This window comes from Schistocerca serialis, chromosome 7 (genome assembly GCF_023864345.2).
Source record: "Schistocerca serialis cubense isolate TAMUIC-IGC-003099 chromosome 7, iqSchSeri2.2, whole genome shotgun sequence".
In the NCBI taxonomy this organism is placed as follows: domain Eukaryota; kingdom Metazoa; phylum Arthropoda; class Insecta; order Orthoptera; family Acrididae; genus Schistocerca; species Schistocerca serialis.
Window position 1 is genome coordinate 89,179,621 of NC_064644.1, and position 144,179 is coordinate 89,323,799.

The 144,179-nt window shown below is 39.3% G+C and overlaps 2 protein-coding genes and 2 long non-coding RNA genes across 4 annotated transcripts; 2 read left to right on the plus strand and 2 right to left on the minus strand.

The window, feature by feature from the left end:
• The first annotated feature begins 52,145 nt into the window (after nt 1-52,145).
• On the plus strand, nt 52,146-56,298 carry LOC126412475 (uncharacterized). Its single transcript, XM_050082089.1, has 5 exons — nt 52,146-52,259; nt 52,348-52,449; nt 52,556-52,613; nt 53,414-53,450; nt 53,542-56,298. The coding sequence occupies exons 1-5, from the start codon at nt 52,211-52,213 to the stop codon at nt 53,842-53,844; spliced, it is 549 nt and encodes a 182-aa protein (XP_049938046.1). The 5' UTR covers nt 52,146-52,210; the 3' UTR covers nt 53,845-56,298.
• A 14,081-nt stretch (nt 56,299-70,379) lies between these two features.
• On the minus strand, nt 70,380-71,809 carry LOC126412486 (uncharacterized). The gene is made up of 3 exons (XR_007575292.1): nt 71,707-71,809; nt 70,666-71,606; nt 70,380-70,530 (listed from the first exon to the last, which is right to left on the minus strand). It is a non-coding gene; the product is annotated as an uncharacterized LOC126412486 (long non-coding RNA).
• Nucleotides 71,810-76,265: 4,456 nt separating this feature from the next.
• LOC126412094 (uncharacterized) lies at nt 76,266-76,970 on the minus strand. Its single transcript, XR_007575227.1, has 3 exons — nt 76,854-76,970; nt 76,589-76,695; nt 76,266-76,438 (listed from the first exon to the last, which is right to left on the minus strand). It is a non-coding gene; the product is annotated as an uncharacterized LOC126412094 (long non-coding RNA).
• Nucleotides 76,971-77,707: 737 nt separating this feature from the next.
• On the plus strand, nt 77,708-111,977 carry LOC126412123 (succinate dehydrogenase assembly factor 4, mitochondrial-like). The gene is made up of 3 exons (XM_050081563.1): nt 77,708-77,856; nt 79,451-79,549; nt 111,624-111,977. Exons 1-3 carry the CDS (start codon nt 77,745-77,747, stop codon nt 111,791-111,793), a joined length of 381 nt encoding a protein of 126 aa, XP_049937520.1. The 5' UTR covers nt 77,708-77,744; the 3' UTR covers nt 111,794-111,977.
• The last annotated feature ends 32,202 nt before the right edge of the window (nt 111,978-144,179 follow it).

A 144,179-nucleotide genomic window follows, 5' to 3' on the forward strand; every position in this document is an offset into this window, starting at 1 on the left:
ATGAAGAACATATTTACATGCAAGTCACGGATCAATGTTTTTAACAAGACTGGGTACTTTTGGTATGTCTAATTATCTGTAACAGACCACTGAAACGGTTCTGTTGTTAAGATATAACTCACTCGCTACATCCATTATACTCCAGTCTGAAAATATTGTTTAGTTCATACAAATGCATAGAGGTCTGTGTTCTTTTTATTACTTCTGCAATAGAGAAAAATTCAATTATGATCATGTCACATGCAAAAATAGAGTATACTAAGTGTAAACAGTAACAAGTAGAAAAACAAGATTGTTCACTCAGACAGTTTCATTTTACAACATTGCAAAACTAGAAAATTCATTTCACACATAACTCATGTAATTCAGCAGCAGAGAAAAGATCTATGTAAAACTATCCCTGTTAATTACTCCACATATGCGTTCTTATCGCCAAATAACTGAAAAGAAAATGCGTCATCTGCAAGTGCTGGTGTTTCATACAGGTAAAGTTCGTGTTTTGTAGAGTTGTCAATGTGTAAAGCAGGTATGATTGATATCTCAAACTGTAATTCACGTTCTTTCTATAATTGATAGCCTGGAACGTCATAATTCATTTCATCAGTAGCAACAATACTTCAATATTACTGTCCTCTCAGAAATCATTTCATGACAAAATAAATCTCTTTTCAATCTCTCACTGTTCTCTACCTTCGAATAAAGTTGTGCACAAACAGAAGCTCCATGTATCTAGTCCAGCTGTGGGTTGCTTCGTTTAAAGAGTATACATTCCTTACCATGTCTTGTTCCACAAATAGCTGTAACAAATGCTTCCTCACTATGTCGTATATAACGCCTCGTCTGTCCTTCTCAGAATATTTCATTAACCTTCAGAGAATATCTTACAAATCATAATCCATTGCATGTAACATACCATAGCTGCACCATAATAAACCATAATAAAATCATAAGCATCACATGGCAATCCTAAAGCAAAATTTCTCAACATATTCCATATCTATATCGCACAGTATTCCCTAGATTCATCATGTTTATACATACAACTCTGAAATTATCACTCTTCAAAATACTACCTACATTATGCAACAAGCATGAGTCAGAAATATTCCTGGTTAAAATTCTGCCCATCAGAAATACTTTTCTCAAATTCAGAACCAATCATACACAGTATCTTATCCAAAATAAAGCCAGCAGTTATACCTCTAGAATTATTGATCTACCTCACAAAATATGTACCTACAGAAAAGTTATCTCGTGCACTTTCCTCAAAAAATAACGCAGTACTCTGTCTGGTAAATGTGAAGCAAAGTGTACATCACCACAAGTTACCACAAGACTCAAGACGCTTCATTATATGTGCAAACTATTTTCCTGAAGGAAAAATGATTATCTTAGAACCTCAAAATCAAGTTTATTCTGCTATACCAAGATTTTAAAAGAAAAGTCTCAAACTCATGAAATAAGATAACAGTATTATATTTCAATCAGACACTTCGCCAGTATACTCAGAATAATACCAGCTCAATACAGATTGTTCACAGCTGGCTTACCATTCCATATTGCCATAGTGCAAATATAAATGCCAAAAATTGTTTATTTCCACTGTATTATCACATTGTCAGATTATGCTTAGCAAATTCAAAGCACTTTTTGCCACACAACAGAAATCATAGTTCTCACTATTCATTAAAATTCCCAATAAAGCAGTTGACAATAAGAGATATATTACCAGATATAGAAATTGAAGAGTATGAAGCAGTGTTGAAAGTTAATAAAATTCACTGCAACAGCTGTCACATCTATGCTCACCACTGCATATGTTTACCAAAATACATTAAACCCCCTAGGGTACTATTCTTTGTACAGTTTAATGTTTGATGTTCGATACATGTTGAAGACCTCGCGATTTATGTGTGTGTACGGTTTCAAGTCTCACAGTATTTGCATGTGCGATTAGCCATATGTCAAAAGAATCTTCAAACACCAAGAAAAACTTACTACATATAGATTTTCCTATATATGAGATAAACGATGCGATTAGAGCAACACTGTCTGACCTACCTGCAAACTCTTGATGTTCACTAGTGGGCTCTGTAACTACTTACTCTTCTCTGTGGCTATCCTCATGTTTTACAATGCTAAATTAATTGTTTAATGGTACTTGAACGTCGTTGTGTATGGAAGGCTACTATCTGTTTTATACGATCTGGTGGTGGTTTATTCTTTAATACAAGGAGTGGAGGCAAAGTTGTGGAATCATTCAGGAGTTCGTTAATGATATGTTGAAAATCAGATAGGTATAAATCCCAGTTTCTGTGCTGATGATAGCAATACAATCTGTGAAGTTTACTTAAGTCTTTCATAATGCGTTGTGGAGGGTTAAAAGATGGCATAAGACATGATATAAACATTGATTTCATTCTTCTACGTCTCAAAGTTTTTAGCCATGAATTAGAACGAAATTGTGGACCCTTATCAGAAATTACTTTGTCAACATGCCCTACTTCATTCAGAAAATTCTTTTCGAATGCTATAGAAGCAGGTTTTGCAGTAGCTTCCTGCAAGGGTGTGAATGACACAAACTTAGAGGTAAGCTCAACGGCTACAAAAACGAATTAATGACTATGTTTAAATCTCATAACAGGACCGAAAATATCATCAGCAGTTAATTCTCTCAGTTTCACAGGAATGATCGGAAATTGTGGTATTCTGTGCGTACAGATAGGTGATTTTGCCTGTTGGCACTGTTTGCATTTTGCCAAGACAGTACAAATTCGCTTTTCCATATTATTGAAGTAACATGCATCCCGTAATTCTGGAAACATTTCTTAGCGCCAAAGTGTGCATAACTGAGATGTGTGAACCAAATGAGTTTATTGACGAGTGCGTCTGAGATGCGCATACGCAAATAGGACTGTCAGGACATATATGTCTGAATAAAATGTTGTTATATGCAAGGTAGAGCTGCATTATCACAGTATTTGATTTGTTTTGCCATTTCTCCTTTCTGTCAAAAAGAATGGTTCAAATGGCTCTATAGCTGCAGTATAATCCTAGATGTGCCAAGCTGACTTGTTCCTGAGCGCTGTTCTTGAATCCAGCCTCCTTAATGCTTGACTACCATAAGCCATTATATCTTCATAGAGTACACAGCCCCACAACATCTGCTCTGGAGTGGGCATACTGCTGGAGGGGTATCTATCGTTAATAGCCCTTTTGATTTTGTACATATATGTAACATACATTGGCAACAAACCGTTATTTCCCCATCCTGCGTCTAATTCACGATATAATCGTCAAACTGTCAACAGACTCCTTTCAATCGAGTCCTGCACAAAAGGTGTCAATCCACTCAACGGTAAACCACGCCAGTGATGAAGTAGGGCACCTATAAAAGGGGGGAGTGTTTGCTGGGTAGTCCCACGTCCACAAATGCTGTGTGCACAGTTACAGACCGTGTAACACGGCACAGAGAAGATCCCTACCAGTCTCTCTGCTGTGGAGGGTCATAGGAAGACTGACACGATGGGTGAATGTGAATCGTTCTGTTGTTTCACGAATGTGGCGACAGTTTATAGAGTCTGAAACTGTACCAGTGCAGGGTCGATAGAGTGTGACATCAGACAGAGAGGACCATTATTTGGCTGTGAGGGCACGACGGTGCCGCCTTAGTACTGCACTGCAAAAGGCATATGACCTCGCAGCATCCACTCGACATGTTGTTCAAATGGTTCAAATGGCTCTGAGCACTATGGGACTTAACATCTATGGTCATCAGTCCCCTAGAACTGAGAACTACTTAAACCTAACTAACCTAAGGACATCACACAACACCCAGTCGACGTGTTGTATCGCGTCAAAGGGTGCACACAAGGCTTTGACAGAGTGACCTTTACTGTCGAAGACTTTCTATGTGTTTACCTCTCACATGTCTCCACAGAAGAGAACGTCTAGAGTGGAGTCATCAACATTCCACCTGGACAGTCGAACAGTGGGCCAATGTTCTTTCAACAGAAGAGTCCTGGTTTGGTCTGGTGAGTGATTCTCGACGGATTCGCATCTAGAGGGAACGTGGAACACAATTTCGGGACCAAAACAATGTGGAAAGAGACCAATATCGAGACGGATTCCTAATGGTGTGGGCAACGATTATTTCGATCATTCGAACACCTGTTCATGAAATTGTATGGGTGAATCGGCAAGGTTTAACTGCTGTCAGGTATTGTGACGAGATCTTGGGACCTTGTGCGTGGTTGATGCGAGGTTCTGTGGGCCCAGACTTAGTACAGATGAACGATAATGCTCGAACTCATAGAGCGTGGGTAATTGATGTTTTCTTGGAAACTGAAGATACTGCATTCATGGAGTGGCCTGCTCGCTCTCCCGATTTGAATCCTAAAGAGCATGTCTAGGATTCACTAAGGAGATAGATTGCATCACATAAGCATCCACCGACCACTCTCCAAGACTTGTGAGCAACTCTGCAGAAAGAATGGACGTTATTTCCGCAACATGAGATTGATGACATCGTTCACAGCATGCCCCGTCGTCGTATTACTGCCAGAGGTGGTCACACCACATACTGAACACATTAACCAGTTGTTGGAATGTGTATGAAAATCTGTGTGAAGTTGTAAAACACGAAGAACATTTTTGTCTACCATTATGCATGTTGCAGCTGTTTATGTTCTGTTTCCTTCCATTGTTTCTGCTTTACTATCACCTGTTTATTTTTTTCTGTGGCAAAATAAATGCAACTTTGCAAAATTTTCGCTTGTTGCTTTAATTTGTGTACTATGACCATTCATGTAATGTATCAGACCATTCGATGGTTGAAGAAATCTCATTTTCATTATCTTCCTGATGTTAGAGAGCAGTCTATATGTCCTCCTTCTGGTGCCTACAGAGTCACACTCATTTTGCCAAAGTTGCATTAACCTTTTTGGACTGGCCTCAGTTCCAAGGTACCTTCGTACTCCTGTTTGACAGCCTTTCTTTAACCAATAAAGTGTTCCCCATTTCCCAATTTCCAAATGCAGTGGGCATATTCCCAGAGTTACTAAAAATACATCGTTCGGACCTTATGCCATGTCCAATGACTGAGATAATAGAGGATGGTGGTATGCTGTGATTGTCTTCAAGGGATTGCCTGTTGGCGATGATTATAGTTTTGTTCATCATGTTAGTACCTTTTCTGGCTGCCTCCTCTATATGATGTGCAAAGTTACGACATCTCTTCGTCAGTACTCCTAGATACTTCGTTACTGAACTTCTTCTAATAGTTACATCATTTAATTTTAACCTTAAGAATCCTTGCTGGATTCCCTTTCAGCAAGAGACACATGGTTTTATGAGGCACTAGTTACTATTTTACACTTCCACACTCTCTTTCAGGCCCGTGGACTGCTGCATTACATTTATCTTGTATGATTCTTCTGGAGTCACTGCATAGATCGAACAGCACATATCCTAAAATGGCAGACCATACATTGATCCCCGCAGAAAGCCTTTTGTTACAATCTTCGTTATTTCCTTTCCTGCGCATATTAAAGTTTCATGTATCCCATGGCAACTGACTCTCAGGCAGCTGTACAACACTTCCAGACACTTCAACTCCCAAAGTGACCAAAGAAAGACGGGTACGATGGGTTATCGAAAGCTCCAGTAATATTGATCGCCATCGCTACAGTGTGCATAAAGTCAGTATCTGTCGGTAGCAAGAGAACCTTGTTAATTGCGTCTTCAATTGACTTGCCTCTTCTAAACCTATACAGGTGGAGCTCATCCCTTGTACTAATTTGTGATCTTATAATCTTTTACATAATATTTTTTTTTTCGATTACCTTATCAAGAACATTCGCAAGACAAGTTAGTCGATAGGATTTTGGTATAATCGGATCCTTGTCTTTCCCTTTAATGATAATTACAACCACAGCATTCTTCCATGGTGCAGGGACCCTTCTTTGCAAGAGATACTCATTGTACAATTTACACAAGTAAATATCTATTTGGGCACATAAGGGTTCTTTTACTTCAGTGGGAATCCCATCTGATAATCAAGATTTTTTCATTTTCGACCTGAGAATTGTTTGTATAATTTCTTTCTGTGTGAAGGAGTACACAAGCTTATTGCTTCTATAGTATTCACCTAACATAATTCGTAGTCTACACTGATCTTCTGTCTCATCTTCTTCTCCATTGTCAATAAGTGGTATTTCCATTAGTGGGGTAGCTCTGACTGTTCCCAACTTTCTGTTACTGTCCCATCATTTTTCTTGAGGGTGGACAAGACTGTTGGTGATCGTATTTTCTCGCAGACATTTTGGTATGGTATTCTCCATGGATTCGTTTCAAAGTTAGTCTCTACAAATCATATCCATCGTTCCATTTTTCCCCATAACTCTTACTTCAAACGTTGTTTAACGTGCCTATATCTATGCAACCTTCAGATTCTTTCTCATTGGGTCGTGGTGCTCTGGTATATGTTCCTGGCTGTTCTTGTTTCACATCTTAATTTTTGCAGTGTCGCAGTCAAAATGCAAGATACTCTTCTAGGAGGAGATCTATCCTGAGAGGTATCAATGCATCCATTGCAGCATGGGTGGCCACCGCCAGTTCTTGCACTTTAAAGTCTACATCATAATCCAGCTGTGGAGTTCTTGGACATTAAAACACTTTTCTGAGTTCTTCCCAGTTAGCCTCCTTGATGTTGTATTTGGGACTTATGAGCACATCTCCTGTAGTAACTTGGATTTCCCTTGTTGTGATGGCATAGTGTATGATATTGTGATGAGTCGTTATCATTTTACTCTCAACCTCCAAGCCTATTCACTAGGCGCTCCGTTTCCATATTTGCTAGAGTGACATATCTGCTTGACATTTCTCCAACCTTCCCTTGTGAGGCGTATTCAGTACTTGTAGGTTAAGTTCCATGATGGTTTCTTGTACTTGTCTTCCATGATCATCAGTCAGGTAGCTATGCCACAATCCTGATTTCGCATTTGCACCAGCTGTGCACAGAAGAGGCTTAATTCGTCTTAAAGGACAAATATACTTTAACTTCAGCTGCTATTCATCGATCTCATCACTAAATTGAAAATACATAGAAACCAGGATCCAACTCTCTTTTCTGGTTAACACTTTCCAACAGATTACGTGTTCTGAACATTACTATTGTTGCTGCCATAGAACGCTGCCCTTGGGTGACAATACGTCTAATTGCAACGCTTCTGCTACTTTTCTAGTCTTATGCTGGCACTTCTCATGGCATTCAGATGTCTATTTTTATCGTTAAGAGATGATGGGTGTATATTCTCATCTTCCACACTATACGACCATGCATCACTTCAAACTGTTTATATAACATATCTAATGAGAACGATTCAAACCTTCCACCAGAACCATGTTTCAGTAACTTCTATAGTTTTTCCTCTTCTGCTGGCAAATTTTCCACTTTGAAGTGGATTCTGTCTACGAAATCAGGCACAGGAAAAGTAATATACTCTCGTTCTGGATGCATATTCCTTACGTCATGTCTCAACGCTGTAGTAAGCGTCAGTGGCTTTTCCAGCTTAATTAATTACGTCACGTTCTCTATGATTTCATAATCTGCCACAGTTCTATTCCAGTCTGTGTTGTACTGTTTACATCTCTGTAGTAGGTGTTTTTTCTCCATACGAAATTCAAAATTGATCCGAGCACTATAGGACTTTACTTCTGAGGTCATCAGTCCCCTAGAACTTAGAACTACTTAAACCTAACTAACCTAAGGACATCACACACTTCCATGCCTGAGGCAGGATTCGAACCTGCGACCGTAGCGGTCGCGCAGCATACGAAGTGGCTGTGAGCTTTGAAGTGTCTTCGTTGCAGATTCATATGCTGTACTGCCAAATCTTCTATTACTTTTGTATGCAGAACTATATTTTCCTCAGGTTAGTTATTGTCACATTCTACATAAACTGCCTAGTTTCTCGTACCAAAATTTGCTCGCGTGCACCATATGTCAGTTCTACTTCTGCTGTTAATCTTGGCTCTCTGTTACACCACATAGTTCTGAAATTTCGCCAAAAATTTCTTTCCTGATTTTTTGTAGGCAGATAAAGCTCCACTTCAGTCTGCGCCACATGCTTTTGTCTATGGTATTATCTGGTCACTTTTTCCGGAAATTTCTCACTCTTTCAGCATCCCTCTTCCTCCTCGATCATGATCTATTTTTTATGCAGATGCCACATAATGGTGTCATTAGAATCCTCATTGTTTTCTAGTTTTATGAGATGCCTATCCACAATTCATTCTTAAAATCTGACTTGTTAGGAGGGATTGATATGTGTGACATTCATCTCTGCTCCCTTGCCCTTTTACTCCTATATTTGTATGGTACAAAAACTGAGCCTTATTTGATTTTATGGCAGTCTTTCCTAATATGGCCTTTTCCCACAAGTATCCATAAATTACTACTGGTTTACCACAAAATTTTTCGCTTCACTGCTAGGTAGTCTTTCATTTCATTGAAACTAAATCTAATGTATGCTTTTTGTCGTTTCATGGGAGCTGTTCTAACTTCTGGGCTCAATTCAGTAACTTTTCTTCCGACTGGCCCTTTTCTGTAGGTGTACATCAAGTAATGTATTAGAGTTTTTTGTTTAAGTGTATGTTTCTGGCAGTCTTATTTATTGTTTAGTAGCTCTCTGGACTGTACATGGAATAGTTTTGCAAGCATACAGTTTTACTAGCTAACCCCAATACAAACAAGGCACTTGAGTTGTTAGAAGCCAAATACAAGATGTAAAGAAAATCTATGAATCTTGAACGGAGAAGTATTCAGAGAATGTGACTACAGCACAAATATTTGTACTGGACTGGCAACTAAACCTGAACTTAACCAATCCAGTTGCTCACAGGATATGATGGCAGCTCATGACACTGCGTTCCTCTTAGTAATTCTGAGTGCAATTTGATGCAGCAAATTAAAAATACTGATGGTTCGACTTTGTGAAATATAAAGCGCAGATCCCTCCTCCTTAAACTCCCTGTGCAGCGTGTGAACTTCTTCTTTTGTACTATGTAATGATATTTTTTTGAGCCACAGTATTTTTAGCACTTCTCTAGTATACAAGCTATCGCTGCAAGCTGCAAATCATTTGAGTCCAGTAAATATAATTTCATACAAATGACTCCAGCATCCATATATATACAAAAGAATGAATTTTTGTGATTGAAAGTGGGTAATATCTTTTGAATGGGAAAAATTACCAAATGTGGCTAGTAAAAGAAACTGAGCTATATGGTGATGTAGAAGTTTCGATGGGAAAATGGAATAGATATCCTAATATTGACATGACTAACCTGTAAGGTGACAAGAGTGCAAATGAAAGAAAGTGAAATGAAGAATTTTGTTAAATAGTTTCATGATTTGGGATATACTCTCTTTCTGTATTAGGCAAAAGGTGTGTGAAGAATCTGAGAGGCACTGTAGCCTACCTTACTATATGTGGGACTGTATACAATGCTTTACAAAGAATCTGGTAAAAATAACGGTAACTATATTATTTTGCAAATTTTGTAACAAAATAATTGGTGCTAGATTTAAGTTTTTTGAAAACTTTGATAAACCAGCACAAAGCAAGTATTCTGAATCATTTAAGTAAAATTAGAAGGTGCTTCCACTAGCAATCAATTTTGCTAGTGTTATTCAACTGATAAGGAGTTGTGACATATTTCAAATAGTTTCAAATTGTGTGACTTCAGTGTGCTAGCTAAAGAAAATTCCCTGTCAATTTACTTCCATTGAGAAGAACAATTAAAATACAATTAATGTTATAATTCATTATGTAGAGAAAAAAATAATTTCAGAGAAAACATATCTACAGACGTTTATTTCTGAGGAAAATGATGTGTAAAATAGTAGTAGACAAGATTAGATTATATTAATACTTGTTCCTCAGATCATGAATACGTCGCATCGTAATGATGTGGAACCTGCCAGTTAGACAAATGATTCTTTACGTGTCATAAGCCAAAAATTTTTCCTCGTTTTCTTTTTTTAAGTTAATATGTGATTACTGATTTACTTCTAAAAATTCTAAAATCTATTGAGTAGAAGTAGTTGTCTAGGAACTAGAAGAAGAGGACGTCAGAGGATGAGATGGATCGATGGCATCCCAGAAGCAATGTGTTCCAACCTGGAAGGTCTACGGGAGAAAGTGCAAGACAGGAAAAAGTGGAGTGATTTGGTTCATGGAGGTCACGAAGTGTTGGAACCGACTAAACGAATAGAGAGAGAGAGAGAGAGTTGTCTTTCAGAAATTTCTTTACTTTATTTTTAAATGCTAGTTGGCTACCTGTCAGGTTTTCTTATACTGTTTGGTAAGTGACCAAAGACTTCTTGTGGCAGCTTAATTCAGCCAAAATTAGACTAAACGCACAATAGTGCAGATTAGCCTTTCTCCTTGTGTTTTAGCTGTGTACATTGCTATTGCTTTTCAATTGGTGTGCATTATTAATAAAAAAATTCATAAGTGAATATATATATTGTGAAGCTGCTGTGAATATCTCTAGTTTCTTAAATAATTGTGTGCAAGATGATCTTGGGTAGGCTCCAACTATTACAATGGTTACACACTTTTGTGTGATGAATACTTTTTGCTTGATGATCATTTATGGCAAAATATGATGTTGTGCGAAAGCTGTGAATGAAAATAGTCATAGTAAGCCAACTTATTTATATCTTTATCATCAAACTTTGCAATAAACCTAGTAGCATAAGTTGCTGAACACAAATGTTTCTGTAGATCATCAGTGTCTTTCTTCCAATTCAATCGCTTATAATGCACACGCCCTAAAATTTGGAATATTCTGCCTTAGCTACAGACTTCTGTTCAAATTCTAAGTTTATTAATTGTGTTATGCCATTTACTGTGAAGAACGGTATCTACTGTGTTTTATTAACAAACTATGAAGGTCCATTTGCAGAGAACCACTAAATAATTTTCTGAAAGAGATTATTTACTATTTTCTCAGCTTATCTGTTGGGTGTGATCACTATATTTATATTGTCACAAAAGGAACTGGCTTTTCACCTTCATGAATATGTATATCAAGAACAATAAGGGACCTAAGACTGAGCCCTATGGAACCCCATTCTTAATGCTTCCCAAATTAGACGTATCTCTTGCTTTTTCCATATTATGTAAACTGTTTACTTCAACCTTCTGCATTCTTCCAGTTGAATATGAAATAAGCCATTTGTGCACTGCCCCACTCAAACCACGATACTTAAGCTTATCTAGAAACATTCTGTGGGTTACACAGTCATAAGCCTTTGAGAGATCACACAAAATCCCAATTGGTGATTTTTGATTATTCAAAGCATTTCATATTCGATCAGTGAAATCACATAGACTACGGCATTTTCTTTTGAAAAACCTTTCTGGATATCAAGTTGACATTTTTTTAGTACTTTATTTTTATAAATATGTGAAACTACTCTTGAATACATTACCTTTTCAAGAATTTGAAACAAAGCTATCAGGAGTGAGAGTGAGTGGCAGTTGTTGGTATCAGATCTATCCTCCTTTTTATGAAATGGTTTAACACTGGCATATATCAGTCTATCAGGAAACTACCTTAGATGATACTAAGTTTTCAAGAAAATTGTTGTGTAACTGCAGGCCTGAATGTATTAAAGTGAAGGCAGAGTGTTATGGATGTGATACAAAAATAAGGTGTCATGAAGATGTTACAAATGTAAAAGGACAGTATTGAAGTGCCAGCTATATGTTGGGAATAGACTTATACTTACATGCTCATGCATTACTGAGCGATATGTGTAGAACGACATGGATGTGAAGATATTAAAATAAATAAGTAAAATGTTCAGTGTTTAAATAAAATGTTTTAAATAATTTGACATGTTCTGAAAACTGAAGTAAATTTGTCGTTGGAAAAGGGGTTTGTATATAACTTGATTGCATAAGAATTTTGAGCAAAAATGAGATTTTGTAGAAACATTGGATATGTTTATTCTAGAACTATGTAGTTATAAAAAAAAGTAAAGTTTGAAGTAAGCATTGTGTATTTTAGTTTATTAAGTTATCTTTTTGGAAAACTATTAGCATTTGGGAAACAGGCACAAAGTTATAATATTGTTAAAAATTTACTGGAAAATTTTTTTTATAAACGTAGGGATGCGAGCCATAGCCCATTTTTTGTGTCTGTAGAAGCAAGACAATAGCAGGTAGATTCAGACAGGCAACAAGTCACAATTCTAGTGTGGCAGATATCCACTCCAATCCAGCAGCCGTTCCTAATAGTGACTGCTGTGGCCAAACTATGTTAGCATCTTATAGACTATGAAATCATAAGCAGTCAAAAAGTTATGTTTTGGAAACAAAACTGTATCTTCTGCGAATATTATATTTTATGTTTAGTATTCGTGATGTAATATGTTTACTTATTGATACAAATGAATATTGAATGTGAAGTAATACAGTAAATGAATACTGTTGTGTGTATCAAAGGAACATATGAAAGTGTTAGAAATATGTCTGTACACTGAGAGTGAGTCATATGCTCAGGGGAAGTTTTGTAAAGTGCAGTTCACCAGTTTATGGCACTGGAAAACAACAAATACTTTATGACAATTCAGCTATGTAAACTGGGAGTCTTTTTTTAGATTTGTGGGTTTTCTGAATTTGTTCATTTAATAAATTCCCTACAAAAGATATTATGTCCTGATTGATTCATAGTAAAAAATATGGAATAGTGCAGTTTAATAATGTGGCATATTGGCTATGATGTTTCTCAGCTAAAAGACGAGAGTCCATTGGTGAATACTTTGTAAGATAAAGCAGTGCTGTATGGAGTCCAGGTTAAACTCGGAGCTTAGCCTTCATCATGCTTGATCATATGTATTAGGAGCTTTGAACAGATGTGATAATTTTTGTGATTTACGTGTTACACTTAATAGTTGAGTGCTAAAAAGTGAGCACAAACCATTGCTGAAGAGGAATACGCGAAATTCCGGATATTATGTATAAACTGTGACTTTTTAAATAACTAAAATCTACGCGAGTTCTATAAAAGGTGTGATGGAGAACTGAAAGTTCAACGAGATCCGTTTAGGGGTAATACTAGAGAACGCATTATGTCACAGACAATCCGTTTTCTGATCTTTTTGGCAACAGATTCTGTTGGATATCATAAGCTGACTATTATGAGTGACTGTGGTTGTGTATGACTATGGAAACTGCAACTTAAGACTAGCACAGGCTTGGCAGTGTTTTTGCATCAAACAAGAAACAGAGGTTGAAGTTTTCACTCATTCATTATCTGTCCTTTAATAGCTGAGATAAGCTGATACAAGAAAAATCTGATGCCCATGTTAGATACAGTTATAACGACTGGTACTACAACAGCTCACCAGTCGAGATATATTACAAATTTTCTAACAGTAGATACATCTGATCGATCTGCAGAAGATGGGAAGATCACTGCAAGTCAGTCAGTTGATTAGTTAGCTTCATGTTCCATGGATCATTTTGTATGATAAATCACAGTGATGCAGAACAAATCATTTTACATTCACATTCGAAATTAAATTTTCAAATATGGTTATACACTGAATATTTCTAAGTTTCTTTATTATTATTATTTTAAATATACAGGTATGAGTTAATATTTCCTACCCACCATCTTTTACACGTTACTATAATAGAAATTCTTCCATAGAACAGAAGGAGTTGTCAAGGACAAACTTTTTCAGTTTGTTTTCAAATTTTACTTAACTGTCAGACATTATATAGCATAGACTAAGGATTGAAATTTATGTTGCAGCATTTTACACTCCTTTTTGTACTAAAGACAACCTTAATGTGGAGTAATGAACGCTATTTTCCTTCTGATATTGCAGTAATGTAAATAATTGTTCGGTTTGAACTATAGAGGATTATTAACAACATATTTCATGAGGGGTATATGCATACTGCGAAATAATGGCAAGAATGCGTAACTCCTTATATAGATGTGTGCAAGATGAATGTGGCTGAAGCACATATTATTCTTACAGCACGTTTTCGAGCAATGAAGACTTTCTTTCTTAAAGATGAGTTACGCCAGAAAAATATTCCTTTGGACACTATTGAGTGGAAATATGTAAGATCGGTCATCTTACTTATTTGTCTCTCCCCAACCTTTGCAACGATTCTAAGTGCAAATTTGGTCGAACAAGATTGTTTTAGGAGTCCCAAAATGTGATTTTTACAGTTTAAATTCTCAATATGGATGCATAAGAATTTTGTAGTTTTCACCATGTTTATTATTTCCTCACCATACATTACACTTATCAGAACTGAAATTGTTGTGTCACAATTGAACTGTTCTCTATAGGTGGAACATTTTTAAGCGCACCATCGCAACATATTCTAAACTACTCCCATGTCGTTTCATATTATCTAGCTTTCCTCATGGAATCCACAACATGAGTAACGGGAAACAGCAACCTGCTGTCGACAACATTTTATAGAGGCATTGAGACTGCGAAGCTATAGCATAATTCCCTTAGTTAATGGCTTCTATGATCAGTAACAGAGTGAGAAACACAAAAATTAATTATAAAATTACATGGTTTAGAAATGAAAAAGAAGTTCACGAATTCAAGAAGTATTTGCAAAATGCAGACTGAAAATACGTGCACATCGCCCCTGGTGTAAAAGCCTTTATGTCTTTCACGTTTCATCATGTGTATAAACTGTGTCGTAAGTGTTTAGCAAGCACTAAGAAATAATTAATGATTAACTTCAATCTAACATTACATAAATTCGCAGATAAGAATCAAACTACACTCCTGAAAATGGAAAAAAGAACACATTGACACCAGTGTGTCAGACCCACCATACTTGCTCCGGACACTGCGAGAGGGCTGTACAAGCAATGATCACACGCTCGGCACAGCGGACACACCAGGAACCGCGGTGTTGGCCGTCGAATGGCGCTAGCTGCGCAGCATTTGTGCACCGCCGCCGTCAGTGTCAGCCAGTTTGCCGTGGCATACGGAGCTCCATCGCAGTCTTTAACACTGGTAGCATGCCGCGACAGCGTGGACGTGAACCGTATGTGCAGTTGACGGACTTTGAGCGAGGGCATATAGTGGGCATGCGGGAGGCCGGGTGGACGTACCGCCGAATTGCTCAACACGTGGGGCGTGAGATCTCCACAGTACATCGATGTTGTCGCCAGTGGTCGGCGGAAGGTGCACGTGCCCGTCGACCTGGGACCGGACCGCAGCGACGCACGGATGCACGCCAAGACCGTAGGATCCTACGCAGTGCCGTAGGGGACTGCACCGCCACATCCCAGCAAATTAGGGACACTGTTGCTCCTGGGGTATCGGCGAGGACCATTCGCAACCGTCTCCATGAAGCTGGGCTACGGTCCCGCACACCGTTAGACCGTCTTCCGCTCACGCCCCAACATCGTGCAGCCCGCCTCCAGTGGTGTCGCGACAGGCGTGAATGGAGGGACGAATGGAGACGTGTCGTCTTCAGCGATGAGAGTCGCTTCTGCCTTGGTGCCAATGATGGTCGTATGCGTGTTTGGCGCCGTGCAGGTGAGCGCCACAATCAGGACTGCATACGACCGAGGCACACAGGGCCAACACCCGGCATCATGGTGTGGGGAGCGATCTCCTACACTGGCCGTACGCCACTGGTGATCGTCGAGGGGACACTGAATAGTGCACGGTACATCCAAACCGTCATCGAACCCATCGTTCTACCATTCCTAGACCGGCAAGGGAACTTGCTGTTCCAACAGGACAATGCACGTCCGCATGTATCCCGTGCCACCCAACGTGCTCTAGAAGGTGTAAGTCAACTACCCTGGCCAGCAAGATCTCCGGATCTGTCCCCCATTGAGCATGTTTGGGACTGGATGAAGCGTCGTCTCACGCGGTCTGCACGTCCGGCACGAACGCTGGTCCAACTGAGGCGCCAGGTGGAAATGGCATGGCAAGCCGTTCCACAGGACTACATCCAGCATCTCTACGATCGTCTCCATGGGAGAATAACAGCCTGCATTGCTGCGAAAGGTGGATATACACTGTACTAGTGCCGACATTGTGCATGCTCTGTTGCCTGTGTCTATGTGCCTGTGGTTCTGTCAGTGTGATCATGTGATGTATCTGACCCCAGGAATGTGTCAATAAAGTTTCCCCTTCCTGGGACAATGAATTCACGGTCTTCTTATTTCAATTTCCAGGAGTGTACTTATAAATCTCTAATTTCTTATGCCCTACCTTCGTTAGACGAAGATGATGTGTGTGTGTGTGTGTGTGTGTGTGTGTGTGTGTGTGTGTGTGAGAGAGAGAGAGAGAGAGAGAGAGAGAGAGAGAGAGAGTGGGCGGGTGGGTGGCTGGGTGTATGTGTGTATGAGAGAGAGAGAGAGAGAGAGAGAGAGAGAGAGAGAGAGAGTACGATTCCAACATTAGAGTGAATCATATTGCATTGAACTGCACAGTTGATGTAAAAGCCCCCCCCCCCTCCCCGAGGGGAGCATCACATTATCAAAAGCAACTTCAGCGTCAGGCGGGAGGGATTGTGTGCTCCGACAGAGTCAACGGCTGTGCTTACCAACTTACCAACAGCAGGGTCACCTAAGCTGATGTAGTCTTGGCAGAGGAGCCACATGAAGTGTGTCCCACAACACATGACAGGGAGGGCTTGAGAGGCATGGTGTACCCCGTTCTCTAAAGAATAATTCTGATTCAAATCCTAGTACTCCAGGCCAGGGGTTGGGTGGAGGCTGATAATCCCATACTGTAGAAAAAGGCAACTGCAAACTCAACAGAAGCCTTAGATACTGGGTAGAAAGTTCAAGTCATGACACTGGCAAAGGAAATGGATAAAGGATGATAGAATGGTAAGGACGATACTTCAGCCTGAAAAAAATTCTAAAATTTATGAATGATGTTGTAGAGTTACAGGAAATAACATGCCAGGGAAATGGGTGATTGAAAAACCCAAGTACTCATTAATATATAGTGTGTCAGAGGAAAGAACTGGCCACTTTGAAATAGGGTTTATAATAAATAGGAAAGCTTTAAAAAGCTTATTAGAATTCGAACTCATAAATGAAAGTATGTGCAGACCTGGTATAAGAGAGAAATGCAGGAATATCTCAATAGCAAATGCGGAAGCATCAACGGAGGAAACGAAGGGTATAATAAATGAACAATTCTACGAAAATGTAGAAAAAGGTTGTTGTGGAGTACCTAAGTATGATTTGATCTTAGTGGTAGGAGGTTTTAACGCAGAAGTTGGGAGAAATGAGCAGCAACATGGAGTCTCTGGAAAACATTCATTGCACAGAGAAAAGAATGATACTGCAGTTCTACAACACCAGTTCACAGCAAGGAATGATAGTCAACCAGACTGACCATATTTTAGCTAATGCCCTCCACTGCGCCTAAATAATAGATGTGACTCAGATGACCATGTTGTGAAAATCAGTCTTGAGAGAGAAACTGTCATTAGTCATAAATAATAGAACAGAAAGAGGATGAACTGGAATTTACACTAATTTAAAATTCCTGATGAAATAAGATAAATATGGACTAACACTAAGTAGGATTAAGAAGTAATAGTAATGAGAAGAAACAGAAGAATCCAGGAACGGTTTGATGAAGCTAGTTGGTCTACTACATAGGAAAAGAATAGGGCAAGAATTAGATTGTTACAAAGAGAAGGCAGAAACAATAAGGGGCAATAAAGAGAATTAAGAAGAAGAGCTAGTAGCCTGTGCAAGAGAAAGAAAAGAGAGAGGAATAAGAAGAAGAGCATCCACGAACCAGAAGAGCTACACTTGAAAAGGTGAAATAACGAAATTCTGTCATGCTGTAGGCAAAATAAGGAATAGATTCCAGTCAAAAATAAAGTCACAGTCGAGTGGAAATGGACAAATAATAAAGGAAGAAGAACAGACAGTAGGAAAATGGGCAGAATACTTTAGAGAAACAGTAAATAATAGCGCAGAAGAAGAACATACAGCCTCACAAGCAGATAAGATGGAAATAGGCAATGATACAAGGAAGCCAACACTACCAGAGTTTCTCTGGTAGTTCACTAGATGAAAAAGAATCAAGCTCCTGGTGAAGATGACATAAGCGCTTAATCAATAAAAAGTATTGAACGTGCTGTAATGAAGAAACTGCAGACGCTACCATCAGACATATGGGAAACTGAAACCACACCGGATTACTGAAAAACTTGAATAATAATCACCATTTATGAGAAATGATGAACAATGATAAAAATAGCTTTCCTCCACTAGAAACGAACAACAGAATGAAAACACAACAAATGAACAATGTATCTACCATTACTACAAATATCTCTATGAAAAATGACCGAAACAGATATACAAAAGGTCTAAATAAAAATGAACTACGCGTTAGGAAAAAAAAGAAACCAAAATCGATATATATGAAGACAACCACATGAGAGGACTTTCCCAAGAACTTAGAAGCATCAGTAAAACGTTGACACTGACAGGTATGATCAAGCCAGGTGCAGATTTCGAAGGAGTGACTAGAAATATCGTGGAAAATGACTACATTAAAAAAGACAGCATAATGATTTGTGCAAATGACATTTACTAAAACAAAGCTGCAAACATGTTTAAACAACCGTAGAGACTTCTATCACTTCGAACTAATGCAAATATTATGCTTGTAAACTTCATCCTCTCCTGTAAACAACGAAATCCACAGAATAAATAAAAACTTAAAAATACATGTCAAATGTTCAGTTGTGTTAATTAATATATAGCAGCTCACTTGATAGAGCATATTTCACCAAGAAACTTTAATAGTAAAGGAAAGTGCATGCTAGGAAAGTTGATAAGCAAAGCAATTAAAAGTAAATCCAAAAGATGTTCAGTGAAATGGAATGGTATGAACCATATGTAGAAGCTGCTACTGAACCTACTGCAGTAACCACTTTAACAGATTGCAACAGAACTGCAAATACAGCCACATCAGCAGCCAAGAGGAAGGAAAGTGCTGCCACTAGTTCATCTACCTGAATCAGGGATGTGAGGAACTGCAGCCAATTCCACCAAAATTGTAAACACAGATGCATTAAGTTCTTTAGCTCTTTCAACAATTGTGCAAACAACCAACCCCTCTACGCTCAATCTGAGTTAACGAAGTATCTCCCTGTACTCACACAGGCTAAATGGCCATGAAAATGGTGTTCAGAGATGTAGTTCAGACTTAGACACAAATAGCTTCCAAAGGGATACAGATGGAGGCAAACTACTCACTTTTCTGCTAATTAACATATGCCCCATTAGAAATAAGCTTTTAGAATTAGGACATTTGCGTAACAGTCAGCATGCTGATATTGTATGTGTGTCTGAGCAATGGTTAATAAAAGAGCAAGTAAATATATTTGTTTATCTACATATTGCTCAAAACTATATGGGGAGTTAAGTAGTATAAAACTAGAGAAGGAAATATAGTTGTAGTTAGTCTGTATAGGTCTCCAGATGGAGATTGTGAGGTAACAGGCGAGTTGTGGCGCCCTGAAAATATTCTAAGTTCGGAGTTGGCGTGGCCGCAAGGGCCGGTCGGCAAGCCGGGGCTCGTCAGCAACCGCTTCGTGCCGAACATTGGCCAGAGTGAGAGGGGTAGCTCCAGCCTGTGGTCCAGGTCGACCACATGGCTGGGAATTCCATGTTGATGCTGTGTTGAAGACTGTACTTTGTGTCGATGAATGAGATTTGTATGCCAGGAGAGCCAAAGATAGCGGACTTTGTGAAACCAAAATGGCAGACATTTCGCAGTTCATGTAGAAATTAATAATAGCCAGAGGAATCATGATACCTTAAAAAGAAACATTTACATTGCCATTATTTGCATGACGATTCTGATGGTGAAATCAAATGGCTCTGAGCACTATGTGACTTAACTTCTGAGGTCATCAGTCGCCTAGAACTTAGAACTAATTAAACCTAACTATCCTAAGGACATCACACACATCCATGCCAGAGGCAGGATTCGAACCTGCGACCGCAGCGGTCTCTCGGTTCCAGACCGTAGAGCCTAGAACCGAACGGCCACTCTGGCCGGCATGGTGTAATCAGCTTTTCAATATCTTTATTTGTTTGAAGTTTAGTATCTGACTGTATATTACACAAGTAACACCCAGCAACGAATTTCCAAAATCTAAACGGTTCATCCGACCTTGTCCATCGATGTGTCTTTGGAAAGCTACTAGTGTAAACCTAAATTGGTATAAATTACAGGCATGTGACTTGAATAGTACACGAGTTATTGGAGGCCAAAGTGGCTGATTACTATCGATTGCATGAGGCCATTAGTACTCCACAGTTATACGAAAAAACGGTAGCAGCATGCTTATAAATATATTTATTCATCTATGTCTTTATTTATATCTGATATATACTATTCATGAAGAAATTGGTCAATTATTTACTGTGTTTTAGAAAGCACAGAGATATTAGGCTACTGGCTTACCTCTTTTCTATTCCTTTGATATATGTTTATTTAATTTTTTTTACATAATTAATAATGTGTGTTAGAGCGTGTTTATGGTCCAGCCGTAGGAATATTTATTTAATTTCAGGTTATTTAATTGTAAATCCAGTATTTCGTATGTGTTTCAATATGTTTGTGAGTGTGCGCTGGCTTGGAGATATGGTGGGAGCGCTCTAGCCAATCACAGTGCTCGTTACTATGGTAGGAGACTACTGAAGTCAATGGAGAAACTGTATGAAAGTGGGGGAGGAGCATCGGGTCGACAGGACACGGAGAGTGCTGGATGGGAAAGCGCGTTGGACAGTCACAGGAAATACATGGAGAGTGTTGAACAGTTTGTGCGTGGTCACGGGAGATAGAATTGTTTCGTAGTGACGACTTGTGCACTTGTGAGATTTCCATGGCTTCTGCAGTGAAGATGTAGTATGCGTTTAGAAATGAATATCTTGCGAGCTATGTTGTTGCTCATAACTAATTATGCAGGAATTATGGAGGAATCTATTGTTTCCCTGTTATTCAACTAATATTTTATTTAATTGCTGGACCATCGACACCAATAAGTGTTTTACAGTAATAAATGGCATTCTTTAAGGTACTTATGCTATCCTACTCATCATTGAAAGTCGTTAAAATAGTACCTGCAGATTTTATTTAATTGCAGTATTTTATTTTATATTTTTATGTTACATTCAAAATTCTCAATTACCGATTGATAGGAACCATTGATCATTTGATTCATGTGTTTATTTATATTGTATACTGTAGACTCAGCAGTATTTGGCATGTAATGTGGCAACTACGTATCCCAGCCGCTAGACAGTGAAACAAGCCAAAACTTTTAATATTTCAACTCTGAGTCTGAGATATGTAGTTGAAGGCCACCATCAATTTCTTATTTGAAACCCCATAAGATGTAAACTTGTATATTGAAAAATCTGAGTTAATAGTTAAAAACATCTTTAGGAATAAGTTGTGAAGTGCTCTATGTGACGATTTTAACGTATAAATGGTAAACACAGAGGGACAAGTGACAAATACACTTATGAATATGCTATGATCTTTAGGCCTATATTGTACAAATAACTGTGCTACACATAGATTGCCTACATAGACAATGTTACAGCGAATTTCCATTGTAAAGGCTTCACAGTCAGACTTGCAGGAGAAGGGCTGCCAAATCATGAGCCTTTACTCCTTACACTGTATAACAGGCAACTAATTAAATTTGAAGAACGTTAAGTGGAACTATTAAGAGGACAAAAGGAAGGGTACATAAGAATGTTTATTGAAGGACTACCTAGTGCAGACTGTTACTTTGTATATAATTGCCAACTGGGAAAAAGGGAAGCTGAAATGGTCTTTGATAACTTTTTTAAAAGAAATGGTATTCTTGTTCTCTAGGAAAAAATTAGATCTCCAATTGCACATAAAAATAGGAGGCTGGACCAGCTTTCTGAAAAATTTGTGGAAATCAGATAAAACATGCTCATGCTATGCCAGATGCATAAGCATTCTTGTACACAAAGGACAGACCAGAGAGAGAACATTTATGGGTTCTATCTTAAATGTAAAAAATTCTAAAAAACTAAGCTCCTCATGGCAAAAATCTGGTGGTGAAAAACCCAGTAAACTTTATTAAAAGAAATATACAGGTTTATGGTATGATAGGAGCCCCACTGCCAGGTGATCAGATGTTTCAACGGAGTAACATCACATCTGCTGATATTATAAAAGCTGTTTCCAAATTTTCAAATTCTAAAAGTGTGTACTGCTGCTGGTTGTCGAATTTCATCATTAAAAATACAATACACTCAGTCTCTAGAAAATTAGCTTTTATTTTTAATAAATGTGTATAATTTGGAGTATTTCTGTGATTGCTCAAGGTATTAGAAGTTATAAAGAGGACAAACAATTTCCCAAAGCTAGAGAGCAGTCTAAATTGTGCCAATGTTTTCAAAGATAGTTGAAGCAACGCTACACACACAAATGAGCAGCTACTTTGAAAGACACAATCTTCTGTATAACAAACAGTTTGATTTTCGCAGGGAGAGAAACAGAACAGAAGCTGTTTCTGAAATTGTGGATCAAGCTCTCAAAGGCTCTTGAAGAGAAAAACGTGGTATCGCTGCTATTATGTGGCCTAAGCAAAGTATCCAATTTTATTCCTGTTGGCATACTAATAAGGAAGCTAGACTTTTGTGGGATGGGTGGGAGCACATTAACTGTGATGCTTTCTTATTTAAGCAACAGAAAACAGTTTATCTCAGTCAGAAACGTAAATTCATCCTTAATAGAAATCAGCACAAGTGTTGCATGAGTATCTATTCTGGGACCCTTCTTCATCATTGCAGCAATCAATGATTTGCCTAATAACAAAACTCATTCCATCATATGTTATGCAGATAATACGACACTACTTACCACATGTCTGGGAATCTCAGGTATGAATAGGATAAAAAAAACTCTTGATAGAGACTTGGACAAGTCTGCAGCTAGTAAACTCATGTGTAACCCAAATAAAATCCAGCAACTCGTAATGGGAATGTCTAATGAAATAGAAAATAATTCAAAAAAATTTTGGGTAATTACTCTCACTCCAGACTCCATTGGGAGGAACATATCAATCTTGTATGTGAAAAAATATCTTGTGTGTCATATCTCATTTTGTAGCCATGGGATTTAGTGAGCTTGGATTACCTGAGGATGACATACTTGGGACTATTTCAGTCATTTATGTTGTAGAGCCTGTTTGTATGTAGACACTTCCTTCACATCAAAAATATCCTCTTTTTTTCCAAGGTAGAACTCGGAATTATAAGTTTATACTAATATGTGTCTTTGCTCTATGTTAAAAATAATATTTTGGAATTTGCTGATAGGGGGAAACACAACATCAGAGCTAAGACTAATTTAGATATACCAAGACAAAAGTTAGCAAGAACTAGAAATTCATAGAAAGTGAACCCACTCAAAATTTTCAACAAATTAGCAATCTATGTTCAGCCTACTGATCTAAGAGTATTTAAAATTAAATGATACCCATTTTTCCATGTTAAAGAATTCTTTGAGATGCCTGAGGAGCATATTAGCATTGAACAAAGTTTCCTATAATCTGCTGTATCATTATGTGGTATGTTTATGCTTTTGTATAATTTTGCTTCTATGCTTTGTATAATTATATCCTGTATACTTTATCCAATTATTACTGCACATGTTTGTATCATATGTATACTAAAGTTTACTGACATTAGTTTATTTTACTACTACTTACCCATATGTATTACTAAATCCCATAATATACAACAATGATGAAGCCTATTTCATTGTCAAATGTAAATGCCAAATAAAAATTCTTGATTCTTGACTACTAAGCATAACTTTATATTATGTATATTCACAAGTATACTAAATGAAAAGTTGCAAAAGTATGCAGAAGGCATACTTGGGAAATTTCAGTATGGTTTCTGACCAGGGAGAGGAACAACTGATCAAAAACCTGTGATCAGAAAAATTATGGAAAAGTTCTATGAATGCAATATAGATCTGCACTTCCTGTTCCTCAATTTCCAATAAGCCTTTGACAGCACACATTGACAAGGACTATGTAGAGTGCTGAAAGCAGTTCATATGAATTCCAAACTGATAAATCTAATCAGAATGATAGTGATAGAGACAAGAGAAGAAGTAAAGATAGTTAATAGGAGAAGTGAAAGCTTCATCTTGATTAAAGAATCTCTGCAGACTGGTATAGAAGATAAATGAAAAAGGCACAAACTTTGTGAAAACCAGACTGATATGTGCATATACTGACAGTATTGCAGTGGTAGGAAGAAATGCTGACGCAATGGAAATAGTAGCATGAAAAATCGTCCTCATAGTGAATGAATGGCTGGCATTCGGCTGGAATCGGTCAGATGACGTCTTTCACTCACTACTTTTGATATGCCATATTGGATTCATCGTATCTGGGTCGTTTCTATATCATAAGTTATATGCTGTGACAGTATGCCATTTCAAGGCCACAGCATATTGAAGATTCACTCTGGGTACAATTTGTTGTAATTAAATATTAATTAATGACACATCAGCTGTAGAATTCCTTAGGAGACTGGTAAGATGAACAGTAAAATTTCTTGAAGTTACTGAGATGAAGTAAGTATGTATGCGACTTGGTACATGCTTATATAATTTCTTTCATCTTCATGTGTGTAAAACATTATGGGACTTCCTTATTCATCTAATACAGGTATGTTCCGTAATATACTGTGTCATTTACATAAAATAGTGTCCTGTCTCAGTAACGAGTTTCTTCAAATTAATGACTTTAGTCTGATTAAAAAACAAAAGTGAAATAACTGTGAGTGAAACAACGAGCAATGTCATTCATATTCTTTTGTGTCACAATTATTTGATCGTTTTATCTGAAAACACGACGATTTCTTAGGGCTTGGTTAGGCAGGAATCTAAGAGTACAGCTTAAATTATAGTATGTGAAACGAGTAACAGTGACATTAATGTTCATACCTATCACATATATTTAGCAATTTTTACGAATATGTCGTCATTTCCAGGGGGGGGGTTAGGCAGGTGCGAATGAAATTAGCAGCAGTCATATTTATTGCCCTGCTTATCACAAAATAATATTTAGCTATGATAAAACCCTTGAAGTGCTTTTGTAAATTTGGCGGTCAAGATAAAGAGCAAACTGTGAGCAAAGGACGTCAGGTGACCGATTTCCGATTTCAGCCTGAAACAGATTCGTAATTATTTACTAAACTCATGTATATCTGTCATTATTGTTTGTTCTGATCAAAGACATATGTGACATTGCATCTCTGACAATAACAAAATTCTGACAGAGAACAAAAAGAAACAGAAATTAATTACTCTTCTAATGTATCATTAATAAATCACCTCTAAAGTATCCTAAAAACTGTTCTGCAATGCTCTTGTAAAGAAAAAGAACAACAGACAAATTACCTCGTCTTGTCACTGCAACTGTGTGATCATCAATATGCTAAAAATATCTCAAAAGCAATACTGCAATCCATACAGAGTGCAATATATGGTTATAATAATTGTAACAACTACTGCCACATTTTTTTATATAGACAAATTAAATGATCTAGAGTTAAACAGTGTAAAAAATGAAAGAAACCAATAGAGACTTTGATTTACTATAAGCGCAAAATAGATCATTTAAACACTTACAAACTTTATACATACTATAACGATTCCACAATGTATGTATTCAGTAAAAACGTTTCTAGCCACAGCAGAAAACGAATATTACTCTCAATTTATGCATACACAAATCAAACAAAACCATTCAGTGTGCAAGCAAGCAACAACTACATGCAGCAAAAAGGCCTATTACCAAAAATCCTCAATTAATAGAGATGTCTCCTCTGGCTCTACTAGCAGGATCAAGGCAGGCTGTGACCTCTCATGTCACATGACTTCTCTCCACTGTAGGCTGCGTCCAACAACTCCTCTCAACAATTGTTTGCTTGTTACTACTCACGATGATACTATCTCAGACTGAGAGTTTGTGTATGCACACCACAGCAGAATCATTGATGAACTTAGCAAAGAAGTATTAATGTCCAACTTTCATAATCCCCAACCTTACTTTTAAGAATTTTGTGGAGTGATACTTGCCTACGATTTTGGCAAGGAGCAAACACAAAATTCTTGCATAACAAGAGGTGATAGAATATATAAACATAGGCATAAGATAACATTTGTACACAATAGGAAATTGATGAGCTGTAAGAGGGAGTCAAGAAAAAAATAATATACAAGTTTCATTTTGTGCATGTAAGCGCTCATCTCCATCTGAACTGATAGTACTTCATTTGAAAGGATAACAAAACGTTATTTGCAATTCTTCAAAGGAGTAAAAATTACCTGACAATAGAAAACCAGGTAAAGAAGCACATGTTTTAGGTGCAGCAGGCTCAGGGACATCTCATACTATGTCCACCGGCAGCCATATCCTAATGTTAATATATGTATGCATCTGATGACACGTAAGTTTGAGGTTTAAGCAGACTCACTGACAACCACATCAAAATGTTTCAATGCGTCACTCCTTTTCATATTCAGATAAAGATACTGCATCAGATCGGTAGTAATAGTATAAGGCACAAGTATACCTTGTTGAGTCTCAAAGAATTCATTAAGACCATAAAAGTGTTGACATTGTATCCTTTAGAGAAAACAGGTTCTCATAATTAACACAGAAGATCAAAAGTCTCTTATTATAGTGAATAAATGAATAATAGTAAGTAATATACACTTGACTATAATAGTCAACGTTATATGAATAGGCAGATAAGCTCAGTGCTTAGTAAATGACTCGAAGTACATATGACAACAGATAATTCCGTAAGTGTGGCAAGTTTCTCGAAGTGCACTTCTAAATATGAAGTTAAGGCCAACCACATAGTGGCTAATTTGTTCTATATAAATTCATTTTCTGATGGTAGAGTACACAGCATGCCGTAAAGTATATGTTTTGAACGAGAACATGAAAAATGTGAGACATATGACAGCACTGAATGACATACAGATGTGTCCAAAGAAATTAATTGTGACATGTTTAAAAAATGTTACAAATAATTGTAGATCCCAAAGTTTGTTATATACATAGTAATTACAGGTGATTTAAATTACCATAAAATAGAAAATTAGCATTGCTCGAAGATACATTCACGTACACAGTAAAATTACAGGTAAACAATCGAAATATGAAGTTTATATAATTCAATTTCTGTGGTAGATATTTAAGAAAAAATTATATGTGAGTATACATACAATTCCTTCTTATGCAGTACAACTGACTTGAGCTCCAGCCATCGTAAGTTAGTAAAGAATGTCATTTCTTACAACTGGATACTCAGTTTAATTCTCATAACTTATCACACATTCAGTCATTGAGTAAAAGGTCTGTGATCATCACAATTACTTTCTTATTTTTGCAACATAATTATTTCATTCTTAAAAGCATAGTAATGTTTACATGATGATCACCCAATAGAAAAAGTAAGCAGCATCACAAGGTCAATATGGTCAGATGTTAAATGTTGACTTGTCTATGTGTTGAGTCGGAACTGTGTGGAGTCAGAATTGAATGGAGTCATAATCTTATGGAGTCAGAATCGCATGGACTCATAATCTTATGGAGTCAGAATAGTATGGCCATACATAGCTAGTCACAACAAGAATATAAATACAACATTCAAAAAACAGATCTTATAAAGCAACTAATAATGACATAACTTACTCTAAGACGCAACACAAAAAATATTTAGCCTCAAACTGTTCAGTAGTAGCTGAAAGAAATAGATTACTAACTGAAAACGAAGCAAATAATTTCTCTTCAGCTTCAGTATATCGGCAGTGCATCACTACTGTAGCAGAACCATAAGAGAAAGTCTGAAATAAAATTCTTTAAATAGAAAGACGCTAAAGAATTGAACTAGCTTACTTTACGCAATTATTTACAACATGTATAAAAATGTAGCTGATCAAATTACATCAAAGTGTGAAAATACAGCAAGTTCAAAAGAAAAGGTTGTACAAATGAAGAACATATTTACATGCAAGTCACGGATCAATGTTTTTAACAAGACTGGGTACTTCTGGTATGTCTAATTATCTGTAGCAGACCACTGAAACGGTTCTGTTGTTAAGATATAACTCACTCGCTACTTCCATTATACTCCAGTCTGAAAATATTGTTTAGTTCATACAAATGCATAGAGGTCTGTGTTCTTTTTATTACTTCTGCAATAGAGAAAAATTCATTATGATCATGTCACATGCAAAAATAGAGTATTCTAAGTGTAAACAGTAACAAGTAGAAAAACAAGATTGTTCACTCAGACAGTTTCATTTTACAACATTGCAAAACTAGAAAATTCATTTCACACATAACTCATGTAATTCAGCAGCAGAGAAAAGATCTATGTAAAACTATCCCTGTTAATTACTCCACATATGCGTTCTTATCGCCAAATAACTGAAAAGAAAATGCATCATCTGCAAGTGCTGGTGTTTCATACAGGTAAAGTTCGTGTTTTGTAGAGTTGTCAATGTGTAAAGCAGGTATGATTGATATCTCAAACTGTAATTCACGTTCTTTCTATAATTGATAGCCTGTAACGTCATAATTCATTTCATCAGTAGCAACAAAACTTCAATATTACTGTCCTCTCAGAAATCATTTCATGACAAAATAAATCTCTTTTCAATCTCTCACTGTTCTCTACCTTCGAATAAAGTTGTGCACAAACAGAAGCTCCATGTATCTAGTCCAGCTATGGGTTGCTTCGTTTAAAGAGTATACATTCCTTACCATGTCTTGTTCCACAAATAGCTGTAACAAATGCTTCCTCACTATGTCGTATATAACGCCTCGTCTGTCCTTCTCAGAATATTTCATTAACCTTCAGAGAATATCTTACAAATCATAATCCATTGCATGTAACATACCATAGCTGCACCATAATAAACCATAATAAAATCATAAGCATCACATGGCAATCCTAAAGCAAAATTTCTCAACATATTCCATATCTATATCGCACAGTATTCCCTAGATTCATCATGTTTATACATACAACTCTGAAATTATCACTCTTCAAAATACTACCTACATTATGCAACAAGCATGAGTCAGAAATATTCCTGGTTAAAATTCTGCCCATCAGAAATACTTTTCTCAAATTCAGAACCAATCATACACAGTATCTTATCCAAAATAAAGCCAGCAGTTATACCTCTAGAATTATTGATCTACCTCACAAAATATGTACCTACAGAAAAGTTATCTCGTGCACTTTCCTCAAAAAATAACGCAGTACTCTGTCTGGTAAATGTGAAGCAAAGTGTACATCACAAGTTACCACAAGACTCAAGACGCTTCATTATATGTGCAAACTATTTTCCTGAAGGAAAAATGATTATCTTAGAACCTCAAAATCAAGTTTATTCTGCTATACCAAGATTTTAAAAGAAAAGTCTCAAACTCATGAAATAAGATAACAGTATTATATTTCAATCAGACACTTCGCCAGTATACTCAGAATAATACCAGCTCAATACTGATTGTTCACAGCTGGCTTACCATTCCATATTGCCATAGTGCAAATATAAATGCCAAAAATTGTTTATTTCCACTGTATTATCACATTGTCAGATTATGCTTAGCAAATTCAAAGCACTTTTTGCCACACAACAGAAATCATAGTTCTCACTATTCATTAAAATTCCCAATAAAGCAGTTGACAATAAGAGATATATTACCAGATATAGAGATTGAAGAGTATGGAGCAGTGTTGAAAGTTAATAAAATTCACTGCAACAGCTGTCACATCTATGCTCACCACTGCATATGTTTACCAAAATACATTAAACCCCCTAGGGTACTATTCTTTGTACAGTTTGATGTTTGATGTTCGATACATGATGAAGACCTCGCGATTTATGTGTGTGTACGGTTTCAAGTCTCACAGTATTTGCATGTGCGATTAGCCATAAGTCAAAAGAATCTTCAAACACCAAGAAAAACTTACTACATATAGATTTTCCTATATATGAGATAAACGATGCGATCAGAGCAACACTGTCTGACCTACCTGCAAACTCTTGATGTTCACTAGTGGGCTCTGTAACTACTTACTCTTCTCTGTGGCTATCCTCATGTTTTACAATGCTAAATTAATTGTTTAATGGTACTTGAACGTCGTTGTGTATGGAAGGCTACTATCTGTTTTATACGATCTGGTGGTGGTTTAATCTTTAATACAAGGAGTGGAGGCAAAGTTGTGGAATCATTCAGTAGTTCGTTAATGATATGTTGAAAATCAGTTTCTGTGCTGATGATAGCAATACAATCTGTGAAGTTTACTTAACTCTTAACTCTTTCATAATGTGTTATGGAGGGTTACAAGATGGCATAAGACATGATATAAACATTGATTTCATTCTTCTACGTCTCAAAGTTTTTAGCCATGAATTAGAACGAAATTGTGGACCCTTATCAGAAATTACTTTGTCAACATGCCCTACTTCATTCAGAAAATTCTTTTCGAATGCTATAGAAGCAGGTTTTGCAGTAGCTTCCTGCAAAGGTGTGAATGACACAAACTTAGAGGTAAGCTCAACGGCTACAAAAACGAATTAATGACTATGTTTAAATCTCATAACAGGACCGAAAATATCATCAGCAGTTAATTCTCTCAGTTTCACAGGAATGATGGGAAATTGTGGTATTCTGTGCGTACAGATAGGTGATTTTACCTGTTGGCACAGTTTGCATTTTGCGAAGACAGTACAAATTCGCTTTTCCATATTATTGAAGTAACATGCATCCCGTAATTCTGGAAACATTTCTTAGCGCCAAAGTGTGCATAACTGAGATGTGTGAACCAAATGAGTTTATTGACGAGTGCGTCTGAGATGCGCATACGCAAATAGGACTGTCAGGACATATATGTCTGAATAAAATGTTGTTATATGCAAGGTAGAGCTGCATTATCACAGTATTTGATTTGTTTTGCCATTTCTCCTTTCTGTCAAAAAAAAATGGTTCAAATGGCTCTGAGCACTATGGGACTTAACATCTGTGGTCATCAGTCCCCTAGAACTTAGAACTACTTAAACCTAACTAACCTAAGGACATCACATACATCCATGCCCGAGGCAGGATTCGAACCTGCGACCGTAGCAGTCGCGCGGTTCCGGACTGAGCGCCTAGAACCGCTAGACCACCGCGGCCGGCTCCTTTCTGTCTTTCCAGTTTGGATCCTTCTCCTGTTCATGATCAATATCACATAACGAAGGTGAAATAAAGTTTTCAAAGGCAACTTTTTGCCTATATAACAAACTGACATTACTTTCTTCGCAATCATTCTCATTACTCTGTCCTAAACCAACAGGTGCACGTGATAGAGCATCAGCAATATTGCTTTCTGAACCCGAAATGTAAATCACAGTGAAACTGAATTCCTGAAGGAACAAAACCCAATGTCTTAAACGATCTTGATTTAGTTTAGCTGTCATAAGAAATGAAGCCCCCAATGATCGATATATATCTTAGGATGTTTGCCTTGTAGAAAGTAACTTATGCTTTGAGCTCAGTGACAGAATAGTTATTACGTTCAGGTTTGGTTAAGGCTCGACTGGTAAAGGCCATACTTTTGTCTCTAAGAATTGCATTTTCTACAATTTCTTGAAACAAATGTACACTAAGACCAGATTTTAAACTGTCCGTCGAAAGGCAAAACTGAAGAGATAAACCAGGATGTGATGACAATGGTGCATTAAGCTATGCAGTTTTCAGATAATCATGTTCTTTCTGGGCTACATAACTGCAGTCCCGAACTTTATTCTTACCTGTGAGTCGATATGTTATAGATGTAGATAAGCTCTCTAAGCTGATGAAACATCGATAAAAAATCACAAGTCCTAAGAAACCTCTATGCTGTCATTTGGTTACAGGTACAGGCGTTTTTCAGTAACTTTTTTCTGGACTGGGCAATATACATTTCGTAGAGACAATTTGACCAATAAATTTAATCTGGGTTTTACCATCTTCTGATTTTCCTAAATTGACCTTAAATTTCTGTACTGTGAGAAATGTTTGTAATCAAAACCGTAGTTTTTTTGAACTGATGAGTTTTCTCTCATACCATAAGTCGCATTCCATCATTGTGTCCTGCAAATATATCATATTCACGAGTGAAGTGATGTTCAAAGACGGTTGGATGGGAATGTGGTGGGCGTGAAAGATTCATTAAAAGAGTTCAAGTAATAGGTCTTTTACTGAGCACTTTTGCCTACTAAACGGTCACACAGTGGGAGGTGAGGGTGACCCAGAGTGTAGAGTTTGGCGAAACGAAGTTCGTGAAGCTAACGAAAGTTGGTGTCTGCCAATCGGGCAATTTGGAGTGGCGTGCCGGCTGCAAAACTAAGTCCACAGTGATGCAGCACCAGGAGAAGCGGGAGATGTTGACTGCTTCATGGCTCGCTTTCAAGAGCGAGAGCCCTGGTGGTGGGTGGCCAGGTACATCCAACATGGCCACACGGCTTCCTCCACCCTGATTGGTCAGAAGCCAAGGAACCCACAGGGGTGGCATGGAAATTTCCAGGGCATGGCCTTGTCAGCGTCGCATAGGCGGCGTTATATCGTCAACACACTAGGGAATTGCGTGATCGAGGTAGCCTTCCTCGGTGCTGACTTGCTATTGCCAGACCATGGGAGACACTGCAAGCCGAGGCTTGGCCGTCATCATCATCATCATCATCATCATTTAAGACTGATTATGCCTTTCAGCGTTCAGTCTGGAGCATAGTCCCCTTTATAAAATTCATCCATGATCCCGTATTCAGTGCTAACATTGGTGCCTCTTCTGATGTTAAGCCTATTACTTCAAAATCATTCTTAACCGAATCCAGGTACCTTCTCCTTGGTCTACCCCGACACCTCCTACCCTCTACTGCTGAACCCATGAGTCTCTTGGGTAACCTTGCTTCTCCCATGCGTGTAACATGATCCCACCATCTAAGCCTGTTCACCCTGACTGCTACATCTATAGAGTTCATTCCCAGTTTTTCTTTGATTTCCTCATTGTGGACACCCTCCTGCCATTGTTCCCATCTACTAGTACCTGCAATCATCCTAGCTACTTTCATATCCGTAACCTCAATCTTATTGATAAGGTAACCTGAATCCACCCAGCTTTCGCGCCCATACAACAAAGTTGGTCGAAAGATGGAACGGTGCACAGATAACTTAGTCTTGGTACTGACTTCCTTCTTGCAGAAGAGAGTAGACTGTAGTTGAGCGCTCACTGCATTAGCTTTGCTACACCTCGCTTCCAGTTCTTTCACTATGTTGCCATCCTGTGAGAGTATGCATCCTAAGTACTTGAAACTGTCCACCTGTTCTAACTTTGTTCCTCCTATTTGGCATTCAATCCGTTTATATCTCTTTCCCACTGGCATAACTTTCGTTTTGGAGATGCTAATCTTCATACCACAGTCCTTACATTTCCGATCTAGCTCTGAAATATTACTATGCAAACTTTCAATCGAATCTGCCATCACAACTAAGTCATCCGCATATGCAAGACTGCTTACTTTGTGTTCACAAATCTTAAACTCACTCAGCCAGTCTATTGTTTTTAACATATGATCCATAAATAATATGAACAACAGTGGAGACAGGTTGCAGCCTTGTCTTACTCCTGAAACTACTCTGAACCATGAACTCAATTTACCGTCAACTCTAACTGCTGCCTGACTATCTATGTAAAGACCTTTAACTGCTCGCAAAAGTTTGCCTCCTATTCCATAATCTCGTAGAACAGACAATAACTTCCTCCTAGGAACCCGGTCATATGCCTTTTCTAGATCTATAAAGCATAGATACAGTTCCCTGTTCCACTCGTAACACTTCTCCATTATTTGCCGTAAGCTAAAGATCTGTTCCTGACAACTTCTAAGAGGTCTAAACCCACACTGATTTTCATCCAGTTTGTCCTCAACTAATACTCGCACTTTCCTTTCAACAATACTGAGAAGATTTTACCCACAACGCTGATTAAAGAGATACCTCTGTAGTTGTTACAATATTTTCTGTTTCCAAATTTAAAGATTGGTGTGATTACTGCTTTCAATTATCCTGTGTATCCATTTAAGACCTGACATTCCACTGTATTTGATGAGTTCCGACTTAATTTCATCCATCCCAGCCACTTTATTGTACTGCAATCCATTAACCATTTTCTCCACTTCCTCAAATGTGATCCTATTTCCATCATAATTCCTATCCCATTGTACATCTAAATCTGAAACATTACTGATCGTATTTTCACCTACATTGAGCGACTCTTTAAAATATTCCCTCCATCTGGCCAAGGCATCAACAGGATTCACCAGCAGTTTTCCTGACCTGTCCAAAATACTTGTCATTTCCTTCTTACCTCCCTTTCGAAGATTGCTAATTACACTCCAGAATGGTTTTCCAGCAGCTTGACCCAAAGTCTCCAACGTGTTTCCAAAGTCATCCCAAGATTTCTTCTTGGATGCTGCAATTATCTGTTTGGCTTTGTTTCTTTCTTCAACATAACTTTCTCTGTCTACCTGAGTTCTAGCTTGTAGCCATTTTGATACACCTTCTTTTTCCTTTTACAGGCTGCCTTGACTGTGTCATTCCACCAAGCTGTTTGCTTCATCCTACCTTTACACACTACTGTTCCAAGACATTCTTTAGCCACTTCTAGTACTGTGTCCCTGTACCTTGTCCATTCCTTTTCCAGTGACTGTAATTGACTACATTCAACTAACTGGTACCTTTCTGAGATCACTGTTATGTACTTGTGCCTGATTTCCTTATCCTGAAGTTTCTCCACTCTTATCCTCCTATATATGGACCTGACCTCCTGAACTTTTCGCCTCACAATACCAATTTCACTGCAGATTAAATAGTGACCAGTGTCATCAAAGAATCCCCTCAATACATATGTGTCCCTCACAGCCTTCCTGAATTCCTGATCTGTTATTATATAGGCAATGACAGATCTGGTTCCCCTGCCTTCCCAAGTATACCGGTGAATGTTCGTATGTTTAAAAAAGCAGTGTGTGATTGCTAAGCCCATACTGGCACAGAAATCCAAGAGTTGTTTCCCGTTTCTGTTGGCCTCCATATCCTCTCCAAATTTACCCATAACCTTTTCATACCCTTCTGTTCGATTTCCAATCCAGGCATTAAAATCACCCGTGAGCAGAACACTGTCCTTGTCCTTTACTCTAACAACTACATCACTGAGTGCGTCATAAGAACTATCCATCTTATCTTCATCTGTCCCTTCACAATGCAAATATACTGACACAATCCTAATTTTCTTGCTAGACACTGTCAAATCCCATTGGAGGCTGGCGTATTTCATTCTGTCGTTCTTCACCTCATATACTTCAGACTCTGCGGACCGTGAATTCAGCGTGAAGTTGCTATAGTCACGAACACGCGTATTTCGGCCTCTGTTGACTGCTTCACCAAAGCTTTGCGCGGCTTTGTCGCATGTTTCACTAAAAACGGAACGACTGACATTTATCAACAGGTGTACAAGTGCTCCGTCTACTTCCTGGTACACCAGCATGGGGTCAAGTACCCCTTCACTGTCACTCATCTTAAGGCAGCTGGAGGCCGCGCCCCGTTACCACTTTCTCAGAGTTTGAGCCGCCCTAAGCTGCCTATTGTCGCTTCCCTTCGCCGCTCCCCAGCTGTGCGCAACCACCCAGTCGTGGTCAACTCTGAATACTTCCCTGGCATAAACTAGCCTCCAGTAAATCGACGCGTTTCCACTAAGTTGTCATGTCTCGTGAATTACTTTAAAACCATCACCCAACATTAATTATTCCAATATGTCCATACTATACCCTCTACAAGATGCATTGTCCCTTGTCAGTCATTTTTGTTCAGCCCTACTGTTCGCTCAACGTGAGTTTGGTGATCTTTAATGACTTCATGTAAGGGGCATAGTTCCTGCCATCTTACAAAGCTATGCACGTATACCATACCAAGACAGTCATGGTTTGGGAAGTCCAAACATTCAAGGAAAATTATAACACTGTAGGTCAGATATCAAACCCACATATATTAGAGACATTTATTTTTTTGGATTACAGTCGGAAGTACAGCTCTAAACAAAAAACAAAGAATAAACATCAAACCACCAAAACAAGGAATAAACAATGCACTTCTCTGGTCAGTCTCTTGTTCCCACACAGCCTCCCCCATTAAAGTGCAGTGTACCTGGGATATAGGGGTACTTGAATTTGACTTGTCGTCCAACTCTTGTACGGAAGACCAGTCGATGTGTCGTGAGCACATGTGTGACTGGTTGTTCTATAGTCCTCTCGCGTCTTGGCACTGTCTCTTCAGTTCGACTGGGTGTAGGCTTGTCTGACCCTCGATCATCCTGAAATGGAGCAGTGCTTTCGTGCTTTGGCGATGGTAAGGTCCACGCTGGTTTCACTGACAGTTTTTCCATTTTGCAGGATGTCTATAGTATGGGCATTACGTCGCAGTACTTGGTAGGGCCCTGTATAAGGAGGTTGTAGGGTAGCCCATTCAGTGCCTGTGTGCAACATGACATCGAGCAATCCACCAATGTTTTGTACAAGACGACCGGGTGTTCACCATGATGGGACGCCGGTTGCCCTCCCATCCTTGCCACATGGTCACGAATGCGCTGTATCAACAGTGGTAGCTCCGTTTGTGGTTATAGTGGTGCCATTGTGAGATAGTCTGCTGGAATTCTCAGTGGTTCTCTGTAAACCATCTCTGCCACTGATGCACCTATATCCACCTTATTCACAGTCTGTAAACCTGTCTAACTCTCTCGGTGACACATGGGGGCCGCCTTCAGTGTTCTGTGCCACCTTTCCACCATCCCGTTGCTTACTGGGTGATAATTGGTTGTGTGGTGACACTGGAGTCCACACAGTCGACGGTGGAATCCACACAGTCGACCCTGATCTGTTGTAATATGTAGGGGGCATCCGAAACATGTTAACCAATGTTCAACAAATGCCTTTGCTATTGTCTCAGCTGCTACATCTGTCACTGGTACAGCCTCTGCCCATCTTGTGCATCTGTCTAATGGCGTGAGCAAGTATTCATAGCCCTCTGAGGGTGGAAGTGGTCCAATATGTCAAGGTGAACGTGACCAACCCTTGTCAGCGACCCTGCAAAATTTCTTACCTCTGCATGAACATGTCGTCCTACTTTAAAATGCTGGCACTGAAGACGCAAGCGACTCCAATTCCTGGCATCCTTTTGAATCGATGGACACACAAACCACTCAGTTAGCAGCTTGATAATGGCGTTTGCACCTGGGCTGCTAAGTTGTGGACACTGTCAAAAGCCACTTTGCGGAAGTGCTGCATAATGTAGGGCCGTGGCCTCTGTTGTGATACGTCATACCACATTTTTATTTTGTTTCAGCGGCGCCGTTTGTGAATGCCGCAGCCCATGGCGCCTAATTCGGACTGCCCTTGCCATTTGGGTACTCATATGGTTTCGTGCACTTTGTAGCACTGGCGCCGAAACGTCTGTGGTATCAGCAGATATCATCAGCAGTAGTTTGACCTCAGGTTCTGTCTAACGTCTGTAGGTTGGAAGAACGACATGGCCGCGACCTCTTATTGGAGTCCGTCCGTAACTCCAAGTTCTGTAACTGCGTAATAATTCTTCCCATAGTTATCTGTAGCTCTCAGTCTTCCCCAGCGATGTTCGGCGATCATCGACAAGATGCGGTGGCACAGTATCGGCTCCTCCAAAAACTGCAGCCATCAAAACTTTCTTCCCGAGTAACCTTGACGGCGCTGTGACAGGATGGCCATTATGGATGCCGTCATTTGAAATGCACTGAATGTTTTGATGGGATGGGGCGTGACGTGACGTGATGGCCATTGTATATGGGCCTTTACGTAGAATCAGCATGTTGTAGACACCCTACTGTCAGCGTGAAGAAGAAACAATTGGTGATATAAACCATATGTTATTTGAGTGTAGACGCTGAGAGAAAGGCAAAGTCAACTTTTTAAAGGTGCTCTTAAGACCTGGTCACTGCCAACCACTTTGCATGATGCCAATTCTCAGAGACACAACCAGGAGGTCCTACGATGCTGTATCCAGATTTATAGCTAAAAAAGACATAAAAATTTAAATAGAATTGTGACAGTTGAACTTAACTAAAGAAATGTATTAACAACTAAGTGGGTAGCTGTCAACTGTGTCTTTGTAATATGAGTACAACAATCTCGATCTGAAGACATACGTGCATGAAGAAGAACAAATGTTACCTTGCTATGACTGAGCGAGGTGGCACAGTAGTTAGCACACTAGACTCACATTCGGAAGGACGACGGTTCGAACCCGCATCTGTCTATCGTGATTTAGGTTTTCTGTAATTTCCCTAAATCGCTTCAGGCAAATTTCAGGATGGTCCCTTTGAAAGGCCATAGCCGACTTCCATCCCCATCCTTTCCCAATCCGATGACACTGATGACCTCGCTGTTTGGTCCCCTCCCCCAAATCAACCAACCAACCAACCAACCTTGCTGTTTGGATGTATATCAATACACTTAAATTGTTGGGGCTACAAAGTTTTTAGTCTAGAAGCCAATAAAATAAAATCACAGTAGTAAAAAATTATTATCTTTGGATTTGTCGTGAAGCCCGGTCCACACGAAACCATCTGTCTGCGCAGACATGGGCGCAGATGTCTGTACATGCAAAAGATCGCTGCAAATGTGGTGTGTTCACACGACACAAACCCCAATCTACTACTCGCCCGCCATCTGTCGGTGTAGAAAAGAAATATCAGTGGCAAGCGACTACGCTCCCCGTAAACGTCAAAAATTTAATTCAGTTATTTTGAAATATAGAAATGGAGGAAGTTCTGTTGTGGTCTGTGTTCGCAACTTGTGTTGCAAAAAACATTCAGACCAACCGCAGGAAACAGAGAAAGCGGTCAAAATGGTGTCGACAGTGGCTGCTAAAGCGAAAGCAGTTTTCTCACGTAAATTTACTGCGAGAGTTGCAGGGCGAACCTAACGACTGGCGAAATTATTTGCTGATGGATGTCGAAACTTATAATTATCTCTTAAAGCTTGTAACCCCTCATATTATGAGAAAAATACTTGTATAGAGAATGGAAATTTCTCCTCATGAACGGCTGGCGGTAACATTAAGATTCCTAGCAACAGGAAGGAGCTACAAGGATTTGGAATTTTCAACTGCAATATCGAAACAAGAGTTGAGTGAAATAATACCCGCAATTTTTCAATTAGAGCATTGTATGCTGCTGTCTTTTTGTCTCGGTCACTATATTCTTTACTTTAATCTTCCACAAACATGGGTGGTTTCTATATATTTCAATGAATTCACTTACAAACTCTCGAGAAAACCATTTTAATGCCCTGTGCGCACAAATACAAACAATAGACTGAGCAAACAGCTGTTTCGTGCCACATTTGCGGCGATCTCCTGTCCACACGCTCCAACTTGTCTGCGCAGATGTGGTTTGAACCCACAGATTTGAGAGGTTTCGCTCAAACCTCCAACTCCAACTTCCAGGTTTGCACACACCTTAGGTTGGTGCAAATCTTCTGTCCACACCTGTCCTCCATGGTCCACACGCAACGATCTGTCTGCGCAGATGTGTTGTGCGCAGACAGATCGTTACGTGTGGACGGGCCTTAAGATTTTTCTTTTTTTTTTTTCTTTATTGTTATTTTCAAACCCGTACAAACAGGCAGGCTGTCAGCAGCACGGTACGCCGCTCTTCAGCCGTAGAGGAGATAAAGATAGAACAGAAAGAATACACAAATGTGACATAACGGTGGGTAATAAAACAGTAGACACATAAAGACAAACACGGAGCCGTTCACACTTGACGAAAATTCACTACAAACTGTTGTCACGACGCACTAACACTGAAGATGGCGATGGCACAGGTGAACGATGGAGTATGACGGGAACACGGAACACGAAACACGACGGCACTCACGAGACACTGATGGCGACGATCTCCGGCGCGCGAATGTCCACTCAGCGTGTACGAGTCCGGGGACCTGCCAAGAGAGGAGGTGGAGGAGGAGGAAGGGGAAATGGGAGAGGGGAGAGCAGAGATGCCATGGGCAAAGGAGAGAGGGGGAGGGAGGAAGGAGGAGTGAAGCCCGGAGGAGAGGGTAGGAGGGAGGGGGGAAAGGAAAGAGAAGGGAAGGGAAAAGGGGGGGGGAGGGAGGGTGCCTGAAGGAAAGGACACAGGAGGGGGGGAGGATCAAAGTTGATAGGAGGGGTAGATGCAGGGGAGGAGGACAGCATCAGGGAGGGGGAGCTGGCGGAAGCCACCTTGGGAGAGGGTAAGGAGGGTGGAGAGATGGAGACCGGGTGGGACATGGGAGTACAGGCGCGGCAGCGGGCGGGGGTGGGAGAGGACCGGGGAGACGAGCGGGTGAGGTGGATCGAGTTTACGGGAGGTGTATAGGATTCGTATCCTTTCGAGGAAGAGGAGGAGGTGGGGGAAGGGGATAAGGGCATACAGGATCCGCGTGGGGGAAGGGAGACGGATGCGATAGGCAAGGCAGAGAGCATGGCGTTCAAGGATTTGGAGGGATTTATAAAAGGAAGGGGGGGCGGAGATCCAGGCTGGATGGGCGTAACAGAGGATAGGGCGGATAAGGGACTTATAGGTGTGGAGGATGGTGGAGGGGTCCAGACCCCACGTTCGGCCGGAAAGGAGTTTGAGGAGACGGAGTCGGGAACGTGCCTTGGCTTGGATTGTCTGGAGATGGGGAGTCCAGGAGAGGCGACGGTCGAGGGTGACGCCAAGGTACTTAAGGGTGGGGGTGAGAGTGATGGGACGGCCATAAACGGTGAGATAGAAATCAAGGAGGCGGAAGGAGGGAGTGGTTTTGCCTACAATGATCGCCTGGGTTTTGGAAGGATTGACCTTGAGCAACCACTGGTTGCACCAAGCGGTGAACCGGTCAAGATGGGATTGGAGAAGGCGTTGAGAGCGTTGCAGGGTGGGGGCAAGGGCAAGGAAGGCGGTGTCATCGGCAAACTGGAGAAGGTGGACGGGGGGCGACGGCGGCGGCATATCCGCCGTGTACAAAAGGTACAGAAGGGGGGAGAGGACGGAGCCTTGGGGCACACCGGCGGAGGGGAAAAAGGTGTAGGAATCGGTATTATGGATGGTGACATGGGAAGGACGGCGGGAGAGAAAGGAACCGATCAGACGAACGTAGTTAATGGGAAGGGCGAAGGTTTGGAGCTTGAAGAGGAGACCGGAATGCCATACGCGGTCATATGCGCGTTCGAGGTCAAGAGAGAGGAAGATTGCGGAGCGACGGGAATTGAGCTGTTCGGAAAGGAGATGAGTGAGGTGAAGGAGAAGATCGTCGGAAGAGAAGGACGGCCGAAAGCCACACTGGGTAACGGGGAGGAGGCGGTGCTGGCGGAGATGCTGGTGGATGCGGCGGGTGAGGATAGATTCCAGGACCTTGCTGAAGACCGAGGTAAGGCTGATGGGACGGTAGGAGGAGACGGCGGACGGCGGTTTGCCAGGTTTGAGGAACATGAGGATACGGGAGGTTTTCCACAGGTCGGGGTAGTAACCAGTGGACAGGACTACATTGTAGAGCCTGGCCAGGGTGGAGAGAAAAGAGACAGGAGCTTCACGAAGGTGACGGTAGGTAACACGATCGTGACCAGGAGCGGTGTTGCGTTTGTTGCGGAGTGTATTGATGAGATCCTGTGTGGTGATGGGGGCATTAAGGTCCGTGTGTGGAATGTTGTCCAAGTACTGGAAACCAGGAGCGAGGGGAGGGACAGAGGTGTCAGTTCGATCGCGGATATCTGGGAAGAGGGAGTAATCGAACTGGGGATCATCAGGGATGGAAAACACATCGGACAGGTAGGAGGCAAAGTGATTGGCCTTACTAAGGGCGTCAGGGAAGGGGTGATCATCGTGGAGAAGAGGATAGTAGGGGGAGGGTTTAGTTCCGGTAAGGCGACGGAAGGCGGTCCAGAACTTGGACGAGTTTATAGGGAGGGTAGCATTTAAACGGGTGCATGTCTGTCGCCAGTCCCGGCGTTTCTTGGCCGCGAGCAAATTTCGAATGTGTCGCTGTAGTTGCCGGTGGCGTCGTAGGGTGTCCGGGTCACGCGTGCGGAGGAAGGCACGGTAGAGACGACGGGATTCACGGAGGAGGAGGACGGCCTGTGGTGGTAAGGTAGGACGGTGGGGGTGGATGGCAACAGTAGGGACGTGGGCCTCCACGGCCTCAGACAAGGTCTGCTGGAGAAAGGAGGCGGCATGGGTGACATCATCGGGACGGCGGTAGGCGAGAGGGTGGCTATCGACCTGAGTGGAGAGGGTATCCCGGTAGGCATTCCAGTTGGCACGGGAATAGTCATGGATGTACTTAGGGGGAGGGTCATGACGAGGGTCGGGGCGGGGGCGACGGCCGTCTGAAACGGTGAGGAGGACAGGGAGATGGTCGCTACCAATAGGCTCCAGGACATCCACCGTAATGCGACCAAGGAGGTTGGGGGAGGAGAGGATAACATCGGGAGTGGAGTTGGATTCGGGACGGGTGTGCTGGGGGATGGGGATGAGGTCGCCCTGAAGGGAGGAGAGGAACCGATGCCACCGCCGTAACTGGGCAGCGGAGCGACTATGGATGTTGAGGTCGGCAGCGATCACATAGGAGGAGAAGGTACGGTCGATGTGGGAGAGGAAGTCGAAAGGAAGAGGGGCGTTGGGGCGGACATAGATGGTGGCACAGGTAATGGTAAGGCCGGGGAAGAAGAGACTAAGGATCAGGTGTTCGGTGGGGTCGGGAAGGAGAGGCTGGAGCCGAACGGGGATCTGGCGGTGGTGGCCAATGGCAACTCCGCCACGCGCAACTGGGAGGGGATTTTCGGAGCGGTGGAGGAGATAGGGGGAGGTGTGGATGGAGTGGTGGGGTTGGAGGAAGGTTTCATTGAGGAGGAAGGCATCCACACGGTGGGTAGCAAGGGTGTGCAGGAAGAGGTTCTTGTTGGCGGGAAGGGAGCGGATATTGTTGAAAAGGATACGATGCTGTCGCGCCATGATAAGGACTTATACGAGGGTGTCAAGGCGGGAGAAGGTGAAATGGGCCTGGTTATTGGAAAAGGTGGCGTACATTTTAAGGTGGAATATGGAACGGGCGGCGAGGGAGATCTGTTGTAAGGTGTGGGGGCGCTGAAAGGGATGGACGTTTTGGAGGACAATGGTGAGGAACCTGATGATGTCCTCAGCGGTGGGAGGGGGACGAAGGGAATTGCCAGGAGGGGTGGGGGCGTCCAGGGGACGGACAGGTACGGTGAGTTCAGGAGTGGTGGGAGGGGGTCGGGCTTTACACTTTTGGGAGTAGGTGGGGTGGGGGAGGCTGCAGGTATTACAGGAGGGAGGGGATTGGAGGTTGGGGCACTGCCGGAGGAAGTGCGCTTGCCGACAATGCGGGCAGGTGGGGGCCTCGCGGCACTCTGCTGTTGGATGTGCATTGTAGCGCAGACATCTCTGGCAGCGCAGGGATTGAGGGGGGGAACGGGAGGGGTCGACCTTGAACCGCTGATTGAAGAGGAGGGCACCCTCCTTCAGGAGACGGTCAATGGAGGGGGCGTCCTCAGAGAAAACCCGCATAAGGCGGGTGGGGCCGGTCGCGTTGAAAATGCGGCGGACTGCCCGCACCTCCAGGGTGGGATGGGCCTTCAGCTCCGCCAGCACCTCCTCCTCCGTGATCGACGGGCTAAGCCGAGTGATCACGGCGGTGAGGGTCGGCGGGCGACGCGGGGGTTGGGGTTGGCGGGTAGGAGATGGGGAGGGAGCAGGGGTGAGGGTGGCGTGAGGACCAAAACGGGTGATGGGGAGGCGGGAGAGGATGTCAGTATGGAGGGTTGGGCTGGGGGAGGAGATAAGAACAGAATCCCGTCTGGGAGTAAGGAGAGAGATGGGGGCGCCAGGGAAATGTTGGCGGAGGAGGAGGGAGAGATTCCGGGCCTCGAGGAAGGAAGGATCGGGACGGGACAGGAGATATTTGTAGAGACCGGGTGGGGAGGAGGAGGAGGAGGAGGAGGGAGCGGGGCCTGGTGGGGAGACGTCCATGGCATTTTGGGGTGGGGATGGGGGGCGGGGTGGAGCCTTTTTAGGAGCAGAGGAAGTGGAGGCGCCACTAGGGCGTTTGACAGCGGCAGATGGGCGGGTGGTGACATGAGGGACGGGAACGATGGGGAGGTGGCGGGAAGGGACAGGTCCCGGCACGGACGCAGCAGTCGGCGCCGGAGATAGTGACTGTGACGGTGCAGGCGAATGTGGCAGTGATGGTGATGGTGACGATGATGACGGTGGTGGCGGTGATGGCGATGGCGATGGCGATGGCGACGGGGAGAGCTGGGCGTGGGCAGTGGCCCGACGGGCCACCACCCTAGCCGGAGCTGCAGTGACAGGCTGGGGGAGTGGGGGGAAAGGATCAGAACGAGAGGAAGAGGCGGGAGAGGGGGCGACAAAGAGGGAGGGCGAAGGGATAGAGAGGAGGGGAGGGATGGAAGGAGGGGGGTGGGACTGGGCACACCAAGTGATAGTGGTGGAGGCGGCGGAAGGGGACGTATACACGATGGCGGTGGTGGTAGTAGTGACGGTGGTGGTGGGGGCGGACATGACGACAAGAAGAAGAAAGAAAAACACAGCACTAAAAGGACAGGACACACACTGGGAGACGACGGACGGCGACGGCGACGGCGACGGCGACGGCGACGGCGACGGCGAGAGGCAGGGACGCTGCTGCCGCGGACGGGGCCGGGGCGGCGGCGGCGGCTGCTGCTGCTGCTGCTGGCTGGACTGCTGCTGGCTGGACTGCTGCTGCCACCGGAGGGCTGGCTGGCTGGCTGGCTGGCTGGCTGCGGGACCACTGCTGCAGGCCGGGACCGGGAACTGCTGCTGCTGCTGCTGCTGCTGCTGGCTGGCTGGCTGGCTGGCTGGCACCTGTAACCCCTAGCACTTCGATTAGCGCGAAAATGGCACTATCGAAGGGCGGTAACCTTGCGGTGCACCGCCGGAGATGATGGCCTTAAGATCACTGTGCAGACATTTATTTAAGGAACTCGGGATATTCACAGTACCTTCGCAATACATATATTCACTTATGAAATTTGTCATTAATAACCCGTCCGAATTCAAAAATAACAGCGAAGTACATAGCTACAATACTAGAAGAAAGGATGATCTTCACTATCTCACTTTGGCACAGAAAGGGGTGAATTATGCTGCCACAAAAATCTTTGGTGATTTGCCAAACAGGCGTCTAAAGCTAGCAAAATGAGGGATGCTCAACTACCGGACCTACCGATAGATGGCTCTACCAGCTGATTACTGTCGTCTGTATTGCCCGCCATATTCGAATTTGGCAAGAAGTTTCTCTCGGTCTGTACGGTGTATAAGGAATTACGGACTATCGAAATGGTGATTTCTTGTTCCGCTTTCAATTGTACGAAGCGATGGAGTAAGGAGAGTGACTTACCATTTCACAGGTAATACGACTACCGACACAATACGATAAAAATACAGACTTAGTGCGTTTGCTAATTCGATGTTTTTGAACAGGTTTCCTCTAAAGCACCCAGAGCTACTAAAGACATGGATTACTTCCGTGAAGCGGAAAGATTTTAATCCTACGTCTTGCAGTTTTCTTTGCGGAAGCCGTTTCCGACAAGATGATTACGTAGTGAGCCCTGGAACGTGGGAGAAACGTTTCAAACCCGAAGCAGTGCCATAGTTTTTGACTTTCCGACACATTTGATGCACCAAATAAACAGCAACGACGACATGTTGTTAGGATTTTGAGTGACAACGATGATTCTCCATTTGAGGTAGCTAATTACTTTCCTTGCTGTGTGTGCGCTTTTTACTTTTGTGAATTTATTTCGTACGCAACAAAGGTGTAAGCAATGTTGTAATACAGTTTCATATTTTTGTTTTTAGCGTTCTGTCATGGAATCTGTGCTCGATTTGCCCATTGCAGACGCTACTGATTGCGTGGAGAATGTTGTCAATGAGAATTCTTCCGTGGAAAGCATGCCCCACTTATCCAATGCAGAAGCTGCGAATTGTGTCGAAAATGTTAGTATAAGGATGTTTTCACACCCCCAACGTTTTCTTATAATATTTTTTCATCAAACCTTGAGTTATTTCAATCGTATATAACGAAATTATTTCCTTATTTAGAGTGCAGTTGGTTCTTCAGTATTTGATTGTGGTATACAGTCGAAAGTATAAATGGAAGACAAGGCGACCGAAACTTGCATTTTTTTTTCTCAGACATTGTGCACGAATTAAAACGTAAACTGAAGTGTGTCCGTGAAAAAATTCGAAGAAGAAAGTGTTTTCTGTGGATGACATCATAAGTTCATTGAAGGAGAAGGGGCATCTTCCTGAGAAGTTACATAACTTCCTCAATCATCAGAATGGAACACAAGTGGAATTAGTGTGCAATTTAGTGTACAACTCTCTCTCATCAAAGGGTGATAGATACACAACAAATGTGAAAATGTTTGCGATGACTGTGTGCTTTTATTCACCAGCAGCATATGAATACCTGAAAAAATTAATGCCTCTGCCCCATTGATTTCAAAATGGGTGGCAAGTGTAGACTGTGAACCTGGCTTCTTAAAAGATGTTTTCAAGTACATTGTAAGGGACCAGTTCAGCGATTCATGTCTAATTGTAGACAGTGTGGCAATTAGGAAGAAAGTAGTTTGGGACCAAGGAACTAAGCAGTACACAGGTTTTTTAGACTTTGGTGGTGAAGTGCCTCAGTAAAAGAAGTAATAGAGCCATCTGAGGCTCTGGTTTTCATGCTTGTCTCTATTAAAGGCAAATTTAAATGCCTGATTGCATATTTCTTTATCAACGGTGTACAGGCAAATAATCAGGCCACTCTGATAAAATCTGCTTTAGAGAGGCTGCATAGTTCTGGCATTAGGGTTTGGTGTGTTACATGTGATGGCTGTAAGGTAAATATAAGCACTTTACGTTCACTTGGCTGTACTTTAAATTTTTACAAGGGTGATTTTAAAAGCTACTTTCCTCATGCTGTGGAAAAATACAATGTTTAGTGTATCTTGGACATGTGCCATATGACTAAGTTTGCCAGAAATGCTCTAGCAGAAGTATCTGCTATTGAGTCTCCAACGGGCATTATTAGATGGCATTTCATTGAGCAATTGAACAAGGTACAACAAGAAGAAGGTATGACATTTGCGAACAAACTATCAGGACAACATATAAGTAGTGTAAATAGAAAAATGAATGTTTCATTAGCTGCACAGACTTTGAGTTCTAGTGTGGCAGATAGTATAGAGTTTTTGAGGAGGGTTTGTGATCCAAATTTTAAAGGAAGTGAAGCAACAGTAGAATTTTTGTATTATATTGATAGGATTTTTGATATTCTGAACTCAAGAAATCCATTAGGTAAAGGGTATAAGAGCCCCTTGAGACTTGACAACAGATCTTATTGGCTTGGTATTTTCAGACACTGAAAATTATATCAAAAGCTTAAAAATCATTGGTGTTCCATTGCTGCTCCATGCAAGAAATGTTAAATCTGCCTTAGAATGTATTTATCTCTATGCTTTTCCCAATATGGCCAATAAAAATGCATTTGTGAATTTTGTTAACTGGGGAAAACTGTTTAAAACAAGTGACTGCGTGTACTCTGTTGTAGAATACTCAGAAACTGTTTCAGATGTTTGTGATTGCTGGGGATATGCGACAGAAATATATACAGGCCAAGATTTTGCATTGTGTTAAAATTAAATTCGTAGATTACCCATTTCCTGCCCCTGCTCTTGGTCATGATTACCATTATGAAATTGGGATTGAGGATTTACATCAGACTCAACTTGTTTGTAAGATTGCATCCCTGTACTCCTGCACATGCTTAAAAACATATGGAAAAAAAAGCCCGCCGAGAAAATTTTAAACAACAAATCACGTATAAGGCAGAAGTTAAATAAACTCATATTGTTTAATCATGTATAGTGCTCAAATTGGAAAAGATTATGTATTGGGACATTTCATGCAGATGGGTGTGACATTTTGACAGATTTTTTAAAACTATTTTGTCCATAGATTTGTTGTTGTATAATGAACTTCAATTTTAACTCTTTACATCCTGTGTAGATATTGTAACAAAATTATAATTATTTATTATATAAGCTTATTTTAAGATGTTAGGTGTTACAAAATATGCACTTGCATTAAAAACAGGTGATTTGTGTGAAATTAATGAAAAAAAAAGTTCTGAGACTTATTTGACAGATAGCTTTCAGTGTGAGAAAATATTTCCCTCAATAACTATGTTAACTTGAATTTTTCACTTTAAGAAAGCAGTTTAATCACAGAATGGGTGTGATCTAATGGAGTATGCAGTGGCCCTATGTTTCAAACAGTAATGTTTGTGGATACTCTGCAACATAAGAGCAATAAAATTGTTACTCTCTTAATTCTTGTTTTAATACTTCTTAGAATGAACACAATGTTCCAATTGATCGTAAGCATTCTTATTACTTTAGAACCATTCTAGAATAAGGGGGCCTGATTCAGGCAAAACCTAATTTTCTTAATTTTGTCTTTATTTTGCTAGGAGGTCTTTCTATTATATTTTCCTGTGTTGAGGGAGGGGGGAGGGGAAGATAATGCAAATAATCATATAGAATTATCTTTCTAGCACTACAAAGTACTGAATACAGTGATTACAGTTACACTTGGAAATCTAGGAAATTTCAAAAAATGGTTCAAATGGCTCTGAGCACTATGGGACTTAACATCTATGGTCTTTAGTCCCCTAGAACTTAGAACTACTTAAACCTAACCAGCCTAAGGACATCACACAACACCCAGTCATCACGAGGCAGAGAAAATCCCTGACCCCGCCGGGAACCGAACCCGGGCGCGGGAAGCGAGAACGCTGCCACACGACCACAAGTTGCGGATTAGGAAATTTCAGTATTCATGTTACATGCCTAATTTTCATCAACATTTACCTTAATTATACAGTTACACTTTTTGCTGATTTGAACTGTGTACTACATGTTAAAAAGATTTTGTTTGGTCATAGTAATAAAAGCATTTCATTTTTTTTTTTAGGTCATATGTCCCATATGGAACTGAAATTATCAAGTTACAATGACAAAGGAAGGAATTAACATTAAGGAATCTTACTTCACAGAAATTATGTAACAATGGTTACACTTTTTGCAAGTTAACTTTAACATAAACCATTTGGTTTTCCATTAAGAGTGAAAGCAGTTGCACGTGTCACGTAAAGAACAAAGTTTCCCATAGGGAACTAAAGTATTTTACATTTGACTTATTGCAGACCCAAAGTATTGTGAGCTTCATATGTCTATTTAAAAAAGTTTGTAGCTCAAATTCACAGACATTTTGGAATCTGTACATACATGTGTGTAACAAGGTACTTTTCATGTATCATGTGGAACCTTTAATTTTCTGGTTTAAATATAATTTATTTCATGAATTACCTTTAATACCGACAATGTCTGAATGCAATATTTACCATTTAGAAGAAGAAATATTAGTGTACAGAATAACAAACCTCATGAAAAATGCGAGAGATTGTAATGTACCAAACTTGGAATGGCTCTTTATCAATAGCAGGTAAAATAAAGGCTTCTATTAAATGTTCAACGAAACCAGTCAGTAGCTCTTAATTCACCATAGAGGTGATGCAGTAATAAAAGAATTTACTTTCTTCAGAATTTCTGCTAAGTATTAAAAGTGTGAAGACCTATTCAATAAGTATTTGCTTTACCAATAACCTGTAGTACAAGCACATGTATAAGCAGGTAATTAAGGGAGTCAGGACTTATGTTAAAATTAAAGATACTGACTGGTATTACTTGCTCACAAAACATTGTAGTTGCTGTACATTTATGCTGTAAGTGGTGTACCCAATGTGATTCCTGGAGGACATAATATTCTGTTATCCTATGGGAATGCACTGCTACCACACCTGTTGAAAGTAAGTTTTGCTGTGGAATAGTTGTATCAGACGTCTGTATCAGAAAACAAATCTCCACTGTGACACCCTCATGTTCTTGGGTATGCTATTAGCTATAATTACAGGAATACTCTTCACATGGAGGATGGGGGGGGGGGGGGGGGGGAGAGAGGGAGAGAGAGAGAGAGAGAGAGAGAGAGAGAGAGAGAGAGAGAGAGAGAGAGATATATTGGAGAAAATCATGTTCTTAGGAGGAGCAAGCTTTACAGCAGCATATGCTGTTAAAAGCATAGTGTGATTTTCTTTTTCATCATTTCCAACATTGTACACAACTTTCTTGCACTTTTATTTTATCACATTTTTCCCTTGAGAATGGAGAAGAGAGAGGAAGAAGAAAAAAAAGAAAAAGTAAGCGAGCTTTCATAAGAACTGAAAACTCTACTTGTGTCATTTGTTATTTTCAAAATGTTACTCTCTTTCCAAATGCTGTTCTATTTCTTCAAACCAATTCTGAATGTCTCAGGTTATTACATGTTATTTACTGTACATTGTCCAGCAATACTTCCGTTGTTACTGGATAGTTTGTAATTTGGCACCGCCTTTGTACCACTGGTATTGTCTAGTGTACTTTTGCAGATAAGAAAATCGACTGGACTAGAATGTCCTGTCAGTATAGGACAAATTCAGACAATATGGAACTTTTTACACTAAATTTGCAATATAATGTCACCCTTGTCTAACACAGATTGTAGCAGCCATTGGGGTGCCTGTCTGGCCAGCTTCTACAGCTTTCGCTTTCAGGTTTGTTTTTTGCTTGGGCCATATCATGACAACCAGTCATTCCAGCGATCGACACCATGTCAAAGACTGGAACCAAGATTCACAGAAATAACATTCCATGGTTGTAATTCATAGTCTAATTAATTTTGCTCACTGACATGTTTTGAATTCAATTTTAAAATAAAACCATGGTACCAGCCATTATTTGGGTGTCAGACTGGAAAATTACAGTTTTAAGGCACCCCAACCTTAAAATTAACAGCTGTGACCGATGTTATTTTCAACAAGTTCCTTCACTTCCTACATCATCATGGATCAGTCCAATATAATATTATTACTACACTTAACTATCAAATGATACGAGTTATGCATTTAAGAGGAGCCTTAACGTTGGCCTTTGTGTCTGTCTCATTTAAATGTATTTCTTGTCTCGTATCGAAGACTGAAGCAATGTCAAAAACTGGTGCTTCTACCTTATCACTCAGTTAAAATACACTGTGTCATGTACAGGCGTTAATAAAATTATGGCATTTAAATTTCTGATCAAAGAGAGCCAAATTCGTAAGTGAATGTTGCAATTACAGTGTCAGCATATATGCAGATCGGTAATGCATCACTTCAGATAAAGAAAAATAAGTTTTTCCGTTTATAACTACGTAATACTTTAATAGTTCAGTTGTAATTTCTGTTGTCAGTAAAGATACCCCTAAGCAAACGATGTCAACTTTTTTTCAAGACACGTCTTCACTGTTTTCCACACTTGATTTTCCGAATGATACCTGTAGTTAAAAGCTTTGGCAACCAAGGTAATTTGTTGAGCTCCATTGAATCTTAAATAGTATTTTAAAACGGGCAAATAAGTAAAGCACTCATAAAATTAATAGTAAACAATTTATAGGTCAGCATGTCAAACTTCCAAAACACACTCGAATTTAGGAATTTCATAGCAGAACTGTCACTGTTTTTTCTCACTAGATTAGAAACACTTCATTATGTTGAAGTGTAGATATCTAGAACATCCAATATAAAAGACTTATCAGGGCGCAGAACGAAAAACATTTTCATCCGTGTTTTGACGCTTCGTTTTTCGCCAAATTCAGATATGGCGGACACTCAATGATATAATCTTTGGCCGGCACGCGCTAGAGCCATCTATCGGTAGGTCCGGTAGTTGAGCATCCCTCATTTCTGGTTGGACTCACGTGAGACGTAGCTCGTAGCTGATTTCAGTTGTTACCGTTGACCATGTGCAGCAGCAACAGTAATGTTTTTTCTGGGGGCGAGGTGATGCAAAGTAAGATTATTTGTTAATTAGTTGTAAAAAGTGTATGTTAATTATGGGTGAGAATATAGAAACTCTATTATATATTTGTTATTTTCAGACTACGATCTAGGTCGGAAAGATTTCGTGTATATGAAGGAAATGGACGAAATCTTCGAAAAAAAGACCAACATTTACCCGGAGATTTTGCTTGATGGTGCAAGTAAGTTACATTCGATACTTCGTGCAGTCATCACGTGAATTTCTTCAAGAGACTTGGTTTATAACGATTTTTGATGTACATTAACGCAGTGCTTTATTTTCTTTAGACGTTGTGGCGGAGGCAGCGACCAGGCTGTTCCAGGTCCATCGGGATACTCGACGAAGGTTAGTTTTTTCCTAATTCTCACTCTGACTCTGGAAAGTTTAATTCTTTGAGCGAAATATGCCTACTGCTTGCTGAGACTGCATTTTATGACTTTCATAACAAAGCTACTAAAGTATCTTGAAGTGCTTTGCATGGAGTATTTTCCAAGCACATGATATCTGATAGTTTCATTCGTACTGTACTAGCTGTTAATTACTAAATGCTAAGAGTCCACGTGGGTGTGAGCATTGCAGTTTCATAGATTTTTGTTGTATATGACCTTCCTATTTTTTGTATCCTTCAATTTATGGTTTATGTGCGTAAGTAATTTTTCAGTTCATCCTCCAAGGTAACTGGAGGTATCAATTTTGTTTTACAAATATCTGTAAATATAAAATGGTTTGATTCATATTTGCAACATCGCGGTCCGAAGTTATGCAGTTTGTCAGGTCTCTCAGTGAATATTGTGGGAGTATACTGGATGTTTGTGTGAACGTTTTTCGTTTTCAATGCATTTGTTGTTAATTTCATTCAAATTTCAAGCAAATATGACCACAGTTTGATTTGTACACTATTAATGGCAATAATTTAATTGGTTAGAGGCACTGTAGTTTTCATTCCTTAATATGTGTGTTACCCTTTTTAAGTATTGCAGACATCTCTAATCTACCCCTATTCCTTCTGGAGGTATTTACATTAAACTGGTTTATTAGTTATACGAAAATTTTTTTCAGTAACAAAATTTGTGCCTAAAAGCATTGCTATTTGACTGTTCATTCTCTCTATCCAAGCAAATCTGATTTTACTCTGTATTTTTTAGTGTCTTCTTTCCTGTACTAAATTATTTTCATCGCTGGGTAAGTGCTAACATTACTATGATGTAATACTTCTCTATGCCATACTTATGCATGAGCATGTAAGCAATTTTTGTGCATGTTAATATTTAAGGACTCTGCAAGTACATCCACCCCTCCTCACAAGAAGCTTAAACTGAAGAGTCGCACAGTAAGAGATTTCCAAGAAGAGAGGAGCAATTATTTACAGGAGAGGCTTGAGATGGAGCGGGAAAGACAGAAAAAGAGAGACGAGAGGGAGAAAGAGAGGCTCCAGTTGAAACGGGAAAGCTTGGAACTGAAACGTGAATGGATGGAAGTTAATCGTTCTTTGCTGAATGCAACGTTGGAGCATAATATGCTCCTCAGGAAGTATTTTGAGGCTCGGATGAGTTCTCTTACAAAATTTCATTTTTAAATCTTTTCTTTATATTGTGCCCTTTCAATTTTTATAATTTATGTATCACAAATATTGCTAATTATATCTTGAACTCTCTGCTAGATACCTAAACTTTAAGTAGTGGTTTGTTAGTGATAAGTGTTGGAATTTGATAGGTATTTACCACTTGCTCTATTGCTGATAAAATGCATGGCAGAGGGTGTGTGCCATTTATTAGATTTTCCCATTATGTTCATGTAGAAGTGCCTCTGTGTGAGCTGTATTTGGTCTAATCTAGTCTCGATCCCTACAGGAGTTATGTGTAGAAGACTAGTACAGTCATTTAAAGCTGTTTCTTAAATCTTTGTGAGTAGGCTTTCTTGGGACACTGTGACTGTTAGTCTACCAGTTCATTTAAAGCATCTGTGACACTTTCATGAATCCACCATGTGACTATTTGTTCAGTCTGTATATTCAATATACCTCTTTGTTTGGTTATGAGTCTCTCACTCTCAAGCAATAGTCTAGGGATGGTGGCAAAAGTGATTTATAAGCAATCTTCTTTGTAGACTGATTGCATTTCCCTTGTATTCTACAAATAAACCAAAATCTGATTTTTTTTTAAAATGTCTGTCCCCAAATAGATACTTCGGTCAGTTCGGGACTGTGTGGCAAGTCATTCTTTCATTGCTCTATTTTTCCTCCAGTATTTTCTCATCGTGTCTTCCCTTCAGAACAGCTCACACTGATCAATGCTTCTGCGTTTGGAATCCTAAATCTGAAACCTTACAGGGGGTGGGGGGAGAGCTACTTTCATTTATAATTAACTGCTAAGATATTGCTTGTTCATTTGTTCCCACATATCTGGAGATAAATTTCTTAGGCTGTTTTCATTTGTCCTGTTTAACTCAAAAAAAAAAAAAAAAAAAAAATTCATTTACTCATTTTTTTTTGTCATTTGTTTTAATGCTTTGCATGTTATTGGCCCTAAGAAATTTTAGTCACGCAGTTTCTTCATAGTTTTGTTATATTACAATTAACTGCTAGGCATTAATTTATAGGTCATTCATAGTGAAGCACAGTTGTTTTAACCCTTGTAAAATTAACTTTGCATTCATTCTGTTCTATTTTGTGTATAAATTTGATATTTTTCTAATTAATTTATTGAAATATCTTCAGAGTTACTTGAACTTTCACCTATTTGACCATCATTAAGTTTTCGATGTAAATTAGCTTTTATTTTCAGAGGTTGTTCTGTGGGATTCAGTGGTTACTGATCAGAGATTTCTAAATATAGTACAGCAGAATTAGGTGCAAATGCGAGGTAATTTAAAGTTCATTATCTTCCCATCCAGATAATCCATGAGACTGATTTACAGCTCCATGACTAATATGCAAATCCCAAACAAGTGCCTGGCAGCTAGTTCCACTCGAAGCAAGTGGGGAAAAATTAACTTCAGTCAATTTGTGTGTGTTCAGATTTATTGTTTTCATTTCTGTGTTGTTGCACATATTTTCACATTTACAGGAGAAAGCTGTCATTTCATGACATCCTCATACCACAAAGTACCTTTAATTGTTGCCACGCAAACTTGCATATGACACACCTCTCTATTTTGTAATACAAAATGAGCTGCCTTTAAACCTTTTTGGGGTCTTCAGTCATAAGAATCCCATACTGTGAAGCAGTTCTGTGGCAGAGGATGGACAAGTGTACTGTAAGCAACCTCTTTTGTGGTGCTGTTAAATCTTCAGTGTCCTGCCAATCGGATACAGTCTCTCGTTTGCCTCCCCAACATTTTCTCTGTGATCATTAGCTACAATGTTAGGAAGAGTGCCTGGGACTCACAGTTTGGTCATCTTTCCATATGTTTATTATTAAGTACCTAGGACATGTCACCCATAAACTAACTTATATGACTAATTACACTGTTATGGATTTAAATTTACTCACACCAAAATTAGTTGATGCAGTAGTTGTTTGAGTTTATTATAAATGATTTTACGAACCACATATTCCGTATTGTGTTAATCATTTCTTCAAATTGCATGCTTTGTCCTGTTTCCTTACTAAAGTCCTTATGAGCTCAACATCTTGTCATGCAAATGATAGGGTGTTGGCTCATTGTTTTTACAGGTTGAAGCTGAGGGCATCAGATGTCGCGTCTGTGAAGAGCAACGGAGGAGTAGTGATTATAAACTGTAATTTTGAACTGTGCATTTGGTGATTATAGTTTCAGTGTAATTGTGGCTTGTCTTTGTGTTTGTAGTTAAATTGTAATTGGGAACTGTGCATTTGAGTATATTATAAATTTTAATTGTATATTGTAACATCCCACCCTCCTCTGCCATCCTGATCTGGGTCTTCCATGGTTTCCCCAAATAGTGTCAGGCGAATGCCAGGATGGGTCCCTAAGTCCATGGCAGTTGTTCCAATACCCTTTGTATGCTTATTTATAATATTGGAACAATTAAAGTGTTAAAAAAATGAAACTCAGCTTTTTTAATTCCTGTCATTTACCACCACTCAGTGACCTCATTTTATGCTTATAATCAGTATATTTTACAAATCAGTGTTAAATGCCTATTTGCATTTGTTTTCCTGGTTTGACAATCAGTTAAACATTTTCTCAAAAGTAGTGTGCAACTTGTTTGGACCATATAAGGAGTGTAACTGATCAGACTGCAACTTGTACCAAACCAAACTCTAGATACCACACCTGCCAAATGACAAACTTTCGGCACTTGACGACTGAAGTGAAGCTTTATATTTACTGTAAATTTGTTTTTTGGTTGACAGTTGACTCTTGAGGATTGATACTGTGAAGTAGAAAAGTATTTTGGCCAGATTAAAATTCCAAAGGTCTCAGGTTCAGTCCCCAGTCCATTGTAAACTGTAAGGCCTCTTGTCTGTTCAGATGTTGGAGGAAGGCAATGGCATGTCACAAACATTACCATGCCAAGTATAGTATAGTTGTATCCAAAACAATATTCAGATTGACAATTGCTGTTCAGCTAAATGAAGATGTTTAGCAACTGTTCCTGCACATTTTTTGTCTTGTTTCCTAGATGGGTACTGTGTGCACACAATGCCTGGGCATCACTTTTGAATCTAGGGCAGTTCCACGAGTCTGGCTTTATTTTATCACTTTGATGATAAAGATCTCGAACCATTATACAACAATTTTACTCTATTTCATACATAAACATAATTTTTGTAATAGTGTATTACATTGGTCTCATAACACAATAATTCAGCACACCTATTTCCAGAAAAATTGTTATGGAGAGGAATTAATGGGAAACAAAATGATATAGAAGATACATGCCTTAAATATTTTACTAACTAGATTTTAAAAATGTAATTTTGGGGGATTCTTTTGCAGTAAACTACAAAGGAAGTTGTTAATATGAAGGCTATATTTTAATGGCGTAGGCAATCTATCTCAAATTGCAGCACAGCCAACATATACTGAATTATGTGCAATCTCATAAGAGTCAAGGAATGTAAGTCACTCTGTTATAATTTTGTCATTCTGGTACTCCATTTCCATCATTCTATTAGAAAATATTGTTAAAACATACTTCTTGTAACTGCCATGAGACTTCTATTTATCTCCTGAATCTGTATTCGCATGTCTATTTTCCATAGGAAAGCAACATTTAGGGTTTTCGAGTAATAGGAGACAGCAATAAAAACGTCAGCCTGGGGACCTTAACAATTAAATAGTTGAATAACAGCTATTGAAATGTATTGGCTCAAGAAACATAGTTCTTCATAGTTGTTACTATATGCCTTTCCAACGCTTTAAATAAAATAGTTTTCAAGGGTAACTAGAAGATGAAAATTTAGGTGAGGTAACATTTGTTCAGTTCCAGCACTTCTCAAAACAAGAATGAAGCTTTGAAGTAAATGTATTTTTTAACAGAACTGGTAATCGCATGGTTTGTCATGGAACAGTCCTCTTAACATTTATAAGGCAGGGTAGGTAGTACTGTACCTTGTTGCTGACAAGTGGTTAAAAAAATAGTTTTGCATCAGTCACATATGTTATGTAGCACCATTGAAAGTGAATTGCCTTTGAGAATCCCACACTCACATGAGTGAGCCCAGTTAATGTTTAAGTTGTAGGACAGTTCTTTCTACCAATTTAATATTTGCATGTCGTGTGAAGTGTTGAGCATCAAATGTTGACCTGCAATGGATGTAGTGGCAGTAGACTGGCTATGATGAATGTCACACAAATCTTGGATGGAATGGGTACTATAAATTGAGAGAAAAGTTAATCATTCTCCAACTAACCTCAAGGGAATTACATGGATTGAAAATGTAGTTAAAATGATATATGTGAAAGATTAAGATGTAGGGCTGCTGCACCTTTACAAAACCACCAGGAGGTATTTGTCTTCTATGTATTGTCATCCACATGGAAAGAGTTGCTATTCTGCAGTACCAGGTATGGATTCACAATCTCAACATCTCAAACATCATGTACTCATGAGTGCACCACTGTAGTATATATTTCAGAGTAGATGTGTGAAATTTCGGTACTCAAGCTAATTTTATTGCATCCTGTCTAAGACAAAAATGTAAAATAAGGGAAAAGCTATTGGCTTAAAATACTTCATATAGTTAAATACAGTGCCATCCCTACAGACAACTGACATGACACACTGAATGTAGATTTACTTGCAGGAACCAAATGTTTGTATTTAAAGCCGTGTTTGGGCATTTCAGCAGCCTTGGGATTGTACTGGTATGTTAATGCTGAAAATTTACCTACTTCTGTTGTGAGATGTGTAAATTTTACAGTAACTTTTCCCTCATGTGTTACTGATTTGTTATTGCACTAAACGTATCAAAAAGGTGTAAACCTATTATGATCCAACACACACACATACACACACTAATAGATGTCTAACACATTTCTATACTTTTCAAACAAAAGCGCTGGCTCCCACGTGGAATATTTCCCTCTATTATATTCATTTCTATACTTTTGATATTCTTTACCTGTTTTACAGCTAAGTTCAGAAACGGATACCAGGACTGATTTGGATTAGTACCAATTTGGAGAGTGAATACATTACAATGTTGTAAAATCGAAAATGTGGACCACAGACCAAGAGTCGACTTATCACAAATGTGCTGCTAGTGTCCCTGTGTGCTATGAACAGCTTTGTTGTTATTGTCATTATGCAGAGTAAACACTGTGAAGCCAAGAAACTGCAACTGGCTATTCATATTCTACTTTAGCAATGAATGTAGCCATGTGGCGAGTTAACAATGACACTTAAGAAAAAATGCAAATCTTACTCTATAATATTAATGTAGATAGTGTCATCTCTAGCCATAAACAAATATGTGAAGCATTCAATAACCATCACTGCAACAGCCCCCTACTCCATTGATCAGACACAAAGTTATCACCAGGGACACTTGCTCGATCCAGTCTCACTAGCTGATATCTTCAGTATTATAAAACTAAAAACAAATTCTCATATGGTTTTGATGACAAATGATAATCTGTCCAGAGAAGTGGATCAAAGCACCAAAATGCTTTGCACATTCACACTCATATTTCATTCAATTTTGAGGCATCTCAGATCAAGAAATGATCTGTATATAAAGAACAGAGCAGTGTAAGGCACATGGTAGTTTTACATAACCAAGTGACGAAAAACAAGGGGACAGACAAAAATTCAGAGAAGTAAAAAGCTTCAAGAAATTCTATATAGCTAAATAATTAGTGAATGAGTAAAATGAGTGTCCTGGAAGTGCTTCTTACAGTAGTGTGTTATTTATTAACATAAAATTAAGAACGACATTCAGATTCCAACAACTGTGGTACAACAGCTGTTCACTACATTCTTTGTAAAGAAAATCAATGAAAGTGCTTGGGCTTCCGTGGCCAGCCAGTCAACATAAAAGCTTTCTGGGTATGGTATGGCGTCATAATGTATAAAACTACTGCTGCTGGAGAATAACCAACGTGTTGGCCATGGTTGCAGCAGCCTTCTTATGATGCTGTACCATATCCAGAAAACTTTGGTCTAATATCAATGAAAGTTTACTGAAGCATTTCTTTTCAGGCATTGATAATTTATGAATCACTAAGTTTCATCTGAATGCAAACCCACCAAAATTACACGAGTCTTCAGTTATGTAAGCAACGAGTCTTTCTCTAGAGATTGCATCACAATGATAAAGGATTTTACATCGTAATACAATGAATGCTCAACATATACATTCAGATTATATAAGGTTTATTTGCACAAAGACATTACAATTATACAGTGAAATACAGATTAATCTGTCAATGAACAGTGAAGGACAGCGTAAAATATACAGACATTACAATCACACTGAAATATGAATCTGTCAGACAGTGAATTCCATAAAATACACTTCCTTTATATCATCTGAATTATTTGTACTCTTTACATGATCATCACAACAGCAGTGCATTAAATGATATGAAATTATCTGAATAACGAGTAATTATCCAAGTTTATGAAAAAGATGACATTTGTGAAACTGGCAGCAATGCCAATAAATATCGCAGAAAAGTCTGGTACTTATGCACAGTCAGTGCATTTTTTAGTTCTAGTATGACTGTCAAACATCGTTCATGTTTTACAACTGTAGAATGTTTGTGTTCCAAATCAACATTATATAATGGACAGCATAGTATATCAGTTGCATAGTTTCCTTTCCTTTTGGGAATATGAGCGTAATAGCAGTAACGAGTTCTTTGCCGAGCGAACGAGAAGACTTCATGGTCAATCACCAAGCACTGTAGATCAGATGTAGAAGGGTAGTTGGTTGCTGTTGTCTTGAATTCGCCTGCCAAAGGTTGATATCAGCAAAATGATCTTCAGGAATGACCAGCAACATCTTGGAACAGCCCATCTAGTACATGAAACATTTTTAAATATATGAACACCACACAAAATCTGAATATACCTGAAAAATTGATGTCGTTAGTAGAGACAGGGGTACTTTTTTTATGAAGTCAATGTTCTAACCAAATTAAACTCCTGCTGGACCAGGAGGGAGGGGAGGGGCTGATAGGAGATTTGCAGATCACTGTGTGCATATCAACAACTCAACACTTCTGCTTTACAGTATTACTGGTCTTCTTTCATCCTTAAGCGTTTACATTCTACAACAACTTTCCTATGACATTTATATATTCCAGAATTCAAAACCAGAACAGCTGTTGGCATGAGTGACAAAAGTAGATAATTTAAGGTGTTGCGTAACAACTCAAATCACTTAAAGGCAAGTCTTCTGGTCCAGGTGGTATACCAGTCATGTTCCTTTTCGAGTATGCAGATACAATAGCACCTTTCTTAGAAATCATATACAACCTCTCACTTGACGGAAGGTCTGTTCCTAAAGACTGGAAAGCAGCACAGGTCACACCAATATTCAAGAAAGAAAATAGGAGTAACTCATTGAATTACAGACCCATATCACTGAACTAAATTTGCAGTTGGATTTTGGAGCATATACTGTACTATAACATGAATCACCTTGCAGAAAATGACAGATACATAACCAACACGGATTCAGAAAACATTCTTCTGCAACACAGGTAGCTCTTTATTCCCATGAAATGATGAGTGTTCTCAACAAGGGATATCAGATAGGTAGGACAGAATGAAGTCAAGTTCTGAGAGAAATAAAGATTGAAACAAACCTTCAGTTTCAGAAAGAAATCTAACAGCATAATCCTGCCACATTGGATCAGTAAACATATCTGTTGGTTAAAAATTTACAGGAATCAGCATAATTTTTTTTCCACCCAATTTCATCGCAGTAAATGTGAAATGCCAGCTATCTTTAGTGCATCAAAATATTCGAGGGCTTAGAAGTAAAATTAATGAACTACTTATGTGCATTGATGGATTAGAGTCATTGAACCTAGTTGATATAAACTACCTCTCTGAACATCATGTGACCACTGGTATAGTAGACATGTTAAACCTTACAGAATTGAAGTTAGCCTCTTACTTCTGTAGACAAAATATGGAGAAAGGAGGAGTTGCCACAGTTTTAAATTTAAGAATCTTGACATTAATAAATTTTTCTTAGAGTAGCACTTAGAAGCATGTGCAACAGAGATACAATTTCGTAATAGGTCCATTATAAAGTAACCCTATACAGAGCAGCTTCAGGAAATTTCTACCTGTTTTTAAATGGTCTTCAAGCTTTATTATCTCATCTAAAAAAAAAAAAAAAAATAATAATAATAATAAAATGAATTTTACAAGCCATATTCAGCCAGAAAATCGTAGGCAAAATTGTCCAAAAATTCAGAGTTTTACTTTTAATAACTCAGCGACTGAAGGTATGATGAATGTGAAACTTGGTATCTCGTAGCCTAACAATGTAAAGTTCTCAAATATACAGTTTCATTTACGTATCATTTTTCCAATGCTGAATAAATTAAGTGAAAAGTTGAAGATTTTGTAAGGAGGTCAGAATGTAATGTTTTGGACCTGAATTTGCAAAAAACTGTGTTCTATAAAACTTATTTCATTATCCAATGTGGGCTATCAATGCTAGATAAATTAAATCAAAGTTGGATGCAGGAAATGCAATGTGAAAAAAATGTAAACTTCGGATTCTTATATCTCCGAGTACACACATGTTGAACATGAAGATTAATACACAATAGATCACTAGCACAAATATGTGGAATGCAACATTTCATTCATCTACTACTTTCCAATGGTCTGAAAATAGGACTCATTTGACACTTCTTTTACCAACACAGTTTTTATTAAAGCTACAAAACTAGTCTCATTCTAGACATGTTTGAAGGAGCCCCCTCCCCTGATTCATGGGTTTAATTTCAAATATGTGATAACAATGCTACACAAATTTGGGGCAAAGTAACTGGAAAAATCGCACTATGAATAAAGTCTTAACTTCGGTTTTTGATATTTTGTTGATTAACGGCTGGATAAACATGAAGCTGTGGACAACAACTTGTGAACATAAAGTTTTCCAATATAAAATGTCATTCATGTACTACTACCCACATTTCTACAAAACCAATTCAAACTTAAATTTTGTAAAAATTACAAAAATACATCACATTCAATTAGCTTCCAGAAAATTTGTTTTCCACACCGGTTTTCGAACTAATCACAGTCAGAAAGAGCATGCTTTCAAGCAGCCAGAAAATCATGCTCGATTCTTCAATGTATGCTAACAATACCTGAAAATGAGCAACAAATTTGAGAGTTGTACGTCGTTTTTATTTTTAAGTTGATAAGTAACAGCTCACAATATAGCGCTGGTCCATGGTGAGGCTTTCACTACCATTTCAGGAATATGAATCAGCAAACACATCACCATAGGGGTCATGCCCAATAGCTGTGCAGTACCAGCCATGGGTGTGTTTCTTCATCCACATTCCCAAGCCTGTAATCTGCTTTCTTAATTTAGGTTCCAAAGCCGTATGGTACCTGCCTATTTACAAAACCATTTGCTGAGTACCTGAAATCCTCTGTTCATTGTCTGAAGACTACTGATTATTTACTTCAGCCATTTCCATGGTAGACAGCATGTGAGATATGATCACGGCATTATCTCTAAACAATGTCATCATGGACCAATGCAATACAGTGAGATATCACTCGTCAATGAGACACAGCAGAACATGGTCAACAGGTTGTTGAAATCTAGCCTGTTATTTGGGTTCATTCCCTCAAATTTGTCCATAATTTTCTAAAAGCAAGTTGAATGTGACTTATTTTAATTTTTAGAAAAATTAAGTTTGAACTATAGTCATGGGTGATTGGAATTCGAGAGTAGGAAAAGGGAGAGAAGGAAACATAGTACGTGAATATGGATTGGGGCTAAGAATTGAAAGACGAAGCCGCCTGGTAGAATTTTGCGCAGAGCATAACTTAATCACAGCTAACACTTGGTTCAAAATTCATGAAAGAAGGTTGTATACATGGAAGAAGCCTGGAGATACTAGAAGATATCAGATAGATTATATAATGGTAAGACAGAGATTTAGGAACCAGGTTTTAAATTGTAAGACATTTCCAGGGGCAGATGTGGACTCTGACCACAATCTAATGGTTATAAACTGTAGATTAAAACTCAAGAAACTACAAAAAGGTGGGATTTGAGGAGATGGGACCTGGATAAACCGACTAAACCAGAGGTTGTAGAGAGTTTCAGGAAGAGCATAAAGGAACAATTGACAAGAATGGGGGAAAGATTAACGGTAGAAGAAGAATGGATAGCTTTGAGGGATGAAGTGGTGAAGGCAGCAGATTATCAAATAGGTAAAAAGACGAGGGCTAGTAGAAATCCTCGGGTGACAGAAGAAATATTGAATTTCATTGATGAAAGGAGAAAATATAAAAATGCAGTAAATGAAGCAGGCAAAAAGGAATACAAACGTCTCAAAAATGAGATCGACAGGTAAGATAGCTACTGCCTACAGGAAAATTAAGGAGACCTTTGGAGAAAAGAGAACCACTTGTATGAATATCAAGAGCTCAGATGGAAACCCAGTTCTAAGCAAAGAAGGGAAAGCAGAAAGGTGGAAGGACTATATAGAGGGACTATACAAGGGCGATGTTCTTGAGGACAATATTATGGAAATGGAAGAGAATGTAGATGAAGATGAAATGGGAGATAAGATACTGCGTGAAGACATTGATAGAGCACTGAAAGACCTAAGTCGAAACAAGGTCACAGGAGTAGACAACATTCCATTAGAACTACTGACAGCCTTGGGAGAGCCAGTCCTGACAAAACTCTACCATCTGGTGAACAAAATGTATGAGACAGGCGAAATACCCTCAGACGTCTAGAAGAATATAATAAATCCAATCCCAAGGAAATCAGGTGTTGACAGATGTGAAAATTACCAAACTGTCAGTTTAATAAGTCACGGCTGCAAAATACTGACGCGAATTCTGTACAGACAACAAATGGAAAAACTGGTAAGGAAGATCAGTTTGGATTCTGTAGAAATATGGGAACACGTGAGGCAATACTGACCCTACGACTTATCTTAGAAGCTAGATTAAGAAAAGCCAAACCTACGTTCCTAGCATTTGTAGACATAGAGAAAGGTTTTGACAATGTTGACTGGAATAATCTCTTTCAAATTGTGAAGGTGGCAGGGGTAAAATACAGGGAGCGAAAGGCTTTTTACAATTTGTAAAGAAACCAGGTGGAAGTTATAAGAGTCGAGGGACATGAAAGGGAAGCAGTGGTTGGAAAGGGAGTGAGACAGGGGTGTAGCCTCTCCCCGTGTTATTCAATCTGTATATTGAGGAAGCAGTAAAGGAAACAAAAGAAAAATTCGGAGTAGGTATTAAAATCCATGGAGAAGAAATAAAAACTTTAAGGTTCGCCAATGACATTGTAGTTCTGTCAGAGACAGCAAAGGACTTGGAAGAGCAGCTGAACGGAATGGACAGTGTCTTGAAAGGAGGGTATAAGATGAACATCAACAAAAGCAAAACGAGGATAATGGAATGTAGTCGAATTAAGTCAGGCGATGCTGAGGGAATTAGATTAGGAAATGAGACACTTGAAGTAGTAAATGAGTTTTGCTATTTAGGGAGCAAAGTAACTGATAATGGTCGAAGTAGAGAGGATATAAAATGTAGACTGGCAATGGCAAGGAAAGCGTTTATGAAGAAGAGAAATTTGTTAACATCGAGTATAGATTTAAATGTCAGGAAGTCGTTTGTGAAAGTATTTGTATGGAGTGTGGCCATGTATGGAAGTGAAACATGGACGATAAATAGTTTTGACAAGAAGAGAAGACTTTGAAATGTGGTGCTACAGAAGAATGCTGAAGATTAGATGGGTAGATCACGTAACTAATGAGGAAGTATTGAATAGGATTGGGGAGAAGAGGAGCTTGTGGCACAACTTGACAAGAAGAAGGGATCAGTTGGTAGGACATGTTCTGAGGCATCAAGCGATCACCAATTTAGTATTGGAGGGCAGCATGGAGGGTAAAAATTGTAGAGGGAGACCAAGAGATGAATACACCAAACAGATTCAGAAGGATGTAGGCTGCAGTACGTATTGGGAGATGAAGAAGCTTGCACAGGGTAGAGTAGCATGGAGAGCTGCATCAAACCCTTCTCTGGACTGAAGACCACAACATCAAGTTTGAACTGATGTTTTAGAAATTTCGAAAGAAGTATGTGAATGATATTTTATACTGGGTAACCCTACATTGCAAAGTTGTTGAGTCTAAAGTTTCATGTTTTATGATTACTTTAATCAGTAAGCTATAAGAAGCCAAAGATAAAACTTGATTCGCAGCATGGTTTTTCTGGCTACTTTGCCTCAATTTACGGAGCAGTATTAGGCCTGGATGAAAATTAATCCCACTGTCTGGGGGCAGGGGGGGCTTAAAAGACATTGGTTAGAAGGACATTAGTTTTGACACTTTAATAGAAAATTGTATTTATAAATGAAGTGTGGAATGTATCCCATTTTAATCATTTCATAAAGATCATCATCTTGTGGATGAATTTGTACATCATTAGACAAAAGTAACTGAAATTTTGTATCCCAAATCATCCTGATTCTGATCTATTGGATGTTAAAAGTTTCATGATCAGCACGTGTTTACTCTATGAGATGTAAAAATTCAAAGTTTATATTTCTTCCTTGCCACAATTTGCATGTTCATGATTCAAATTATTTAGCATTGATAGCTCACATTGGGTAAGCAAAAACTTTTTTGGTCTTTTTTTTTTTAAAAACAATGGTGTTTTAACGAGTCCAGTTTGGAAAGAGTAATAGAACAGTTCTTTTGCAAAATCAGGTCAAAAAGACCACATTTTTCCACCTACTTACCAAATCTACTTTCCATTTAATTTATTCCATACTGGAAAGTGGTACAAAAACAAAACTTTATACCTGACAACCTTGTGTTATTGGATTACATACCAAGTTTCATGTTCATCATACCTTTAGTCCCTGAGATATATATATATAAAAAAAGCCAAACTCTGAAATTTTCTGGGCAATTTTGCCTACAATTTTCTGGCTGAATATGATTTGTAAAATTCTTTTCATTATTGTTCTTATGAGAATGCATAAAGTGATACAAGATGGCCTAATTTCATTTCATCAACAAAATTTTGCCCAGGGTTACATCTCAAATTCACCAGAAATTTACATTCACTCTGCACATGGAGTAAAGCGAGCGGCTGTATCTGTCATTATTGCTGCGACAAATGTTAAACTTTATCAGTGTTCATGGGAGACGTGTGAATGTTCAATAAAATTTCAGTGAAATCTGTGATAGACAAGCAGGAAAAGGTTCTGAAATTAATGGAATGACCTACTATATAGTAGTTTATTGTAAAGTTGAAGCAGAGGCAGACATTGTTCTTATTACTGACAGTTAATCTGCACATCCAAACGCAACATCATTTGCTCTTTCCCTTGCAAACTGCCCGAGTCACCTACAATTCTGGACCTCAGCATAATTCACCCCATGAAAGCAAGAGTATGGCTGCTGTGCAGAGATCCATTTCATTCCTCAAAAGAAAGACAGACCTGAAAAATTAACATACAGTCCACACACGTTACTGCGTGGAATGCTTTGACTCAACAAATGGCATTGACCTGTTTCTCTTGAAGACTACATGTCCAATAAGTTCTGCTGTAACCGTGCATGGACTTGATACTGTTACCAGCTATTTTTACTTATTTCGGTCAGTTTTTGCAGCATTACGTGAGTACATAGACTCTATAGCTCTGAAAAATAATTTGTCCAAAAGCCAGAAAAGTTCTCTTGTTAATATGCTTTACATGTGTAATACTATGAGTTACCTTGACTCCTTAATTCATTTTCATTCAAGTGCGAATGTTTGTCATTTAGCAGGTGTGGTATCTAGAGTTTGGTTTGGTACAAGTTGCTGTCTAATCAGTTACACTCCTTGTATGGTCGAAACAAGTTGCACACTACTTTTGAGAAAATGTTTAACTGATTGTCAAACCAGGAAAACAAATGCAAATAGGCATTTAACACTGATTTGTAAAATATACTGATTATAAGCATAAAATGAGGTCACTGAGTGGTGGTAAATGACAGGAATTAAAAAAGCTGAGTTTCATTTTTTTAACACTTTAATTGTTCCAATATTATAAATAAGCATACAAAGGGTATTGGAACAACTGCCATGGACTTAGGGACCCATCCTGGCATTCGCCTGACACTATTTGGGGAAACCATGGAAGACCCAGATCAGGATGGCAGAGGAGGGTGGGATGTTACAATATACAATTAAAATTTATAATATACTCAAATGCACAGTTCCCAATTACAATTTAACTACAAACACAAAGACAAGCCACAATTACACTGAAACTATAATCACCAAATGCACAGTTCAAAATTACAGTTTATAATCACTACTCCTCCGTTGCTCTTCACAGACGCGACATCTGATGCCCTCAGCTTCAACCTGTAAAAACAATGAGCCAACACCCTATCATTTGCATGACAAGATGTTGAGCTCATGACTTTAGTAAGGAAACAGGACAAAGCATGCAATTTGAAGAAATGATTAACACAATACGGCATATGTGGTTCGTAAAATCATTTATAATAAACTCAAACAACTACTGCATCAACTAATTTTGGTGTGAGTAAATGTAAATCCATAACATTGTGTAATTAGTCATGTAAGTTAGTTTATGGGTGACATGTCCTAGTGTGAGTCCCAGGCACTCTTCCTAACATTGTAGCTAATGATCACACATCTAAAAAACTCAAAGAACTAGTGGTTGCTGGTGATTTTAATACACATGTCCTGAAAAACACTGAAATCAGTTACATTGACATTCAATTTAATTTCTACTGTAAATTTCCCAACTAGGGTATACAAATGTGCTAAGACAGCCACTGACAATATATTTATAGCCAATTCTAGGCAAGTAAGCCACATTACAAAACCAGTAGTAAATGGGTTATTAGCCTTACAGCTCATTACAAAATTTACTGCAAAACATTGAAGAAGGTTATCCAGAAATCTAAACACCAGCATTATGAGAAGAAGATAAATACATTCAGCAATAAAATAAAAACAATATGGGATACAGTTAAATCAGAGACAGGTAGGACGAGAAATGAGGAGGAACAAGTAGCTCAAAAAGTAAATGAAACCCTGATAAACAATGGAATATCTGAGACCAGTGTACACAAGCAATCTCAGTGAAATGAAATTTACACTTCACCCAAAGAAATAGAATCAACGTCCTTGAAATCAAACCATTCTAGTGGTTACAATAACACATCAACAAAGTTAATAAACGAGTGTTCATGTGAGCTTAGTCATATCTAAAGTTATTTGTGTAATCAATCACTTATTACAGGAACATTCCCGGGCTGGCTTAAGTATGCTGAAGTTATACCTCTCCACAAGACACAGAAATGCTGTCAAATTACCGACCAATCTCACTTGGCAAGAAACAAATGCAATTAAAGCTCAAAAACTAATATGGTCTACATTAAAAAATCAAATGTACTGCTACCTCAGTAAAGTATGTGTTATGCTTTTGTCAGTCAGGGAACTGATGAGTATAAATATCCTAACATCAGTTTACCATGCTCTTGCACTAAATCCTAACATATGGCCTCATATTCTGTGGCCACAGTTCTGAGTCCAATAAAATATTTAAGCTCCAAAATAAAGCTGTCAGGATGGTGTTATTTAAAAAGCAGGGAGACTCATGTAAACAAGTATTCCAAAAACTAGATATTCTTCCACTTCCATGCCAGTATAGATTGGAGATACTAAGCTTTACCAAGCTAAATATTGGCAGCCTGAAGCAGAATCTGGACTACCACCAGCAAGACACTAGAGGGAAATACTTGCTGACACAGTTTACCCTTTCCTTTCAGCATATAGCTGATAGTGTAAAATGTATGGGGATTAAACTTTATTATTATCTACCACTAAACATAAAAACCCAACACATTTTAAAATAAGGCTTGTCAATATTATTAAAATACTGTTTTTGTAACACGACTATTTTGAATGCTATTTTTTTTATGTAATATATTTGCACACTTATCTTTCTCTACTATAATTTACCTTCAAAATGTAAATTTCAATATGGCCTAAACAACTGTCAAAGTTGATCTATTTGTATGTACTTATATTTATCCAGCAAATCATAACTACTGTATACATTGTGTAATGCTTATCTGTACTGAATTTGATTTTAAATTTATACACACATTTTAATTAGGCCTTTTTGACCTTAATTTCAAACAACTTTTGAATGTACTAATACTGTATCCTGTAATCTATAATTCCCATACAGTTGTGTAAGTGTAGGTGTATTTATTTGGTGTTGTGTATTTTTTAAATGCTTCAGAAGTATGACTTGTGCCATATCATGTAGTACTCTCTGAACACAAAATTTGTTTATCAATAAAGAATGAATGAATGAAATTCTTAGACACTGAACATCAAACCGTCAAATTTGTAGTAACTAAAGCTGTTAATCTGAAGGTATAATTTTATCCGATATGGTTTCACTTGCATTTGTTGTAATATGTTGGTGATGGGGCATCTGGTGCTGCTTTTACATTTGCAACTGTGCTGCAATCATATTTCTCTTTGCAATGCCACTTCTGTCATCCCTGTTGTAGAAGCCGACTACTCGTTCTTCAGCCGGTGCATCGTCTTCTTCACCTGTGAGGATCATACACGTAAATACACACAAAAGAATTAGAAGTTATTTGTATATTCAGCTTATGTCGGTAGCGTTTACAAAATTATTGAAAATGTAGTAAAACAATGAAATGATACAGTTATTGCTGTATGTACCTTCGTTATCTTCTAACTCCAAGTTATCTTCCACGGCGAGATTGTGTAGCACACAGCACGCCCGGATGAAGTGCGCCATCTCTCTAGCACTCCTCAATTTCAGATGATACAACTGTCTGAAACGCTGCTTCAACATGCCAAAGCAATGTTCCACAACGCACCTGTTTTTTTTGACTGTGCCCTATTGAATTCACATTGCACTCTGGACAAATTCCCTGTATTTCTAAAGGGTGTTAATAAATTTCTGGTGCAGGGATAGGCACTGTCACCCAGAATATGAAAATCTCCAAACTTTTCTTCGAGTGTGTGGTAGAGTGTGGACGTCCTGAAAACCCTCCCGTCGTGTACAGAGCCCGGATAGCCGACGAATAAGTCCCTAATCCGTCGATTTTGATCACAAACTACTTGAAGCTGAATAGAAAAATAATTCTTCGTATTCATATAGGACTGGGGATCTTTCTGAGGTCTATCAATCCTAATGTGGGAATCGTCGATTGCCCCAATCGCACCAGGCAATGAGCCTCAATCTCTGCTCTTTCTTCGGCGGACGGCCACTTTATAACCTCTCTTCCCAAACCACTAATAAAGTTTGTAACTCTCTGAATAACGCATCGCAGAGAAGAAATACAAATGTTAAATCTGCTACATCCCTGAAACCTGCAGCTTCGTGGCCCGTGAACCACAAAAAGATCAATATATGCTGCAGTGGGAGCAGTTTCCCATTTCCCCCTGCCTGATAATTGTAGAATCTGGAATTCCTAAACCTTTCGCAAAGGTCATCTGCCACGTGACGCCGCACCCGAAAATGCTCTACAAATTCCCTGTCATATTGTGGCACCACATCCTCCACATAATTTTCAATCCTCTGTCTTTTTTTGAGGTTGTAACATTTCCAGCTCCTCGTCGCTCCACAGAAAATCTGTCTCAGATTCGCTGGACATCTGGAATAAAACAGTATCAATAAATTTCACGTTTCAACCAAGTCCTTCACACTCCTAGTAAAGGTGACTTCATATGAGAATAAATAAATAAAATGCTTACCTTACAATTCACGATGATGAAGCGTAACAGCCAGAGAGCAGACCTATCGCCACAATAGCTTGCTGCAAGCCTGCAAGGGAATGGACTTAGTGGTGGGCAGGAAATCGCGTATCTGTTAGAAATCGCAGTGACTGAGAAGTCACAGATATCACAGTAGCAACTTTACAGAATCTAACTGCGATTTCAGTCACAGTTAGCAGTCGCAAGTAGTATTTCACATTCAAAGACGTGAGCCATCTATTGGTCGAATTTAGCACTGCTTTCTGCGATTTCAGTGACAAGTTGCAACTAAGAGTCGCAAGTAGCAACTAAAAAGCGCGGTTAACAGTGGCATCTGTTGGCCAAAGTTCGTACTACGTCCATCTCTGCGGTACGCTATGGAGTCTAACTGGGATTTCCGTGACAAGTCGCAACTAAGAGTCGCAAGTAGCAACTAAAAAGCGCGGTTAACAGTGGCATCTGTTGGCCAAAGTTCGTACTACGTCCATCTCTGCGGTACGCTATGGAGTCTAACTGCGATTTCCGTGACAAGTCGCAACTAAGAGTCGCAGGTAGCAACTAGAAAGCGCGGTTAACAGTGCCATCTGTGGGTCAAAGTTCGTACTACGCCCATCTCTGCAGTACGCTATGGAGTCTAACTGCGATTTCCGTGACAAGTCGCAACTAAGAGTCGCAAGTAGCAACTAAAAAGCGCAGTTAGCACTGCCATCTGTTGAGCAAAGTTCATACTACGCTATTCGCTACCGAGTCAAACTGCGATTTCTGTGACAAATCGCAACTAAGAGTCGCAAGTAGCAACTAAAAAGCGCAGTTAACATACTTTTCCTAGTGTCATCTGGTGACCGACGTACTTACTTCGTTATGAGAGCCTTGTGCCTCACGAGATCGTTGTGCTGTGTGTGCATATGAAGGGCTTATTTCAATAGTGGTACAAGTTCATTTTTGTTAATTTTGAGATATAGAGTCGTAAAGTTAAATGAGTGCTGAAAAGTCTGCAATTGAGATACCAGAAATATTCAAGCATATGGCTTCTTGGTAGAGATGAATCTTTATTTATGTTTGTTTGGATCACTAATTTCAGAAGCATTATAGACAGAAAAGTGTAGGTAATGGACTTGTACCACTATTGAAATAAGCCCTTCATATTATATGACGACATGCACATTCAGCATCAGTTGTTGTTGTTGTTGTTGTGGTCTTCAGTCCTGAGACTGGTTTGATGCAGCTCTCCATGCTACTCTATCCTGTGCAAGCTTTTTCATCTCCCAGTACCTACTGCAACCTACATCCTTCTGAATCTGCTTAGTGTAGTCATCTCTTGGTCTCCCTCTACGATTTTTACCCTCCACGCTGCCCTCCAATACTAAATTGGTGATCCCTTGATGCCTCAGAACATGTCCTACCAACCGATCCCTTCTTCTGGTCAAGTTGTGCCACAAGCTTCTCTTCTCCCCAATCCTACTCAATACTTCCTCATTAGTTATGTGATCTACCCATCTAATCTTCAGCATTCTTCTGTAGCACCACATTTCGAAAGCTTCTATTCTCTTCTTGTCCAAACTATTTATCGTCCATGTTTCACTTCCATACATGGCTACACTCCATACAAATACTTTCAGAAATGACTTCCTGACACTTAACTCAATACTGGATGTTAACAAATTTCTCTTCTTCAGAAACGCTTTCCTTGCCATTGCCAGTCTACATTTTATATCCTCTCTACTTCGACCATCATCAGTTATTTTGCTCCCCAAATAGCAAAACTCCTTTACTACTTTAAGTGCCTCATTTCCTAATCTAATTCCCTCAGCATCACCCGACTTAATTAGACTACATTCCATTATCCTTGTTTTGCTTTTGTTGATGTTCATCTTATATCCTCCTTTCAAGACACTGTCCATTCCATTCAACTGCTCTTCCAAGTCCTTTGCTGTCTCTGACAGAATTACAATGTCATCGGCGAACCTCAAAGTTTTTATTTCTTCTCCATGAATTTTAATACCTACTCCGAATTTTTCTTTTGTTTCCTTTACTGCTTGCTCAATATACAGATTGAACAACATCGGGGACAGGCTACAACCCTGTCTTACTCCCTTCCCAACCACTGCTTCCCTTTCATGTCCCTCGACTCTTATAACTGCCATCTGGTTTCTGTACAAATTGTAAATAGCCTTTCGCTCCCTGTATTTTACCCCTGCCACCTTTAGAATTTGAAAGAGAGTATTCCAGTCAACATTGTCAAAAGCTTTCTCTAAGTCTACAAATGCTAGAAACGTAGGTTTGCCTTTCCTTAATCTTTCTTCTAAGATAAGTCGTAAGGTCAGTATTGCCTCACGTGTTCCAGTGTTTCTACGGAATCCAAACTGATCTTCCCCGAGGTTGGCTTCTACTAGTTTTTCCATTCGTCTGTAAAGAATTCGTGCTAGTATTTTGCAGCTGTGACTTATTAAGCTGATAGTTCGGTAATTTTCACATCTGTCAACACCTGCTTTCTTTGGGATTGGAATTATTATATTCTTCTTGAAGTCTGAGGGTATTTCGCCTGTTTCATACATCTTGCTCACCAGATGGTAGAGTTTTGTCAGGACTGGCTCTCCCACGGCCGTCAGTAGTTCCAATGGAATATTGTCTACTCCGGGGGCCTTGTTTCGACTCAGGTCTTTCAGTGCTCTGTCAAATTCTTCACGCAGTATCGTATCTCCCATTTCATCTTCATCTACATCCTCTTCCATTTCCATAATATTGTCCTCAAGTACATCACCCTTGTATAGACCCTCTATATACTCCTTCCACCTTTCTGCTTTCCCTTCTTGGCTTAGAACTGGGTTTCCATCTGAGCCCTTGATATTCATACAAGTCGTTCTCTTATCTCCAAAGGTCTCTCTAATTTTCCTGTAGGCGGTATCTATCTTACCCCTAGTGAGATAGGCCTCTACATCCTTACATTTGTCCTCTAGCCATCCCTGCTTAGCCATTTTGCACTTCCTGTCGATCTTATTTTTGAGACGTTTGTATTCCTTTTTGCCTGTTTCACTTACTGCATTTTTGTATTTTCTCCTTTCATCAATTAAATTCAATATTTCTTCTGTTACCCAAGGATTTCTACTAGCCCTCGTCTTTTTACCTACTTGATCCTCTGCTGCCTTCACTACTTCATCCCTCAAAGCTACCCATTCTTCTTCTACTGTATTTATTTCCCCCATTCCTGTCAATTGCTCCCTTATGCTCTCCCTGAATCTCTGTACAACCTCTGGTTCTTTTAGTTTATCCAGGTCCCATCTCCTTAAATTCCCACCTTTTTGCAGTTTCTTCAGTTTTAATCTACAGGTCATAACCAATAGATTGTGGTCAGAGTCCACATCTGCCCCTGGAAATGTCTTACAATTTAGAACCTGGTTCCTAAATCTCTGTCTTACCATTATATAATCTATCTGATACCTTTTAGTATCTCCAGGGTTCTTCCATGTATACAACCTTCTTTCATGATTCTTAAACCAAGTGTTAGTTATTATTATGTTGTGCTCTGTGCAAAATTCTACCAGGCGGCTTCCTCTTTCATTTCTGTCCCCCAACCCATATTCACCTACTATGTTTCCTTCTCTCCCTTTTCCTACACTCGAATTCCAGTCACCCATGACTATTAAATTTTCGTCTCCCTTCACAATCTGAATAATTTCTTTTATTTCATCATACATTTCTTCAATTTCTTCGTCATCCGCAGAGCTAGTTGGCATATAAACTTGTACTACTGTAGTAGGTGTGGGCTTCGTATCTATCTTGGCCACAATAATGCGTTCACTATGCTGTTTGTAGTAGCTTACCCGCATTCCTATTTTCCTATTCATTATTAAACCTACACCTGCATTACCCCTATTTGATTTTGTGTTTATAACCCTGTAGTCACCTGACCAGCATCAGTTATGGTTGGTCAAATACTGCTGTGACTCTGAATGTATTATATTAATAAGAAGCAACATTGCCTTTTTCTCCTGAAAATATCAAGTAACGTAACAAATGTGTTTGATTTTGCTTCCAATATGACAGTTTTGGTTAATACTCCACATGCCTACAGGACTTTGCAATGTTAACACAGCAGAACTCAGACATCTGTATGACTGTAGAGAAATGGAAACAGTCATATGAATGCCTCACTTTTGTTCCGACACAGTTCAAGACTCGGGAGAAAAGTTTTACACCTGGTGTTCTACATGGCAACTTCACACACAAGAACTTTTTGCCGACACTACTACCACCTACATAAGTAAGCTTTTCCTGTGGCACTTTCAAGTAATGCACTTTAGCTATTCCTGATTTAACTGGAAGATCTGTACTTCCCACTTTCATATCAACAGCCTCAAAATGCATATTGTAGACTACGGGATATGTTACAGGTCAGTGTCACACCAAGATTGTGGAGAAAGGGGGGCGGCACCTCGGTATCCAACAAGTGTTTACCAATAAATAAGTGGCGGAAAATTACGGGTATAGGACGGCTTAACATGTGGAAAATGAGATTTTTATTATTCACTCAATGTATTTAACATTTATTATTCCTTTAAAATCGCACAACAACTTCAATAAAACACTTTAATCAGTCACACACTTATTTCACAATTATTTCACTTTTAAACTGCAAATCCTCTAAGAGCTGTCTTGAATCTTCACGAGTCTCTCTCAACAGCCTTGATGTGGATAGATATGTACAGCAACCAGTAATCAGTCAGAACTGCGTCTGCAAAAACACAAGGATTATTAAACAATTTTTGCTGTCACTTTACTAGCAATATAATTGACAGAGTAGATTGCTAATATTTGCTATATCACATTCGCAAGAACGATCTCAATGAAGTAATTAAGTCCATCAAAACGCTTAGAAACTAACCTCTCGTCTGACGAAAACGGTCTAAAGACTGGCAATTTCTTCAGATCTGTTGACAATGATATTTTGAATTATCACTTTACTGAGTGGCTGAAATGTAGTTCAGGTACCTATGAACATAACAATATGTTAGAATTCATTTTCTAAACACGAACTATTACGGTACTGTGCGGCTACTTACATATTAATTACACTATTAATATTTTCACTGTTGTTTCTTTAATACAAAATTAAAGCCAACGGAAGAATAAACATAAAACATACTTACCAATGACAGGTTTGTTGAGATCCAATTTTCTGTGTGGACAGATGTAACTTTTTCATACGGTGGTACGTCGCAGAAATCGCAGGAGTCACAGAAATCGCAGAAGTAGCAGAAGTCACAGAAATCGCAGAAGTAGCAGAAGTCGCGGAAATCGCGGAAGTAGCAGAAATAGCAGTGGCGGAGGGATACGCGACTTAGGTTCCTTAACTGCGACTCTTAACTGCGACAAATCACAGTTAAGAATAATAGATACTGAAAAGTAGCATTCACAGAAATCACTGATATCGGAAAATCGCAGTTTAGCCCATCACTAGAATGGACTAATGGAGTATGGAATGGACAGTGAACACGCACGCACGTGGAGTCTGCCCCCACTACAACTCTCACAGCTCTGCGCATGCGCGATTCTGGCAGCTTGGCTGCGCCAGAAACATTTTTCCGGGTAGCGTCTGGCAGCTTGCTGCCACTGCTCGTACACCAAACAGCCCTACTTCGAGTAGCCAGAAAGCGGGAGAAAGCGCTGCTCATACACAAATTCAGCTTTGCGCATGCGCACGAGTCCGCTGGCAACTGCTCATACGGACCTGTAGTTGAGCATCCCTCATTTCGCTAGCTTTAGACGCCTGCATTTGCCAAGTAGTATGAAAAGTCTGACACTTAGCCAACCGACATTGAAAAGCAAATTAAAGGAATTTCTGAATGACAACTACTCCTACTCAATAGATGAATCCTTAGATATGAACTGAAGTAGTAACTGTGAAAAAACAAATAAAATTAAAAAAAAGGATTAAAAATTAATTATTTTGAGTAAAGAAAACTTATGTACAGTGACACGTTCCACATCATTACGAGATGTCGTATTCATGATCTATGAAACAATGGTTGATGTAATGTATGAATGTAACTTCGCTGACCGCTGTGATTAAGAGAATGGCGCTCAGGGTGAATGTTTTTCTGTTTCAGCAGACGAACGTTTTTGTTGTAGCAGCTGGCTTACGGACCAACAGTACGTTATAATTGAGCTGCTTATCGCATTATTTTTTTATGAAAATAATATACCAGGCACAGGAAGTAATACGAGTTTCGAAACGGAATAAAAATGTGTGATGTAATTGCCAGTAAATCAATGAGAAAGAATATGTAATTTTGCAAAACCAGTTTGCCCCATATAAGTAATGTGCAAATACCGCCCGAACTCGTGGGGAAGTTGCCTAGGAAAACTTTTTTGATAACCAATTTAAATGCTTTGCACATCACATCCCGCACAGGTATTGGTTACCTCATTTATTTGAATGTACTACAACCAATTAGAACTCATTACGCACATTGAGTTGACAGTTAAAAGTTTACAGTACCTCAGCTACCATCTCGCAAATCTTTTCTGTCTGGGCTACAGATAACTCAATTATTTGATAGCACTCTACCCAGGCTTAGCATTCTGGAATTTGATGCTGCTGAAAAAAGACGGCGATTTAACTGACAAAGAGAGGATTGCTCCACAACAAGATTAAGTCGATGGGTAACTTAAATTGCAAATTAATTCACAATATTTTGGAGAATAATTATATGAAATGTGGTCATACGTAATTGAGGTTGGGATGTTTTGATTCTTGGATCTCGTGAGTCAATACGACAGGTTAATTACACAGCACAGTATACATAGAACAGTACAATAGTTGTTGGCACTGGTGATTATAGCGTGATGGATAAAGTTAATTGGCAGTAAGCAGGCTATCCCAGACAATGTATACACAGCACACAAATGGATAACACTGGTTTGTCTTCAGTTGCTTACAGAAAGTAAATCTGTGTCTTGACAATATACTATCACTTGGTTTCCAGAGTCTCATAAAACTCCCATGTAATGATTAATAAAGGCATCACCACTCCCACAGTACCGTGTCAAAAACACTACTGTACTACACCTTACTGTTTCGTGTAGTAGTGAATGTGGGATGTGGGAAGATCATAGAGCAGAATATACATATTGTCATAGTATTCCTAATTCTGTAATGAGAAACTCGTACAATGTTTATACATCACAAAAAAAGTATGTATAGACACAAAATGTGCAGAGTACGTTCATACTGTGAGAGTTAACTGGTATTTGAAATGGCTCGTACTGTGAGAGTTAACTGGTATTTCAAATGGCTGTCACCAAATAAAATATCATATATTGTAAAATGGATTTCATATAAAATAAGCAAACATTTTTCATTATGAGAATATATTTCTAATGGAATACAAGTTATCATGTATTAAATAATGTCGTATTTTAAATTACACGTGTTTCCGTATTTCAGCTCAAGTGAAACATAGCGTTAATGCAAAGAATTCTGTAAATGATGTTTCCATTAACTAACAAATAAGTTAATGTTGCTAGAATAATTGGATTATTTCTTGCATACAGTAGTCACCACAAGTTAAAGTCTTTAGTTTCTTCAGAATTTCTCACCGTAACTGGAACTGTGACTTATTCCAGATGTTTCATTAAGTCATATTCTGCTCTAGACATCTAAATTAAAGTTGTTGTAGTGCACAATCATATGTAATAATTTCAGGGAAAATATGATTATTGAAATTTTATTGTATGCTTTCAGGTATTCTGCAGAGAAGTGCATCGACAAAACCTGAGAAGGAGCCAGCATGTTCAAAGACAGAGAGAATGGCAAAGAAGCTGAGGGAGAAAACTCCAATAGGTATTCTATCTTTACATGTCAGCCCATTAAAGCAGTGAAATTTTGTTGAAACTGTGTGTATATCAGCAGAGCAACCATATATTTCTTTGCATGGGTCGACATAAGCGTCTGATCCCACGCATCGGCTTTGACCCGTGACGTAAGGGTGGTGTTGTGTGTGGCGTCATGACGGCACGGAGTTTCGTTTGTAAGTGTGGCGTGTTTGTAGATGTCGTCGTGTTGTGGTTTGTTGTGCTCTCTGGTGGTATGTTCAGGGTTTTCGTTGGTGTGGTGTAATGGGCTCAGTTTGCTTTTGCTCATTATCAAGAATTGTTAGATTGTCGGCTGTGTTTGTAGCGGAATTTGTGTCAGTGAGTTAATGATTTTGTGTGAAGGTTAATTTAGAGTTGTTCGCTGTACGTCGTGTGGTAATTTTAGTACAATTAATCGGTTGTTGTTTTTGTTCAGGAATGGATATGACGGATAAAATTAACACTGCGCAGGTCAAGGGAAGTGTTCGATCCCAATGTGTGGCTGTGTATGTTGGTATTGGTATCAGGAGATGTTTTTGAGCTATATAGGCCAAGGGAAGTGTTTGATCCTAATTTATGGGATCGGAAACTGCTGTTGAGCTATATAGGTCAAGGGAAGTGTCAGATTCCAGATGATATTGTGTTTAGTGGTATTTGGGGAGTTTTGTGATGTCGGTTTTTTTCGTCGTTTTGTGTGGTTTTGTATGGGGGTGGGTGTCTAAATTTGTTTATATTTAGTTTGTTTGTTGATGTATTTTCATCCTCATAATGTGTACGTAACAACTTTATATGTGCCATATTGGAATCGTGGTTTATTGGAATCGTGGTTTATGGTCGTTTCTGCCATATTTATGACGTCATGGGTTAAAGCAGACGGGCGGGATCGGACGCTTCTGTATTTCCCTTTGCATGTACAGTACATTGATCAAAACAAATAGGAAATAAAAATATGGTTTTAACCCACACTGATAACAAAAATAGGATGTTATACCTACATATTCAAAACTATAATTTATCAGATTCTGTGGTATGGTGATCCTTTGGTACGATGCATTCTGACATCACAGAATGTGATACAGATACTACTGATGTCTTCCACAGCCCATCAAAACAAATGGTAAATTGTAGAGCAACTGATCATTTTGCTTCGGTAAGGTACAGGTACTGCAACACCATCATATGGAGCTAAAGTACTCATACTTTACAGAGTTTTCCAAATCTGTTTTCATTTCAGTGACACACATTCCCTTAGTAATTAACTTGTGCTAGCAACTGTATATAAAAGGATTAGTTCTCTTGCATAATCAGTACTGACTCTGCATTTGATCCAGTTGCCTCATCTTCGTGTAGCATTTGAACTTGATACGCCCTGCCCTGTGCATTCCTGTGACAGTCTGAGAAATAGGGACTATTGCTTGAAATTCTTTTATCAGTATTGGAAGTCAGCTATCAGTATTTGAGACTGTATCTTCTGTCTATGATTGTGTTATCTGTAGGGTAAACAAATTGGTAAGCCGATTATTTCGGTCTGAAACATGATGTAATTTCTTGAAAATTTTATTGTTAAATTTACAGATCTCTTCTCTTGAAACTACCTTTTGAAATAGGTATGTACCTTAGTAGGCAACATAAAGGGATTGTTGCTTCAAAGTAACTTATTTGTAAACAAAATCAACTACATAGACTGAAGACCAAGATGACCAATCAAATACAATGAGAGAACAGAGACTGAAGACGTCCAATTGTTTCAATGAACAAGAAGAGAGCATGACGTGATCTTTTTATTTGAGAAGCAACTTAAAGGACTACCATCCGCATAGGTTTTTGCCCCACTGCAAGAATTCTATATATTCCTTCTGAAAGATAAGGAAAAAAGAGACTGATACAGGAAGCTTGTTGTCCTCACCTTGGCCAGTGTAATATTACACCTTATGCTTGTCTTGAGTCTGTTAAACTTTTACTGTCAGTGAGACAATGACTTTGGCGTTGCTCTTTCTGATTTATTAACAACTTGCTATTATTATTATTATTATTATTATTATTATTATTATTATTAGTGTTGTTGTTAAAGCATCCCAGCTGTCAGTTTCTTCTCTATTGTATGAGGCTTACATGAAATTTCAGTTACTAAATTTTCATCCTGTGTACTGAATATGCGTTGCTGGCAACATAAATACTTAACAGTTTAATTCTTGTTGCACTTAAGGAACAAACATACTTTTCCATGTACAATAACTTTCGTACTAAATCAATATTTGTGGTAATAGTGTTAGTAGTGAAGTATCAGTGTTAATAGTAATAGCTACACTTTTTGTAGAGAGTAAAATTTTGAAATAGCTGTTAGGTCATAAAATCATTTTACTGTAGTAGCATAAGTTAGGTAATGTAGGCATATCAATTTTCTGACAACTGTAAATTTTTTACCATGAGTGAGAGGTGTGGGCTTTGTCATAGGTTTTGTGGGTTCTAGTACAAAATTTGCAGAAAATATTTTCAGTGGGAGGATTGCTGTGGGGAAGCCAGTGGGCATTCTATGGATGTCTTCTCCCAGAGCTACAGGATTTGAAGCAGAAATAAGTGAAGACAGGAGCAGAAGTGTAAAGTCTGTGCCCTTCAGTTGCAGTTAGAAAACACAAGAGAGGGACTAAATATGATGAAGAGAGAGAAGGGAGCTGGAGAATGGGAACTAGCAAGTGGTAAAAAGGGTGCTAGGAAAAAGATATATCAGACAGTTTCACTGGGTGTACCACCAATAGATTTGGCCAACTGAGAGTTTAGAGGAGAGAAGCTCTTGTAGCTATAGGTGTAGGAAAGATGCAGCAGGCCTCAACAGTTATGAAACCTAAGACAAATGTAACTTCAAATAAAAAGAAGGAGGTGGTGCTGTTAGATAGTCCTCATGGCAGAGGTCTAAGCCAACAGTTGCAGAAAGTGTTGAGGAGTGAGTACCACATCATCAGCATTGCAAAGCTTAGTGCAGGGTTGTTTCAGGTGACTGATAACATAGAAAAGTTTTGTAGGAATGTTACAAAAGAGGATCAGATAGTTATTGTGGGTTGAGCTGGGGATAATCTGGATAGGAACAGGGAATATAACATGGGTGATGACCTGGAAAATATAGTTATTCAAACTGGTGGCACAAATGTGTACCCCGTGCAGCTGTTGCAGTTCTACGATTGTTCTACATCTACGTCTATACTCTGCAAACTACCGTGAAGTTCCTGGTGGAGGATATGCCCTATTGTACCAGTTATTAGAGTTCCTTCCCATTAGATTAGATTTACTTTCATTCCAATTGATCTGTAGTGAGGAGGTCCTCCAGGATGTAGAACATGTCGAAAAAACAATAATACATGACTAATATTTACAACTGAAACAAATAAGCTAATGTACCTTCCACAGGTCCCAAGTGGAATGATTGCCATTTTTTTAATGAACACTATTAAAGCATCATTTTACAAACACTAATGCACTGAATTTAAAATAAAAAAAGTTTTATTTATTTATAAGGTAATAAACATGTTAATAGAACTACTATAATACTTATTTATAATGAACACATTACTGCACTGAAATGTTGCAGAAGTTAGATTGCACTTATACACACACACACACACACACACACACACACACACACACAAACACACACACTCTTATTTCCAATGAACACATTACTGCACTGAAATTGTGCAGAAGTTATCAGTTGGTTCTACTGAGAGATTCATCAATGGAGTAGAAGGAGTTGGCCACCAGTAAATCCTTTAGGCTTCTCTTAAACTGAATTTCATTGGTTGTTAAGCTTTTTATGACTGCTGGCAGCCATGGAAGAGATGTGGGGCAGATTTTGCAGGAAAAATTAGGTGACAGGTACCAGGTCACAAACTTTTTCAAGCCAAGTGCATTTCTTAGCCAGATGGTAGAGGATATGGCTTCCTTGTGCAAGGGTTTCACAAAGCAGGATCATGTGATGATAGCGGGTGGAGTGGGAAACAGTATAGATAGGGATCAGGGATACAGTTTTGAGTATGACCTGATGAAAATAACAACGACCCATACCAATGTTGTGCTGGTGCCTGCTTTCGTGTGGCATGATCAGCCCCAGTCAGGAGGGTAAATATAAAGTTGGATCAGTTGCGTAGGGCGGCCACTCTGTCAGACATTGGATTGGTTCCTGTCAAGGCTATTGACAGAAGGGATTTCACAAGGCATGGCATACACCTCAGTAGGAAAGGGAAGGGTAAACTGGCAGGGTTGTTAGTGAAATCCAAAAGGGAGAGCACTAGTACGCATGGATATACCTCTTTTTTAGACTAATATCAGTGTCCAATGAGAAGTTCAGGCAGGCAGGTGCTAAACAGGTCCAAAACTCACAAAATTCTCACAACAGGAAAGTAAATAATAATGTACCATATTTAACCACAATATTGGTGGATTAAAGAAAAAAGTAGATGAAACTTCCTGGCAGATGTAAACTGTGTGCCGGACTGAGACTCGAACTCGGGACCCTTGCCTTTTGCGGGCAAGTGCTCTACCAACTGAGCTACTCAAGCACGACTCACATCCCGTCCTCACAGCTTTACTACTGCCAGTACCTCGTCTTCTACCTTCCAAACTTTACAGAAGCTCTCCTGTGTGCCTAGCAGAACTAGCGCTCCTGAAAGAAAGGAATTTGCAGAGACATGGCTTAGCCACAGCCTGGGGGAAGTTTCCAGAGTGAGATTTTCACTCTTCCGCGGAGTGTGCGCTGATATGCAACTTCCTGGCAGATTAAATCTGTGTGCCAGACCGAGACTTGAACTCGGGACCTTTGCCTTTCGCGGGCAAGTGCTCTACCAACTGAGCTACCCAAGCACAACTCACGCCCCGTCCTCACAGGTATACTACTGCCAGTACCTCATCTCCTACCTTCCAAACTTTACAGAAGCTCTCCTGCGAGCCTAGCAGAATTAGCACTCCTGAAAGAAAGGATATTGCGGAGACATGGCTTAGCCACAGCCTGGGGGGTGTTTCCAGAATGAGGTAGCTAGTTCTCCTAGGCTCGCAGGAGAGCTTCTGTAAAGTTTGGAAGGTAGGAGACAAGGTATTGGCAGTAGTAAAGCTGTGAGGATGGGGCGTGAGTCGTGCATGGGTAGCTCAGTTGGTAGAGCACTTGTCCGTGAAAGGCAAAGGTCCCGAGTTCAAGTCTCGGTCCGACACACAGTTTTAATCTGCCAGCAAGTTTCATATCAGCACACACTCCGCTGCAGAGTGAAAATCACATTCTGGAAACATCCCCGAGGCTGTGGCTAAGCCATGTCTCCGCAATATCCTTTCTTTCAGGAGTGCTAGGCTCGCAGGAGAGCTTCTGTAAAGTTTGGAAGGTAGGAGATGAGGTACTCGCAATAGTAAACCTGTGAGGACGGGGTGTGAGTCGTGCTTGGGTAGCTCAGTTGGTAGAGCACTTGCTCGCGAAAGGCAAAGGTCCCGAGTTCGAGTCTCGGTCCGGCACACAGTTTTAATCTGCCAGGAAGTTTCATACCAGCGCACACTCCACTGCAGAGCGAAAATCTCATTCTGGAAAAAAGTAGATTCTCACAAAATTGAAGTAAAAAATAATGTTACCATTTTTCACCAAAATATTCCGGGATTGAAGAATAAAGTAGATGAACTCCTGGTTTGTTTAGATGACATTGAATCATATAATGTAATAGATATACTATGCCTGTCTGAGCATCACATTGTGTCTGATATGGAAAAGGTAAATATCAGTGGTTATAAACTAGCTGCACATAAGAGTAGTGAGAATAAGGTGAGAGGAGGAGCTGCCATATATGTCAAAAGTTCTCTCTGTGTAAAAAGCTTAGATACAAAAAGTTTTGTCTAGAACAACATAGAAGCATGTGTCTGTCAACTTAAACTGAAGGAGGGCTCTTTTATAATTGTAACAGTATATAGGTCCCCTTCAGGAAACTTTCATTTATTTCTGGAAAACTTGGATGCCTTGTTGTGCTATCTGTCAGATAGGGGAAAGCAAATGATTATTTGTGGGGACTTCAATGTTGATTCACTGAAAGAGTGTAATAGGAAGAATGACCTGGAAGTCTTGCTTGGTTCTTTCTATTTGACATCTGTCATTAATTTTCCTACTCAGATAGTAAAGGACAGCAGCACATTGATAGATAAAACTTTTATAGGCCAAGATAGGTTTAAAAACATAAATTCTTGTCCTGTTGAGAATGGGCTTTCTGATCATGATGCTCAGCTAGTTACAGTTTATGACATAGCTCCATTCAGTAATTCAAAACCACCCGCCAAAGTTGTGCATGTAATTAATGACTCAACAATTAGAAATTTCAGAGAAAATCTTCAGCAGCTAGACTGGGATGGGGTGTACAAGGAACCCAGTGCTAATTTAAAATATAACTTGTTTCATGATACACTTGTAAGAGCATTTGAAAACTGTTTCCCCAAGAAAGTAGTTAAATCTAATTATAAGAAACTACGCAAAAAACCTTGGCTTACTAAAGAAATAAAAATATCTTGTAACCACAAAAGGGAACTGTATCCAACAACAAGAAAGGGTAATGACCCAGAAACAGCCAAATATTATAAAAACTACTGCGAGACATTAAGAAAGGTTATGAAAAAGTCCAGAAGCATGTGCATCATGTCTGAGATGAATACCTCTGAAACAAAATCAAAACAATTTGGAATATTATTACAAGGGAGACAGGGCAGCCAAGAGTACAGGATGACGGCCTTACCATCAAAGTGAATGGAAACTTGACAAACAACAAGCCGGAAGTCGAAAACATTTTGAACAACCATTTTTTAAATGTTGTAGAGAAAATAGGATCTAAATGTTCATTAGAAGAGGCAAGGCAGTTAATGGAAGAGGCCTTGCCAACACCGATTGATACAAGTGAAATTCCACCCACCTCTCCTTCTGAAATTACGAAGATAATAAACTCTCTCAAGAATAACAGCTCACACGGAATTGATGGCATTTCCAGCAGGATAATAAAAACTTGTTCCCAAGAGATAAGTGGTATTCTTAGCCACATATGTAATGGCTCTCTGAAGCAGGGTAATTTTCCAGATAGACTGAAGTATGTCATTGTTAAACCACTGCATAAAAAAGGGGATACGTCTGATGTCAACAACTACTGCCCAATCTCTCTTCTGACTGCCTTATCCAAAATTCTTGAAAAAGTAATGTATTGTAGAGTAGCTTCACACCTTTGTAAAAATAAAGTTTTAACAAAATATCAGCTTGGTTTCCAGAAAGGTTTTTCAATAGAAAATGCTATATATACTTTCACTAATAAAATATTAAATGCTCTGAGTTACCGGAAGTCACCCGTTGGGATTTTTTGTGATCTCTCAAAGGCTTTTGATTGTATAAATCATGGAATACTTCTAGATAAGCTCAAGTACTGTGGTATGAATGGGACAGCACTCAAATGGTTTAAACCATACTTAACTGGAAGAGTGCAGAAAGTTGAAGTAAGCAGTTCACATAATATGCAAAAAACTGGTGATTTCTCAAACTGGGGAACAATCAAGAATGGGGTGCCGCGAGGTTCGGTCTTGGGTCCTCTGCTGTTCCTAATATATATTAATGACTTGCCATTCCATATTTACGAAGATGCAAAGCTGGTACTTTTTGCCGATGATAAAAGTATAGCTATCACACCCAACAGACAAGAATTAACTGGTGAAATTGTAAACGATGTTTTTCAGAAAATCATTACGTGGTTCTCTGCAAATGAGCTCTAATTAAACTTTGACAAAACACAGTACATACAGTTCCAATAGTAAATGGATTGGCACTAGTAATAAATATAGACTTCGATCAGAAATTGGTAGCTAAAGTAGAATATTCAAAATTTCTAGGTGTATGCATTGATGAGGGGTTGAACTGGAAAAAACACACTGAGGATCTGCTGAAACGTTTGAGTTCAGCTAATTATGCTATTAGGGTCATTGCAAATTTTGGCGATATACATCTCAGTAAACTAGCTTACCACACCGATTTTCACTCTCTGCTTTCGTATGGCATCATGTTCTTTCGTATGGCATCATGTTCTGGGGTAACTCATCATTGAATAAAAGAGTGTTCATTGCACAAAAGCGTGTAATCAGAATAATTGCTGAAGCTCATCCAAGATCATCCTGCAGACACTTATTTAAAGAGCTAGAGATCTTCACTGTAGCCTCACAATACCGTATTTACTCGAATCTAAGCCACACTCGAATCTAAGCCGCACCTGAAAAATGAGACTCGAAATCAAGGGAAAAAAAATTTCTCGAATCTAAGCCGCTCCTGAAATTTGAGACTCGAAATTCAAGGGGAGAGAAAAGTTGTAGACCGCACCTCCAAATTGAAACAAAGTTGGTCCATTGTAATATGAGACACAATTTAGGCCGAATGAATGACTATACAGCTACAGTAGTTTGGTTTGAGTCGTAAGCTTAGCAGTTAAGCTTTACCAGGTAGCCATTGCTATGCGTCAGGCGCTCTGTCCGTATTTATATGGGTACCCTTCCTTTTTCATGTGCTTCGTCTCGTTTGAATTGATTGCTTATTTTTCTTTGGTCTGATAAATGCCATTCTCTTTGTTATACGTGTTTACGTCACTCTAAGCTGAAAATGCATTACTGTACTGTGTCGTGCATTGTTGGCGCATTCTGATAATGAGTGTTTACAGCCAGTCGCCGCTCGCGGCATGGCTTGCTTTTGTGCATGCTACCGCCGCTTACAATTAAAAAAAAAAAGAGAGAGGAATCGTCTCATTAGCGAAACAATGGCAAGAGACTGCTATTTGTTGTTACTTACACTGCTGCTTTCTTTGATAATGATCAACAAGAACCAAATAATAGACTGCGTATGATAGAAGATGTTTTGAACGAGAGTTTAGCGAAAATTTTTCTCCGTTTGAAAATCTTTGCAGACGCCTCATTAGTACATTACATTCTGCACAGAAATAAGAGTCATCCTAGATTTAAAAATGTAGTCAATTGGCGTGGTTCATTTCTGACTGTATCACTATTAGGCATAAGAATAATACGAATCTAAACATGACATGATATGTATATTCTTCCGCGTTTGCTGTCGTCTCACTCTAGTTTCGTAGTTTATTAGGCAGACAGGATTTAAATGAGATAGCAGCAAACACGAAAGAATACATGGCAAAATGTTTATATTCATATTATACTTATAGTGAAGAGAATACTGCATGTGATTCACAATTCATAAAAGTTCATATTAGCAACCATCTCTTCTCATAGGTAGGAAAAAATTGAGAACGTAGAGTTGGCCATATTGACAAACATCCCAAACAATCTTTCCAGTCGGATTTTTGTAGTACATTGAAATGCTGCTACATTGGAAGATTAACAATACGGAATTTGTATTTACTTCTTGGATAATGTATGAAAATGCAGTGGTCGAAAATTGAGGCGGAGAAAAATCTCATCTTCCACCTTTTTTTAAAATTTATTTACTGACGCAGAGGTTTTGGCGTCAGTATTTATCTTTGTGCCTGCAAAGCATGCCTGTGTAGCGCTACATATATTCGACGGCAGAAGTTAGTTGTGGCGGCACCTACCAGCATTTTTCAGAACTTCCGCTTACTTTGCACTCGATTCTAAGCCGCAGGCTGTTTTTTGGATTACAAAAACCGGAAAAAAAGTGCAGCTTAGATTCGAGTAAATACGGTATATATATTCACTTATGAAATTTGTTATTAACAATCCAAATGAATTCACAAATAATAGCAGTGTACATGGCTACAACACTTGGATAGAGGATGATCTTCACTACTCAAGGTTAAATCTAACTTTGGCTCAGAAGGGGGTAAATTATGCTGCCACTAAAGTATTTGGTCACTTACCTAATAGCATCAAAAGTCTGACAGATAGCCATATAGCATTTAAAAGGAAATTAAAAGAATTTTTTAATGGCAACTCCTTCTACTCATTAGATGAATTTTTGGATATAGTAAGTGGATAATTTACCCAACCCCCCCCCCCCCCCCCACCAAAAAAAAAAAATATTAAAAATGTTAAGCTTCATGTAATATTTTGTGTAATGTTATATCTTGTATAGACACCTTTCATTAAACTGACATGTTCCACATCATTACGAAGTGTTGTATTCATGGAACAAGTACTAATCTAATCTAAATTGAAAATGTATGTTCCTGAATAATGCACACCTTTTTGTACAAGAGTAAGTGACTTTAAATCCTTGTGAAGATTATTCTTATTTCTAGTATTGATTCCATGAATTGAGCTGTTGGTTTGAAGAAGCGATGTATTTTTAATGACAAATTTCATTAAGGAATAAATATATTTGGAAGCAGTAGTTCATATCCCTAGTTCCCTAAAGAGGCTTCTGCAGGACGTTCTTCAGTTCACACCACATATAACTCTTACTGCACGTTTTTGTGCCCGGAAAACTTTAGCTTGGCTGGATGAATTACCCCAAAAAATAATCCCATATGACATTATGGAATGAAAGTAAGCATAGTATGCCAGATTTTTCATTTTTATATTCCCTTTGTCTGACACAATTCACATTGCAAATAGAGATTTGTTAAGATGCTTCAGCAGTTCTGTGGTGTGCTCCTCCCAGTTGAATTCATTAGCAAGCTGTAATCGCAAGAATTTAACACTCTCCACTTCCTCTATCTGCTTGTCATCGTATGTTAGGCATATACTCGTGGGACACCCCTTACAAGTTCTGAACTGCGTGTAGTGTGTTTTTTCAAAGTTTAGTGACAAAGAATTGGCTAGGAACCAGTGATTAATGTCCACAAATATTTTATTAGCTGATCTTTCTAAGACTACACGTCATTTGCTGTTTATTGCAATGTTTGTATCATCGGCAAACATTCCTGTATGAAGCATGGGAAGAATGGTTGTTTGGATGCCTCTGTCCATGCTGTAATTATTCTAATCTTGTCCTCAGGGTCCCTATGTGAGCGATACATAGGGGGTTGTAGTGATACATTGGGCATTGTAGAATATTCCTAGAGTCGTCATTTTAAGCTGGTTCTTCAAACTTTGTTACTAGACTTTCTCAGTACAGTTTATGTCTATCTTCAAGAGCCTACCAAGCTTCTTCAGCATCTTTGTGACACTCTCCCACAGTCCAGACAAACCTGTGACCATTTGTGCTGCCCTTCTCTGTACACATTCAATATCCCCTGTTAGTTCATCTGGTGCAGCTCCAGCACACTTGAGTGGTGTTCTGGAATGGGTCACACAAGTGATTCATAAGCAGTCTCCTTTGTAGAATGATTGTGTTTCCCCAGTATTCTACAAATAAACCATCATCATCTTAATACTACTGTTAGGCGCATTAACATGAAACTTGGAAGGGCACTGATAACCAAAGAAATGGCTCATACTTCAGTGGTGCCAATTGAGTCTATCAATAGATTAGTCTTTACAGGATGAAGTCTGTATCTCAATAGGTGTAGGAAAGGGAGGTTGGCAAAGCTTATAGGTGACAGTTTAGTGGGGAGTGGTGAAATCATACATGGAAAAAATCCTGTATTAATTAGTTTTAGAGCTGTAGCTCTTTTAGACTGAAGTCAGCTGATAGGTATCCCTGCTTAAGGGCAGTTTCTTTAACAAAGGAACCACCTTCGAGGAAAGTCAGGCATCTGAGTAATGGAACAGTTAGCACATTGCGTCAAATTTTAAGAGGAATTAGAGATAAAGCTACTGAACTACTTATTCATGTTAACTTTCACATAATTGTTATATCCTAGCACCACTTAAAAAAATGTGACAATTTAGAGGCTTTTCTTTTTCTGCTTGCTGACGACACTAGCTTGGTAGTGCAGGGTGTTGAGTGCAACAAAACATAGGCAGTTTATCACATCCTGCAGTTCAAGACGTAATTTCATGGCTTGTAGAAAATAAATTGATGCTAAGTCACAGTAATACTTTGTTTTTACAGTTTCTAACACAATGTTCTACTAAAATTGACATTTTGATCACACAGAAAGGGCATATGACTAGCCCCTGTGTCTCAACGATTCAAATTTCTAAGCATTCAAACAATGGAAAATTCAGGATGGAATGTAACAATGTTATGAGAAGGATATTTGCTACTCAGCATACAGCAGAACTCACACACACACACACACACACACACACACAAACACATACACACACGACCATAGTTTGTGGCAGCTGAAGCCAGACAGCGAGCAGCAGCGTATGATGGGAAAGGCAAGCAGGTAGTGGGGGTAAGGAGGAGGCTGGGCTGGGGAGGGGGAGGGATAGCAGGTTAGGAGTAGGAGACGGAAAGCACTGCTTGTGGGAGTGCACAGGGACGATGTGGAGATAGGGTAGAGTAGCTAGGTGCAGTTGGGAGCTTATAAGGAGGGTGGGGAGTTGCAGTAAAGGAGATAAGTAAAAAGACTATGGGTGTGTTGGTGGAATGGAGGGCTGGGTAGTGTTGGATTGGGAACCGGGAAGGGGATAGAGGGGTACGGGCAATGACTAACGAAGGCTGAGGCCAGGAGGGTTACAGGAACATAGCATATATTTCAGGGAGAGTTCCCACCTGCGCAATTCAGAAAAGCTGTTGGTGATGAAAAGGATTCAGATGGCACAGGATGTGAAGCAGTCATTGAAATAAAGAACATCATGTTGGGTGGCGTGCACAACACTGGGTTGTCCAGCTGTTTCTGGGCCACAGCTTGTCGGGGGCCATTCGTGCAGACAGAATGTTATGCCCACAAGGAATACAGCGCAGCAGTTGCAGCTTAGCATGTAGATCACATGACTGGTTTCACAGGTACCCCTGCCTTTGATGGGATAGGGGTGTTTGTGACTGGATTGGATTATGTGCTGGTGGGAGGATCAGTGGGACAAGTCTTGCTGCTAGTTCAGCAACAGGGATATGAAACATGAGGCAAAGGCTTGGGAGCAGGGGTTGTGTGGGGATAGACAAGGATATTGTGTAGATTCGGTGGGTGGCAGAATACCACTGTGGGAGGGGTAGGAAAGATAATGGGTAGCACATTTGTGATTTCAGTGCACGACGAGTGGTAGTTGAAACCCTGGCGGAGAATGTAATTCAGTGTCTCCAGTCGTGGGTGGTAATGAGTCATGAGGGGAATGCTGCTCCGTGGCTGGACGGTAGGACTTTGCAAGGTGGTAGGTGACTGGAAAGATAATATACGGGAGATTTCTTATTGTACAAGGTTGGGAAGGTAATGATGGCCTGTGAAGGCCTCAGTGAGACCCTCAGTACTTTTTGAGAGGGACAACTCATCACTGCAGATGTGATGGCCACAGGTGGCTAGGCTGTATGGATGGGACTTCTTGGTATGAAATAGGTGGCATCTGTCGAAGTGGAGGTATTGCTAGTGCTTGGTAGGTTTGATAGGAAAAGAGGTACTGATGGAACTGTCTTTGAGGTGGATGTCAATATCTAGGAAGGTGTCTTGTTGTGTTGAGTAGAACCAGGTGAAGTGAATAGAGGAGAAGGTGTTGAGCACTATTGAACATCACATTTCACAATACCCAACAGATTCCAAACCAACAACCTCCTTCGTAGTTGTCATGACCAATTATATCCTCAACCACAATTACTTTTCCTATCACGGCATTACCTACAAATGAATCCAGGGTATGGCTATGGTCATCCGCATGGCACCATCCTATCCCAACCTATTCATGGGCCATCTAGAGGAATTCTTCGTAAACACCCAGAATCCTAAACTTCACATCTGATTCATATTCATTGATGACACTTTCGTGATCTGGATTGACGGTGAGGACACTCTATCCACATTCTTCTAGAACTTCAACTCCTTCTCCCCCATTCACTTCACCTGGTCCTACTGAACCCAATAAGCCTCCATCCTCGATGTCGACCTCCACCCCAAAGATGGCTACATTAGTACCTCTGTACAAATCAAACCCACCAACCAGCATCAATATCTCCACTTCAACAGCTGCCACCCACTCCATACAAAGAAGCCTAACCATACAGCCTAGCCACCTGTGGCTGTCACATCTTACTGAGGGTCTCACTGAGGCCTTCACAGACTACAATTACCTTCCCAACCTTGTACAAAAACAGATCTCCTGTGCTTTGCCTCGAGATGACTGGGTGTTTGTGTTGTCCTCATCATTTCATCATCATCCAGGAAAGTGGCGAAATTGGACTGAGCAAAGATTGGGTAATTGTACGGGCGCTGATAACCACGCAGTCGAGCGCCCCACAAACCAAACATCATCATCATCATCCTGTGCTTTATCTTTACAGTCACCCACCACCTCCCAAAGTCCCACTGTCCGGCCACAGAGAAGCATTCCCCTCATGACTCAGTACCACCCAGAACTGGAGCAAGTGAGTTACATTCTCCGCCAGGCTTTTGACTACTCTCGTTGCGCCCTAAAATTAAAAATGCTCTACCCTCTATCCTTCCCACCCCTCACACAGTGAGGTTCCGCCACCCACAGAACCTACACAATATCCTTGTCCATCCCTACACAATCCCTGCTCCCAAACCCTAAGCCTCATTTCCTATATCTCTTTTATAGAGCTAGATACAGGGCCTGTCCCATACATCCTCCCACCACCGCCTACTCCATTCTGGTCACAAACATCACCTATTCCATCAAAGGCAGAGCTACGTGTGAAATCAGTCATGTGATCTAAAAGCTGAGCAGCAACCACTGTGCTACATTCTACATGGGCATGACAACCAAATGTCTGGCCACATGAGTGGTCACTAACAAACTGTGGCCAAAAAACAGCTGGATCACCCTGTTGCCCAGCACGATGTTCTTCATTTCAATACTGCTTCACATCTTGTGCCATCTGGATCCTTCCCACCAACACCAGCTTTTCTGAACTGTTCAGGTGGGAACTTTTCCTGCAATATATCCTACATTCCCATAACCCTTCTGGCCTCAACCTTCGTTAATCATTGTCCTTACCCATCTATCCTGTTCCCTGTTCCCAATCCAACACTACACAGCCCCTCCATTCCACCAGCACACTCACAGTGTTTTTACTTCTCTCCTTCCCCCCCCCCCCCCTCCCCCCGCCCCCCACTCTGTCTTCTGTATTAACTCCTGACTGGACCTAGCTGCCCTACCATCTCTCCACATTGTCCTTACATGCTCCCACAAGCAGCACTTTCCATCTCCTATCCCTACCATACTGTCTCTCCCCCTCCCAGACCTGGCCTCCTCCTTGCCCCCACCACCTGTTTCTCTCTTGTATCATGCGCTGCTGCTTGCTGTTTGGCTTCAGCTGCGAGAAAGTGTGAGTTTGTTTGTTTGTGTGTGTGTGTGTGTGTGTGTGTGTGTGTGTGTGTGTGTGTGTGTGTGCGTGCGTGTGCGTGCGTGCGTGCGTGCGTGTGTTGTCTAATTTCGAAGAAGACCTTGTTGGCCGAAAGCTCACTTTCTGACAGTCTTTTTGTTCTGCCTATCTGTGACTCAACATCTCCGCTATATGGTGAGTAGCAGCTATTCTTTTCATAATATTTCTAAGTGTTCAGATAGATATAAACTGAAATGGAAATCCTGTGTTCAGGGCATTGGTCAAATACTGAGTGTTGTTATATTTACCATTAGAACAGTATAACAAAGTGTAATTTTGCCTCAGAAATGGGCAGCTCAAGCAGTATGCAGTATAAGTTCTCTAACTTCATGTTGAGCCATGATCAGGAGTCTGAGGATTCTGTCACTGGCCTCTCAATATTTGTTTTCTTTACTGTAGTTTGTTGTTAGCAATATAAGCTTGTTCCAAGAATTAGTAGCTTTTGCTCAGTTAATACTTTGGATTGCACTCCTTGATATGTGCAGAAAGGTGTGCAGTATTCTGCTGCATCCATTTTCAGTAGGCTGTCATATGAATAAAAAAATCATAGCAGCAATCCTTGCACATTCAAGTCTTAACTAAAGAATTTCCCCATGGATCGCTAGCATCTACACTATTGAGGAGTTCCTGGAAAAATTAAGCAAATTCCTGAGTTACATTGTTAATTATGGCAATGCTACTCACAGCTTGTCATGTACATTGGAATTGCCTGTATTTTATTTTATTTATATTAATTTTATATATTGACTTGTTCCATGACCCTGGGGATTTTCTTCTCAGTATGGTCTTATGAAATTAGACGTGTAAAATAAAAAATATCTTACAGCTTCACTAATCTTTGGTGGTACAGAAGTTGTATGGTCATCTTACCTACCTTTCCACTAACTGAACTAAAAATTGTGACTTTTTTGTTGTCAGGGGATTTGCACTAATTTGCAATAATTTATAAGATACACTGCATTGCCCACTTATCAGTTGAGGCAATGCAGTGATGAGTACATATTCAGGATGACTGGGATTCAGTTCCCCATCCAGATTTAGGCTTTCCTAGCTTTCCCTAAATTGTTTTATAGTCAAACGTTGAGGCGTTTCCTTTGAAGTGCTTCATGTCCAGTTCCTTCCTCAATTTTAACTTGTGCTTCATCTTTAACACATTCTAGACTGACCACAGTGACTGTTGCAGTCCCCCAGATGCTGTAAACTTTTTCAGCTTTTTTGTGTGACTCGTGTTTACAAGATGAGGGATTCAAGCAGATTACCATGCGTTTCAGAAATATTGTAATTGATTCCAAACCATTATCATCAGTTTCAGAACCAGATTCTTCACTGGGCACAGAATTTCTTCATCAGTCAAACTCTCCTCCATTTTATGACAAAATTTTGCAATCAAGGCCTCCTGATAGGTGGTGTATCATGCATGGGTACAAACAATTCACAAAAAAAGATTGTTTGTGCAAAGAGAAAAGACCCGGACGGCCGCGCACAAGTGAAGAAAATGTTGGCCTGATTCAGGAAGCATTTGCTCGCAGGCAGGAAAATTGAACCACCAAGCCAGCAGAGCTGCAAATTCCACAACTAACCATTTGGAGAGTCCTAAGTAAAATGTTAGTAATGAAACCTTATCGTCTACAATTGGTTCAAGCCCTTTCTGAAGCTCATAAGGTGAAAAGAATGAAGTTCTGCAAGTTTGTCCTTGAACAAATGGAAACAGATGACCAGTTCATTTTGAAGCTAGTTTTTAGTGATGAAGCAACATTTCACATAAAAGGAAAAGACAGGTGACACAGTGTCCATATGTAGGGCATTGAGAATCTGTGAGAAAAAATTCAGCATGAACGTGATTCACCTAAGGTGAACGTTTTTTGTTCTATTTCAGCCAATAAAGTTTTTGGTCCTTTCTTTCTTCGAAGGTGCAATTGTAACTGGGCACACCTATCTTGAAATGTTGCAGAATTGGCTGTTCCCTCAACTCGAAGAAGCATCACATCAATTCATATTCCAGCAGGATGGGACACAACCTCATTGGCACTTATCCATCCATGCCTATTTGAATGAAAGGTGCCCACAGCAGTGGATCAGTTGCCAGGCGGCTCATGACAGAGCACTTCATCACTGGCCTCCAAGAAGCCCTGACCTCAGTCCCTGTGATTTTTGTCTATGGGAGAATGTTAAAGATACGATGCCTCGACCACCTCTACCAGCTAAAATTGAGGAGCTAAAAGAAAGGAACAACTGAAGCTATCCAAACTGTTACACCAGAGATGCTACAGAGACTGTGGAACGAGTTTGAGTATCGGAGTTGATGTCACTTGAGTGTGTGGAGGGAGTCATAGTGAACATTTATGAACTTGTTTTCTACTGAAAAAGCTTTTAAGTACTCTTCACATTGATTAATTAACCAAGATTCCATCATGTTTCCTTGATTAAATACTGATTTTCAAGGTTGTGGTATTCCTTTTCAATTACCCTGTATTATAAACACTGTGTACCATTATGATTTGTTTCCAACTTTGGCATTAGTCACCAATGTTACAAATTAAAAAAAGCAATCTCTCCCTTTTCCACAGGTTTCTTGTAGGCACTTACTTTCATATGATGTGAGTACAGTAATAGCTTCAGTATAGACTCAGAAACACCTCACTGGAAATTTTTCCAACAAGATTAGGCACGGCTTCAGTTGTGCAAAATCAGTGCTCTGCCTTTCTGATAAGGGCACATCACACAAATACAACTCATTATTAAGATACATACATATAGTTATATACACTGATATTGTACAATTGAAGGTGTGCCTAATCTTGTTGGAAAAATTGCCAGTGAGGTGTTTCCGAGTCTATACTGAAGCTATTATCGTGTTCACATCGTATGAAAGTGAGTGCATACAAGAAACCTGTGCAAAAGGGAGAGATTGCTTTTATAAATTTGTAACATTGGTGACTAATGCCAAAGTTGGAAACAAGGAAGGTGATTCAGTTATTGGCAAATGTGGAACAGATGGAAGAAATGACAGAGATGAGAGACTAGTTCAATTTGCAGAACATATGTAAACACCTACAGGGTGTTCAGAAAGTCTCTCTACAGTGCCATATGATTGTTAGCTGTGCGTGCTGTATGCCGCAGTGAAAATACCGAAATGAAAGTCAGTGAAATACAAGTTATTAATTTATTGAATATTCATTTTTACTTACAAATTTTCACATTAAATGTGGAAAGTGTCCCCCCTGTGAATATTCATTTTTACTTACAAATTTTCACATTAAATGTGCAAAGTGTCCCCCCTGTTGTTTAATACACAATTCAGTTTGTCTAATCATGTTTCCAAACACAAGCTGTAACATTTCTTTTGGACAGTTTTTATAGACAGTTGCTTTCGCTGCACCCCAGAAGAAAAAGTCAGGTGGTGTTAGGTCGGGCGATCATGGAGGCCAAAGTCCGTGTGAAATTATGTGATCACCAAAAACATCAGCAAGCAGTGACATTGAAACACGAGCTGTATGCACGGTTGCACCATCTTGTTGTAAATTATTTCACTTAACACAAGTTCTCCTATGAATGGGTACAGAATATCACTGCAGTATCATTGTGCATTTATTGTTTCATTAAAAAATATGGGACCCACAATCCGACGTCTAGAAATTGCAATCCAAACTCCTATTTTCACAGAATGAAGTGGTTCCTCATGAATACACAATCGATTTGCAGTACTCCACATACGAGAATTTTGTGAGTTCATTTTTCATTTAGAATATCTCTTCCACTTTGTTGAACAAAATTTTTGAACCATTGACAATAATGCAGTCTCTTGCCATGATCAGTATTCAGTATTTTTCAGTTCTCGCACAACTGTCACTGTGTCTGGGGAAAGTTTTAATTTTTTCCTAACAGCTGTGTGGGCCATTCCGACACTACATCCATTTTGTGGGCAAGTTTCTTACTAACTTGTTTGTACTCATGGACATTTTATCGGAAATATCGAGTAGTTTATCCCCAGACAAAATGCTAGGATGACCACTTCTCAATGCATCTGTCTCTGAACCTGTACTTCGAAATTTGTTAATCAGATCTCGCACAGTATTGCAGTGTGGGAGTGTTGTCTCTGGGAAAACTGAATTAAATGTTTGACAAACTGAAACTACGTATTTACCGCCAGCTTTGAACACTTGTTCGACTAAAAACACACGTTCTTCAATGGTTAGCATTTTAACAGTGACAAAATCAAAACAAATGAACAAAGGAACTAAACTTAAAGATTCACATCAACACGTAACAACACACACCAGCGATACTACTGATGCTGGCTGAGATAAATGAAACAGTGGAATGTTGGGAGAGTCCACTTGAAGGGAAGTAACCCAGGCAGGCAACCAGTCATACGGCACGTGTGGCTCACAATCATACGGCACTGTGGAGAGACTTTTTGAACACCCCGTGTTATGAATACATTCTTCAAGAAGCACCCTAGTCGCAAATGGACTGGGGATCCTAACTTTAAAGTGGAAAATGAAATAGATTTTATTCTTATCAACAGGCCTCAATACATTAAAGATGTCTCTGTGCTGAATAGGTTTAATACAGTGAAAATGGAGTAATAAGAGCAATATTTGAACTGAATATAGAAGATGAAAGATTGAAAGAAATTAAAGGAAAAAGAAGATTTTAAAATTTCAAAAACCTTGAAGAATGGAAAGTGGAATTTCAAGAAAGAATTAAGAGAAAATTAAAAGAATGTGAAGCAGAAGCAGTAACAAAGATACTAATCACAACATCTGAAGAAGTGGGTGGCTTGTGCAAATCTCAAGACTGACCAAAGAATCTGACAGATAAAGTGATACGTTTGATGGACAAGAGAACAAAAATGCGGTTCTCAGAAGGAAAAAAAAAAAAAGAAAAAAAAAAACAACATGAAAGATGACACCAAGAAGTGTGAAGCAGATGCACTAAAGGCCAATCTTTTAAATAAATTTAGTTTAAAGATGACTAAGCAGAAGCTTACGATTTGAAAGAATCAGCTAATAGCATTAGACACAGATCGGGGTCAAATTACAGATAAGAAAGAAATACTTGAATATATTGAGAATTTTTCTAGTAACCTGTACAGTAAAGTCAGTGATGATATCTTAATCCTAGATGAATTGACTGTCTTTGTTCCCCAAATACCAGAAATGTTCCCCACAGACATAAAACATGCTATAGACAAGATCAAAAAAGGAACTGCTCCAGGTAGTGATGACCTATCAGTCAACATTTTAAATCTGATGGATGGCAGATCTATAAAGGAAGTAGCTAAAAAATTTTTTAAGTTATTTGCACAATCGAAAATTACCAAGAGACTGGAATAAAGCCATAATAATCCTAATACATAAGAAAGGTAGTACTAGAGATATAAAAAGCTGTCACCCTACCAGCCTGTCCATACTGTACAAAGTTTTTACTAGAATTTTGACTATCAGATTGAGCACTACACTTGATGTGGCCCAACCCATTGAGCAACCTGGTTCCAATCAGGGTTTAATAACAGTTGATCATATCCTGACTCGTCGCAAAACAATTACTGGAACAAATGTCTACCTTCTACCTCACTGCCTTCCCTTTATAGATTTTGAAAAGCCATTCAATTTGATCAGCCACACAGTTGTTTTTGAGTCTCCAACAGAGCAATAAATAGAACAGACCTATATTGAAGTCTTATGTACAAAACTTCCACAGTGTTTGTGAATGTAGTTGAAGAAACCAATGAATTTCCCATTGAAAATGGTGTGAAACAATGTGACTGTGTGTGCAAAAGTAGTTACATCTGTCTTCGATAAAACAGTGTCTACTTTGGATTGGGAAACAAAGGGAATACAAATTCTGAGAAACAAATTAAATTACCCAAGGGTCATTGATGATATTGTTCAATTTGCAAATAGTATAGAAGAACTTCAAATATTGGTTAGTGAACTTGTGTTAATCTGCTCTGAAGTTGGCGTAAAAATGAACTGCGATAACACCAAGATCTTGAGGAATGAATGGACAGTGGAGGAAAATTATCTGTTGGAAGTACGCAACTGCACGGGGTCACAGAATATGCCTACATGGAACAACTGCTAAGTATGGAGGGTAATCCAAAACCAGAAGTATTTCGACATATTAAGTTTGGCTGGCAAGCTTATGGAAGATGCTCTACAGTTCCGAAGTGCTCTACAGTTCCGAAGTCTAAGATGTTGGCGAAGCTGCAGAAGACAGTTTTTGGCCAGTGTATACTGCCAGTAATAATTAATGGCTGTGAGACAAGGACATTAAGTGAATTTGTTGTTAGAAAACTATTAGTAGCATAAAGAGGAATGGAAAAATCAATGTTGGGCTACACAAATGAAACTAACGACTGGACAAGTTAAAAATTGAATAAAAAATGATGTTCAGTAGTTAGGTTTTTGAATATCTGCATATTATTAGACTCAGTTGCTGCGTTTTCGTCAGGGTCTACAGTAGAGTCACGCAGCACATGCCGATAATCCGTTTAGATGCATAGTTTAGTTTTCCACAGTCTTTAGTATGAACAGAGACTGTGATTGTTGCGTGCGGATGTGAGCCGAGTTGGTGACACTTCGCTCTCAGCTTCAGGCTGTGGTGGCTTTGGTTACACAGCTTGAGGCTGCAGTGGATGGGCCCCACTTTGTGGGCTGGCCGTGGGGATTCAAAGGACGTCAAGCACGTCCGAGTCCTCCATTCAGTCCTCACCAGTGGCCAACCCAGTTGCTGCTTGCACTGAAGTTGATCCCTCACCTGTGGTCGAGTGGGAGGTCGCCCCGGGGCGAAGCAGGCGGCGAAAGACTTCCCAGGTGACAGCACGTAAGGCCACCCCAGTGTGTCTGACAAACAGGTTCCAGGTGCTGTCTGTGGCTAACACTGACACTGAGCCAGATGCTGTCGCCTGTCCCGTTTCAGAGGAAACCACTCAGCCTGCAAGATCCGGGCAATCACAGAGGGTGGAATTATTGGTAGTTGGGAGCCCCAATGCTAGGCACATTATGGGGCTCCTTAGGGACTTGGCTGACAAAAAGGGTAAGAAAACCAATGTACACTCTGTGTGCATATCAGGTGGAGTCATTCTAGATGTGGAAAGGGTCCTCCCGGATGCCATGAAGAGCACAGGGTGCAGCCTCTGGTTTCGAGTGGCTAACATGAACCATGGACCTTGCCGTTGGTGGAGAGGCTTGTGTGCCTCAACGATACAGATGGCTGTACCGTAGGTGCAACTACAATGGAGAGGTATCTGTTGGGAGGCCAGACAAACGTGGTTCCTGAACAGAGCCAGCAGCCTTTTCAGTAGTTGCAGGGTCAAGAGTCTGGATGATTGACTGATCTGGCCTTGTAACACTAACCAAAACGGCCTTGCTGTGCTGGTACTGTGAATGGCTGAAAGCAAGGGGAAACTACAGCCATAATTTTTCCCGAGGGCATGCAGCTTTACTGTGTGCTTAAATGATGATGCCGTCCTCTTGGGTAAAATATTCCGGAGGTAAAATAGTCCCCCATTCGGATCTCCGGGCGGAGACTACTCAAGAGGACGTCGTTATGAGGAAAAAGAAAACTGGTGTTCTACGGATCGGAGCGTGGAATGTCAGATCCCTTAATCGGGCAGGCAGGTTAGAAAATTTAAAAAGGGAAATGGATAGGTTAAAGTTATATATAGTGGGAATTAGTGAAGTTCGGTGGCAGGAGGAACAAGACCTTTGGTCAGGAGAATACAGGGTTATAAATACAAAATCAAATAGGGGTAATGCAGGAGTAGGTTTAATAATGAATAAAAAATAGGAGTGTGGGTAAGCTACTACAAACAGCATAGTGAACGCATTATTGTGGCCAAGATAGACACGAAGCCCACACCTACTACAGTAGTACAAGTTTATATGCCAACTAGCTCTGCAGATGATGAAGAAATTGATGAAATGTATGATGAGATAAAAGAAATTATTCAGGTGGTGAAGGGAGACAAAAATTTAATAGTCATGGGTGACTGGAATTCGAGAGTAGGAAAAGGGAGAGAAGGAAACATAGTAGGTGAATATGGATTGGGGGTAAGAAATAAGAGAGGAAGCCGTCTGATAAAATTTTGCACAGAGCATAACTTAATCAATGCTAACACTTGGTTCAAGAATCGTAAAAGAAGGTTGTGTACATGGAAGAATCCTGGAGATACTAGAAGGTATCAGATAGATTATATAATGATAAGACAGAGATTTAGGAACCAAGTTTTAAATTGTAAGACATTTCCAGGGGCAGATGTGGACTCTGACCACAATCTATTGGTTATGAACTGTAGATTAAAACTGAAGAAACTACAAAAAGGTGGGAATTTAAGGAGATGGGACCTGGGTAAACTGCAAGAACCAGTGGTTGTACAGATTCAGTGAGAGAATAAGGGAACAATTGACAAGAATGGGGGAAAGAAATACAGTAGAAGAAGAACGGGTAGCTCTGAGGGATGAAATAGTGAAGACAGCAGAGGATCAAGTAGGTAAAAAGATGAAGGCTAGTATAAATCCTTGGGTAACAGAAGAAATATTGAATTTAATTCATGAAAGGAGAAAATATAAAAATGCAGTAAATGAAGCAGGCAAACGTCTCAAAAATGAGATCGACAGGAAGAGCAAAATGGCTAAGCAGGGATGGCTAGAGGACAAATGTAAGGATGTAAAGGCCTATCTCACTAAGGGTAAGATATATACTGCCTACAGGAAAATTAAAGAGACCTTTGCAGAAAAGAGAACCACTTGTATGAATATAAAGAGCTCAGATGGAAACCCAGTTCTAAGCAAAGATGGGAAAGCAGAAAGGTGGAAGGAGTATATAGAGGGTCTATACAAGGGCGAAGTACTTGAGGACAATATTATGGAAATGGAAGAGGATGTAGATGAAGATGAAATGGGAGACACAATACTGTATGAAGAATTTGACAGAGCACTGAAAGACCTGAGCCGAAACAAGGCCCCGGGAGTAGACAACATTCCATTAGAACTACTGATGGCCTTGGGAGAGCAAGTCCTGACCAAACTCTACCATCTGGTGAGCAAGATGTATGAGACAGGTGAAATACCCTCAGACTTCAAGAAGAATATAATAATTCCAATCTCAAAGAAAGCAGGTGTTGACAGATGTGAAAATTACCGAACTTTCAGTTTAATAAGTCCCAGCTGCAAAATACTTACACGAATTCGTTACAGATGAGTGGAAAAACTGGTAGAAGTCGACCTCGGGGAAGATCAGTTTGGATTCCATAGAAATATTGGAACACGTGAGGCAATACTGACCTTACGACTTATCTTAGAAGAAAGATTAAGGAAAGGCAAACCTACGTTTCTAGCATTTGTAGACTTAGAGAAAGCTTTTGACAATGTTGACTGGAATACTCTCTTTCAAGTTCTAAAGGTGGCAGGGATAAAATACAGGGAGCGAAAGGCTATTTACAATTTGTACAGAAAGCAGATGGCATTTATAAGAGTCGAGGGGCATGAAAGGGAAGCAATGGTTGGGAAGGGAGTGAGACAGGGTTGTAGCCCCTCCCTGATGTTATTCAATCTGTATATTGAGCAAGCAGTAAAGGAAACAAAAGAAAAATTCGTAGTAGGTATTAAAATCCATGGAGAAAAAATAAAAACTTTGAGGTTTGCTGATGACATTGTAATTCCGTCACAGACAGCAAAGAACCTGGAAGAGCAGCTGAACGGAATGGACATGGTCTTGAAAGGAGGATATAAGATGAATATCAACAAAAGCCAAACGAGGATAATGGTATGTAGTTGAATTGAGTCGGGTGATGCTGAGGGAATTAGATTAGGAAATGAGACACTTTAAGTAGTAAAGGAATTTTGCTATTTGGGGAGCAAAATAACTGATGATGGTTGAAGTAGAGTGGATATAAAATGTAGACTGGCAATGGCAAGGAAAGCATTTCTGAAGAAGAAAAATTTGTTAACATCGAGTATAGATTTAAGTGTCAGGAAGTCGTTTCTGAAAGTATCTGTATGGAGTGTAGCCATGTTTGGAAGTGAAACACGGACAATAAATAGTTTGGACAAGATAGGAATAGAAGCTTTCGAAATGTGGTGTTACAGACGAATGCCGAAGATTAGTTGGGTAGATCACATAAGTAATGAGGAGGTATTGAATAGAATTGGGGAGAAGAGGAGTTTGTGGCACAACCTGACAAGAAGAATGGACTGGTTAGTAGGACATGTTCTGAGGCATCAAGGGACCACTATTTTAGCATTGGAGGGCAGTGTGGAGGGTAAAAATCATAGAGGGAGACCAAGAGATGAATACACTAAGCAGATTCAGAAGGATGTAGGTTGCAATAAGTACTGGGAGATGAAGAAGCTTGCACAGGATTGGGTAACATGGAGAGCTGCATCAAACCAGTCTCAGTACTGAAGACAACAACAACAACAACAACAACAACAACAGCAGCAGCAGCAGCAGAAGTGGTAAAGGGTGCCAGTCTTGCTTGCAAGATGAAAGCAGAGCTGACCATTTGCAGCATAGTTGACAGGACCGATTGCGGACCTCTGGTACAGAGCCGAGTGGAGGGTCTGAATCAGAGACTCAGACAGTTCTTCGACCGTGTAGGTTGCATATTCCTCGACTTGCGCCAAAGGGTGGTTGGGTTTCAGGTTCTGCTGAATGGGTCAGGTGTCCACTATACGCAGGAGGCGGCTAAACGGGTAGCAGGGGCTTTGCGGCATTGACTGGGCGGTTTTTTAGGTTAGAGGGTCTCGGGAAAACACAAGAAGGGCTTCAGTCACAAAGGGTGCAGGCTAAACACAGGAAGAACGTAGATACGGGAACCACTGGTATAACAGTTGTAAATTGTGCTAGCTGTGTTGGGAAAGTACCAGAGCTCCAAGTGCTAATAGAAAGCACTGATGCTCAAATTGTTATAGGCCAGATGTAAGCTTAGCCGAAATTGTTGCGAAGAACCTAACAGTGTTCCGAAAGGATAGGCTAAACATGATTGGCGGTGGCGTGTTAATTGCTGTCAGAAGTAGTTTAACTTGTTGCGAAATTGAAGTAGTTGCTGAAAGGTTCAAAGAAAACTTGAGTTTGATTTCAAACACGTACTCGACTCATTCGATAATAGTTGGTGGTGACTTTAATTTACCCTCGATATGTTGGCGAAAATACATGTTCAATCTACATCTACATCTACATAGATACTCTGCAAATCACATTTAAGTGCCTGGCAGAGGGTTTATTGAACCACCTTCACAATTCTCTATTGTTCCAATCTCGTATAGCGCGCGGGAAGAATGAACACCTATATCTTTCCACACGAGCTCTTATTTCCCTTATTTTATCTTTGTGATCATCCTCTCTATGTAAGTCGGTGTCAACAAAATATTTTCGCATTCGGAGGAGAAAGTTGGTGATTGGAATTTCGTGAGAAGATTCTGTCGCAATGAAAAATGCCTTTCTTTTAATGATGTTGAGCCCAAATCCTGTATCATTTCATTGACACTCTCTCCCAGTTTTCACGATAATACAAAACATGCTGTCTTTCTTTGAACTTTTTCGATGTACTCAGTCAGTCCTATCTGGTAAGGGTCCGACACCGCGCAACAGTATTCTAAAAGAGGACAGACAAGTGTAGTGTAGGCAGTCTCCTTTGTAAGTCTGTTACATTTTCTAAGTGTGCTGCCAATGAAACGCAGTCTTTGGTTAGCCTTCCCCACAAAATTTTTATGTGTTCTTTCCAATTTAAATTGTTTGTAATTGTAATTCCTAGGTATTTAGTTGAATTTACAGCTTTTAGATTAGACTGATTTATCGTGTAACCGAAGTTTAACGCGTTCTTTTTAGCGCTCGTGTGGGTGACCTCACACTTCTAGTTATTTAAGGTCAACTGCCACTTTTCGCACCATTTCGATATTTCTTCTGGATCATTTTGCAGTTTGTTTTGACCTTCTGATGACTTTATTAGTTGATAAACGACAGCGTCATCTGCAAACAACCGAAGACGGCTGCTCAGATTGTTTCCCAAATTGTTTATATAGATAAGGAACAGCAAAGCGCCTATAACACTACCTTGGGGAATGCCAGAAATCACTTCTGTTTTACTCAATGATTTTCCATCAGTTACAACGAAGAACGAACTGTGACCTCTCCGACAGGAAATCACAGATCCAGGCACACAACTGAGACGATATTCCATGAGCACGCAATTTCACTATGAGCCACTTGTGTGGTACAGTGTCAAAAGCCTTCCGGAAATCCAGAAATACGGAATCGATCTGAAATCCCTTGTCAATAGCACTCAGCACTTCATGTGAATAAAGAGCTAGTTGTGTTTCACAAGAACAATGTTTTCTAAACCCATGTTGACTGTTTGTCAGTAGACCGTTTTCTTCGAGATAATTCATTACGTTCGAACACAATATATGTTATAAAATCCTGCTGCATATCGACGTTAGCGGTATGGGCCTGTAATTTAGTGGATTACTCCTACTATCTTTCTTGAATATTGGTGTGACCTGTGCAACTTTCCAGTCTTTGGGTACGGATCTTTCGTCGAGCGAACGGTTGTATATGATTGTTAAGTCTGGAGCTAATGCATCCACATACTCTGAAAGGAACCTAATTGGTATACAGTCTGGACCAGAAGACTTGCTTTTATTCAGTGATGTAAGTTGCTTCACTACTCTGAGGATATTTACTTCTACGTTACTCATGTTGGCAGCTGTTCTCGATTCGAATTCTGGAATATTTACTTCATTTTCTTTTGTGAAGGCATTTTGGAAGGCTATGGTTAGTAACTCTGCTTTGGCAGCACGGTCTTCGGTAGTATCTCCATTGCTGTCCCGCAGAGAAGGCATTGATTGTTTCTCGCCGCTAACATACTTCACATACAACCGGAATCGCTTTAGATTTTCTCCCAAGTTTTGAGACAAAGTTTCATTGTGGAAACTGTTATAAGCATCTCGCATTGAAGTCCACGCTGAATTTTGGGCTTCTGTAAAAGATTGCCAATCTTGGGAATTTTGCGTCTGTTTAAATTTGGCATGTTTGTTTCGTTGTTTCTGCAATAGTGTTCTAACCGTTTTGTGTACCAAGGAGGATCAGCTCCGTCATTTGTTAATTTATTTGGTACAAATCTCTCAATAGCTGCCGATACTATTTCTTTGAATTTAAGCCACTTCTGGTCTACACTTACATTATTAATTTGGAATGAGTGGAGATTGTCTCTCAGGAAGTCGTCAAGTGAATTTTTATCTGCTTTTTTCAATAGGTATATTTTTCGCTTATTTTCCGAGGATTTGGGGATTACAATATTCAATCTCGCTACGACAGCCCTGTGTTCACTAATCCCTGAATCGGTTTTAATGCTCGTTATTAACTCCGGAGGTATGCATAAAATATCATCCGAAATTGTGCTAAATGCATTTTCTGAAAATTATTTCGAGCAGTTAGTTCATGAGCCCATGCGAATAGTAAATGGTTATGAAAACACATTTGACCTCTTAGCAACAAATAATCCTGAGTTATGTTAACGGCAGGAAACAATCAGTGCCTTCTCAGCACTATAGCAATGTAGATACTATCGAAGACAGTGCTGCCAAAGCAGAGTTACTAAACACAGCCTTCCGAGAGGCCTTCACAAAAGAAAATGAAGTAAATATTCCAGAATTCGAATCGAGAACAGCTGCCAACATCAGTAACGTAGAAGTAGATATCCACGGAGTAGTGAAGCAACTTAAATCACTTAATAAAAGCAAGTCTTCTGGTCGAGACTGTATACCAATTAGGTTCCCTTTGGAGTATGCTGATGCATTAGCTCCATACTTAACAATCATATACAACCGTTCACTTGACAAAGAAAGATCCGTAACCAAAGACTGGAAAGTTGCACAGGTCACACCAATATTCAAGAAAGGTAGTAGGAGTAATCCACTAAATTACAGGCCCATATCACTAATGTCGATATGCAGCAGGATTTTATAACATATATTGTGTTCGAACGTAATGAATTACTTCGAAAAAAACGATCTATTGACACACAGTCAACATGGGCTTCGAAAATGTCGTTCCTGTGAAACACAACTAGCTCTTTATTCACATGAAGTGTTGAGTGCTGTTGACTAGGGATTTCAGATCAATTCCGTATTGCTGGATTTCTGGAAGGCTTTTGACAAGGTACCACACAAATGGCTTGTGGTGAAATTTTGTGTTTGGAATATCGTCGCAGTTATATGACTGGAATTGTGATTTCCTGTCAGAGAGGTCACAGTTTGTAGCAACTGACGGAAAGTCATTGAGTGAAACAGAAGAGATCTCTGGCATTCCCCAAGGTAGTGTTATAGGCCCTTTGCTGTTCCTTATCTATATAAACGATTTGGGAGACAATCTGAGCAGCCGTCTTCGGTTGTTTGCAGATGACGCTGTTGTTTATCAAATAATAGTCATCAGAAGATCAAAACAAACTGCAAAACGATTTAGAAAAGATATTTGAATGGTGCGAAAATTGGCAGTTGAATCTAAATTTAAACAAAAGTATGAGGTCATCCAAATGATTGCGAAAAGAAATCCTTTAAACTTTGGTTACACGATAAATCAGTCAAATCTAAAGGCCGTAAATTCAACTAAATACCTAGGAATTACAATTACGAACAACTTAAATTGGAAGGAACACATAGAAAATGTTGTGGGGAAGGCTAACCAAAGACTGCGTTTTATTGGTAGGATACTTAGAAAATGTAACAGAGCTACTAAGGAGACTGCCTACACTATGCTTGTCCGTCCTCTTTTAGAATACTGCTGCGCAATGCGGGATCCTTACCATATAGGACTGACGGAGTATATCGAAAAAGTTCAAAGGAAGTCAGCACGTTTTGCATTATTGCAAAAATTGGGAGAGTGTCACAGAAATGATACAGGATTTGGGCTGGACATCATTAAAAGAAAGGCTTTTTCGTTGCGACGGAATCTTCTCACGAAATTCCAATCATCAACTTTCTCCTCCGATTGTTGACACTGACCTACAGAGGGAGGAACGATCACCACGATAAAATAGGGGAAATTAGAGCTCGTACAGAAAGATATAGGTGTTCATTCTTTCCACGCTCTATACGAGATTGGAATAATAGAGAATTGTGAAGGTGGTTTGATGAACACTTAAATGTGATTTGCACAGTATCCATATAGATGTAGATATCACAAAATGCATGGTAATCAAGTAACAGAAAATTTAATACCTCAAAAGGTGTAGAGTATTTATCACATGAAAGTCATTATGGTAGAATGAGTTATTTTTCTTGCCATTTGAAATAAAATTTTGCCATTTGTTAATTATAAAATTACAAGGAAACAGACTGGCTGGCAAGCATGTACCTTAAGGAGATGAAATTTTAAGTTCTACTATTTGATACCTCCTGATAGTAAATATTAGTCAGCCATACTGACTAGTGTAATTTTGGGGTTTTATCAAGTAAACTATCATTTGCTAATTATGAGCTTATTTTAGTGAAAAAGGGTATACATGCTTTAGAGAATGAAAAGTATTACTTATGTGTTTATTTTACAGTTAATAATTGATAACACATGTTGTACAACCTTCAGTTTAGCACGTTGTTTCTTTAAATGTCCAAAATGTTCACTGTTGGCGGCTATACACAAAGCAGAATGATGAGTGGTCGCCACCGCTACGTCAGTCAGTGTTACAGTGGAGATCGCTGAACATGTCACTGTAATCTCTTGGCGAAGTTCCTCCAGCATGCGTGGCTTACATCGATAGATGTTCTCTTTCACAGTTCCCCACAAGTAAAAGTCCGTGGAGGGAACTCAGTGGGCCCTCTTCGTCCAGTCCAATGCTCCGGAAAATTGTCGTCCAGAAAAGATTGTACGGCTAGGTGGTAGTGCCCCATCCTGTTGGTAGAAGACCTCTTCATCAGCTCCATAAAGTGCACGTATACCTGGCAAACATTTCCAGGTACACTTCTCCAGTGACAGTAAAGTTGCATTTGGTGATCAGGAGTGTCATCATTTATCGCATGCAGTAATGTGGAATGTAAACTTTCCTCTTTGCACCTTTCAGAATGTTTCATACACAAGTACTACGAATGCTCACTTCACGTGCACATTGTGTAGCTAACTTCTGTGGAGAATTAACAAACATTTCCAGCATGAGAGCCAATGAAGCAGGACTTATAGCTGTACACTGTCTTCCTGATCTTCCTTTGTAAATATCACTTATCGTCCCATGCAATTCAAACCTGTCAGTGACGTGTTAGGGGGGTTGGCGGTTCTGTTTCAAACTCCCACCTCCGCTGACGTTGCAATTCAACGGCATTATCAAACTTGAAAAACCACTTCACAATACATTTTCATTGCTCGAATGTCAGATGTGCTCCAGCCATCTTGTTTTATCAATACCGAGATGAAAGTACTAATATCTGTTGAGCTGAAGACCGTACTACAACAAGCTCATAATTCAAATCAAATGACAATATTGATATCTCGATAGAGCCTGTTAAAGAGTGTATACATTTCTCTGGCGGACTCTGTATTAAATCATGTTATTCATAGAGTGTAAGTTGTTAGTCAGATAACTAAATTAACTGTTGCGTTATATGAAAGCCATACATGCATATCGACACTGCCTTAATGCAGCCTGTAAGGACTCTAAATTTTTTACACTTAATGCTATCAAAATTTTATGACTATAAGCTTGTGTATAATTTTCCTGCAGGAAAACTAGATGAACTGGACGCTGGAAAACACCCTTATCAAGAAAAGGAACCTCTTCCCCCATGGCCAGATAATACTAACCCTCACACTGGGGAAGTTGGAGGACCTCGTGGGCCTGAACCTACACGTTATGGGGACTGGGAAAGAAAAGGACGTGTGACAGATTTTTGAGTTCTAAATAATTGGACACATCAGCAAGTTCATTGTGTGAATGAATGCTTGGCTTTATGTACATGTAGATAAAAATAAGGGACATTGAGTAAGTCATTGTTAAATAAAATATTAAAACCTGTTGAAGTGTTAATTGTGTGTTAAAGTATTAATATGTAAATATATTTATGCGAATCTAGACAAATATGCGTATACAATTTTTCCATTTCTGTATTATGCCCTACTGGAATGACTGAAACCAAAGACGCCTCAGTCCAACCATACTTTCATCAATTCAAAATCTATTACCTCTTAAAGCAATCAGTGGGCTGCTGCTGCAGATCACATTACATGTTTGTGACATTCACGCTACTTTTGTGTAACACTGACTCTTGATGTAGACTGGCTCTTATTATATAAGGATGTTGTAAAGGCGTCCATTCAAATCAACGAAGATTATCATGGTTATTGTAGATGATGGTGGTACTACACTATGATCCTTAGTTTGTAAAGTTATATTCACACTGAAGTTTGCAACATGATTCATACAGTTTTCCCGCAGACAACTGGGTGATCGATGTTTGCAACATGTTTCAAACACTGAAACAGCTATCGGTGAATGTCAAATGAAACTGTTTCCAACCAGCTGTCACATATTGCCACTATATGGCTGTAGTGTTCCTGATTGTTAGTTTTGATTCTGTGTGATGCATTTGTGGTTGCACTGATTATTATTATTGAAAGATATTGGATGAGGCAGCAAGTTGGAATTAAAATTATTGTGGGGAATGTAAGAAGTTTCAGTTATAGAAATGCAAATAGGAAACAGGACTCACTGGAGAAATTGTGCTGCATTTCACATCAGCAGTAACTCAATGAACAAAAAGATTAGATCACTGGTTGTGCAATACCAATGGGAGTAAAATAAGATTTAGGACAGTAAGAAGTTGGATAAAGCCCCTGAAACAGTTTACAAGCTGATGTGGCACAAAGAGGACAAAACAGTGGGACAAATGAGTGTGACGCCAGTGCAGTGTATGTTGCAGGCAAATTATGGAAACTAGCATCACTCTAGAGGTCATTAATAGAACAAAATTAGTTGAGTTCTTTTTGAAGCAGAATTATAGGATTACAGAAGTGCAGTGCCTTCGGTGACGGTGGATGTGGTAGAGGCATCAAAATGTGGCAATTCTCCTGTCACATTCACAACAAGCAATCGTGCCAAAATAAATGAAGTTGCTTTTGATAATGTAGTTGACATCATTCAATAAAATATGTGTATCAAGATACTTTTTAAATTCAATTACTATTACATTAACATAACCTTTCACACTTTCAACCAGTGCTCTGCAAACTTCACGTGCTATTTGAGATATGACTTGCTTCAAAATTTGAATTAAATGTGCTAGACACTGAAACAAATCTCCGTTTGCCAAAAAAATGAAGAGTTACAGAAAGCTCCTGTAACAGGTTATTTATGCAACTTTTTCTGTAGTATGTTTTTGAGCATTAGGACAACTACACCTTTCTCTTTGCCTGCTCATTTTTTGTGTTAACAGAACACTAATACATATCAGTATAGTTTCCTCATCAATAGACATAGTGTACTAGATGATGTGAGTACTCTACAAGGAATGAAGATGCAGATGATGTCAGTATGCCATGAGAAATGTTTGCCACCAGTGTGGACATAAACCTTAAAGCAGAAACAATGTTGTGAACAGTGTTAGAAATGTGTTTGCAACAAAAACATGCTGCAAACTTGGGGTGAATGCTGCTTAAGACTGTTGAACAGTGAGTGTATTCTACAAAATATGGCTGCTAGGACAGTGTACAATCTGTGAGATACAAGATTCTATTACTTTTTTTCTGTGAATCTGCTATATTTCCTGCACCCACTGGCTATTCCACTCCTCCCCCTCTGCATATATAATACTATCTGAAGAACCCGGCATTGCCCAGGTATTTGTTGTGCCCATTTTTTTTATTGGAAATGGAAATAAAATGAACTGTGTTTGTCGTGTGTTGTTCCTGTACACTGGGTGCAGCTGCTTCATATGTCTAAAACACAATTTTGTAAACATTTCAGTGGCAATGCCTCTTCATAGTTCTATAGACAGCTGTTGTTTCCACTTAGACCCATTTGTGCTTTGCAGTTGAAAGCTGTCAAAAGTGCTGCCAGATGTCAAGGATTTCGTTAATTTGACTCAATTGTAGCAGTGTTTAGCAGTAAAGAAGAAGTGTATTAAAACTTCATTCATGGTATGGCATTTTTTCATACATCTCGGTGGTTATGATGTCATGTCTCCTGAATTATGATAAGTTAGTGGTTCTTACCCGCACAGTGACTGTTGCCTGACAGTAAGGGATATGTATACCAAGTTCAGTTGAAATTGGTCTGGTGGTTTAGGAGGAGATGTGGAACGTATACACACATACATTTTTATAATATGTATGGATATGTACTAGTAAATTCTGGATATTTCCTTAACTTTGTCCATTTGAGGTCTGGGCTTTGGGTGGGTGAACAAACATCTCCCAGCCAAACATTTGCAGCTCTGTTGTCCATCAAGCTGTGTGTGACTGAGTGTTATTGTGCAATAAGACAACACTATCACTAAGCATTTTGCACTACTGAATGGCCTGTCACAATTTGCACATTGTTTTCCTGTTACATTCAGCATTCACCATCTCAACTGTTGTCAGGAATACAATGAGGAGAACTCCCTGTCCGTCCCAGAACACGGAACACAGCTATCTCTGGACCAACACAGTCAAACTGAATTTCGTTTTGTAAGGAGAGCCACTTTGATGACAATGCATTGACTGCTGCTTGGATTCTGGAGTACTGTGTGCAACCCACATCTGATCACCTATGATGATTCACTCCAGAACCTCACCATCATCATGGCACCGCCACAGAAAATTCAAAGCTGCTCCCAGTGTGCTTTTCTTTGTGTTCTGGAGTCAGTTGCTTTGGTAACCATGTGGCACAGAGTTTTTGGAACAACATGTGCTCTCTGACAGTTGCATGTAATAAGGACCAGTACATCCGTGGGAACTGACTGCTGAGTTCCTTGACTGTGAAGCGATGATTCCCCATAATGCATTCTTGCATGATCTCCAGTCACCTTTAATGATGGATGGCCTCCTGCTGTGCTCCCCATCATGAACATTTTGGTGACTTGTTGCAAAGTCTCTGCATCAGTGACACTCCATCAGCTTGCTCGTGTTGTTAGGTCCCTAGCCCTGGCACAGCATACAATGAATTTGTCAGTGTTATGTTTTGTGGATTCAAAACTTTTATCACTGACCACACTTCACACACAGCAGGATGTGGAATACAAGCTTATATTTTCAACTGCTGCTGTAAAGCTACTGTGAGACCAAGAAATTCTGTCAGCACATGCACCATGCCATGTCATTACTCTATCACATACATGTAGCTGCTTCATGAAACATATGGTTTGCTAGCTGTAGGATGAGTGGGAGACTCCCTTTATGGACATATCTCATAGTTCAGCTGTATTTCCAATGCTCATGCACTGTGTCAGAACAGCTGTTATTCATCTGCAGCTGATGATGTTGATTATTGTTGGAAGACCTTAGAAGCACTCTTATTGCTGCTGTTAAACAAAAGTGTGCATGCACCAAACAGCTCTATTTGGCCCAGACACAGTGATAATAGCGTACTTTGTTGAAAGGTGGTGAAAATAGGCCATCAGGTGGTTGATATAATCTGAAGACTCAAAGATACTGAAAACAATTGAGACTAAGCTTCAGGATTACCTGTGCCTTTATCTTTTGAATGGTCCAACAGTGGTGAAAGTGAGACTTTAGGCTTTTTTCAGAACTCTGTCTGTGACAGAGGCTACCAGAAAAGGTGTGCAAGTAGGGGACACGCACACTGGTTCAGAGGTGAATATACTGCAGTGGTACACACATACATAGATGTTGGAAAAACCTGAGTGTCTCAATGTAAAGGAAATGGGAGAAATGACCAGTTGTACCTCATCTTACTCTGCCTGAGAGGATACATACAGACAAAAAATTCAGGGGATTGGTAGCAGTGCACAGGCTAGTCATGCAGTGTGATGTATACGCTATGAATACGGTCTTCAGTGGGAGGGATTCAGTCATGGTACCATAAGGTGTCAAAAGCTGACTGGGAGGGGGTATATTCTTATTTCAATCAAATACCATAGCTGGTTTGATGGTTGCTTTATCACTCACTGCTATGAGGAACAGGGAGGTGCTGAAATTCAGTTCCCAACAAAAAATAACTGTCAGCAGACAGTAAACATGTATGCCACAATTAGGTGGGAAAACCATGGTTGAGCACCATGTGGACCACATGTAGTCTGCACTGTATGATGGACATGTGGCTCTGAGTGTGTTATGGTGATTTGTTGTTCCATGCCCAATTCTTTGGCTGAGGCACCTTAGTTATAATTGTAGATCATCACTGAGATGATTTCCTTGTGATAGCTTCCTTAAACCTTCTGTTTGAAGTTCATTTCCTAATATACATACATAATTCAGTATCCATAGAAAAGATATATTAATGTTAGTGCTGTCAAGCACATCCAGCTTTGCCTCGGTATGTTATATCCTGAGGGTGACACTTCTCTAGTTATTGCACATACCTCACTAAATAGTTGCACAGGAGGAGAATATTGTCTTGATCAGCATGCTTGTGTTTCAAAACTTGACTTCTTACAAACTTCTAAGCATAAATGCTGCATTTTCCCAGTGAAGATCACTATTTGTATCCATCTGTGTTGCTGACTCTAGACCCATCAGTATATATCATTTCCAGGTTAGGGTGCCCTTTTGTTATGGAAAGGAGTATCCCTGCCAGTCACACTGCTACCTGTTATCAGCTCACTCTGGAATATATGGCCATAGGAGGGCTTCCAGAGGCATTGGTGGAGTAATACTACCACTGGCTCCTTAGAATCAGATGCAGATTTCCTGCGGGGACACTCCTTCCCTGCAAGAATAGGGAGCATCTGTTTTACTTGTGTGGAAGGCAAAATAGTGTGAAGCTTTTTTAAATATTACTAGTGCTCTTCTTAGAGTTAGAGAGAAGGATGTGAGGCAAGGTGTAGGAATTAACTTTATTAAGGTCTCTAGGTATTTATAGACAAAGCTGTAGTCTAAATACCATTTCTTCTTACTGAAATGAGGCTGTAAGTAGGATTGCCTTCTGATTTTCGAGAAGAAGGTGTTGTGATCGGGCACTCTGCATAGGGCTGTGGAAGTGCTCAATAAAAATGACAGGGTAGCTAAGATAGGTATTGTGGAGTTAATCAAAACAAGAGCTACAGAGAAGCTATCATAGTGTTCTGTGCTACCAACTCATACACTGCCTCCAGTTTTTGAAGTAAAGATCTCGGAGGGGGGGACTCAAAAAAGTAGTATGTTGGGTGTATATCTCCATCAGGTTTAAACTTTGGGAAATGCTTGTAAAGGCTCTTGCTACTGCCTAATTGTAGCTGTTCTAATAAAGTATTTGTTTCTAAACAGTTCCCTTTACACTGACTTTCTGCGATTTCTTGTCTCATTTTAGCTAGAACACATCCCACAATCATTTGAATTCATGTTTTGGATGAGTTACTTTGTCCCCGGAAAGCTGTACACTATTTAAAGTTTGTGCACTCTCTTGAAATTTTCGTCTACATAGGTCTGTACTTTTTCCTCCAAACCCGTAAAGATATGGAATCTAAGTTCTTGCTCTTTTGCTCTAAAAGTTCAATATGATTTTGTGCATCTGAGATCTGATCCTTTAAGTTTACACTCATTTACTGCAGATACTCGCCAACTATCTGCATCAGTACGAATTTCCCTAATATGTTCTTGAATTTCATTACTTACAAAGTCACAGTGTTGAACCATTTTAGTACGAATTTCGTTTTTAAAAACAATTAATTTATGATCTAATGTATCCACTAAATGCTCCTTGAAAAGCTCCAGTTTCTCATCAGAGTGAGCAAATCTGTCATTATTACTGTTAGGTGCCTCCTCCTTGGATGACTGTAATTTATCATTAATCTCTCTAAAGTTTTCCAAAATTAGTTCTAAATTCATTTGTCCTGACGTGGTCATCTTTCTTGTGATGAAAGACATAAACAAATATTTTACTTCTCATCTCAACACACTTATTGTCGATATTACAACGAAAATAATCAATTATTGCTAATACAATGTAAAAGGATGGATAAAAAATCTTACTCATCAAGCAGCGGCAGGGGAACAAACACCAAAAAAGGTTTAACTTTTGCAAGCTTTCGGAGCTAGTGGTTCTTCCTTCTGAAGAGTTGAAAGGGAAGGTAGAGGGGTGAAGGAAAAGGTTTAGAGAAAGGAGTACAGTTCAGAAAAGTCACCCAGAATCCTGGGTCAGGGGAGACTTACCAGGCAGGATGACAAGGACTTTGATATTGCTGTTTTTAATTTTAAAATTAATTGTATTCTACTCTTGCCTTATTGTATTACTCACAACACATACAACTTTTTAAATTGGTCACAAGCACACCGTTAACTTTATACTGCATTCTGCTGATGGGCTGCACGTCAACTACTAGTTGTTCATGGCTGCCTGCTGCTGACGTGCTATGTGTGGTCTGCAATCTGCGGATGACTGCATTCTGCTTGCAAACTGCGTAGGCTGCAATGTGCCAATAACTGCATGTGCGCTGCAATCTGCGGATGACTGCTTGTAGAATGTGTACTGTTTGGTGAGTACTGGTTTGTTTCTCTCCAAAAGACTTGGTCTTCCTTTTGCACTCAATTTTAATATTTGTTTCTGATTCAGTTTGATGACTGTACTGTAGGCCTTTTTTTTTTTTTTTGTTTCTCCATTGCCCTTGGCAATGTGTTTTCTCAGTGGCACTGGTTACAAAATTTTGTTAAGATTTGGCATTTTTGTTACACTTTATGTATCTTTTAGCTGCTAAGATTGCCAAGTGAAGTGCTTCAGGTTGGCTTGGGCTGCATCTAAATAAGTTGCCACTTGAACACTCCTTTTATATATAGGGTGTACATAAAGTCCAGGAACAATTTCAATTATTTATTGCACAAGAACCAAAATTTGTACAGATATCATACATATGTCCTTTTGAAGAGAAACCCAGAAAGTTTTTTTTTTTCATGTATACCGCCACAGCGTGGTTTGGTAATTTGCCAATAGTCAGCGCTAGTCGCAAATGTGGCAAGTTCAGGTGTGAAGCGAGCTTTCTGTGTGTTGAAATTCGACAAAAACAAGTGTGCTATAGCTGTTCATGTTGCAACAATGGCTGATGCCTCAAATGCAATCAGACTCCTCGTTCATCTTTCAGCAGGATGGGGCTCCACTCCATTTTCATAGTGAAATTTGTGGGTACCTGAACACGGAGCTGCTGCATTGATGGATCAGCCATGTTTCAGAAGAGGACAGCTGTTTCATAAAATGGCCTTCCTGATCACCAGATCTCACTCCGTGTGACTCTTTTCTGTGGGGACACATTAAAGATCTGGTGTATGTACCACATCTACCACGAGATGTAGCAGAGCTCCAGGAGAGACTACGGGAAGCTACTGCCACAGTCAACGATGCCATGCTGGGGCAAGTATGGCAAGAATTCGATTACCGTATTGATGTCTGCCGGGTCAGTCATGGTTTGCATATCGAATGTTTGTAAATAATTAAAAAAAAATTTAAGAGTTTCTCTGCAAAATGCAATATTTATGACATCTGTACAATGTTTAGTTCTTGTGCAATAAATTTATGGACACCCTGTACAATGAATGTTACCGAATTTTTGGTCGCCATTAAGTATTATTAATCAGGGTCCAGCTAGCCTGTGCTCTGAATCCATGTGCCACCTTCCTCCAACTTGGGTCAGACTTCACCTCCTTACAGGCTGCAGATAAAGCTGCTGAAAATTAACTTCTCATTCTCTCCACCGCATAAATAGGAAGTGAGATTCAGTTCACCTTTCTTATATTATCTTCAAACTCACAACTCAGTAGACGATAGACAACGACAGTTACCAAATCTTATACTGCTCTTTGTACCACATACATAATAGATCTGACGTTCAAATTGATAAGTAACAATTGCAATACATTTATTATCTTTCACATTTCACATTATTAGATTTCATGGAGCTCTTTCTTCTGTACCACCCACTCCATGGAACTCCTGTCTCCACTTCAGCAGGTAGAGTCATCTGACTGTTACCCACTTCTGTACAGTACTGGATTGTTAGCTCTGGTATAAGCACCTAAAATTTAAAACAACTCCCAACAGTGGGGCACTCACCACTTATCAACCACTCCGTCACAAACATCTTTCCTCTGACAAGTGTGTCACTAAATGGCTTCAATGTTGGTGCCAGCAGCAGCTGTAGCACCATCTGTTGGTGTTACAGATGGCAATGCAGCTTTGCAACTTGCTTCACACCTTACGTAAGTTACTGATGTGCTAGCACTTCATGTCTGCATCTTCCTGATGGTAGTACTTAAGTCACTGATAGGTGCTGGGCTGTGATAAATAATGTTCTGTTCTAAAGTGCTCTATCATTTGGTGAAATTTTACACGCCATGAAATAATGTGTAAGGCCCACATGGCAGGGCCTTGATGCGACTATCTCTGCTTTGGTGCCAGACATGGTTGTAATTGGAAAGGTGCTTAGCTCCTTGTGTTGTTCTAGAAAGCCAATGTGCTTCAAAGTACAGTAAAATCTCAATAATCTGGGCCCTGGAATCTGATCCTTTGTTTAATCTAAGGGGGATGACATGATTACTACATTAAAAAAACTCAGAAGAATATAATGATGAACTCAGAAATATGCAGTGTGTAGATGTGATTTGCAGCCGAGACGTGCGGGCGTACATTGTTTACAGTTGTGCCACTTTAGCCGCTAGTACTTCACCTGCAGCCAGTCAGCCACTCCCTGCTCAGACTCAGTGCGGTGTTAGAGATTAGTCAGGTCGTGTTATGTATTTATTATTGTTCCTGTCATTTTTTACCAATGAGAGCGATGACTCTTCAAAACAGAAGAGGAAATTTTGTTTCTTTGGAGACAAAAGCAGTACCTTAGCAGTGAAAAGATTAGACAGTGGGGAGACTAAAAAACATAGTGGCAGAGTTAGGCATAGCTGAAGAAACATAAGGTACTGGCAATGAAACAGAATCGAACTAGAGTAGTGGTATTCAACCAAAACCTCTTTGTCTTTTTTATTATTATTATTATTATTTTTTGTTTTTTAAAAAAAAAGACAAGTGTCATGGGCTGTAAAACCATGAAAACATTAGATTATGAAAAGCTTAGTGAAGCCCTTGATTTGTCATTTACTCAAAAGTGAGCTAAAAGAACTCCAATGAGTGGTTTGTTGATTCAAGAGGAGAGAGTTTTTCTGCTGGTTCTGGATGTATGGATAGGTGGAAGAGAGGATATGGGGGTGCACCAGCTTGAAGTCTATGGTGAAAAGTTATCCACTGACAGTAGAGCTGTCAAAGTGATAGAAGAAAAAATAAAAGTATAGTAAATCAGGAAAATGTGTCACTGGATCAAGTTTATAATAATAACAGGAACTTTTAATTATTCTTTCCTAAAAATAAAATATGATTGAAGTAACGATTGCACAATAGTTTCTGTAATACGTCTGCGTTTGCAGTAAATGTTTGAGTTTCTATGAGAACATTATTTCTGAAACAAACTCTAACAAGGTATAGTCATAAAGTTTCATATGGGCATCAAACTAATGCTTTGTATGTAGGAGTAAGCGCTTTCTGAGGACATTACTGATGTTGAACCAATTTATGAGCCTTTTACTGGTGCCATAGCTAATGACTACACACTACTTGTGATTATGTCAAGAAGGTAACTGAAGCAAAAAATAATGGATGGTCACTGATAGCAATTGTGCACCTCTTCAATAGTGCCAAGGGCAGGCACTATCTATCTTGTTACCAGAGATATTATGAACAATAAGAAACAAAATGTGAGAAACTACAGGTCCTATCGGAGTATGTTTCGTCTACTTTTCAAGAGGCAAGGACAAATTCCATGGCTGTGCATAATGTTGTTATAAGACAGTGGGCATGCACAAAAGCTAGAGCACTTCAAGTGATGGATTTCAAAGCTGGATCTACCTGGCTGTGGAGTTTCATGACAGTTCACAAAATTGTGTGTCAGAAAGTTACATTACACAGTTTGTAACACACAAATGTGCTAAAGAGCAAGAAGAAATAGAGAATTCTGCAATTGTTTTTGGTTCTGAATTCACAGACACCATCATCCCTAATTATTCAGCAGCTGAAGTTCTAAATACTGACCAGTTTGGATTTAGTAAAGGTAACTCCATCTTGGGCTCAGGAGCATGGGACAGTGGCTAGTCAATGAAACTTAATAATACTGTACAAACAGCAGTTATTTTGATATTGTTTTATTAGGCAACCAGTTTTTATGTTCTGATGACTTCATCTGTAGGCTTGTTGCAAGAATGACACCAAGCCCCACTTGTCCACATATAAGACAAGGCACCAATATTAGTATCTGGTTCCGTAGACATCCAAACTTCATGAGCATGTGTGCTCTTTACATATGTGACAGAAACTTTCAAACAAACAATGAAAGATGACAACACAAGATCTGGATTTAATTATGACATTCAAAGAGACTGCACACTGTGTAGCATGGGGGAACGAGACATGACTGTCAGGGTGCAATCACTGTCTGAGATTAGTTTCTCTCTCTCTCTCTCTCTCTCTCTCTTTCTCTCTCTCTCTCTCTCTCTCTCTCTCTCTCTCTCTCTGTGTGTGTGTGTGTGTGTGTGTGTGTGTGTGTGTGTGTGTGTGTGTGTGTGTGTTGATGTATTGTCTAATGCCAATGAAAGCTGTTCTGGCCAAAAGCTTACTTCTTCGACAGTCTATTTGTTTTGTCTGTCTGTGACTCAGCAGCTCCCTTACAAGGTGAGTAGCAACTATCCTTTCCATAATACTGTCATTATTCCATACTGGATTTTCCATTGCCTGGAATATCACATTCCCTTGCAATTCAGCCAATTATTTCTTTGGAGGTACACTTCTTTCTCTGCTACTCATTGTCTTCCATGAACCAAGTGGTGCATTTGGACCCTTGTGCAAAAAAAGTGAACCGACCTCCGAATGTATACATAACGGCTTCAAAATCAGGTGTATTCTTGAATAATGACAGGGTAACTCTGTCCCCAAACGTTGGAACAAAGTGTTATCTGGTTCTCATACAGGTAACAATCATACAATAATATTAATATTAAAATAATGATATTACGTCTGTGTTTCCCGTCCTGTTGATTATTACACCACTGTCTGTAAGGCTCACCAACATGTATAATTACCACTACGGGCAGCTAAAATTGGTGCAGTAAGTATTATCTGCACCTGATGTTTCCATTGTAATTAATTTTATCTCAGTATCAGTGAGGTACTTCATGAATGTACTTTGTAAATAATATGTCAACTGCTAAAATAATTTTGTTTACTGTAATAATATTGTGAACATCAAGCTCTGAGTCTATTTTCAAATTGAAGGACTCTAAATAAAATTTTCACTCTTCATGCAATTTCTTCCTGAAATTCAAGCTCTACTCAGTCCCAATTATCAAAGTTTTACTATAACAGTTTCCTGTCAAAAGATAAATGTGTTCTGATTGGCCCATCTATAAAAACATTTCCTCAGTGACAGCAGGTATTTTTCCTTTGTTTACCTGTGTTATGGAGAGTGGATTGCATGCTAGTGCTTTTTAAAAGTGGCAAGCAGATAGGTGTTGCAGGACTCCAACCCTTGAGTCAGTTGGGTCCTACAATGCCAAGTGCGTCTAAGTGGAGGTCCATTAGCACATCATCTGGGCACGGGCAGTGTTAGATGACTTGCCCACTTCGCCTGCTGTAAACTGGTGCTACTTTGATCCAATTTTGCCTGTCTTTTTATATGTGGCAAGAAAACAAAGGATAGTGGCAGAGAGAAAATTTTAAATACATCTTTTAGGTGTTGCCAAAGACTTGTGCTATTATTTAAAACAGATATTAAACTAAATACATTACATCCGTTGATGTTTCATCACTAAAAAGTGGGCCAATGTTTCTCGCACTTGGGAATAGTTTGACCCTCTGTCATTTCTTCATGAAAAAGGGGTAATATAATGTTGGGACAAAGTAAACTCAAGGAATATCTCTAGAGTAGACAAAAAGGAGCATGGGGGAACATAAAATACTTAATTTTGAAGGCAAGAGCAGGAAATATTGAACTTTATTCAGAAACTCTTAAGAGTAAATACGCAATTGTAAAATATTTCAGCCACTGACTAATTGTAACTCTTCAGGCTTTCCCGGCGATCTAATGACATCTTGGGTTGTCGGGTGTTCTGCCGGATATCAGCGTCGTACTTGCACGATATTTCGGTGCGACCTGAGACTGCTCCTCGAGTGGACCTGGTCCAGTATTTATGCCTATGGCCTTCCCCCTCCACCAACGGCTGCAGGTGCTTCCTCTGTGGTCCGTGCCCATTCCCTGCGACCTGCTGGAGCGTTGCTGCTCCGTTTTCCGTCCGCTGCGGTTCTAGGTGTTCCCTCTGCGGTCCGCGCCCAGCAAACCCGCTCCTGGGCGTTTCATCTACGGTCTGGGGTACCAAGCGTTCCCCCTGCGGTCCGCGCCCGCTCACCACGAACTGTTGGAGCGTTGCCTCTCCATTTTTCGTCCGCTGCGGCTCTGGATGTTCCCTCTGCGGTCCGCACCCACCAGTCTGGGTGTTCCATCTTCGGTCTGGTGCACCTGGCAGTCCGTCAGAGGCTCGTTTTCCATCTCCATGTCTCTGGTTCTTCTGTTTGTGTAGTGTTGCAGCTGGCCCCGTTGCTCCTTTAACAATTCCAGAGCCGGATCCCAGGCTCTGCTTAGCTGGTACCCTGTGTCACGGTTCATAAGATCGTCAGCCATTTTAATTTCTCTTGATTCTCTTATAACACTGTCCCAAAATCTGGGTGTTTGTGCTAGAATCTTGGTATCCCCTTACTTCATGGCATGATCTAGTTCTAGATAGTGTTCAGCAATGGCTGACTTAGTCGCCTGTCTTAATCTAGTGTGCCTCTGATGTTCTTTGCACCTGATCTCCACAGTTCTTGTCGTCTGGCCAATGTAGGACATGCCACATTGACAAGGTATATTGTAAATCCCTGGTTTTCGTAACCCCAGGTCGTCTTTGACACTCCCCAGCAGTCCCCCCGATCTTGTTGGATGGACAGAAAACACACTTGATATTGTGTTTACGGAGGATCCTACTGATTCTGGCAGAAATAGAGCCAGCATAGGGCAGATATGCCACCTTCTTTGCTTCATCTTGGTCTTCTTCAGGAACCTGTGGTATAGTGGCTGGTTGGAGTGCTACTACTGCTGTTGCTACTAACCACAAATACCATTAGTAAATAAATGTATTGACACCTAAGTGTAAAAATACCTATGGCCATGAAGAAGTTTCTACAATATGTTTGGTTATTTGCTGTAAACAATATTCTTACTGCACACTTCTGCTGAAAAATAGTTTGTGGACCTTAGCTGCATTGCCCATACAGAACTAAGCTCTTTGGTAAACATGTCCATGTGCTCGTCCCACTTCAGTTTACTACCCACCTGGATGCCAAGAACTTCACATATGATGTGTCATTCAGTGTGTGCCCACTGATTCCTACTTCTGGTAAAGTCATTTTCATTTGTTCAGAACTGTCTAACACATGTTAGTTAGTTGGTTGCGTGTTCCATTAATCAATCGCACGGTACAGTACCTGTTATGATGTGGAACGTGTGAAGTGCACAAGAAATGCACATATGAAACAAGATTTATAACAATACAGAGTTAAAGATAAATATTTCTATTATTTACCCCATTCCCTTAAATTGCACAAAATGCATATACTATATTCACAGTTTATTTATTCCTATTCAAGAATTCATTTGTGGTATAGAAGGAATTGTCAAGGTGGTATGATTTCGATTTATTTTTGAAGCTATTACTGCTGTGTGTCAGACATTTTATTTCATCTGGTAATTTGTCAAAATTTTTTGTAGCAGCATATTTTACCCCTTTCTGTGCCAAAGATAGGTTGAGTAATGGATAGTGTAAGTTTTTCTTTTTTCTGGTATTATATACTGTTGTTTTTCAAGTGGTCCATGCTTTTGAGAACAAATTTCATTAGTGAGTAAATGTACTGTGAGGCTGTGTAAGAATTCCCAATCTTTTAAAAAAGATGCCTACAAGATGTGCAACTATGAACCCCACATATTATTCTAACCACTTTCTTTTGAGCAGTGAATACTTTTTGTCTAAATGTAGAGTTACCCCAAAATATTTATATCCTCAGAATTGGCAATTATTCTGATTGCGAAAGTTGCTGAACCTAGTCGCTTTAGAAGATCCAAAATAGGAATTTTCCAATTAAGATTCTCATCTATATGTACACCCAAAAACTTTGTATGCCCTACCCTGTCTATTATTGATGTGTTATATTTATTGAAGGAACTGTACTTTTTGCAGCACAAAACCGGATGGACTGTGTTTTCTCAAAGTTCAGAGCAAGCTCATTTGCAGAAAACAAATTAATGACTTTTCCAAAGACCTTATTTGTATCATTTCAATTGGAGTTTCTTTTACTTGATTAATAATGATGCTTGTATCATCAGCAAACAGTGTCAGTTCAACTTCCTGTTTCAGATAGGAAGCGAGGTTGTTCGCATATATCCAGAACAAAAGGGGACCCATGATTGAACCCTGTGGAACACCTAATGTAATTTCACCCCAGTTAGATGAAATGGCAAACTTATTTAAATGTTTTTTATTCCAGTCTTTGATCACAAAATCAATCCTTTAGATGATGGCCGGTTTCAGTCTGTAATGACCATCCTCAGATCTACAGGATACACATATATACACCTAGTGAGCAGTGTGTCTTTCAACATAATACAGCAATATGTATCACAATATACTATCATACAATCAGGGAAATGTACGGATAAAATACAGTAAAACGTACCTTTTTTACACTATGTCCTAAAGTGATAAGGCCATGATGGCATCGTCAAAACATATAAATATAATCAGCACAGCACCATCACATAGATCTAAAATAAGGTGTAGAATAGGCCACATTGCCCACACAGTCATTATTGCAACTGGTTACTAAAGCACAGTAGCTACTAGAAATCTGTTTGCCTACATCCTCCCTAGATGTCGCTACTGTGGGCTTAGATGTCGTCATTTACACAAAAAACATAGTCTGATAAAAACACATTAGGTAAAATACATGTAGCAGACTTTTAAAATTGATAACTATCATAGAAACCAATTGTGATACATTAAAGGACGAATACAGTCCTGAGACTGGTTTGATGCAGCTCTCCATGCTACTCTATCCTGTGCAAGCTGCTTCATCTCTACTGCAGCCTACATCCTTCTGAATCTGCTTAGTGTATTCATCTCTTGGTCTCCCTCTATGATTTTTACCCTCCACTACTAAATTTGTGATCCCTTGATGCCTCAGAACATGTCCTACCAACCGGTCCCTTCTTCTTATCAAGTTGTGCCAAAAACTCCTCTTCTCCCCAATTCTATTCAATACCTCCTCATTAGTTATGTGATCTACCCATCTAATCTTCAGCATTCTTCTGTAGCACCACATTTTGAAAGCTTCTATTCTCTTCTTGTCCAAACTGGTTATTGTCCATGTTTCACTTCCATACATGGCTACACTCCATACAAATACTTTCAGAAACGACTTCCTGAAATTTAAATCTATACTCAATGTTAACAAAGTTTTCTTCTTCAGAAACGCTTTCGTTGCCATTGCCAGTCTACATTTTATATCCTCTCTACTTTGACCATCATCAGTTATTTTGCTCCCCAAATAGCAAAACTCATTTGCTACTTTAAGTGTATCATTTCCTAATCTAATTCCCTCAGCATCACCCGACTTAATTCGACTACATTCCATTATCCTTGTTTCGCTTCTGTTGATGTTCATCTTATACCCTCCTTTCAAGACACTGTCCATTCCGTTCGACTGCTCTTCCAAGTCCTTTGCTGTCTCTGACAGAATTACAATGTCATCGGCGAACCTTAAAGTTTTTATTTCTTCTCCATGGATTTTAATACCTACTCTGAACTCTTCTTTTGTTTCCTTTACTGCTTGCTCAATATACAGATTGAATAGCATCGGGGAGAGGCTACAACCCTGTCTCACTCCCTTCCCAATTACTGCTTCCTCGACTCAACTCCTATAACTGCCATCTGGTTTCTGTACAAGTTGTAAATAGTCTTTCGCTCCCTGTATTTTACCCCTGCGACCTTCAGAATTTGAAAGAGAGTATACCAGTCAACATTGTCAAAAGCTTTCTCTAAGTCTACAAGTTCTAGAAACGTACGTTTGCCTTTCCTTGATCTTTCTTCTAAGATAAGTCGTAAGGTCAGTATTGCGTCACGTGTTCCAACATTTCTACGGAATCCAAAATGGTCTTCCCTGAGGTCAGCTTCTACAAGTTTTTCCATTCGTCAGTAAAGAATTTGCGTTAGTATTTTGCAGCTGTAACTTATTAAACTGAAAGTTCGGTAATTTTCACATCTGTCGACACCTGTGTTCTTTGGTATTGGAATTATTATATTCTTCTTGAAGTCTGTGGGAATTTCGCCTGTCTCATACATCTTGCTCACCAGATGGTAGAGTTTTGTCAGGACTGGCTCTCCCAAGGCTGTCAGTAGTTCTAATGGAATGTTGTCTACTCCCGGGGCCTTGTTTCGACGTAGGTCTTTCAGTGCTCTGTCAAACTCTTCATGCAGTATCATATCTCCCATTTCATCTTCATCTACATCCTCTTCCATTTCCATAATATTGTCCTCAAGTACATTGCCCTTGTATAGACCCTCTATATACTCCTTCCACCTTTCTGCTTTCCCTTCTTTGCTTAGAACTGGGTTTCCATTTAAGCTCTTGATATTCATACAAGTGGTTCTCTTTTCTGCAAAGGTCTCTTTAATTCTCCTGTAGGCAGTATCTATCTTACCCCTAGTGAGATAACCCTCTACATCCTTACATTTGTCCTCTAGCCATCCCTGCTTAGCCATTTTGCACTTCCTGTTGATCTCATTTTTGAGACGTTTGTATTCCTTTTTGCCTGCTTCATTTATTGCATTTTTGTATTTTCTCCTTTCATCAATTTAATTCATTATCTCTTCTGTTACCCAAGGATTTCTACTAGCCCTCATATTTTTATTACTTGATCCTCTGCTGCCTTCACTATTTCATCCCTCAAAGCTACCCATTCTTCTTCTATTGTATTTCTTTCCCCCATTCCTGTCAATTGTTCCCTTATGCTCTCCCTGAAACTCTGTACAACCACTGGTTCTTTCAGTTTATCCAGGTCCCATCTCCTTAAATTCCCACCCTTTTTTAGTTTCTTTAGTTTTAATCTACAGCTCACATAACCAATAGATTGTGGTCAAAGTCCACATATGCCCCTGGAAATGTCTTACAATTTAAAATCTGGTTCCTAAATCTCTGTCCTACGATTATATAATCTATCTGAAACCTTCTAGTATCCCCAGGGTTCTTCCATATATACAACCTTCTTTCATGATTCTTGAACCAAGTGTTAGCTATGATTAAGTTATGCTCTGTGCAAAATTCTACCAGGCGGCTTCCTCTTTCATTTCTTAGCCCCAATCCATATTCACCTATTATGTTTCCTTCTTTCCCTTCACTACCTGAATAATTTCTTTTATCTCATCATTCATTTCATCAATTTCTTCGTCATCTGCAGAGCTAGTTGGCATATAAACTTGTACTACTGTAGTAGGTGTGGGCTTCGTGTCTATCTTGGCCACAATAATGCGTTCACTGTGCTGTTTGTAGTAGCTTACCCACAATCCTATTTTTTATTCATTATTAAACATACTTCTGCATTACCCCTATTTGATTTTGTATTTATAACCCTGTATTCACGTGACCAAAAGTCTTGTTCCTCCTGCCACCGAACTTCACTAATTCCCACTGAATCTAACTTTAACCTATCCATTTCACTTTTTACATTTTCTAACCTACCTGCCCGATTAAGGGATCTGACACTCCACGCTCCGATCTGTAGAACGCCAGTTTTCTTTCTCCTGATAATGACGTCCTCTTGAGTAGTCCCTGTCCGGAGACCCGGATGGGGGACTATTTTACCTCCAGAATATTTTACCCAAGAGGACATTATCATCATTTAATAATACAGTAAAGCTGCATGCCCTCGGGAAAAATTACGACTGTAGTTTCCTCTTGCTTTCAGCCGTTCACACTGCCAGAACAGCAAGGCCGTTTTGGTTAGTGTTACAAGGCCAGATCAGTCAATCATCCAGACTGTTGCCCCTGCAACTACTGAAAAGGCTGCTGGCTCTGTTCAGGAACCACATGTTTGTCTGGTCTCTCAACAGATACCCCTCCGTTGTGATTGCACCTACGGTACGGCTATCTGTATCGTTGAGGCACGCAAGCCTCCCCACCAACGGCAAGGTCCAATGGGCCACGGTTCCATTATTAAAAGGAAATATATAAACAATATAGCACTGATCCTTTTTATGGTGAATTTACAGTCAACAATTAATGTATGTAATACATTGCCTGTAGCAACCTATAAATTGCCTATGAAAGATAAAATGTCTACATGACAGCTGAAAAAAGGCAGATCAATGATCAGCACCCTCTGTTGGGTCGGCTGCCAGGATGTTATGTAGGCGTGCACCGATCTTAAGAACTTAACCACTAGAGGGCTTTACATACAATGTGATAGGTCTCCCATAGAAAACGTTTAAACAACATATTAACAGTTAATAAATAAAATTATATAGTCTGGCTATACATTTCATGAATAGGTAGGACATAATCAGTTACAGAATAAGTAGAATTAATAGAACTTTTAGAATTTGTGTTAACTTGTAACCATTTTACTTTCAATGGCAAAATATATCAACAAAAAGATGGTCTTGGGTTGGGTAACAGTTTGACTGGTACATTAGCAGACATTTTCATGAACAACATAGAATGTAAGTTCATTGCTAAGTTTCCAAGACTGAAAGACAAGACTATATATTATAAATGGTATGTCGATGACATCTTGTTACTGTTAGAGGGGGATGAGAATGACGTTACCGCATTTGCTCAAGCCATAGGCACCATGCACCAAAGAATAGCGTTTACTACAGAAATTGAAGAAGCGGGCTCCATTAACTATTTAGGCCTTACCATTAAGAAGGTTGATAACAGACATAAATTTTTGATTTTCAGAAAGACGACATGTACAGATACTATTATCGGAGCCAGTTCATGCCGTCCGCCACGTTATAAAAGGGCCTTTTTCACCTCTATGATCTACTGACTTTGTAGATTACCATTGGCTGACAATGACATATGCCAAGAACTTAGTTTATTAAGGCAAATTGCAGTAGCCAATGGTTTCTCAGCTAGAGATGTTATGCGCCCACACAATAAGATAAAAAAACAAAAAAAGAAAGATTAAGAAAAACCTGAAAACTATTCCAGTGAAATTTTATGGAAAAATGGCCCAACAAATAGAAAAGTGTTTGAATACATCTAAGGTCAGATGTGGTTTTCAAGTTAACAACACTCTGAAACTCCGTGTAAAACATAGTTTGAGTAAAAATTCTGATAAATTTGATGGTTCTGAGGTTTACAAGATCGTTTGTAGTAGTTGTGACAAATTTTACATCGGTCAAACTGGCCATTCTTTTAAAATTAGATTCAGGGAGCATTTGCAGGCACATAACAAAACTGCATTGGGAATGCATTTGGCAGAAACCGGCCACACTGTTAGCAATATTGAGAGTTGTATGCGTGTTCTACACAGGGCAGAGGGGGGTCGCACTCTCAACTTGTTGGAGGAGCTGGAGATTTACAAAGCAAAAAAGCATGAGCCCACTAGGGTACTCAATGGACAAAGTGATTTTGTGCCAAACACCTACTTTGCTTTGTTTGATAACTTGCTACCATAACCAAATAATGCCTCGCATATTTATACCTAGCCTTACTTGATGATTTATGTCAAGAACAATAGGCATTTGCCTTACTTCCATGCATCAGTCGTTCCAATCCTGTAACTGATTATGTCCTACCTATTCATGGAATGTATAGCCAGACTATATAATTTTATTTATTGACTGTTATTATGTTGTTTAAACATTTTCTGTGGGAGACGTATCACGTTGTATGTAAAGCCCTCTAATGGTCAAGTTCTTAAGATCGGTGCGCGCTTACATAACATCCTGGCGGCTGACCCAACAGAGGGCGCCGATCATTGGTCTGTCTTTTTCCGACTGTCATATAGAAATTTTATCTTTCATAGGCAATTTATAGGTTGCTACAGGCAATGTATTATGTATATTAATTGTTGACCATAAATTCACCATAAAAAGGATCAGCCCTATTCTGTTCATATATTGTCTTTTAATAATTCTATATGGGTAACTGTATTCATCCTTTAATGTATCACAATTGGTTTCTATGATAGTTATCAATTTTAAAAGTCTGCTACATGTATTTTACCTAATGTGTTTTTATCAGATTATGTTTTTTGCGTAAATGATGACTACATCTAAGACCACAGTAGCGACATCTAGGGAGGATGTAGGCAAACAGATTTCTGTTAGCTACTGTACTTCAGTAGCCAGTTGCAAAAATGACTGTGTGGACAATGTGGCCTATTCTACACCTTATTTTAGATCTATGTGACAATGCTGTGCTGATTATATTTATAGGTTTTGATGATGCCATTATGGCCTTGTCACTTTAGGACATGGTGTAAAAAAGGCACGTTTTACTATATTTTATCTGTACATTTCCCTGGTTGTATGATAGTATATTGTGATACATATTGCTATATTACGTTGAAAGACACACTGCTCACTAGGTGTAGATCTGAGGATGGTCATTACAGACTGAAACCGGTCATTGTCTAAAGAATTGGTTTGTGATCAAAGACTGGAATAAAAAACATTTGACAGTATCAGATTGCTGTTTGTATATGTGACCATGTCGCAGTTGGTGAAACTTATTTAAATCATTTGACCCATACCAGGAAACTTTTTGCTTCCTGTTCGGTAGGTATGACTTAAACCACTCATGACATTTTACTATTTAAAGACTCTATTATGTGGGCAGTGAAATTGTATATTGCTGTCTCAGTGGAACAGCATTTTTGAAATCTGAACTGTGATTTACTAAGTATCCCATTACTGTTGAGACGGTTAACCTCTCGAGTACATTACTTTCTTGAAGATTTTTGAAAATGCTGTAAGCAAGGATACTGGCTGATAATTATTGACATCTGTGGTGTCCCCCTTTTTGTAGAGAGGCCTGACAATGGCATATTTTAACCTGCCTGGGGAAATACCTTGAGTTAGTGATGCATTACATATGTGACTCAGAACATCAGCTGTAATTGCTCCACATTATTTTAACATCTTATTAGAGATGTCATCTACTCCAACAGAACATTTATTTTTCAATGATTTAATAATTATACTTATTTCACAAGAGGTTGTTAGGTGAAACTTAAGCTGACTATTTTTTTTTCAAAACAGACTCTTCCATGTACTGCCTGGCTTTTTCTTTTGAATTGTTCTCACCAATTTTTTCTCCTACACTTAAGAAATGGTTGTTGAATACATTAGCTACTTGTGTACTGTTGGTTAGAATGGTCTTGTTCTCTTTAATAGTAATACTACCTACCCCAGTGGTTACTTTTCCCTTCTCCCTTCTAACAACATTCCATATTGATTTGATTTTATTGCTGGAGTTGTTAATTTCTTCTCTAGCATACATATTTCTTGATTTCCTTACAACTTTTCTCAGTATGCTACAATCATTTTTACAGCGTAAAACTTCTTCTGGATCTTTACTAGTTCTTGCTGTCTCATACAGTTTTCTTTTTGTTTCTGAAGACACTTTAATACCTGTAGTAATCCAAGGTTTCTTTGAAAAGTGTGTGGTGTTACATTTAGTAATTTTCTTTGGGAAACAATGTTCAAAAAGGGATATAAATTTATCAAGAAATATGTTGCATTTATCATTAGCATTTGGCTCATTATATACATCTCCCCAATTAACATTTCTTAAGCTTTCTCTGAAGTGCTCTATAGATACTGGGTTGAGCAACCTCATGCTTTTACGTAATGATTTCCCAACTGTACACCCTCTAAGGTTTTGTAAGCTAATCAGTTGTGCATCATGGTCTGACAATCCATTTACCACAGGGAAAGCATGTGTTTGTTTTAAATCCTCTTTCTGTACAAATACATTACCTATTAGCTTGCTACCTAGCGAGGTGGCGCAGTGGCTAGCACACTGGACTCGCATTCAGGAGGACGACAGTTCAATCCCGCGTCCGGCCATCCTGATTTAGGTTTTCCGTGATTTCCCTAAATCGCTCCAGCCAAATGCTGGGATGGTTCCTTTGAAAGGGCACGGCTGACTTCCTTCCCCGTCCTTCCTTAATCCGATGAGACTGATGATCTCACTGTCTGGTCTTCCCCAAACAACCCAACCCCTCTCTATTAGCATGCTACTGTCTTGAGCTATACGTGTAGGGAAATTGATCACTGATTCTAAGTTATATGTTGTTAATAACACTTCTAGTTCACTTTTCCTATGAGAATTACTTAGAAAGTCTACATTAAAATCATGACAGATTAATAACTACTTCTTTTTGTCTGACAGACAGTATAATAAGGAGTCAAACTTTTTTTTGAACAGCTCCCAGTCTCCTAATGGGGACCTGTACACTATTGCTAATATTAATACTACATTATCTAGCTGAAGTTCACATGCACAAACCTCAAAGTGCTGATGACACAAAATTTGCTTACTTCTACAGTTTTGCATTTATACCCTTGTTTTATGAAAATGGCAACTCCTCCTTTATCCATCCTAGATCTACAAGTGTAAGATGCTAAATTATACCCGCTTATACTGACACTATCCATGCCCGCAGTTACATAGTGTTCAGACAGACAGAGTATATCAATTTCATTCTTATTTTTGAGATCATCTAAACACACTAATAGCTCATCTCCTTTATTTTTTATTCCCCGGATATTTGGTGAAGTAAGTTGATACTGCCCTTAGCTTTATCCCTATTTACTGTACGTGAAATTTCTTTTATTCTATTTATCTTGATTGTCATCTGTCTGGACTTTGGCTTTAACCTAAAAAACCTGTCTGTCTGGACCCATTAACCACAGGGATCATCCCTTGTGTGACTGTGGACCCCCTTACAGTTTCTGCTAATAGAGAAACTAACTTATTTTTCCCCATCCCATTCAGGTGCAGGCCATGCGTAGTGTATCCCCGCCTACCAACAGCATTTACTGGAACAACACTTATCTGAGATTTTGCCGGCGTCTGGAGCATCCTGTTCAGCTCAGTGTTAACATACCTTACAGCAGTGTTTACCCAGGGCTGATCATGGCGCTGAAAGACCTCCACAAACCCCACATTTGTGTGCTCAGTTTCTGCTCCTATTTTATACAGGTCACTCCTAATACTGTATCTTGGATTCATAGCCAGGCTGTTTCCTGCTCCCACAACTATAATTACCTGATCTTCCTTCTCAAAGTCCCTGCATAGCTGACCCAAGTTTTCTGTCACCTGGCTAAGGCTAGCACTTGGTTTCACAAAACTTGTGACCTGGTGCCCTGAACCTAATTTCTCCTGAAGCTGCTTGCCCACATCCCTCCCATGACTGCTGCCTATAAGCAGAATTCTTCTTTTCCTATTCTGGTTTGATCCCGACCTGTCTTTTTTCTTTAAGCTAATGTTCTACTTCAACCTACTTTCAACTACATCTGGATGAGGCCCTTCCTCCACTTCAGATAGCAAGCCAAACTAATTTACTAATTTAATTTCTGGAGTTTTTTCAAGTGTTTTCCTTTTTCAGCCTTTGCTTGCTACCTTTTCCCAGTTCCCAGTCTCTTTTTTCTCCCTTAACCTACATAATTCCAAGTTCACGTTTTCTAATTCAGCCGTAAGAGCACAAATTTTTGCCTCCTGTTCAGCGATTTTCCTGTCCTTTCTACAGGACCTACACTGCCATGGAAGAGCCTCATTTTCTACCCTCGTTTCCACGCTGCTTCATTCACCCCAATGAAACCATAACTTACAATCTACACAGAACACCCCCCTCTTTCAAATTTCTGTGGCAACCACCACATTAGTCACACATGGTTTGATAGACAAACTTAACACAAAAGCAGAGAATAAGTTGGCACAAGACCACAGTAGTTTCGTAACCTGTAGCCTACTAATCCGTAAATAAACACTAATGTAAACAAACTTTTAAACTTACTTCTGAAAGTTTTAACTACATAAACTCCGTATGACCGACACAAATTAATTTGCCTTTGAAGTGATAACTCTAGTCAAAAACGAAAATCTACACTCGCAAAATTTACACCTAAAAAAACGTAAACAAAACTAGCGACTACCGTTAATAGTGTCAGCCACAGTTTTCTCTGGCTTCCTTTGTGATTGTCTTTGTCCTGTTGTAAAGGAGAACACAATCCATAATTATGTAAAAATATTTTTAGGAGAGATATTTTTCATCTACTGTGTGTCCTCAGTAAACTTCTTCACATTTTTTGTCCAGTAAATGTTTTCTGAATAGCGTAGTTTGGCGAGCATTTATGATTCTGTTAAATTTTGCTTTTGTTTTCTTGTTGTTGTGTTGTGTGGTCTTCAGTCCTGAGACTGGTTTGATGCAGCTCTCCATGCTACTCTATCCTGTGCAAGCTTCTTCATCTCCCAGTACCTACTGCAACCTACATCCTTCTGAATCTGCTTAGTGTATTGATCTCTTGGTCTCCCTCTACGATTTTTACCCTCCACGCTGCCCTCCAATGCTAAATTTGTGATCCCTTGATGCCTCAAAACATGTCCTACCAACCAATCCCTTCTTCTAGTCAAGTTTTGCCACAAACTTCTCTTCTCCCCAATCCTATTCAATACCTCCTCATTAGTTACGTGATCTACCCACCTTATCTTCAGCATTCTTCTGTAGCACCACATTTCAAAAGCTTCTATTCTCTTCTTGTCCAAACTGGTTATCGTCCATGTTTCACTTCCATACATGGCTACACTCCATACAAATACTTTCAGAAACGACTTCCTGACACTTAAATCTATACTCGATGTTAACAAATTTCTCTTAACTAAATTCACAAGGATGCTCTATTGTTGCTACTTGAACATCATGATCAGATAAACCATTTATTATTTTGGGCTCACATCTGGTTCCTAAAACACAGTTGGTTTTAGAAATAATTCATGAGTCATTGTTGTGTTACATTCGTTTTTCATTGTTGGCTCTGAGCACTATGGGACTTAACAGCTGTGGTCACCAGTCCCCTAGAACTTAGAACTACTTAAACCTAACCAACCTAAGGACATCACACACATCCATGCCCGAGGCAGGATTCGAACCTGCGACCGTAGCAGTCGCGTGGTTCCGGACTGCGCGCCTAGAACCGCGAGACCACCGCGGCCGGCTTTTCATTGTTCAGAATGTTACTAAGGGGGGGGTAAAACAAAGCTGGGAGCTAAGCCTCAAGTGCCCCTGAATCAGCACTGTCCAAGATGAAAGTAATATCAAAATTTCCACTTATATGACTTCACAATTATTTCTTATAATCCTTGTTAGTAACTTCTAATTTCTTAATGTAGTTTAAAACATTTCCTGTTTGGGAGGCTGTATACTGTCACAACTGCTATCTTGTTTTTATCCAAGGCTTTTACTAAAGTACAGAGCTCAAGGAGCTGTGTTCATGTATGTCAATGGTCTGGCACTATTCCACTTTTTGTGCATATAGTGACTTGCCCTTTCCTTACGTTATTCCTGTATTAATGAGAAGGTAATTTGTATGAATTTGCTCAGTTTCCTGTAGTCATACAAGAAGCTCATCTTTTTTGTTTAGCAGTCATTTTATGTTCTGATGTTAAGGTCAAGTTGTACTATGGTTGTTCCCTTTTGTGCTGTCTGTGGTGGTATTCAGTTCTCCACTGAACTGTGTTTGTTATTCAGCAACTCTATCATCTGAAAACAATTACTCTAAAAAGGCCCCGTTAAAATATAGGAAAACTCAGAGATTTGACAGACTGTTCTCGTCACACTGAATGCTTTTGGATATTATTCATGCAAGTAACCATTTAACACAAACACAGTGATGTAGACCACATGTGTGTGGTGTGACTGTATGAGGGTGATGAATCAGTCACACTTCTGAGAAAATGCCCCAATCTGTTGAGTTATTCCTGAAGCTCTGGATTTCCATGTTCAACTGGACGTTGCAGCCTGGCCTTGTCAAATCACTCAAAGTATGATGTGACAATCTTCACATTAGTGTGAGGAACATTCTTTGTTATGTGCCCAAAGTAGATGGCAATACATTTTTGCAGTTTACTCCAACTAATGAGCAAAGTCTCTCTAAATGGGATGCAAATACGGAAAATTCCTATAGCCTGTGTATTTCTCCTCAAATATCAATATTGTAAGTAATCTGCACCACAAAAATGTGAGTGTTCAGTGATGAGTCTGGTCTTGGACCTGGCAACCACAACTTGCCATATGACTCGGAGGTGGTGGAAGAGCTCTTAGACCTGGTAACATTGACTACTATACACTATGACATTAAAGCCCTGGATGATGTTTTAGGGGAAAATTCATTGCCTATCAAGAGGATTGTCAGCATTGCTAACAAAGACGCACTATCTGCAACAGCTAACAATGACTTGTGTGGGCTTCTAAATGCTGATGCAACATATTCTGACTTTTGGGATCACTTTGTGTGTGGATACTGTACTCGGCCCTCAAGTTCATTAAATCTGAATACCCAAAACTGTGCATCCAGTTATCACTACATTTCAAACATCTAACAGCTAAATTGAGCACTCATAAAAGTAACTTATTTCTTTTTATGTAATTAGCTATTGTCCAATGACGATTATTTCAAAATAATAAAAAAATGTATCTTTATTAGTGAAACAAAAATATTCATTCATTCATTCATTCATTTCATTGTTGCCCTTATGGACAGTGTTTGAACTCGAAAATCACATGATGACACAATTTTCACTTCTTTCCTTTCTTCCTCTTCCCAAAATTACTTTATTAAACTATTACTCTCTAAGTAATGTGGCAGTCTTTGAGTAAGTTCCATAAATTTGCAGCCTCCCATGGGAAACTTGGTGGCTACCAATGATGTACACAGTATTTCAGCAGGAACAGTAAATATTTTTAAGAGATGATGGAATATACTAATTTGAATACATTTCATGTAACATATGTCCAACTTTTATTTGTTCCAAAATTACAGCTGTTAGACTATAATCCAGACAAATACACACCAAAGGTGTGAACCAAACGCAAATGATTAATTTCAAAGTTAATTTTCATAAATCATACATCCAACTTCAGCGCACTTTTGAATTCTCTTTACAACACTATGCATAGCTCTTCAGAGATCACCTTGGCATTCTTTTATGAGTGCAGCACTATTCATGATTTGAATAATCAACTTGTCTCTTGTGTTTAATTTTTCATTGTAGACTTCACCTTTTAACCATCTTCAGGGGCAAAAATTAAAAGTTGTAGGGGCAGAGGACCGTGGTGGTCAAGAAATGTGACCATTTCTGCTGCTCCATCTTCCAGGAAATAATAGCTTAAGGTGAGACACCTGACAACTAAATTTCCATGAGCCCCATCATTCTGGAAGAATATACCCATCCTTGTAGCCAAAGGAACTTCATCCAATAATGTCTAGATAACGAAGCCTTGGGAGATGATGCAGCAACACAACACACACGGTCAACTAATTTTCTATAACACAACAACACACATTTACAGAAAAGTATTCTTGGAATTACATGTGTACAAAGACATGTGAGTTTTCGTTGGACCACTGATGTGGATAATTAGTGTCACTGATACCATCACGAGTGAAATGGTTAATCAGTAAACAGTATTCATGGGATTACTCAGCTACTAGCCAATGATAAAATTCCAATTGGCTACCTTCATTTCCTTGATGAAGATGTTGAATATATTGTAGATGATAAGAAGAGAGCTTCCACAGCCATATTGTTATATGTGAAACACAGATACATGTGTAACTTCTGGGTGTGCTTGTTGAAGGTATATTTTCAACTAACTGAACAATGTCTTTTTCTTCATCCAAACTTTGTTCATTTGCATGTTCAAATGAAGGATTGAAAATCTTCATTTTTTGTAAAGTTTGGGGTTAGTTATCACAGGTGGGACTGAATATAAAAATATGATTTTTGCACAGTTTGTACACCTATAGGATAGCAACATACTGTAAAAATTTCAACATTGACATCTGTGAACAGATATGAATTTTTGAAAATGAGGAAATAATTCATATTACTCTAAAACTGATCTTACAGCTGTTGGCTATTTAAATGGTTTATTGTTTAATTGTAATAAAATTTAATTATGACATATATTTAGTTAACACTATCATCCAATATTCATTTAGTTTATTTATTTTTAATAATGCAATATTAAACAATAGGAGCTTTCACTTTTGTTCCATGGTAATAAAAATGCCCATTTACATTTAGGTGTATTGTCAATAAAGAAGTACATTATTGCTGGGTGTGGCATTGTAGAAGTAGATTATTGCTGGATGTGGCATTGTTGCAGTCAGTCTGTTCTGACGCCTCTGTTAGAGTGGATGTACATACTTCATCGAGAGTGTAGAATGTGTTATGTGCTTTGTTCTGTGTGTAATTTGTAATTAATTTTGAGAGATTAACTGGAATGCAATAACATGGACAGATAGCAAGTGAAGTGTGTCACAGAACAGTTTACAATTCAGTTTCAAAAAACTTGAAAAATGTCAATGGCTTTGATGAAGTTTGACAAACTTTGTTTAAATTTCGAGTAAGTTCTGTGACATCAGTGTGTGAGTAACATGAGAAGAAATGTATTCTGAAGTACAACCACATTTTTGGAAGAAAGTGCTGTGATCCACTTAAAGTTCAAAAAAAGCCTATTGTTACTCAGAAATATTTGTTGTGAATCCAGAACCAGAATAATGTTGCCTCGTCAATAAAATTTATATTCCTAATGAGGAAGCTGTTAGCATATCGGATTTTGCTTGTTCTAAGATAGACATTCTCCTGCTTCAAAAATAGTAAAATTAAGTGGCAGAAAAAGAAAAGCAGCTATTGAAAATAAGGTACAACAAATTTCAGACAAAATTAGAAGAGACTTGGAATCATGCTTTAATAATACATATAACAACATTATTTCTAAAGAAGAAGAAAGCCTACCACCAGCATCATCTGACACCGAATAGTTGAGCTTAACAGAGAAATTAAAAATTAAATGTTCAGTGACATCTAACGAGGAAAAAGTTAAAATTTTAAGTTGGCTCACTGACTCATGGTGAAGAGAAAAAATAGTTCATGGGTTCAACATTTCTCATTGTTTGGTTAAACTAACCCAAAAATTAGTGAAAGAGCAAGGCATTCTTCCAATTTTAGGAAAGAAGAAAGAAGTAGGTATAAGTGAAGAATCAATTAAAAAGATCCAGCAGTTTTTTGAAGATATGAAAACAGTAGAATGTGCCCAGGTTGCAAAGATAGCAAGAGAGTTGTTACAAATGGATTTAAAGTAAGAAAGCAGAAACGACTAGCGCTGTCAAATTTAAATGAACTTTATGCAGCTTTCAAAAATTCTCATCCTTAATGCAAAATTGGAAGGTCAAAATTTTGTGACAACCACCCTAAGTGGTGTATTTTGGCTGGATCCTCAGGGACACACACTGCATGTGTTTGTTTATATCATCAAAATGTCAAACTGATGATTGCGGGTGCAAAACTCAGTGATCGTAACTACAAAGAGTTACTAGATTTAATGGTCTGTGACACTAACAGTTATGACTGCATGATAGGTTTGTGTAATAAATGCCCTGGTAATGATGATGAAGTCCCATACTCATTGACAGAGCATTGGGGAACGATGCGGGAGAGCCGCACCGCCGTACTAGGCAAGGTCCTAGTGGAGGTGGTTTGCCATTGCCTTCCTCCGGCCGTAATGGGGACGAATAATGATAAAGATGACACAACAACACCTAGTCATCTCAAGGCAGGTGAAAATTCCTGACCCTGGCAAGGAAACTGTTACTGAATTGTTTCATGAATATGACGACGAAATGCCACACAGTATTACCTTCAAACAGTGGGTCACAACTGACGGGGCAGAAATGATGACGGTGGTTAAATTTCAGAAGAGTACTTGGAATCTTTAATTGATAACTAACAAAAACTCAAAAGTCACCATTGTGTTTCTAAAATCCAAAGTAAGTTTTTGAAGGACAAAAAAGTACAACTTCATGAAAATGAATGCATAGTGCTAGCTGATTTTGCAGAACATTTTACATTTGTGATTCAGGATGCAATACAAGGGTACCACTGGGTCAATGACCAGGCAACAATGCATCCATTTATTCTCTACTTTAAAAATGAGAAAGATAAAGTTTGCAGTTCTAAAATTTGCATTCTAGGCGACTACTTGGAGCACAACAGCTTGGCTGTACATGTGTTTCAAAAGTATGTAATAAATTACATAAAAGAAAATGTTCCCAAAGTTGAGAAACTGATGTACTTTTCAGATGGAAGTGGCAGTTAGTATAAGAACAAAAAGAAATTTTCAGATCTGTTAACCACAAAGTAGACTTTGGGTTGGAGGATGAATGGCACTTTTTTGCATGTTGCCATGGTAAAAATGCATGCGATGGAGTAGGAGGTACAACAAAACGTGAAGTAAGCAAAGCCAGCCTACAAAGACCAATCGCAGACCAAATTCTCACAGTACAGGACATGTATATCTTTTGCAAGGATAATATTAAAAGGCATCACCTATTTTCTGATCAAGAACGAAGAAGTGGTTCTGCATACGAAAACAACATTTCAAACAGGATTTGAAAACTGCAAAAAAAAGGAACAAGGCATTTCCACATATTCCTTGGCACTGCAGAAAAATTAGTTCGATGCTATGTTCATCAGAAACCGAAATTTATGAGGATCATTGTGTCAGTAAAATTACATCTCTGTCTTTAACATTGAATGGCATAGTGGCATGTGTGTATGATGGACAGTGGTGGCTTGCAGTGATTGAAATAATAAGTTTGGAAAACAATGATGTTTTTGTGCATTTTTACCACCCTGCTGGCCCAAGAACATCATTCAAGAAATCTACTAGTGACAAAGTTTGGATACCAATGAAAAATTTTTTAAGGAAACTTTCAGTGCTTGAACTTACCACAGCAATTGGAAGGTCTTATTCTGTATCACAGAAGCTGTCTGAAGAAATAAGTGTTCTTAACATTCACCACCAGGTTTAGGAAGAGTCGCATCTCTAAGGATGTTAGTTGGAAATATTTATTTTAAGTATGTCAAAATAATATAAATGTTAATTTCAGTGATGTTTCCACTTTTTGTATATAATTCAGTACCTTACTTCAATAATAATTGATTGTATCCCACCGATATCATACATGAGTAGGCAACAGCCATAAGATCAGTTGTAGAGTAATGTGAATTATCTCCTCATTTTTAAAAAAAATTCATATCTTTGTTCAAAGTCAGATATCAATGGTGAAATTTTTATAGTACGTTGCTATCATACAGGTGCACAAACTGTGCAAAAATCATATTTTCATATTCAGTCTCACCTGAGATAACTAACCCCAAACTTTACAAAAAATGAAAATTTTCAAAGTTCAAAAATTCATAAAAAATAAAGGAAACATTTGTAAGTGCTCTTACTCTATATGAGGCTAGTAGTGTATGATATTTAACTATAGGAAAAAAAATAGAATCTCATAAATCACCCCTTGTTTGTTATTTTTGGGCCTAAAAAGTGGATTTCTGAAAAATTGGATACCAAACATTGGGGGTCATTTTGATGGTTATTTTTGAATTTAGGTTATTTTGTGTAATAGACAATGTTGTAGAGGACACTTTTCTAAAAACAATCATGTCAATTGCATTATTGTAACTTAACCCAGTACAGAGACATTCATATTTTTGCTAACGTCTCTAAACTGAAACGTTGAACGCGCTTACAAATGAAAATGGCCACCATTCAGTAAAGGTGAAAGGTAAATTTTTTTAAAAAACTGTTTTGAACTTCTCAACTATAGGGTAATCACATATAAAAAAAATTAAAATATTTAAAAATGGTCAAGCAACCAACTTAATTTTTATTGGACCACTTAATTTGGATTGACTCATGTTATATGTAATGTTTGTTTGAATTAGTCTATACTA

Bases quoted from the DNA above. Each gene is read 5' to 3' on its own strand.
- LOC126412475 (XM_050082089.1), top strand. From the start codon at position 52,211: ATGTGCAGCAGCAACAGTAATGTTTTTTCTGGGGGCGAGGTGATGCAA. The intron at 52,614-53,413 runs GTTAGTTTTTTC...TGTATTTTTTAG, and splicing joins CATCGGGATACTCGACGAAG to TGTCTTCTTTCCTGTACTAA. The intron at 53,451-53,541 runs GTAAGTGCTAAC...TTAATATTTAAG, and splicing joins TAAATTATTTTCATCGCTGG to GACTCTGCAAGTACATCCAC.
- LOC126412123 (XM_050081563.1), top strand. From the start codon at position 77,745: ATGAATGTAACTTCGCTGACCGCTGTGATTAAGAGAATGGCGCTCAGG. The intron at 77,857-79,450 runs GTACGTTATAAT...GTATGCTTTCAG, and splicing joins AGCTGGCTTACGGACCAACA to GTATTCTGCAGAGAAGTGCA. The intron at 79,550-111,623 runs GTATTCTATCTT...ATTTTCCTGCAG, and splicing joins GAGGGAGAAAACTCCAATAG to GAAAACTAGATGAACTGGAC.